General features: G+C 38.9%; 7 protein-coding genes across 18 annotated transcripts; 4 read left to right on the forward strand and 3 right to left on the reverse strand.

Moving 5' to 3' along the window:
* Positions 1–7,595: 7,595 nt before the first annotated feature.
* Positions 7,596–8,636, forward strand: LOC137028320 (trace amine-associated receptor 13c-like). The gene has a single exon (XM_067397085.1). It carries the CDS (start codon positions 7,596–7,598, stop codon positions 8,634–8,636), a length of 1,041 nt encoding a protein of 346 aa, XP_067253186.1.
* A 13,206-nt stretch (positions 8,637–21,842) lies between these two features.
* LOC137028321 (trace amine-associated receptor 13c-like) lies at positions 21,843–22,883 on the forward strand. The gene has a single exon (XM_067397086.1). It carries the CDS (start codon positions 21,843–21,845, stop codon positions 22,881–22,883), a length of 1,041 nt encoding a protein of 346 aa, XP_067253187.1.
* Positions 22,884–26,368: 3,485 nt separating this feature from the next.
* On the forward strand, positions 26,369–28,560 carry LOC137028322 (trace amine-associated receptor 13c-like). Its single transcript, XM_067397087.1, has 3 exons — positions 26,369–26,447; positions 26,606–26,672; positions 27,666–28,560. The coding sequence occupies exons 1-3, from the start codon at positions 26,369–26,371 to the stop codon at positions 28,558–28,560; spliced, it is 1,041 nt and encodes a 346-aa protein (XP_067253188.1).
* A 6,709-nt stretch (positions 28,561–35,269) lies between these two features.
* LOC137029511 (trace amine-associated receptor 13c-like) lies at positions 35,270–36,265 on the forward strand. Its single transcript, XM_067399114.1, has one exon. It carries the CDS (start codon positions 35,294–35,296, stop codon positions 36,263–36,265), a length of 972 nt encoding a protein of 323 aa, XP_067255215.1. The 5' UTR covers positions 35,270–35,293.
* Positions 36,266–38,024: 1,759 nt separating this feature from the next.
* On the reverse strand, positions 38,025–41,339 carry gltpb (glycolipid transfer protein b). Its single transcript, XM_067399115.1, has 5 exons — positions 41,069–41,339; positions 40,316–40,374; positions 40,060–40,193; positions 39,399–39,549; positions 38,025–39,147 (listed from the first exon to the last, which is right to left on the reverse strand). The coding sequence occupies exons 1-5, from the start codon at positions 41,169–41,171 to the stop codon at positions 38,965–38,967; spliced, it is 630 nt and encodes a 209-aa protein (XP_067255216.1). The 5' UTR covers positions 41,172–41,339; the 3' UTR covers positions 38,025–38,964.
* A 1,113-nt stretch (positions 41,340–42,452) lies between these two features.
* On the reverse strand, positions 42,453–56,210 carry git2b (G protein-coupled receptor kinase interacting ArfGAP 2b). 3 transcript variants are annotated; one of them, XM_067397591.1, is made up of 20 exons: positions 56,030–56,210; positions 54,672–54,805; positions 52,793–52,905; positions 52,090–52,195; positions 51,840–51,926; positions 51,342–51,472; positions 50,183–50,277; positions 50,031–50,076; positions 49,775–49,826; positions 49,580–49,652; positions 49,385–49,482; positions 49,179–49,290; positions 48,961–49,103; positions 48,115–48,267; positions 47,824–48,033; positions 47,544–47,633; positions 45,938–46,020; positions 45,656–45,847; positions 44,848–44,911; positions 42,453–43,916 (listed from the first exon to the last, which is right to left on the reverse strand). In XM_067397591.1, the coding sequence occupies exons 1-20, from the start codon at positions 56,082–56,084 to the stop codon at positions 43,737–43,739; spliced, it is 2,217 nt and encodes a 738-aa protein (XP_067253692.1). In that variant the 5' UTR covers positions 56,085–56,210; the 3' UTR covers positions 42,453–43,736. The 3 variants fall into 3 exon arrangements, with proteins under 3 accessions (XP_067253692.1, XP_067253693.1, XP_067253694.1); XM_067397592.1 differs by lacking the exon at positions 47,544–47,633; XM_067397593.1 differs by lacking the exons at positions 42,453–43,916; positions 44,848–44,911 and adding an exon at positions 44,918–45,526.
* Positions 56,211–58,798: 2,588 nt separating this feature from the next.
* Positions 58,799–120,014, reverse strand: gramd1ba (GRAM domain containing 1Ba). 10 transcript variants are annotated; one of them, XM_067397604.1, is made up of 21 exons: positions 116,363–116,758; positions 113,030–113,107; positions 83,251–83,467; positions 81,674–81,694; positions 79,405–79,425; positions 71,268–71,352; positions 70,810–70,913; positions 70,366–70,461; positions 70,205–70,285; positions 69,990–70,105; positions 67,695–67,848; positions 67,286–67,478; positions 67,057–67,203; positions 66,362–66,480; positions 66,104–66,246; positions 65,889–65,992; positions 65,467–65,670; positions 65,252–65,342; positions 64,681–64,788; positions 63,290–63,410; positions 58,799–62,522 (listed from the first exon to the last, which is right to left on the reverse strand). In XM_067397604.1, exons 1-21 carry the CDS (start codon positions 116,725–116,727, stop codon positions 62,433–62,435), a joined length of 2,658 nt encoding a protein of 885 aa, XP_067253705.1. In that variant the 5' UTR covers positions 116,728–116,758; the 3' UTR covers positions 58,799–62,432. The 10 variants fall into 10 exon arrangements, with proteins under 10 accessions (XP_067253705.1, XP_067253700.1, XP_067253696.1 ...); XM_067397599.1 differs by lacking the exons at positions 81,674–81,694; positions 116,363–116,758 and adding an exon at positions 119,993–120,014; XM_067397595.1 differs by lacking the exons at positions 81,674–81,694; positions 113,030–113,107; positions 116,363–116,758 and adding exons at positions 62,616–62,705; positions 107,769–107,900.
* Positions 120,015–135,397: the final 15,383 nt, after the last annotated feature.

Consider the following 135,397-nt stretch of genomic DNA (forward strand, 5'->3'; position numbering starts at 1 on the left):
AATAAGAGGTTTGATAATAGCCTGCTTAAAGGTTTTTGGCACGTGTCCTAGTGTTAAAGATGAATTAACTATATCAAGAAGTGGACCTACGACCTCTGGAAGCATTTCTTTCAGTAGTTTAGTCGGCATTGGGTCTAACATACATGTCGTTGATTTTGATGATTTGATAAGTTTAGATAATTCTTCCTCTCCTATAGCGGCGAATGATTCTAGTTTTACCTCAGGGACACTACAGTGCACTGTCTGAAGAGAAACTGTAGACGGTTGCATGTTTATAATTTTCTCTCTAATATTATCAATCTTGCAAGGGAACAATGCTTGTTTACATCCTCTAATGAAAAGATTAAGATTACTGGTTGATTGTTCATTAAGGTTAATGAACTAAAAACAAAGCTCTAAAAAGATGACACTTAGATATTCCAATATTACAAGATTTCGTCGATACTGATGTAATGGGGTCTCGCTTGGGTGGTAACTGACTGCTTCTCAGACCTGCCCGGCAGGGGGGATGTAATGTATCTGTTCCCTCCTTCAGGGAACGAGGGTTACATCAGTAACCGAGACGTTCCCATTCAGTCAGTCACATTCGATGTTACTTCGATACTGATGTAATGGGGTCCCTATGGAAAGCGTCACAGACATACTGAACTGTATTATGAGTGTCAGAGCCCTGCGTGCCCTTTTGGCAACTGCCCTCTACACAGTTGTAACCTTCCCAGTGCCCCATGTAAGCCCAAGAAAAATAGTCCTCCATACCAACGGAATGGAAGGGACAGGGTTAAATCTGGGGATGGTCATAGCAGCTGTTCCTCTATTGTGGCATTTCACGGGGAAGAGTGCTTCGGATCTCAATGCTGGGGAAGTGCCGAGAGGGAGGTAACGTGGTGGATACACATGGACCCTTGTGGCACTATAACAATTGGAAGATCTCTGCAGTAGGTCCTATCTAGTCTCGTGTAGCCAGACCTTCAGACTGACGGCAGAAGGTCTGGACTGTATTGCAGCTTTCATTGGCCAAGGACTACCAAAAAGGATGTTTGACTGTCAATCACAGTTTTTGTTCCATGTCATGTTTGGGGCATGAAAATGTAAGGTCAATGTCCCTAAAATAACAGACCAGAGTGCATCTAATAAATTATTAATACAAGAAAATTGTGCTTCAACATTGCAAGTTTACTGCAACAGTGGATTTGCAAAATTCACATACTTTTGAAATCCAGCATTTAGTTGATCCTGGAAGGTGTAAACACGACTGTGTCCTTCTTCCATGAGGGGGTTTGATATCACGGCACTTGTTTCCAGACGGACTATTAAAAACTGCGACACATATATCTCCCAGACATCCTGTAGAATTCAACTAATCAGATATCAACTTTGAAAATCCTGAAGTGTTTGAAGTGTGACATATGCATCCAACGTTCAGCCAAAGATCTGTGGGCAAGACATCTGAGGCTGAGACTAGGTCCTACCTAGCCAGGGAGGAACTCATCCAGGCCCACTGGGGGAAATGCATACTGGCAGTGGGAGGACTCCTGGGAGGCAAACAGGTCTACCTGTACGTCCCTGAATTGACTCCAGATCAGATGGACCACCTGGGGATGGAGTCTCCATTCTCACGGGAACGTGAGCTGTTGTTAAAGCGCATCAGCCCCATGATTGAGCTCACCTGGGATGTGAACGCAAAGTGACTTGAATCGCCACTGACTCCAGAGGAGATGGCGGGCGAGTTGTGACATGCAACATGGGCAATATTGTCCATGCTGACCAACACGTGCTTGCCCTGAAGCAACATCCGAAACTGGTGCAAGGTGAACAACACTGCTAGCAACTACAGGCAATTGGTATGCCAGGGGCCTAATCCCGGGAAGCACAGTGTCCCTAAGTAGAGGCAGTGAGTTTGGTGCAACCGTTGCTCCATGGGTCCTGTAAGGGACTAGCTAGGGAGGTGTGAGTAAGCAGCACATCCTCGAAACGAAAACTCCCCTCCCATGACGAATGAAGGGGTGGCTGACAGTGAGTAAGCAGAGCATCGCTCACTGTCAGCACAGACCCAGTATGGCCTAGAGGTTGAGGAAATTGCTCTTTTATTGAGAAAGTGGGTACAGAAATAAATAATACAAAACTGATTTTCCACCCAGCTCTTCTCCGGGGAGTTGTGCATTCACCATTTCCTGGATCAGATCCGCTCCCTCTATCTTTGAGCCACCCTTCTCAGGGCCATTTCGATGTGTGCTTTGAAGCGAAGTCCCCAACAGTGTCGCCAAAGAGGCCAGCCTGAGAGATGAGGGCGTTGAGAAAGTGAACTTTTTGGCATTCTTTGGAATGAGTGATCTCTGTACAACCGCTTGGCTCCAAAGCAAAATATGAATGAAGTAAGAAATGCCAGTCATATTTATTCCCACATGTCCAGGTAGGTGTGACTCTGAATTAGGGTTGTAACGATTCACTTATTTTCTCGATGCATCGATTACAAATTCTGACGATGCATGCATCAACATGTAGTTTTGAATCGTGAATTGTTGATTTTGGTAAATAATCGGTTTAAAATGCTAAGAATCTAATTGTTCGCAATTTGATAGCGATTCAGTGCTTTAAAATATATAAACATTAATTAATGCATGAATTAATGGAGGCGTTGTGTGCTGTCACTCGCGCCCTCCCAGAACTAACATTAACAATTAACATTAACATTTTTTGTAGTTTTTTTTTTTTTTGCCCCACTTTCAGACCTTTTGAGGGCTGCTGTGTAATTCTGAAGGCTGCTGTCTAAGACACATTGGGGGAAGCATTTCAATAACCCTGTGAATACATATAAAAATGTATTCAAATTTATTTGAATCGCATCAAATTTTAATGTGAATCGTCTTGAATCAAATCGTTCTGGATTTGCAAAAATCATTCTCGAATTGAGTTAACATAATTATATAATACTATTAATAATATAATACTATTAATTGAAATAGTCTGGTGTGACTTCTCACATCCAACAAGATATATGGAATAAAAAAATCAGTAATTTAGGAACAAAACCAGCAACACTTGTGGCGTGGAGGGGTCAGAAATAAACTGCTATATATCAACTTTATTTTGCCAAAAAATAAAAATCTCTCATTGTTACATAGTACATTATTAGTTTTTAACATCTAGTGGAAGTGTTTTCCCTTACTTTATGTTAGCTTAAATACCATTAAAATCTTGCACTGAACAACACTTTACTGAACAAATACAATCCCAGAATACATTTGTACACTTTGTTTCTTGACAGACACCTGCAGCGCTTGCGCTCACACAGCTGGGCCACATTTGTCCAAGATGCAGTTTGAGCATCGGTAACGTTTAATGGTTGCATCGGACACGTTTCGGTGGTTTAAATCGGCGCTCATGACTTAAAGTCGAGTGCTTTTACTGTAATTTAGGCAAGCGCGCTCATAATAGAAGCGATTGAGAGCGCGGCTCATGGTTGCATAGCAACGACAGACGCCACTGGAGCGAAAGCGCATTGGAAAGAAGGAGAATGTGGCGCGGCCGCTTATGTGACGCGATATGTGAATGCCCCTTAGAACGGCGACTTTTTCTTTGCATATCAGACAGGTAGCAACTAGAGAATAATAATAATAATTTAGCGGGCCGGATTATGTTTTATTTTTTAGATCAGTTGCGGGCCGGGTAGAGGTGGTGGGCGTGCCGTAAATGGCCCGCGGGCCGGAAGTTTGAGACCACTGATCAAACGTCTTTGCTGCTTACTTGGCGGCCACGGCCAGTGCAGCTGGCATCCAACTTAAAGGTGCATCGCTGCCAACTACAGTACTGGAGTGTGAAACAGATTAGTGGGGGGAAAAAACAGATGATGACTGCGTGCATGGCGGGTGGTGGGCCGGCCCGCCGGCCGTCCTGGCGTACCGGCCGTTCTGTGATTCTCCAGATCACACAGATCTTCAGCGAAATCTCTAGATCTTCGCAATTTAACGTCTCAAAGGCCTTTAGATTAGACTGACCAAATATGACATTGATCTGATAAAAGCTCTAGGAGGAGTTCGTTAAAGTACAACATGTGGAAATGGCAAAATATCTCACTTCCTGTTGGGTTTACAAACTTTGCACCCGGGGGCTTTTTTGTAGGTATTGGGCTGTTACATCTGTCTACCGAATTTCATAACTGTACGTGAAACGTAGCACGAAGGGCTCTTAATTGAAATTTTGTAGGTGGCGCTATCGAGCCATTTTGCCACATCTAATTCTGAAACCCATTTCAGATGTAAATTTTCACCACATTCGATGCGTGTGCAAAGTTTCATGAGTTTTTGAGAGCGTTTAGGCCCTCAAAAATGCGATTCATTTTGGAGAAGAAGAATAATTGGCTGAGCAATTCCAATAGGGTCCTCACACCATCGGTGCTAGGGCCCTAAATATTAATTGTGAACATTGTCTCAAGATGTTGTCATATGTGGCTCATGCTGTTATTTACCGCATTTTGAATGATATGTTTCCAGAATAGGATAAGAAAAAAGGTATCGACAATTCCACAGTATTGACAATCAGTTGTGTCTCAAGGTAAACTGGGCCCCTATACAGGTTACTGAATTATTGCGGAAAAATTGTGCAAATGTTAATATTCACATTTAAAACTTTTACGTTATTATTACACTTAGTTGACTAAATCTTTGCATTTTTTACTTGCAGGGTTTCGCACAGCTCATTTTATTGTAGAACAGGGGTGTCCAACCCTGTTCCTGGATGGCTACCATCCTGCAGAGTTTAGCTCCAACCCTGACAAAACACACCTGAAAAATCTAACCAAAGTTTTCAGGATTAAATAGAAAATGATATGTTGTATCATAAATGACATTATATGGTTGATTATGGATGGGGCTAAATCCTGCAGTACGGTGGACCTCAAGGGCTAGAGTTGTCCAACCCATGATGAGACAGTTCAGCAGTTTAAAAATACAAGACTCAATTTTCGGACATTTTTTGGTCCCAATGAGGAAAACATCATAAATTATACTAAATTTTTTTGTTTGTTTTTTTTTAAATATAAAAATGCATAAAGTTTTCTGTGAGGTTTAGATGTACGTTTAGGTTCGGGGGATATAATAGACAATTTGTACAACATAAAAATCATTGTCTATGTCCCCATAAAACAGAAACCCAACGTGTGTTTCTGTGTGTGTGTGTGTGTGTGTGTGTGTGTGTGTGTGTGTGTGTGTGTGTGTGCGTGCAGTATTTCACACCTTTAATGAAAGGTTCAGTGGAGGATCATCTCCAAAGCAATAATACACACAGAAAATAAATCATAACAATTATAATTGGGCCTCTGAGTTTTTACATGATTGATGTTTTCTGACATCGGTAAGAGTAAACAAACTGAACAAAGACATGTCACTGTAAATGACAGATCAAACCATGTGACTACCAAGAGAGAGGCCTACCCACAATTGCAAAGCCCATTGTATTTACATCAAATAATAATTATTTTATTATTTAAATTTGAATATACTGAAAAAAAAAGAAAGAAGTGACCAGGATCTAATACATGACAGAATATCACAGTCTGGCTTGATTACTGTTGTGCAATTAAAGAAAAATAAAAAATAAATAAATAAATAAATATCTGTCATTATTTTTTCACCCTCACATCTTCCGAAGTAGAACCCAAAAGAACAAATCCTGAAGACCATTTTCCATGCAATCACAATAAATACAGAATAAAGCTCCATAACAAAATCATAAAAGTGGTCCATTGTGTGCTACATGATGGCTTTATGTGAGTTTCATGAGAGTAGTTCTGATGTCTGATTCATGAATTAATCATTGTTTTGAGTGTTTTTGGTGAAATGATCTGGATGATTTGTTTATACAAATTGGTCTGATCCAGACATTTCACACTAAACTACAGTATTATAGTGCTTCAGAAGACTTTATAGTACAGAGCTGTATGGACCACTTTTCTATACTTTTATGATACTTTTGCATCCTTTTTTGAAGCCAGTTTTACACCTCAGTCACTAGAGGGCAAAATCTTCCATACTGCAATTTTAAGATATTTCAACCAGTGCTCGAAATGGTACGCAGTATCGGTGTAGTGCCGAATTTCGACCCCCTGCCAGTTTTCAATTCTTTAACTGAAGTTGATCATCCTTCTAAAAATCAATAATCTTCAATGTTCAATAATCTTCATTTTATGCTATTTGAATCTTTTGACAAATATCAGTAAATAAATCAACACTTTCTCTTTTCTCAGAGGGGGAGTCAAACGCACCCTCATGTCTTTCCAAACCTGTATGAGATATTTTGAAGAATGTTGGTAACCAGACAGTTTCTCTTCCCATTGACTTGTATTGTATTACTTTTATGGGAACCAAAACTGTCTGAATAACTGATGACAGAATTTTCATTTTTAGATGGACTATCCCTTTTATTACAAATATGTTCAGTTTTTAGGGATAGTTCACCCAAAAATGAAAATTATACCATGATCTTCTTTCAGACGAACACAATCCGAGATATATTTAAAAATATCCTGGCTCTCCAAAGATTTATAATGGTAGTAAATGGGGGGCCTGTTTTGAATCATAAATATAATCCATACTGCTCCAGGGGGTAAATAAAGGCCTTCTGAAGCAAAGCGATGGGTTTTTGTTACCGGTGTATTATTTGGCTCTATCCTCTGCGTGTTTGCGTTCGTCATTGCGCATGCGCCAGGTCAGAGTTCACTCCTCCGCTGCAAATCGATGCGTACGGTTGTCTGCCGGAAGCTAGTTATTTTACATTATAAAGTTTTAAATATGGATATTTTTCTTACAAAAACCCATCGCTTCATTCCAGAAGGCCTTTATTAACCCGCTGGAGCCATAGATTAATTTTATGATTGATGGATGCATTTATTTTGGGCTTCAAAACACGCCCCCCATTCACTATAATTATAAATATTTGGAGAGCACAGATATTTTTAAATCTATCTCCGATTGTGTTCAGCTGAAAAAAAGATAGTCATATACACCTAGGATGGCTTGATGATGAGTAAATCATGGGATAACTTTTTTGGGTGAACTAACCCTTTCATAGCATTTTTACTGCACAGTATACAGAATATTTCACCATTTTTGATCATTTGTTCTGTATAGGAAACAGTTATTGCCTACCTATGACATTATTTTACAGGATGGACTGGGAGGATTATGGACCACTCAAGCATTCTTGAGTTCCAGTGAATGACATATCTCTATTTCTGAACCCCTTTCTCCTTTATACCATCATCTTCAAACCAAGGGGACCCCTTCCACTAAAAGGAAGGGTGGTCTTCAGTGGCTGATTACTGATTAAAGCAATAACCATCACTCCTGTATTCAATTCAGTTCCTTCTGTGTATTGCTTTCATGTGGAAATACAAAACAATGAGAAGACAATGAAGAAATAAAACACAAAAACAAAATGTGTGAACTTTTGAACTGTCATAGTATCCTAATCTGGACTGAAGAAATTAATTGCATTTTAAAGCTAATAAATCAGATTTTAAAACTTTTTTTTTTTTTACTGTAGGTTACATCAGAGTGGGCGGGAGATGGGTTGGTCGGACGGATCCAGACACTGTATAAATGAAACGAGAGCAGAACAAACTCCTAACAGGAGGAGACTCACTCATGGCCTATGAGACAGAGGATCATGAGACTCAATACTGCTTTCCTGCCATCAACTCATCATGTATCAAGGGAAAACGCTCCAGATATGAATACAATATCATGTATGTGTTTGTATCATTGCTGTCAGCATGGACTGTGTTTCTGAACCTGCTGGTGATCATCTCCATCTCTCACTTCAAGAAGCTTCACACTCCAACAAACCTGATTATTCTCTCTCTGGCTTTGGCTGATGTTCTTATGGGACTTGTCATGCCCATAGAGGGCACCAGGCTGATTGAGACATGTTGGTACTTTGGAGACACTTTCTGTAGACTGTTTGTTGTGATCCTTGGATTGCTCTTCTCAGCATCTCTCAGTAATTTAGTTTTAATTGCTGTTGATCGTTATTTGGCTGTCTGTCACCCTTTACTGTACCCACAGAAAATGACCACAACTAAAACTTTAGTGACCATCTTTCTAAGCTGGGTTTGTTCCTCAGTTTATTACTCTATCATTGCAATTAATAATGGACATTCAGAAACTTCACACAGAACAGACAGGTGCTATGGAGAGTGTTATTTTACAATGGGTTTTGCCTGGATAGTCACTGATCTGTTCATTGGTTTCATTTTTCCTTGTACCCTGATCATAACTTTGTATTTGAGGATTTTCTATGTTGTACATCAGCAAGTGAAAGTTATAAACTCTCTAAAGGGTGGTAAATGTGTAATGGAAGGTTCAGTGAGGAGGAAATCTGAGAGTAAAGCTGCTCTGACTTTAGGAATCATTGTAACAATTTATCTGCTTTGCTATATTCCATACTATATCTGTTCTATATCAGTAACCTCTACCACAACCATAAATATTTTGACATGGGTTTTATATGCAAACTCAGGTATGAATCCTCTGGTATATGCTTTATTTTATCCCTGGTTTAAAAAGACAGTTAAACACATCTTAACATGGAAAATATTTCAGCCAGCATCCTCTCTTGTCAATATTTTTACAGAACAATAATTGTGATTAAACTGGTAAAGCTGTTTTTCTTAAAGGATATGATTGTCTTTGTAGGATTTATATTTGTAATTTACTCATGTATCTTAATAGTATGTACCTCATTTCGGAAAGTATGTTTGCTGCATTTTGTGTTCCTTTTTTTTTTTTTTTTTTTCTCTGTAAGTTTTTTACGGCTGATACATTGTCTAATAATATTCTTCCATATGTAAACTATTTTACCTAGTAAACTTCTTTCCACACATTGAAATTAAGTGACAAAGTTATGAATTGTATTGAATTAGCTCATTAAATAAACTGAGCAAGCAGCATAAGTCCTCAATATACTGGAACACATGATAAAGGTAGATGCTATGTGCTTTATTTAATCACTTTTATCATTCATTTTGCATTTGTGTTATATAGATCAAAACACAATGGAAAATAGAGGACAGTCACACAGAACTAAACTTAGGGGGAAAAAAGAGTAAGAAAAAGAAGCTGATCATACAGGATGTGTTAATGTTATTCAAAAGCCACTACTGGGTCTTGACATGAAAACATAAATAGATATACATATCTACAAGCTTACAGAATGCAGATAAAAAACATTTGCATGCAAAGCCAAATCAAAGTAACGGGCAATCTACTGTATGATTTATGATTAAACTATTTATGACATTCCACAATAAATAAAACCATTAAATGCATTATATGAACTTGCATGTTATCCATAAAAGTTATTATTTATCCTATGCACTTTTTATATTTTACTACACTGCACTGCAAGTGTATTATTGGGAAATCTTGTTTAGCCTGTGTCATATCCAGAGCCCAGATTCCTTATAGTTCCTTATTCACAGAATATACACAACACAAGCTGTTTTTGCTGAATCAAGGAAACAAAGCATCATCACTTTATGAAACAGCATGTAAGTTATTAAAAGGGTCATGAAACCCCAGAAGGCTGCACTTCATTGAAAACACCAAGGGTACTCATTCATTTTATTTAAAAGTTGAAATTAGTTATTTTTGCATTTTTCAGAGTGATTTCTGTCTTCTGGTTTGAAAAGCAATGTCGGAGCAACATCACAAAATCTGACGTCATCATGTACAAGCGGCAAGATTCAGAGTGCTGGTTGGCTCCGAGTATGGGCTGGACGAACATGCTGACGTCAACAGTTTCTACATTTGTTCATGACTTAAAGCTCATTCAGTCCAATAACTGAGCTGTAGTATACATAAGATTATAATTGCAGTATTATGCATGAGGAAGTATCACTCTTGCCTCTGTCTCTTGTCATTCAGAGACATATCATTGGTGCTTGTTTCTTCAGTGCTACAACTCAAAAATGCGTTTCCCTATGACGTGACCATAGCAGAAGTTTGGGTGCATGTGGATTGTTTTGCTGTAATCTACCAGCACAAATGGAAAATATGTTTGCATGAGATCGCATTACAGCAGAGAATTCAAATGTCACTGTCACAGTGAGGCCCTGTGACTAGAGACTTGAATTATAAAAAGGACTTTTATTTTGACAATGGACTGTGAAAACACATACATGCATACATTTTTGGTAACATCACACACACTTATCTGTTTTGCGCATATGTAACATCAGTTAACACAGATATGTTGGTATCACTGATCATGTGTTGTTCACATCCTCATCATGCCATTCCTCTTATGTTGATTTGTGTTGTGTTATGTTATGAAGTGATGGCCGATTTCGAAACGCATGAGCTCCGAAGCTTCATGAATCATTTGTTTCGAATCAGTGATTCGGAGCGTGTATCAAACTGCCAAAGTCACGTGATTTTAGTAAACGAGGCTTCATTACGTCCTCACTGTTTCGAAACATTTCAAAACAGTTCGAAATTTCAGTGGTTCACCTGTAGAGGGCGATGATAAAGTTAACGTCTCCGGTTACTATGGTAACCTCGGTTCCCTGAGAGACGGGAACGAGACATGGCGTCAGAAGCTGACGCTTTGGGGACTCCCTTTTCTCCTAATTCTCCTGAAATCCTATTGCACAACGCCAGTGAAGTTGCAACTCTCACTGGCCAATGCCAGCCAAGACGGCGAAAGGGGCGGTACCCGCCTCTATATAATGCGCCGACCTGGCGGCATAAGCTCAGAATCTTCCGACTGAACGAGAGTACAGCAGACCTGAGCGGTGAACACGGCAGTCTACGCCATGTCTCGTTCCCGTCTCTCAGGGAACCGAGGTTACCATAGTAACCGGAGACGTTCCCTTTCGAGAACGGTCTCTCGACATGGCGTCAGAAGCTGACGCTTTGGGGACTGTATAGAACAACGCCGTGGGAACAGCGAAGAAGGAAAGCTCAGCCACTGCGGAGCTACTATGAACAGTAATAAAACATAATCCCCAATGAGTACACACCTACGAAATGCTTATAACGTGGTTACTCATCTAACACTGTATGCATTCAAGAATAATATACAGGCTACATACGGGGTATTGAAGCATGTGGGCGGCCAGGCCGGGCACAGCAAAAAGAACATACACTTAACGAGCAGCTGTTGCTGGCGTAGGTGTAACATGAGAGAATTCATAGTGAGCCCTTGCTCATTGCGAGGACATAGACGAACTACTGGAACTGTGTCCCATATTCCAGGTCGCTTATGGTGGCATAACGTACGCGACAACAACGCGCCTCATACAGCTCGCTCTGCCAACATGAAGGGGAGAGCGCCACAGACTGGGTGTGGCGCTGGCTCCGCCCCCAGATTCACTTATACGACCTAGTTGAAACCACCAGCCTCAGCTAATGGGCGGGAACTGCAGGTAGAATATGAGTTGTATTCAACGCCAGGACTTGTGAGGCTAGAGAACACACGTCCAAGTTGTAAAACCTGGCGAAGGTGTTCTGCGACGACCAGCCCGCCGCCATACAAATGTCTTTGATGGTGACGCCTTTAGTCCATGCCCACGAGGATGCAATCGCCCTCGTTGAATGCGCTCTGACGCCGATAGGGCATTCCATTCCTTGGTTAGAATAGGCCAAAGTGATCGCATCAACCACCCAATGCGATAGCCGCTGCTTAGAGACGGAACGTCCTTTGGTACTGCCGCCGAAACACACAAACAGCTGCTCAGAGAGCCTGAACTGAGCCGTGCGGTCAATGTAAATTCGCAAAGCTCGCACTGGGCATAACTCCTGATGAGGCGCGTTATCCACTGACTCCTGGGTGAAAGCCGAAAGAGTTATCACTTGAGCTCTGAACGGCGTTGACAGTGATTTAGGCACGTAACCCAGCCTCGGCCTGAGTGTGACGTTACAATCATCTGGCCCAAACTGCAAGCAATCAGCGTTAATAGAAAGCGCTTGCAAATCCCCCACGCGTTTCACTGAAGCGAGGGCGAGTAGCAGCGCGGTTTTAAGTGAGAGCTCCTTTAAGCCGACTGACATGAGCAGCTCAAAAGGCGGCCGAGTCAACGCTTCGAGCACAAGAGCTAAATCCCATGACGGCACCGTGGGGGGGCGAGAGGGTCTTAGTCGCCTTGCACCCCTCAAAAATTTTACCACTAGGTCGTGTCTGCCCACCGAGCGCCCATCGATAAGGACATGAAAAACTGAAATAGCTGCCACATAGACTTTAAGAGTGGAAGGCATACTGCCGCCGTCCAATCGCTGCTGCAAGAAATCTAGAATGCCTGAGACGGGGCAGCTTCCCGGTTCGAGACCATTCAGTTCGCACCATTTCACAAATACTGCCCATTTAGAAGCGTACAGGCGCCTTGTAGAAGGGGCTCGCGCCTCTGTAATCGTGTCCATAACACGGCAAGACAGAACGCTCGGATCTACCGGCTCCCTTGCACTACCCACACATGAAGTTTCCACCATTCGGGGTTGGGGTGCCAAATCGACCCGCCCGCTTGGGACAGAAGGTCTCGTCTCAGTGGAATCATCCACGGGGGAGCCGTTAACAGTTCCAGCAGATCGGGAAACCACGGCCTGTTCGGCCAGTACGGGGCGATTAGAAGCACCGACGCTCTCTCCTCCCTGATCTTGTGCAGCACTTGTGACAATATCTTCAGCGGAGGAAATGCATAAAGGCGAACATTCGGCCATGGCATCGTCAGTGCGTCCCCTCCCAGGGGAGAGCGCGACAGAGAAAAGAACAGAGGACAATGCGTGTTCTCCTCCGTCGCGAATAGGTCCACTTCCGCCTTCCCGAACTGTTCCCAGATCATTCTCACTGTCCCGGGGTTCAATCTCCATTCTCCTTGAGGGATCCCGTCCCTCGACAGCATGTCCGCGCCGCTGTTCAGGTGGCCCGGCACATGCGCCGCTCGGATGGAGAGCAGATGGTGGTCGGCCCACAGTAGAAGCTGCGCAGCCTGCTCGTAAAGGGCTCGCGAGTGCACTCCGCCCTGGCGATTTATGTACGATACCACCGAAACATTGTCCGTACGAACCAATACATGATGGCCCCGGACTTGTATGAGGAAGCTTCGAAGAGCCAGAAAGACCGCCCTCAATTCGAGGCGATTTATATGCCACGTCTTCTCCGATTCCGTCCAGTAGCCCGACGCTGGAACGCCATCGCAATGAGCTCCCCAGCCCGTCGTCGACGCGTCCGTCGTGACCACTTTCCGCCGCGTAACCACGCCCAGCTGGGCGCCGCGTCGGTACAGGTCGGGATTCCGCCACGGCGCGAGCGTGCTCAGGCACCTGCGAGTGACCACAACGCGGGCATAGCCCATTCTCCAAGCCCTCCTTGGTACCTGAGTTTTCAGCCATAACTGGAGGGGGCGCATATAAAGCAACCCGTGGTGGCATACCGCCGCGGCCGCCGCCATCCGTCCCAAGAGCCTCTGATATTCCTTCAGCGCTACAGGACGGCCCAGACTGAAAGCACTCAGGGCGGACATCAAATCGCGAACGCGCTCCTGACCTAGACGCGCTCTCATCGCGACCGAGTCCAACTCCACCCCTAGATACGAGATTGACTGGCTGGGGCATAACATACTCTTTTGTGTATTCACGCATAGACCCAGGTTCTCCAAATGAAGCAATAGAGTGCGTTTGTGGCCGTTGAGCACATCCTTCGAATGGGCTAAAACTAGCCAATCGTCCAAATAATTGAGTATGCGTATTCCGTTCGCTCTCAGGGGGGAAAGCGCTGCATCCACACATTTTGAAAACGTGCGAGGAGCCAGGGCTAATCCGAACGGCAGAACTGTGAACTGATATGCTGTGCCGTCGAACGCAAATCTCAGAAAGCGCCTGTGACGAGGGGCGATCCGAATATGAAAATATGCGTCTTTCAGGTCTACTGAAATAAACCAATCTTCGGGCCGAATTTGCGCGAGGATCTGTTTCAATGTCGTCATTTTGAAAGGGCGCTTGAATAAAGCCCGGTTGATGGGTCTCAGGTCTAATATCGGACGGAGGCCACCGCCTTTCTTTGGAACGACAAAATAGCGGCTGTAGAACCCGCTCTCCCTCTCGCTTGGCGGGACCACTTCTATCGCGCGCTTTGCGAGTAGATTGAGAACTTCTTGCCTCAGCACCGACTCGTTGTGAGCCGGCACTGTCGACATAACCACGCCATTGAAACGGGGCGGTCTGTGCCGAAACTGCAAAGTGTAGCCGTTCTCTATTACGTTCCGCACCCAATCCGAAATACCCGGAACAGCCCGCCAAGCGCTCGCAAATTGGCACAGAGGACGGGGCACCCCGCCTTCTGTATTCAGGACAACGTCGCTGTATACTGGGGTAGCGCGCTGACAGCTCTCTTGACGAACGGGCGCGTTGAGAGGCGGCGAGTCGTGTATGTAAGAACTGACACGGGTGTTCCGCTGCGGCGGAGGACCTACATTCGGAGCGCGAGCGCCGCCGATTACACGGGAGAGCTGCGAGCCCGATTGTATCTGCAGCGATTCGCCTGCGTATAGAGTGCGAGAAGCTGCCGCTGCTAGAGGAGGAGAAAAAAGCTCTTTTTGTGAGGTTGTAACATTCTTTATTACATTTACAACAGAAACATTCTCGTAGTCGCCTGCAACCGCCAAGGGGACTTCTCGAGAACACCTCGGACGCTTCGCAGCGGGTCCTTCGCTCAGCGTCCTCCTCCTCTGCACTCTCCCGTCAGGAACGAGGCTTCTGTTCCGAAGAACTAGGAGCAGTGCCGGGGCGGCCGCCTTTCTTAAAGCCGTGACGCGACTTCGGCGGTCTCTGCCAGGGTGCTCTGGTACGTGCAGAAGGCTCCGGGTCTGGCGCCGAAGGGGCGGGAGCAGAGGGAGCTCGCTTCGGCGGCCTGTTTGAAGCCGAAGAAGATCTACTGCACGCTGGAGGCGGCGCGGGCGCCCGGCGCGGAAGGAAATGACTCATCGCCCTGGAACGCTTCTGTGCTTCAGAGAAGCGCTCTGCAATCGCTTCCACGGCATCTCCAAAAAGGCCGGAGGGAGATAAAGGAGCGTTGAGCAGCGCCTTCCTATCTGCATCTTTTAACTCTGTAAGAGTCAGCCACAAATGACGGTGGAGCACAACCATAAAGCCCATGCTTCGTCCGATCGCCTGGGCCGTTTTCTTCGTTGCCTTCAGGGCAAAATCAGTCGCAGCGCGCAGATCTTTAAACGCCTCGGGGTCCGCCTCCCCCTCGTCCAGGGATTTCAGGAGCTGAGCCTGGAAAACCTGAAGTACCGCCATCGTGTGAAGTGCTGAAACTGCTTCACCTGAGGCGGCGTATGCCTTATCAGCGATATGCGCGGTCACACGGCAGGGTCTTGACGGCAACATAGCGCCTGCCTTCAGGGAAGCTGACGAGGGGCAGAGGTGCGCCGCGATAGATTCCTCGACTGGCGGAATGCGCGTATAACCACGGGCTTCAGCGCTATCAACTTTTGTGAATATTTCCGAGCCGCTGGCGTGGGCGCGAGCCGAGTGGGGCGCGGCCCAGGTGCTAGCGACCTCCTCGTGCAGGTCTGGAAAGAAAGGGGCTCGCTTCCTTGGAGCGGCGGCTCGGCGGCCCAAGTGAAGGAACCACGAATCCAGTTTGCTCTTCGCTGGCTCGTCGGGAGAATCCCATTCAAGACCGAGATCATTCACGGCCCTAGTAAGAACCCTAACAAGCTCGTCTTGAAACGCCACCTGCCCCTCCGGCTCAGAGCGCTCCTCCAAGAGGTTGTCCGCCCAGTCCTTCTCGGACGCCGTTAGGGACATGGCCTCTTCGGGTTCGTCATCCCTCGCCGCGCCGAACGAAACCATCTCCGACGCGCCGGGGGCGGGTCGAAGACCCTCCTCGGTGAAGTAAACAGGAGGGCGGGGTGGTGAGTCACACCTCATTCCCGCATCATCGCCCCTATGCGGCTGTCCCACCAGCGGCTCGTCAGCGGCAGTGGGACGTTGCCTAGGACAGTCACCAAGGGCGATGCTCCTCCGAGCCCTCAGCACCCGCACTGGGAGATCCTCGCAGTGCGGGCAGCCCGACCCGGTGAGTGCTGCTTCTGCATGGGCGAGTCCCAGGCACAGAATGCAGTACTCGTGGGTGTCCGGAGCCTCGATAGGCCCCGAACACAGCGTGCAGAAGGTAGACATGCTGGAACGCCGAGAGGGTAATCCGTCTACTTCGCGTCTTCTCCACAGCTGTCTCGTAGTAATGTCGAAGTTATTAATTGTTGAAGTGAAAAGGAAGATTCTGAGCTTATGCCGCCAGGTCGGCGCATTATATAGAGGCGGGTACCGCCCCTTTCGCCGTCTTGGCTGGCATTGGCCAGTGAGAGTTGCAACTTCACTGGCGTTGTGCAATAGGATTTCAGGAGAATTAGGAGAAAAGGGAGTCCCCAAAGCGTCAGCTTCTGACGCCATGTCGAGAGACCGTTCTCGAAAGGGAACCCATGAATCATGCAGATTCATTGAGAAGCATTGAACAAGTGTCTATGTGTTTTACCTGATCTCTGATCAGTTTTATAAATTTGTAGATGTTTTAGTTACACATTAGAATAATTAAAATGAATAATGGTAGTTATTAATCCCTTATTGGCCTGTTTAGCTTGAGCCATGGAACAGAGAAACAAGCCTTGAAAATTGATAAAAAAAAACAGATATACAGTCACTCTATATGTAGCCTAATCTTATTAGAGAATTAGTTAATTGCATTTAATAGATTTTACTTTCAATAAAACATTTGCAATATATTTGTAAAAGGTGTTTTTACTGCATGTTTAGTTTGAGTTTCATTGCATTTACACACTTTTGACCACTAGGGGTCACCGTGGAGTCAAGTGTCAGATTGTTTCGAAGCCTCGAATCATCACGGCACATTTGATTCAACTGCTTCAGTGTTTCACGAAGCCTCGCTCTGCCCATCACTAATGTTATGTTAAGAAGTAAAACAAGACCGGTTATGTTAATGTAAATGTTTATTGTTTTATATTACCACTTACATATCATAAATAGTCATACTTACGTACTGGAACATTTTCCAATCCCAAACAGACAAACCCGGTCACAGTAAAAGCTAGTGATGACCGTCTGACACCGATGCTCCGACACAAGCTTCGAACTCGGAGCAGCATTTTTCTTGAACTACTGCTTCGGAGCTTGCTTTGGTGCGGAAAAACACACGTGACCGATGACGTCCGAAGCAGCAACTGCTTCAGTTCTCTAAGTGAATCACGTGAGTGGTTCAGACCAGTCGATACTGCTTCGCATCGCGAGAGGCTTCATGACGCGAGACTTTGCTGCGCGCACGCTTCAGCAGCTTTTTAGGTGCGTAATAGGACTATATAGACACCCAAAATGATGCACAAGATGTGGGTTTGTTGTATTAGGAGTTTGCATAGTTGTTATTATCACTGCATTGTTTGATCATCATCATGGAGCCAGCTAGGAAGAGAACCTGTTCTCCAATGTGGGAACATTTTTATCTGATCAGTCCTAATAAGGTGCTTTATTATACCTTGGTTATCCTACTGCACCTGGCTTATTTATTTTGTGGCTTGTTTATTTACATCATTCACACAAACCCTAGTTATACTTATACAGACATTATATTGCTATCTACAATTTCGCCACTAGATGTCACTGAAACGAAGCTTTGAATGAATGAACCCATTTTCAAAACAATTGATGAAGTGGTTCAATACTGATTCGTTGCTTCATTTGGACATCACTAGTAAAAGCCACCATTTTGAGGATTACATTCCCGCCAATAGATAGCACAGTCCATTATTCTCACGTGTGAGGGGGAGATTGGTGATCTTATAATTCTTGGTTGGGCATTGTTAAACATTAATTGTAAATTGAGTTTGTTTTGTTCTAAATGCTTATGTATTTTTGTATTATTATAACAGTTTATCTCTTTGTTACTGTTAAATCACATTTATATATATATTTTTCAGATTCTTTATTACCTTTTAATTTCTAAATGGTTTAGGCCAATTAGGAGTGGCTTGGTCTTTTTAAGATGGCCTCTCAGAGTTGTCTGGTAGCTTGTAGAGTGAGTTTGAGTGAAACTGCGGTCTTTTGGGTCAATTTATTGGCATAGCCAAAAGTTTGTTTGTTAGTATAACTTTTGAACAGTTTTAGTTTTATTTGTTTTTTTGTGTATATTTTTTGGACTATCACTGTAAATACCATTGATGCACCACTGGAAAATTTTTATTTTTGCTTCACTTGGAGGAAACACTGAACTTTTGGCTGTATTACCACATCACGTCATTTTTACGCCTCCATCTGCCGGTACATTCAAAGCAGTGGTGCTGCTGCTGTTCAAACATCTTTGGGGCCTTGTTGCAGTTGGCACACTACTGTCTTTGTTACAGTCACAAAAGTGCAGCTCATTCACCTCTGCCTGCTCTGCGTTCAAACACGCGAGCCGTATGTAGGCCATGTTTCCCTCAGCACAGCAGCACATGAGATATGTTTGACAGAGATTTCCATTCTGTTACAAAATCTACTAAGGGAACCAGGCTCTCGAGGCTGACCTCTGGTGTAATATGGGCAGCCAGCACAGTGCCCTAAAGCAGTGCCCTGAAGCGGCACCCTGGCAGGGAATGAGTGTGAGTCAGAGGGTGACTCGCATGAAACTACTGCGCCCGGGCATTGCAGCAGGGTTGGCAGAGCGCCCCCCTTGAGGACACCAAAGGCAGACAGGCACCGTGATATGAAGTGAACTCCGCCTGGCTTCGGAGGGGACCACCCTCAGGATCCTGACACACTTGGCGTCAGGATTTCTTTGACAAAGCCTTCTTAGCAATGATGGTCCTCAGATCCGTCTTACCCTTCGAGGATTTCGCTTGCTTGCGAGATGGACATAGTATGCAAGCACGCCGCTACCTGACCTGCAGCCGAGCACGCTTTGCCCACGAGTGCTGATGTAGTCTTCAGGGGCTTGGTGGGCAATGTCGGGGCTTTAAGGGACAATGCCACTTGGTGTCAGCGATCGCTCGCAAGCATCTCTTCCGCCTTTGGCATTGTCCCATAACCGTGCTTCCTCATACTAATCACATTGCTGTACGTTGAAGTCTGTGGTATATACACATAGTAAGAGACCAGTCTCTTGTATGACCTCGACATCTCGGTGTAGATGTCGGGGAAAAAATGGTAAGCCCCGACGTGGAGGTTGAGCAGATCTGGCTTACTCTTAACCTGTTGCTCTTGTTTCTCAGCTGGCCAGTCAATGTTTAACTTTGTCACGGTGCGAGTCAACACCTCCACTAGCTCCTTGCTGGCAGGAGAGTGAAGTGACGAGTCTTCAACTTCTCCCGTTGTCACACTAACGACGTCCAATTCCTCAGAACTGAACGTCGTTAATGAAACATGTCACGTCATGAATTAAAAGAATTTTGTAACTTGTTTCTGTTTTGCCGATGACAGTGTGAACAGTACAAACCACTTGGAATCTGATCTTTTCAATTCCGATTTGTGCCACTTGAAAGCCTCATTCAGACTGTCAGTCCAAATCTGGTTATTTTTCCGATTGGAATCTGATCTAAAAATTTGAATGTCCACACTGTGTATCACAAGTTTTTGTGTCCATGGCATTTTTTGTTTTCTGGAATATCTGCATTGGTTTCTATGGCAATGACATTGCGTTCATACTAGGTATATGCCAAAAACAACAACAAAAGGAACATGGAGGGGGTTGCAATACAGCTGTTGTCTTATTTACATCATGACAGCATGTAGCCAACAGCGGTGGACCTGCGTTATGATGAGCCAACGGCAATCATGACTTGAGCACAGGGCTGGCACAAACTCAACTCCACTCTAGGCAAAACACCAAAAAAAAAAAAAGAAAGAATATCTCGTGGAAGATTCGGGAGAATTCCCGGTGGGCTGCTGAAAAATTGTTGCCTGGCAAGGCCAGACTGATAAATCTTCTACAAGATATATCAGTCTGGTCAGTCCGCCATCCGTCGCAATTCGAGTCAACTCCAAACCGTACCTTGCAATCATGTACAGCAAACAGCATCACTCTAGTGCGGTGAAAGTCCCTTCAATATCAACAAAGATTGCGCACGGGAGACCCGAGAGTTTGTTCTATTCAGCTGTGAATTCAGTTTTAAATGACCAAAAACACATTAATTATTTATTTTTCGTTGTTGACTCTCGTCGCTTTGCTAACGTCATATCCGCCCTTCTCTGATTGGTTTACTCCGCTTCCTGTTTGCTTTGATTTGCTCCACCCTAGAAATCGAATTGATTCAATGGCCAACCAGACTCATCCGCTGGTACAGTGGTGAGGCTGGATTTTCCAGGCAAGAAAAATTGGGCTGGCGGTAGCCTACCACTTTGACATAAAGGCTCATTAAAACTATATAATTACAAGGAAATGTATATGTGTCGCCACACAACCTGCACAGCCCATAATAAATGCTCCTGATAAATATTTTGTTATTATAGAATCTACTCCACAAACCACAGTTAATTTTAACAAAAAAGCATGCATACTAAGGGATATTTGGCATGGCAGAAAGCATGCAAAGAGTGCTCCCTCTATAATCACTAAAAAATGATCATATTTTTTTCATTGTGATCTCACAAAGTTCTGTTATAACAAATGAAGCTGTCTGCACAATGAACCGTGTTTCGTCAACATGCTATTACTACAGAGAAAACTGATCATAGACCAGCAGATGTGGACAGCCTTTTCCCGCAAAAGCAATCAGAAGCAGCAACAGGCAGTGGTATGAGTGAGAAAATTCCACGCTAGCCTCAAATCCGTGGCCCGGGGATGCACACACACATTCACGAGTTCACATTTACATATAATTAAGTACAGTAAGGGTTATGCATATTTGGCGTGCTGTCCGGGGGGAGGGCTCCGAGCTCGGAAATTTTGGCCCGAACCCAGAGTACTCCCCCCCCCTTCGTTGAGATAGAAGTAGATAGAACTGAAGTGAGGAGAAGGGGTGGAGGAGGGATGCTGATGAACTGTCAGACGAACAGAGGTAAGTCTGCTGTATTTATACCTCTTGTCCTGATTGCATTGATTAACTGAATGCTCAGGTTAATTTAGATTTAGTTAATTTAGTGATACATTTTTGATATAAGAGAAATAATTCCAAACAAATGTCTAAAAAATAAATGAATTAATTTAAAAATTAAATCCCTCTCTTCCCAGATAGAATGTAGTAATCGGCCTGAGCTTGGCTGCCCTGCGGCTCAAACTCGGCATCAGCGCATGTTAACCCGGCCGATTGTGGCCCGCAGCTCGCTCTGGCACGTGATATTTGTTAAGGCTGTAAAGCACTGGGTCGATTCTTGTTCACTGTAACTGGCTTGCCGCCCTGTGAGGCTGCTTAGTTTGCCTATATAGGCACGCACCAGCCTTGCTTGCACACAGTATGCGTACAGTTGTCAGCTAGATATTTTAGTTTATAAAGATTTAAATATGGATATTTTTCTTACAAAAACCCATCGCTTTGCTTCAGAAGGCCTTTAATAACTCCCTGGAGCCGTATGGATTATTTTTATGGTTGGATGCATTTTTTTGGGCTTCAATAACCACCACACCTGTATTCAGTTCAGTTCCATCTGTGCATTGCTTTCATGTGTAAATACAAAGCAATAAGAAAATATAAAAACAAAATGCATGAACTTTTGAACAGCATCAGAGAATCCTAATCTGGACTGAAGAAATTAATTGCATTTTAAAGCTAATAAATCAGATTTTAAAACTTTAGGTTACTAACTGTAGGTTACATCAGAGTGGGCGGGAGACGGGTTGGTCGGACGGATCCAGACACTGTATAAATGAAACGAGAGCAGAACAAACTTCTAACAGGAGGAGACTCACTCATGGCCTATGAGACAGAGGATCATGAGACTCAATACTGCTTTCCTGCCATCAACTCATCATGTATCAAGGGAAAACGCTCCAGATATGAATACAATATCATGTACGTGTTTGTATCATTGCTGTCAGCATGGACTGTGTTTCTGAACCTGCTGGTGATCATCTCCATCTCTCACTTCAAGAAGCTTCACACTCCAACAAACATGATCATTCTCTCTCTGGCTTTGGCTGATGTTCTTATGGGACTTGTCATGCCCATAGAGGGCACCAGGCTGATTGAGACATGTTGGTACTTTGGAGACACTTTCTGTAGACTGTTTGTTGTAATCCTTGAATTGCTCTTCTCCGCATCTCTCAGTAATTTAGTTTTAATTGCTGTTGATCGTTATTTAGCTGTCTGTCACCCTTTACTGTACCCACAAAAAATGACCACAACTAAAGCTTTAGTGACCATCTTTCTGGGCTGGGGTTGTTCCTCAGTTTATTACTCTATCATTGCAATTAATAATGGACATTCAGAAACTTCACACAGAACAGACACATGCTATGGAGAGTGTTATTTTACAATTGGTTTTGCCTGGATAGTCACTGATCTGTTCATTGGTTTTATTTTTCCTTGTACCCTGATCATAACTTTGTATTTGAGGATTTTCTATGTTGTACATCAGCAAGTGAAAGTTATAAATTCTCTAAAGGGTGGTAAATGTGCAATGGAAGGTTCAGTGAGGAGGAAATCTGAGAGTAAAGCTGCTCTGACATTAGGAATCATTGTAACAGTTTATCTGCTTTGCTATATTCCATACTATATCTGTTCTATATCAGTAACCTCTACCACAACCATAAATATTTTGACATGGGTTTTATATGCAAACTCAGGTCTGAATCCTCTGGTCTATGCCTTATTTTATCCCTGGTTTAAAAAGACAGTTAAACACATCTTAACATGGAAAATATTTCAGCCAGCATCCTCTCTTGTCAATATCTTTACAGAACAATAATTGTGATTAAACTGGTAAAGCTGTTATTCGTAAAGGATATGATTATCTTTGTGGGATTTATATTTGTAATTTACTCATGTATCTTAATAGTATTTACCTCATTTCAGAAAGTATGTTTGTTGCGTTTTATGTTCTTTTTTTCCCCCTTTTTTTTTTGAACATTCTCTTTAAGTTTTTTTTTTTTACATTAGCACACTGAAAAATAAAATAATAATAATAATTTGGCTGATACATTGTCTAATAATATTCTTCCATATGTAAGCTATTTTACCTAGTAAACTTCTTTCCACACACATTGAAATTAAGTGACAAAGTTATGAATTGTATTGAATTAGCTCATTAAATAAACTGAGCAAGCAGCATAAGTCCTCAATATACTGGAACACATGATAAAGGTAGATGCTATGTGCTTTGTTTAATCACTTTTATCATTCATTTTGCATTTGTGTTATATAGATCAAAACACAATGGCAAATGGAGGACAGTCACACAAACTAAACTTAGGGGGAAAAAAGAGTAAGAAAAAGAAGCTGTTCATACAGGATGTGTTAATGTTATTCAAAAACCACTACTGGGTCTTGACATGAAAACATAAATAGATATACATATCTACAAGCTTACAGAATGCAGATAAAAAACATTTGCATGCAAAGCCAAATCAAAGTAACGGGCATTCTACTGTATGATTTATGATTAAACTATTTATGACATTCCACAATAAATAAAACCATTAAATGCATTATATGAACTTGCATGTTATCCATAAAAGTTATTATTTATCCTATGCACTTTTTATATTTTACTACACTGCACTGCAAGTGTATTATTGGGAAATCTTGTTTAGCCTGTGTCATATCCAGAGCCCAGATTCCTTATAGTTCCTTATTCACAGAATATACACAACACAAGCTGTTTTTGCTGAATCAAGGAAACAAAGCATCATCACTTTATGAAACAGCATGTAAGTTATTAAAAGGGTCATGAAACCCCAGAAGGCTGCACTTCATTGAAAACACCAAGGGTACTCATTCATTTTATTTAAAAGTTGAAATTAGTTATTTTTGCATTTTTCAGAGTGATTTCTGTCTTCTGGTTTGAAAAGCAATGTCAGAGCAACATCACAAAATCTGACGTCATCATGTACAAGCGGCAAGATTCAGAGTGCTGGTTGGCTCCGAGTATGGGCTGGACGAACATGCTGACGTCAACAGTTTCTACATTTGTTCATGACTTAAAGCTCATTCAGTCCAATTTCTGAGCTGTAGTATACATAAGATTATAATTGCAGTATTATGCATGAGGAAGTATCACTCTTGCCTCTCTCTTGTCATTCAGAGACATATCATTGGTGCTTGTTTCTTCAGTGCTACAACTCAAAAATGCGTTTCCCTATGACGTGACCATAGAAGTTTGGGTGCATGTGGATTGTTTTGCTGTAATCTACCAGCACAAATGGAAAATATGTTCGCATGAGATCGCATTACAGCAGAGAATTCAAATGTCACAAAAGTGCAGCTCATTCACCTCTGCCTGCTCTGCGTTCAAACACGCGAGCCGTATGTAGGCTATGTTTCCCTCAGCACAGCAGCACATGAGATATGTTTGACAGAGATTTCCATTCTGTTACAAAATCTACTAAGGGAACCAGGCTCTCGAGGCTGGCCTCTGGTGTAATATGGGCAGCCAGCACAGTGCCCTAAAGCAGTGCCCTGAAGCGGCACCCTGGCAGGGAATGAGTGTGAGTCAGAGGGTGACTCGCGAGGAACTACTGCGCTCTGGCATTGCAGCAGGGTTGGCAGAGCGCCCCCCTTGAGGACACCAAAGGCAGACAGGCACCGTGATATGAAGTGAACTCCGCCTGGCTTCGGAGGGGACCACCCTCAGGATCCTGACACACTTGGCGTCAGGATTTCTTTGACAAAGCCTTCTTAGCAATGATGGTCCTCAGATCCGTCTTACCCTTCGAGGATTTCGCTTGCGAGCATTGCCCCACCTCCCGGCTCCTCGGAGGGGGAGTACGGGTAGCAACACTCTTCTTCTGGTGTTGTCTGTGCAAGGAGCTTGTACTCGGCTGGGGTTCGGCAGGGGAGAAACTGCTGCAGTGCTGCAGCCTGTTTCTGGGAAGTTGTAGCATCACCGAAGAGGCCAGAGGAATTCAGTGGGGCATCCAGGAGAAACGTTTTGTCCTTTTCTTTGATCTCCATCAAATTCAGCCAGAGATGTCTCTCCGTGGCCACCAGGGCTGCTATAGAGCGGCCGATGGATTTGAGTGACTCCTTGGTGGCACGGAGGGCTAAGTTAGCTGACTGATGTATCTCCTGAATCATGTCTGCACCCACTTCCTCACTCTCATCCAAGTCTCTGAGCAGGTCAGCTTGGTATGCTTGCGAGATGGACATAGTATGCAAGCACGCCGCTACCTGACCTGCAGCCGAGCACGCTTTGCCCACGAGTGCTAATGTAGTCTTCAGGGGCTTGGTGGGCAATGTCGGGGCTTTAAGGGACAATGCCACTTGGTGTCAGCGATCGCTCGCAAGCATCTATTCCGCCTTTGGGATTGTCCCATAACCGTGCTTCCTCATACTAATCACATTGCTGTACGTTGAAGTCTGTGGTATATACACATAGTAAGAGACCAGTCTCTTGTATGTCTCCAATTCCTCAGAACTGAACGTCGTTAATGAAACATGTCACGTCATGAATTAAAAGAATTTTGTAACTTGTATCTGTTTTGCCGATGACAGTGTGAACAGTACAAACCACTTGGAATCTGATCTTTTCAATTCCGATTTGTGCCACTTGAAAGCCTCATTCAGACTGTCAGTCCAAATCTGGTTATTTATTTTTCCGATTGGAATCTGATCTAAAAATTTGAATGTCCACACTGTGTATCGCAAGTTTTTGTGTCCATGGCATTTTTTGTTTTCTGGAATATCTGCATTGGTTTCTATGGCAATGACATTGTGTTCATACTAGGTATATGCCAAAAACAACAACAAAAGGAACATGGAGGGGGTTGCAATACAGCTGTTGTCTTATTTACATCATGACAGCATGTAGCCAACAGCAGTGGACCTGCGTTATGATGAGCCAACGGCAATCATGACTTGAGCACAGGGCTGGCACAAACTCAACTCCACTCTAGGCAAAACACCATCGTGCCGCCCCCACTTCACACTGACAATATACATGAACTTTGAGATGCATGTGACTGCAGACTGGAGGTTTTGTATATTGATAAACTTGCACTTAAATAAAAGCATGCACAAGCATTTTTTCATTTTTTTTTTTTCATACAGCACTGTAAAAAAAAAAAAGAAAGAAAAAAAAAAAAAAAAAGAATATCTCGTGGAGAATTCCCGGTGGGCTGCTGAAAAATTGTTGCCTGGCAAGGCCAGACTGATATATCTTCTACAAGATATATCAGTCTGGTCAGTCCGCCATCCGTCGCAATTCGAGTCAACTCCAAACCGTACCGTGCAATCATGTACCGCAAACAGTGTCACTCTAGTGCGGTGAAAGTCCCTTCAATATCAACAAAGATTGCGCACGGGAGACCCGAGAGTTTGTTCTATTCAACAGTGAATTCAGTTTTAAATGACCAAAAACACATTATTTATTTATTTTTCGTTGTTGACTCTCGTCGCTTTGCTACCGTCATATCCGCCCTTCTCTGATTGGTTTACTCCGCTTCCTGTTTGCTTTGATTTGCTCCACCCTAGAAATCAAACTGATTCAATGGCCGACCAGACTCATCCGCTGGTACAGTGGTGAGGCTGGATTTTCCAGGCAAGAAAAATTGGGCCGGCGGTAGCCTACCACTTTGACATAAAGGCTCATTAAAACTATATAATTACAAGGAAATGTATATGTGTTGCCACACAACCTGCACAGCCCATCATAAATGCTCCTGATAAATGGCAGAAAGCATGCAAAGAGTGCTCCCTCTATAATCACTAAAAAGTGATCATATTTTTTTCATTGTGATCTCACAAAGTGCACACACACATATGTAAGCCTACCTTTCAGAAGCGTGTGTAAATATTATTAGTCATCTCCAGCAGTAAAAGTTGTCATCTTTTTTATGTCTGGATAGTTTTATTTGTTTTGATGACATTTTCGAATGTACATTATGGTGCTTTGCATGTAGATTTTGCACTGATATGCCGCTTTTGGGTAGGGGTGGGGCGGGTTGGGTTGTGGTACTTGCAGAATAAAGGAAAGTTAATATAGATTTAGTTAATTTAGTGATACATTTTTGATATAAGAGAAATAATTCCAAACAAATGTCTAAAAAATAAATGAATTAATTTGAAAATTAAATCCCTCTCTTCCCAGATAGCATGTAGTAATCGGCCTGAGCTTGGCTGCCCTGCGGCTCAAACTCGGCATCAGCGCATGTTAACCCGGCCGATTGTGGCCCGCAGCTCGCTCTGGCACGTGATATTTGTTAAGGCTGTAAAGCACTGGGTCGATTCTTGTTCACTGTAACTGGCTTGCCGCCCTGTGAGGCTGCTTAGTTTGCCTATATAGGCACGCACCAGCCTTGCTTGCACACAGTATGCGTACAGTTGTCAGCTAGATATTTTAGTTTATAAAGTTTTAAATATGGATATTTTTCTTACAAAAACCCATCGCTTTGCTTCAGAAGGCCTTTAATAACCCCCTGGAGCCGTATGGATTATTTTTATGGTTGGATGCATTTTTTTGGGCTTCAATAACCACCACACCTGTATTCAGTTCAGTTCCATCTGCGCATTGCTTTCATGTGTAAATACAAAGCAATAAGTTTGTATCATTGCTGTCAGCATGGACTGTGTTTCTGAACCTGCTGGTGATCATCTCCATCTCTCACTTCAAGAAGCTTCACACTCCAACAAACATGATCATTCTCTCTCTAGCTTTGGCTGATGTTCTTATGGGACTTGTCATGCCCATAGAGGGCACCAGGCTGATTGAGACATGTTGGTACTTTGGAGACACTTTCTGTAGACTGTTTGTTGTAATCCTTGAATTGCTCTTCTCCGCATCTCTCAGTAATTTAGTTTTAATTGCTGTTGATCGTTATTTGGCTGTATGTCACCCTTTACTGTACCCACAGAAAATAACCACAACTAAAACTGCCATAACCATCTTTCTGAGTTGGGTTTGTTCCTCATCTTATTACTTTATCATTGCAATTAATAATGGACCATTAGAAACTTCACTCAGAACAGACACATGCTATGGAGAGTGTTATTTTACAATGGGTTTTGCCTGGATAGTCACTGATCTGTTCATTGGTTTTATTTTTCCTTGTACCGTGATCATAACTTTGTATTTGAGGATTTTCTATGTTGTACATCAGCAAGTGAAAGTTATAAACTCTCTAAAGGGTGGTAAATGTGTAATGGAAGGTTCAGTGAGGAGGAAATCTGAGGGTAAAGCTGCTCTGACATTAGGAATCATTGTAACAGTTTATCTGCTTTGCTATATTCCATACTATATCTGTTCTATATCAGTAACCTCTACCACAACCATAAATATTTTGGCCTGGGTTTTGTATGCAAACTCAGGTATGAATCCTCTGGTCTATGCTTTATTTTATCCCTGGTTTAAAAAGACAGTTAAACACATCTTAACACGGAAAATATTTCAGCCAGCATCCTCTCTTGTCAATATCTTTACAGAACATTAATTGTGATTAAACTGGTAAAGCTGTTATTCTTAAAGGATATGATTATCTTTGTGGGATTTATATTTGTAATTTACTCATGTATCTTAATAGTATTTACCTCATTTCAGAAAGTATGTTTGCTGCGTTTTATGTTCTTTTATGTTATGTTCTCTTTAAGTTTTTTTTTTTTACATTGGCACATTGAAAAATACCTAGTAAACTTCTTTCCACACACATTGAAATTAAGTGACAAAGTTATGAATTGTATTGAATTAGCTCATTAAATAAACTGAGCAAGCAGCATAAGTCCTCAATATACTGGAACACATGATAAAGGTAGATGCTATGTGCTTTATTTAATCACTTTTATCATTCATTTTGCATTTGTGTTATATAGATCAAAACACAATGGAAAATAGAGGACAGTCACACAGAAATAAAATTAGCAAAAAAAGAGTAAGAAAAAGAAGCTGTTCATACAGGATGTGTTAATGTTATTCAAAAACCACTACTGGGTCTTGACATGAAAACATAAATAGATATGTATATCTACAAGCTTACAGAATGCTGATAAAAACATTTGCATGCAAATCCAAATCAAAGTAACAGGCAATCTACTGTATGATTTATGATTGAACTATTTATGACATTCCACAATAAATAAAACCATTAAATGCATTATATGAACTTACATGTTATCCATAAAAGTTATTATTTATCCTATGCACTTTTTATATTTTACTACACTGCACTGCAAGTACTGGGAAATCTTGTTTATCCATATCCAGAGCCCAGATTCCTTATAGTTCAGCGACAAGACAAGACACATAATAAAAAGAATAAAATAATAATATACAAATTTACAAGATAGACAAAGTGCAAAAAAAGCAAAAGACAATATATATTATACATAATTGTATGTACAATTATGTGTGCAAATTGAGATATAAATAAGTGTTTTAAGTAAATAATGTGTAATAGTGTTGTGTGTTCCGTGTTTGTCAAGTGTTCATAAGATGGATTGCTTGAGGGAAGAAACTGTTCCTGTGTCTGGTCGTTCTGGTGCTCAGGGCTCTGTAGCGTCGACCGGATGGCAACAGTTCAAAGAGGGAGTGTGCTGGATGTGAGGGGTCAGAGTGATCTTCTTTGCCCTTTTTCTCACTCTGGATAAGTACAGTTCTTGGAGAGTGGGAAGGGTTGTGCCAATGATTCGCTCAGCAGACCGGACTACCCTCTGTAGTCTTCTGAGGTCAGATTTGGTAGCTGAGTTGAACCAGACGGTAATTGAAGTGCAGAGGATGGATTCAATGATGGCAGAGTAGAACTGTTTCAGCAGCTCCTGTGGTAGGTTGAACTTCCTCAGCTGGCGAAGGAAGTACAACCTCTGCTGGGCCTTTTTCACAATGGACACGATGTGGTCCATCCACTTCAGGTCCTAGGAGATGGTGGTGCCCAGGAACCTGAATGACTCCACTGCTGCCACAGTGCTGTTCATGATGGTGAGTGGGGGAAGAGCAGGGGGTTTCTCCTGAAGTCCACGGTCATCTCCACTGTCTTGAGCGCGTTGAGCTCCAGGTTGTTAAGACTGCACCAGACAGCCAGCTGTTCAACCTCCAGTCTGTAAGCAGACTCGTCACTGTCCCGGATGAGGCCGATCAGTGTGGTGTCATTCGCAAACTTCAGGAGCTTGACAGAGGGGTCTTTAGAGGTGCAGTCGTTGGTGTACAGGGAGAAGAGCAGTGGGGAGAGGACACAGCCCTGAGGGGCGCCGGTGCTGATGGTGAGGGTGCTGGATGAGAATTTTCCCAGCCTCTCTAGCTACTGCCTGTCTGTCAGGAAGCTGGTGATCCAATGACAGACAGAGGTGGGCACGGAGAGCTGAGTTAGTTTAGGTTGGAGGAGTGATGGGACGATGGTGTTAAAAGCAGAGCTGAAGTCCACAAACAGGATCCTCACATAAGTCACTGGTCTGTCCAGATGCTGGAGAACATAATGCAGTCCCACATTGACTGCATCATCCACAGACCTGTTTGCTCGGTAAGCAAACTGCAGGGGGTCCAGTAAGGGGGCCCATGAGGGGACTTTGCACAGCTCCAGTGATCTGTTGAAGATCTGTGTGAAGATGGGGGCCAGCTGGTCAGCGCAGGTTTTCAGACAGGCTGGTGAAACGCTGTCTGGGCCTGGTGCCTTTCTTCTCTTGTTTTTTCTGAAGACCTGGCGCACGTCATCTTCACTGAACTGAATTGCAGGTGTGGGGGAGAGGGGGGTTGTTGGAGGTGTGAATGGTGATTTTTCAAACCTGCAATAAAACCCATTCAGATCATCTGCCAGTTGTTGATTCTCCACAGAGCTGGGGGATGGTGTCTTGTAGTTGCTGATAACTTTCAGACCTTTCCACACTGAAGCTGTGTCATTAGAAGAGAACTGATTCTGAAGTTTACCAGAATAATTCCTCTTTGCCACTCTGATCTCCTTTTCCAGTGTGTATTTGGCCTGTTAGTACAAGACTCTGTCCCCTTTTCTGCGAGCATCTTCTTTGGCCTGACGGAGCTGGCTGAGTTTTGCAGTGAACCAGGGTTTGTCGTTGTTGTAAGATAAATGAGTCTTTGTAGGAATGCACAGACCCCCACAGAAACTGATATATGATGTAACAGTCTCTGTGAGCTCGTCCAGATCGGTGGCAGCAGCTTCAAAAACACTCCAATCAGTCCATTCGAAACAGGCTTGTAAAGCTCGCTCTGTTTCGGTGGTCCATCTCTTTACAGTCTTTGCTACAGGTTTAGCTGATTTCAGTTTCTGCCTGTAGGTTGGAATGAGATGAACTAAACAGTGATCAGAGAGCCCCAAAGCTGCCCGTGGGACAGAGTGATATGCATCCTTTATTGCTGTGTAACAATGGTCGAGTATATTACTGTCTCTGGTGGGACAAGTAACATGCTGTCTGTATTTGGGCAGTTCACGTGACAGAAACGCTTTATTAAAGTCCCCGAGAATGATTAGAACAGAGTCCGGGTGTTGTTGCTCACTCTCTGTGATCATATCAGCGAGTAACTGTAAAGCCGAGCTCACGTGCGCTTGCGGAGGAATGTAGACGCTCACCAGAATGAACGAGCAAAACTCCCGCGGCGAATAGAACGGTTTGCAGTTAATGAAGAGTGTTTCAAGATCTGGACAGCACATCTTCTTTAACACAGTTACATCTGAACACCACCTTTCATATTTGAATAATCGAAATCTGGTAAAAGATTTTGTGGTGTGTACTGCCGAATGTTCAGCAGTTCATCCCTGGTAAAACTGATGGTGTTTGAAAAACAGGAAAAACTAACGAAAACAGAACAAACACTGAAGAGCTAAGCACTGTGGCTGCCATGCGCGGCGCCATCTTGATGTCTAGAATATAGACAACACAAGCTGTTTTTGCTGAATCAAGAAAACAAAGCATCATCACCATATGAAACAGCATGTAAGTTATTAAAGGGTCATGAAACCCCAGAACACATTTTTTGAGCTGTAAACAGATATGTATAGGCTGCACATCATTGAAAACACTAAAGGTACTCATTAATTTTATTTAAAAGTTGAAATGAGTTATTTATTGTTTTCATTTACCTCTGCCTGCTCTGCGTTCAAACACGTGAGCCGTATGTAGGCTATGTTTCCCTCAGCACAGCAGCACATGAGATATGTTTGACAGAGATTTCCATTATGTTACAAAATCTACTAAGGGAACCAGGCTCTCGAGGCTGGCCTCTGGTGTAATATGGGCAGCTAGCACAGTTCCCTGAAGCAGTGCCTTGAAGCGGCATCCTGGCAGGGAGCGAGCGTGAGCCAGAGGGTGACTCGCATGAAACTACTGCACCCTGGCATTGCAGCAGGGTTGGCAAAGCACCCCCTTGAGGACACCGAAGGCAGACAGGCACAATGATATGAAGTGAACACCGCCTGGCTTCGGAGGGGACCACCCTCAGGATCCGGACACACTTGGCATCAGGATTTCTTTGACGAACCCTTCTTAGCAGCAATGATGGTCCTCAGATCCGTCTTACCCTTCGAGGATTTCGCCTGCGAGCGCTGCCCCGCCTCCCAGCTCCTCGGAGGGGGAGTACGGGTAGCAACACTCTTCTTCTGGTGTTGTCTGTGCAAGGAGCTTGTACTCGGCTGGGGTTCAGCAGGGGAGAAACTGCTGCAGTGCTGCAGCCTGTTTCTGGGAAGTTATAGCATCACCGAAGAGGCCGGAGGGATTCAGTGGGGCATCCAGGAGAAACGTTTTGTCCTTTTCTTTGATCTCCATCAAAGTCAGCCAGAGATGCCTCTCCGTGGCCACCAGGGCTGCTATAGAGTGGCCAGTGGATTTGACCATCTCCTTGGTGGCACGGAGGGCTAAGTTAGCTGACTGATGTATCTCCTGAATCATGTCTGCACCCCCTTACTCACTCTCATCCAAGTCTCTGAGCAGGTCAGCTTGGTATGCTTGCGAGATGGACATAGTATGCAAGCACGCCGCTGCCTGACCTGCAGCCGAGTACGCTTTGCCCACCAGCGCTGATGTAGTCTTCAGGGGCTTGGTGGGCAATGTCGGGGCTTTAAGGGACGATGCCACTTGGGGGCAGAGATGGCTCGCAAGCATCTCTTCCGCCTTTGGCATTGCCCCATAACCGTGCTTCCTCATACTAACCACACTGCTGTATGTTGAAGTCTGTGGTGTATAGACATAGTAAGAGACCAGTCTCTTCCACAACCTCAACATCTCGGTGTGGATGTCGGGGAAAAAATGGAAAGCCCAGACGTGGAGGTTGAGCAGATCTGGCTTACTCTTAACCTGCTGCTCTTGTTTCTCCGCTGGCCAGTCAATGTTCAACTTAGTCACGGTGTGAGTCAACACCTCCACTAGCTCCTTGCTGGTGGGAGAGTGAAGTGACGAGTCTTCAACTTCTCCCGTTGTCACACTAACGACGTCCAATTCCTCAGAACTGGACGCTATTAATGAAACAGTATCAACCGGAGCGGAAGAAACCGCAACATGTGCTTCCTGACTCTGACCTGACACATTGGATGCAGCGGGTGAAGGCCGAGATAGGGCAGGGCCTGTCTCTAACCCCTCTGCCACATCCATTTGCGAACCCCACGACATGAGGTGACATGCCTCAGCCGAAGCTGGACCCTCCTCGGAGAGGGCTCGGCGGGAGCACAGTGTTCTCAGAGGTAGCTGCTCACAATGCTCACACGCAAACCCCTCGAGAGCTGCCTGGGCATGCTGCACTCCCAACAAACAACACATAATTGGTGTGTGTCCCCACCCGTAATGAAATGCATTTGAAATGCTGTTCGCTCGCCATACTGAATGATATAGATCAGGACAGACAACAATATATAAGACAGACAAGTTTCACACGTAGCGCTTGCTGAAGACACAGAAGCTGAATGAGTGTGTTTTAGGGGAGGCTTTATAGCTCCTGGTCAGTGACATCACCCGCCTATTGCCGATGGAAGCTGACCCAATGTCGAACGTGGAAGCGCATGGGGACAGAGCAAGACAAAACATGTCACATCACGAATTAAAATAATTTTAAATCACGATTAAAAGAAATTTTAAAGAGAAATGTTGGAGGATTTTTATTTTTTTATTTTTTTATTTTTTTGCCACATGTAACTTGTATCTGTTCTGCCGATGACAGTGTGAACAGTACAAACCACATGGAATCTGATCTTTTCAATTCTGATTTGTGCCACTTGAAAGCCTCATTCAGACTGTCAGTCCAAATCCAGTTATTTATGTTTCCGATTGGAATCTGATCTAAACATTTTAATGTCCACACTGTGTGTCGCAAGTTTTTGTGTCCATGGCATTTTTTTTGTTTTCTGGAATATCTGCATTGGTTTCTATGCAGGTTGTGGTACTTGCAGAATAAAGGAAAGTTAATTTAGATTTAGTTAATTTAGTGATAAATTTTTGATGTAAGTGAAATAATTCCAAAATAATGTCTAAAAAATAAATGAATTAATTTGAAAATTAAATCCCTCTCTTCCCAGATAGCATGTAGTAATCGGCCTGAGCTTGGCTGCCCTGCGGCTCAAACTCGGCATCAGCGCATGTTAACCCGGCCGATTGTGGCCCGCAGCTCGCTCTGGCACATGATATTTGTTAAGGCTGTAAAGCACTGGGTCGATTCTTGTTCACTGTAACTGGCTTGCCGCCCTGTGAGGCTGCTTAGTTTGCCTATATAGGCACGCACCAGCCTTGCTTGCACACAGTATGCGTACAGTTGTCAGCTAGATATTTTAGTTTATAAAGTTTTAAATATGGATATTTTTCTTACAAAAACCCATCGCTTTGCTTCAGAAGGCCTTTAATAACCCCCTGGAGCTCTATGGATTATTTTTATGGATGGATGCATTTTTTTGGGCTTCAATAACCACCACACCTGTATTCAGTTCAGTTCCATCTGTGCATTGCTTTCATGTGTAAATACAAAGCAATAAGAAAATATAAAAACAAAATGCATGAACTTTTGAACAGCATCAGAGAATCCTAATCTGGACTGAAGAAATTAATTGCATTTTAATTTGAGCTAATTTTCAAAAAACAAAACAAAAACAACAACAAATAAATAAATTAAAAATCTGTTTGTTTGTTTTTGTTGTTTTTTTTTTTACTGTAAGTTACATCAGAGTGGGTGGGAGATGGGTTGGTCTGACTGATCCAGATACTATATAAATGAAAGTAGAGCAGAACAAACTCAGAGGAGACTCACTCATGGCCTATGAAACAGAGGATCATGAGACTCAATACTGCTTTCCTGCCATCAACTCATCATGTATCAAGGGAAAACGCTCGCGACATGAATACAATATCATGTATGCATTTGTATCATTGTTGTCAGCATGGACTGTGTTTGTGAACCTGCTAGTGATCATCTCCATCTCTCACTTCAAGAAGCTTCACACTCCAACAAACCTGCTCATTCTCTCTCTGGCTGTAGCCGACCTGCTTATTGGACTTATCATGCCCATAGAGGCCACCAGGCTGATAGGGATGTGTTGGGACTTTGGAGACACTATCTGTGGACTCTATTTAATCTTTGTTTCAGTGCTTTTCTCAGCATCTCTTACTAATTTAGTTTTAATAGCTGTTGATCGTTATATGGCTGTGTGTCACCCTTTACTGTACCCACAGAAAATAACAATGACTAAAACTGCAATAAGCATCTGTCTGAGCTGGTTTTGCTCCTCAGCTTATAACACTGCCTTTGTAATTAATAGTGGATATACTGACACATCACAGAGAACAGATGTTTTGATTTTCATCTGGAGAGTCATTGATCTGTTATTGGGTTTTATTTGTCCATGTATTCTGATCATAATTTTATATTTGAGGATTTTCTATGTTGTACATCAGCAAGTGAAAGTTATAAACTCTCTAAAGGGTGGTAAATGTGTAATGGAAGGTTCAGTGAGGAGGAAATCTGAGGGTAAAGCTGTTCTGACATTAGGAATCATTGTAACAGTTTATCTGCTGTGCTGGATTCCATACTATATCTGTTCTATATCAGTAACCTCTACCACAACCATAAATGTTTTGACATGGATTGTGTATGTTAACTCAGGTATGAATCCTCTGGTCTATGCTTTATTTTATCCCTGGTTTAAAAAGACTGTTAAATACATTTTAACACTGAACATATTTCAACCAGCATCCTCTCTGGTCAATATTTTTACAGAACATTAATTGTGATTAAACTGCTAAAGCTGTTATTTGTAAATGATATGATTATCTTTGTAGAATTTATATTTGTAATTTACTCATGTATCTTAATAGTATGTACCTCATTTCAGAAAGTATGTTTGCTGCATTTTATGTTCTATTTTTTCCTCAATATTCTCTGTATTGTTTATTACATTGGCACAACGAAAAATTACAAATATGTAAACTTCTTTACCTAGTAAACTTCTTTCCACACACATTGAAATTAAGTGACAAAGTTATGAATTGTATTGAATTAGCTCATTAAATAAACTGAGCAAGCAGCATAAGTCCTCAATATATTGGAACACATGATAAAGGTAGATGTTATGTGCTTTGTTTAATCACTTTTATCATTCATTTTGCATTTGTGTTATATAGATCAAAACACAATGGCAAATAGAGGACAAGAAAACAAAAAAAAGAATAAGAAAGAAAGAAAGAAAGAAAGAAAGAAAGAAAGAAAGAAAGAAAGAAAGAAAGAAAGAAAGAAAGAAAGAAAGAAAGAAAATGTCTTACCATATAAATATTGGTATAAAAGGATTCAACAAATGAGACATAAACTATTTTTTACTGACTAAGGTTTACTGACATTTGTGGTGTGGCCAGCTGCTGCTATGCCCCATTGACCTGTAAATTAATATAGGCAATGTGCCTTACAAAACCACAATTGCTGAAAGGAAGGGACTGCAGAATAAGGAAAGAAGCTGTTCATACAGGATGTGTTAATGTTATTCAAAAACCACTACTGGGTCTTGACATGAAAACATTAACAGATATGTATATCTACAAGCTTACAGAATGCTGATAAAAACATTTGCATGCAAAGCCAAATCAAAGTAACGGGCAATCTACTGTATGATTTATGATTAAACTATTTATGACATTCCACAATAAATAAAACCATTAAAAGCGTAAATGAAATTACATGTTATCCATAAAAGTTATTATTTATCCTATGCACTTTTTATATTTTACTACACTGCACTGCAAGTGTATTATTGGGAAATCTTGTTTAGCCAGTATCATATCCAGAGCCCAGATTCCTTATAGTTCCTTAAGGATTAGTCCACTTTCAAATAAAAATTTCCTGATAATTTACTCACCCCCATGTCATCCAAGATGTTTATGTCTTTCTTTCTTCAGTTGAAAAGAAATAAAGGTTTTTGATGAAAACATTCCAGGATTTTTCTCCATATAGTGGAGTCCAAACAGTTGATGGTCAAAATTACAGTTTCAGTGCAGCTTCAAAGAGCTCTACATGATCCCAGACGTGAAATAAGGGTCTTATCTAGAGAAACCATCGCTCATTTTCTAAAAAAAAAAAAAAAAATCTCTATTAGAATTCCGGCAGTGTAGACACTGCTAAGTGTATTACTGCCCTCCACAGGTTAAAGTTTGGACTAGATGTTAAATACTTGCACTAGAATATTGTATATAACAATTTAGTTCAAACTTTGACCAGTGGAGGGCAGTAATACACTTAGCAGTGTCTACACTGCCGTAATTCAAATAGACAAGAAGAAATCTAGTTCAAGATGAGCATTTATGGTTAAAACGCATACAATTTTTATTTATTTTTTTACAAAATTAGCGATGGTTTCTCTAGATAGAACCCTTAATTCTTGTCTCGGATCACTGTAAACTGCAATTTTGACCTTCAACCATCTTGCCATTGAAGTCCACTATATGGAAAATAATCCTGGAATGTTTTCATCAAAAACCTTGATTTCTTTTTAACTGACGAAAGAAAGACATGAACATCTTGGATGACATGGGGGTGAGTAAATTGAAATTTGAAAGTGAACTAATACTTTATTCACAGAATATAGACAACACAATCTGTTTTTGCTGAATCATGGAAATGAAGCATCATCGCTTTATGAAACAGCATGTAAGTTATTAATACATGTCCTCATCCACAATAGACACTAGAGAATTAATGCTGCATGTATACAAGTGTAAACATCTTCTAAACAACAGTCTAATGCGGCCTTATCATGGATCTGCGGTGGAAGAGTAACCCCTGACCCAACGCATGACGCAATAACAAACATGGAAGCACAGAGGACAGAGCAAATCAAAACACCGGTCATGAATTAGAAGTCTAAAATAATATTGGAAGTCTTCAAAATATTGGATGTGTCAGGATATTTATTAAAATATCTCAGATTGTGTTTGTCTAAAGGAAGAAGATAGTCATACACACCTAGGATGGCTTGAGGGTGTGTAAATCATGAGATAATTTTCATTTTTGGGTGAATTAACCCTTTTAAGGTTTCGTTCACCAAACGGCATAGATTAACAGAAATGACAATGGTGAGAAAACAGTAGTTAAGAAAGCATGTGATTGTAGGGATGTGGATATGTTTGCAAGAGATCTGGAATTCACCCCAGTCAAGTCACGTTTATTTATACCACTTTACACAATGTATTGAATGTGGATGGAAGCACTTTCGTCAGCTCATACTGTTTGGTATCGCTCACTGCCATTATAAAGCTCGGATGCGTCTGGATATTTTTTTATATCTCTCCCATTGTGTTCATCAGAAAGAAGAAAGTCATATACACCTAGGATGGCTTGAGGGTGAGTAAAACTGGGGCCAATTTTCATTTCAAAGTGAACTACTCCTTTAAAGATTAACAGACTGAATTGCTTCAGAAACTGACATCTGTAGGGTGTTTCAAACCAAGTAGTCCAGTTCAGCATTCATTGTGGAATACATTTCATAAATGGCATCTACATTTGCAGTGAAGTTTATCAAGAACTGGCGAACTTTTGCTAAGCATTCCTCCTCTGCAACTTCTTGATCCTTGGATAAAGCTTTAAGAAAATCTGACCTGCACGGTGCAGCAAATTGGGCAGCCTACAGCAAAACCAAACAAAATGCTGTGTAAGCAATCATTGTCTTAACAAAAAAGCCATACCTTATTAGATGACCCACATTTTTCAACTAATTAAATTCTATGCCTTTTGCAGTTGTTTATGATCACTGGATTTTTAAAAGTGTATTTACTGAGTATGTTTCCTTGACAAGTTTTTCCAGGTCCCATAAACATGCAAAACAAAATGACTTACCCATCTTGCCATGCACACATAGCTACTGAAAACACCCACCTTGAAAACCTTCTGGACGATCCAGCCGTGGTACCTCTTGAGGGCTTGGTCATAAGCTTTAGTGATATTGATGCGAATAAGATTGGGATTGTCCTCATCTCTCTCCCCATCCGCTAGACTTTGCAGTAAAACCTGAATGAACCGCAGACCTCTGAGGAAAACACTGGTGATATTGTCAAACAATTTAAGAAAAATCATAAATTGTACAGCCATAGTACATTTCTTTTAGAGCTGGACAATTAATGGTTACAAGATCGCAATCTGGATTCAGACACTCATATGATCTTTTTCCCAAATGATGATTCACGATCCATAACTTTAGGTGGGTTCACGTCGTGTCGAAATTGCTGTAATTACGCGATTTCAACTTAAAAAGTCCTCATAAACTCAGGATTTTATAGGAGTTTTGATTTGTACCACATGACCGCTGCAAATTAATTTAGTCATTGATAGTGTTGGCCGAGACAACCATTGCTAGTGTAGGAGCTGTAACAGAAATAATTTTCCTTCAGAATAAATGAGATTCTCAATGTATTTAGAATTGTGCAGCTCTAGTTTCTATTAATGTGATTTGTTGTTAATATTGGACATCATTTTTTTAACATATAAAATCAGACAAATCAAAAGACATGCAGAAAATGTGACTAAGTGAACAACTTACCTCTTTAACCACATAAGCGCCAACGTGGCTCCAACTTTAGGCCACTCTGAGCCATGGATGCTTTTCTCAACTAACAGTATCTGCTGAAGAGTCTCATACTTCACTGGATCGGAGTCATAGACAGCTTTAATTTTCTTGTGAGAATTGGGAAGAATTCAGAACACTCTTCAAAACATTTTCAAAGGCATTTGATCTAGAAAGTATCCTTAAAAATTGACCAATGAACACATACATGTAGCTTAGCCCTTGGACTTACTGTGATGTTTCCATTTATGTCAGCCTTAATTGGTGCAAAAACCTTAGAACCAAGGCAATCTGAAAAGTCATTTTGTGATACACATTACAACATTATACAATTTTTAAAAAATGTTGTTGTATATATACATAAATACATACATACATACATATATAATAATTATTATTAGTTAAACAGCTATTTTGAAATGCTGTATAGGTACCAAGAAAGTTGTAGCCATCTGGGAAACATTTAATTTATTCTAAATGGTTCATCCTGTTCTATTAAAACTATAATAAACTATACTGGACTAGCTAGGATACTAAATCTATAACTAGACAGGCCTAGAATAAAATACTCACTAAAACAACACTTGTACCCACATTTTGATCACTTCAGGAGGAATTTTTGCCCAAGTTAATGTTTGACCCTGGAACACAGTGATAAAAGCGCATAATTTGGCACCACCGTGTGGTTAAATGAGGTATTGTAACCGACCTGGGTGAAGAGTACCAGTTCTGTCCAGTGTATTCAATGTTTAATGACCTCATTGTAGTTTATTGCACAGGTTTGGACAATTCAGTCATTAAAAAGTCAAACTGAAATGTCAAATGTGAAAAGCAATGGCAGATTTCATGTCCAAAATCGCTTTCATTGTTCCCTAGTATTATTGTTTCTATTTAAAACCAACTTCGGTACTTAAAATGGTGTTTCTTATGCGCGTTCACATTTTATATATATATATTAAGTTTCTATAATTAAGTCGCGACTCACCGAAAAAAGGTGGCAGATGAGAAACTGACTCCAGAAATGTTTTCGTAGCGATTTCGTTGTTGTCTGGCAGCGGCGCAAACTGCTGATCGAGCAAAAGTGCCATTACAAAACACGTAAATAATGCTAGCTGCTAAAATATTGTGGGTTTTTTCGATTTTCAAATGGCGTTTCTAATTTAAACTCATCCGGAATGTTGTGAGAGAAAAATCAACAGTTGAGGGTGGAGAGCCACTGACAAATTGACTGACTGAACCGAAGTGAGTTCAGTCAGTCACCGCTGTGAGGCCATAGCGTTAATAAATCATGACAGCATTTTAAATATCCTTCCTTACTGACATATGGCATGCAGCGTGCTATAAATGTTTTTAAATCATTCAATGGGTTATATCCTGTTTATATATATATATATATATATATATATATATATATATATATATATATATATATATATATATATATATATATATATATGCTATAAACCTTTAAAAGCTTACATACAGACCTTGTGAAGAACAAAGCAGCTTAAAGGGATAGTTCACCCCAAAATGAAAATTCTGTCATCATTTACTCAGCTTCAAGTTGTTCCAAACCTGTATGAATTTCTTTCTTCTGCTGAAGGCAAAAGAAGATATTTTGAAGAATGTCAGTAACCAAACAGTTGATGGACCCCATTGACTTCCATATTTTTTTCCCCATGCTATGGAAGTCAGTGGAGCTCCATCGGTAAAATCTAACTCCGAGCTTCCTGTATCCATTCTCTGACCACAAACAACTTTGCTGTGCGAAGTATCATGGGGGCCCAAAGTGTCCACCAGTTGTACACTTCAAAATCCTTCATTTCGAAGGGCCCTTTGAAGTGGCCAGTTTTGAGCACATCGGTTTGGAACGACCCTTCAGTATGGTGGCCATGATTGTTTTCCCTCCGATGGGCGATATATCCCATTTGGAACTCACCGATTAATTACTCACTCTCATGCCGTTCCACACCCGTACAACCTTCGTACATCTTTGGAACACAAATTAAGATTTTTTGATCAAATCCGATCGCTATAAAGTCGCTATTTTGTTATTTTTTGTGCACAAAAAGTATTCTCGTGGCTTTATAATAATAAGGTTGAAGCACCCTAGTCAGATGAACCATTTTAAATATTTTTAGTAGCTTTCTGGGCATTGAAAAAGGGACGCAGGCCTCACTGAGCCACTGGATTTTATCAAAAATATCTTCATTTGTGTTCCGAAGATGAATGAAGGTCTTACGAGTGTGGAACGACATGAAGGTGAATAATAAATGACAATTTCCATTTTTGGGTGAACTAACAATTATGTCATGCAAATAATTAATGAACATGCATTTAAAAAATGACAAGCTCTAGCTTGAGTACAGTTAAAATTTATTATATTTAATAACAAGACTTTCAGTGAAGCAGCATCAACTGCATGATGCATATCCCATATGAAGGCCAATGTGAGTGTAACCTTCCAAATTGAGCAGGTTAAGTGCATGTGTGTACACATCCACCAGCTACTGGAGCAGGAAATATGACAAACTCGCACCAGATTAGTTGCATACATAACTGACAACTAGCAGCTTACATATATATAACTTGTATATAAATATCATACATTGTACTGAATAATACAAAGCGATACCACATAATACCGGAATCACTTACACAGCAGCTGGTGGCCGTTAGGCAATTGTTTGTGTTATTTGTATTATTTCAGAGGAGGCAGCACATGAACACATCCTTTGGACGCACAAGGTAACACAAGAGCATCCCTAAAACATCAGATACAGTCAATTCATAGCAAAAGGATTTCGTTTTGCAGTTTTCTATGAATAAACTCTGGCATTCTCTGATGACCTGGACGAATGATAACTTTCACACACATGCCTGGGATTAAGCTGCAAAGACCGCAAATTAATAAAAACTATTAATGGTGAAAATAAACAACATGATGTTTTAAAATCATGAGAAGAGGGCGACATGTCTGCATGTGTGAGGGACTATATATATTTAAGTGTATAATAGACACCCAAGCATACACATGAATGAGGTATAACAGCTCACATACTAAAGCACTCCATAATAAGACTATACACTCCGAATACTTAATATGATGGCAACACCAGGACGGGTAAGGTAGGATTTTGCAGCGAGGCTAAAGGTATTTATTGCACAAGAAATGAGGCATTGTGTTACCTGACATCTACATCACGGTCACATTTTTGAGTGAGCTGGTTTTCGAGACAAAGAAATACTTACTACACCAGCTGAATTTCAGCAATAATAGCTGTTTATGATTTTCAGTTTTGTCTCACTTAAACTTCGTACGTGGTATATTTGAAATGTGCAGGTAGGAAATGTGTAAAGGCCTTGTTCTGTTTATCCACAAACAGGAGCAATACAGATAAAACATCAGTTAATTAGCACCATGGGAAGCAACACAAATATTAGTTTACATTTAAAAAACGGCACCGTAAAGCTCGAAAAAAAAAAAAAAAATACAAATCAGGCCGCTGATTATCAAGGCTTATGCCTTGAAAGTTATGTTAGTGTATGTATGCATAAATGTCAAAATAAAAAGTTTGATCAATAATACTGGACAAGATAATAGCAAATATAAGTGTACATGGTGAAAGGCGCTCAGATGCTTGTACTGTAACTCAGTTACTGTCTTTGGTGGTCACAGTAACTAGCTGTTTAGCCGCCTTGGCAATGTCGTAGGCACACTGAATAACTTGCTGGGAATCGTGCGGTGTGGCCTTTTGACATTCGCCCTGCAGACGGCTGGCACTGGAGGTCAAGAGGCGTAAGGATCCGCGAACGGTCTCAGAGGATGGCCTCTGTAATTGAAGACAAATTCAGAGCCTTAATAAAGGATTAGTTCACTTCAAAATTAATTTTCAGATGATTTACTTCAGTCAAAAAGAAATTTAGGTTTTTCAGGAAAACATTCCAGGATTTTTCTCCATATAGTGGACTTCACCAGGGTACAACGGGTTGAAGGTCCAAATTACAGTTTCAGTGCAGCTTCAAAGGACTCTACACAATCCCAGTCGAGGAATAAGGGTCTATTTAAAAACAATATTTTTTATCCACAAATGCTCGTCTTGCACTGCTCTGCGATGCGCCAAGCATTGCGTAATTATGTTTGAAAGTACCGATCCAGTGTCTACAAAGCAAACGTGCAAAGACTAAGTCAAACGGCCTTTACAAAAAAAAAAAAAAAAAAAAAAAAAAAAAAAAGGTAATAACAACAATGTCGGACAATTTTGAAGCTGGAGGAGAAAAAGTTTTTCGACCTATAGTAGTACTTCCGCCTACGTCACACATGACCTTTCCAACGCGTTTACGTAATGCATGACGCATCACAGAGCAGTGCAGCAAGACGAGCATTTGTGGTTAAAAAGTATATAAATTTTTTATAAAATGACCGATTGTTTCGCTAGACAAGACCTTTATTCCTCGGCTGAGATCATGTAGAGTCCTTTGAAGCTGCATTGGATGTGAAATTTGGACCTTCAATCCATTGTACCCCAGTGAAGTCCAATATATGGAGAAAAATCCTGCAACGTTTTCCTCAAAAACCTTAATTTCTTTTCGACTTAAGAAAGACAAACATCTTGGATGACATGAGGGTGAGTAAATTTTAATTCTGAAGTGAACTACCCTTTAACTGTTTAGTGCCAGGTGTGGATGCAGAAACAATAAATAAGAATATAAAGGGTTATATTCTCCACTATGACAAAGTTTCCTTATTGGCTGGAGGCTCACCTTAGGGAATAACGTAGCCATTTCAGTCACTGCTACAAGAATTCTCTCCGAACACAGGACAAAGCTTGGACAAAGAAAGATAATGGAAAAAGCATTTTTTCTGATTAGATTTAAAATTATAATAATTAAAATATTATGATTTTTAAAAATTCTTGATTATAAAAACTTGGAAAAAGAAGTAGAACCAAATATGGCTCATATCATCCACATAAAAGCTTTGTACACACTATGACTCAACTCAGCCTCAAATAAAGAAAAAAAAATTATTTACAAATGCAAAATTAAAACAAGGGTAAGAAAAACAGTTTTTGATAACTAGTGGTTCTTGGTGGTAAAAACCACCCCCAACACCATAGCAACCACATGCGACTTGTTTTGCACTGTGAAAGGACAGCTGAAGTGCAGATCTGGATGAGTGAAACGCTAACCTATGGTATCGTTCTCCCATGAATGCATAATGATCACTACTGACCTGAGACTGAATACCAGTGCAAGTTGAACAACAAAGAGACAGTGTTCAGAATATTGGATCCAAATGACTGTTCCTGATACTTATGTGAATACTGAACATACTGCATGCAGTAAAGACACAAAACATGAGCCATTTGTGAATCTACACGTCTCCTTCCACCTTGGCCATGTGTTGTTATATCCCAGCTGTGCTGACACAATCCCATCACTTGCTTAACAGACAAAAGAGACACTGTGTCACCAGGGCTGGAGACTGGAGAATGGGTCCTTTCACCCGTTTCACAACCACTAAATCTACCAGGCTGTCGCCACAAAAAAGCGAGACAAATTTTCTTACCTCTCATGTTTATTTTCCTGTGCAGCTCTGAGTAATTCCTGGATGTTCTTAGTGATCAGCTCAGTTTTGCTGATGACGTCCTCTGTGCACGGTAGAGTCGAGTCACACTCGCCCTCAGACGGGTTTTCTGGTTGTGGCACTGTACCGTCGCCCGGCCAGCCACTCGCCCTGGACAAGTTATTCATTGTTGACCTATGGGGAAGATGGAAAGTATTCACTGTTAAAAACATAAATACATTCATATATATTGTTCTGCAAACAACAAAAAATGAAAAGACAAACCCTGATTCTTCCATCTCAATGTGGTTCAATGCATTATCATAGTCACTTTCTGGCATGCCGATCTGGGCGTCTAAGGTAGATCCCTGTAACAGGAGTAGAGTCACAGTGAGCTTTCTGCTTAAACAAGGGATACAACCTGTTACTGACAACTTGTGTGTACTCAAAGCTGGAAGACACAGCAAACAATCATGCTTTTGGTGTAGAATCAAAACATCGGCATAACAAGAGCTGTAAAGTAAGGCCAGAAACATACTTTGCGCTAGCAGTCAAACGCAGACGCTTGGCCAACACATCGTAAATACTTAACGTGTTCTCGCATTTCCAATGCAGTAACAAACCCTCGAGACTCAAGGGGGCGATAGAGTTACCTTCAAACATCTGCCCTATTTAACTGCCCTGCTAGCTTTAAACATGTTAACAGTTTAAAGGGATAGTTCACCCTAAAATGAAAATTATCCTGTGATTTACTCACCCTTAAACCATCCTAGGTGTATATGACTATCTTCTCTCAAACAAACACAATCGGAGATATGTTTAAAAATATCATGGCTCTTCCAAGCTTTATAATGGCAGTGCATGATTTTGAAGCCAAAAAAAGTGCATCCATCCATTGTAAAAGTACACACGGCTTTGGGGGGTTAATAAAGGTCTTCTGAACTGAAGCGATGCGTTTTTGTAAAAAAAATAGCCATGATTAAAACTTTAACTATAATAACTAGTTTTCAGCAGATGACCGCGCACATCGATTTGCGGCAAAAGAGTAACGCCTGACCCGACGCATTACGTAATGCGGAAACATAGAGGACAGAGCAAAACAAAACACCGGTCACGAATTAGAAGCCTAAAATGAGAAATTTTAAAGAGAAATAACAGAGGATTTCAATATAAGAGAAGAGGAGCTTGAGTTTGTTACCCAGCCCTATTTGTTTGAACCGCGAGAGGCGTCTAAGCTTATGCTACTCCTACATCCTATGTCATACATCACTGCCATTATAAAGCTTGGAAGAGCCAGGATATTTTTAAATAAATCTCCAATTGTATTTGTCTGAAAGAAGAAAGTCATATACACCTTGGATGGCTTGAGGAAGGCGAGTAAATCATGAGGTAATTTTCATATTTAAGTGAACTTTCCCTTTAACTAAATTTAAACTGAAGATCTCTTCAAACTGTTGCTCCACCAGAAATGTCAAGGTCATGGGTTCAATTCTCAGGGCATGCATGAAGTGAAAAAATGTATACCTTCAGTCACTTTGGATAAAAGCATCTGACAAGATGCACAAAGAGCATGAATTACATTCTGATACATTTCAAATGATAAGCGATATCAAACTTGTGTAGCTAGAAGCGTTTGCATTCATGTACTTGCATAGAGTATGTTTCAGGTCTGAGATATCAGACAGCCAGTGACTGCTTCACACATCAAGCAGAGTGGTGAGTAATGTTAATGGCTGGTGTCTCTCGCTGTGTATACAGTTTAAAGTTAGTAGTCCAGCTGAGGAACATGTTGTCCATTAACTGGACAGATCTGAGGTTCATGCACTGAGTGAATTGGGACAGGTTGAAGATAAGCCCTTCCAACAGCCTGTTCACTGAGCAGGTACTTCACCCTTTGGGTTATCTCATCCCAGGACCAGGACAGAGTTGAAGGGAACGTGGGAAGGGATGAGAAGGCAGTCACCGAGGGACCCTTCCCAATCTAGAAAGGGTTCAGATTATGTTTTGAGTGGGCAAAGGGATTTTTTTTTAATTAAGAATGCACAAAAAGAGGGGCTATCAAATCATACCTGAAGTGATGATTCACTGGGTTACCAACTGAGTTAAAACCAAGGAAATAATGAAATGGGTGCAGCAAAACCAATTCCAGCTTTGGTTCGGTTTGTACTTACATTAGATGGCAGTGGTTGAAGAGTCAGGTTTGTGTCAGGGTGGACGGTCTCTCCTCTAGGGTGATACTGCCTCAGACCAGAGCCAGTCTCATACATCGACATGGCCCTACACCCGCGTGGAGGTGCCCTGTGCGGGAGGTTCTGCGGCCTTGCCAAACTGTTAGGAGTCTGCCACTTCAGAGTGCTGTTCTCATTCTGGAGGGAGTTTAACTGAAACAAAGACACTAAGCAGAGTCAGATGCTTTAAGCTACGGCAGTGATGGAGGGCTGTAGTGTGATCTGACCGCTTACTTTGCTTTGCATGAGTCTCAACTCCTCACTAAGATGGCAGTTGACCTTGAGAAGCTGCTGGATCTTTGCTTCAGAGGCATTGAGGGCACTTTTCACTTCCATGAACTCTTGAACGGTGATCGGGCTGTCCGACAAGTCTGAGGACTCTGAGCTCTGATAGTATTGATCACAGTTAGATTTGATCCCACACACTATTACGTAAGCCTGTCACGATAATTACTATATTGAGTTAATCGCACCATATATGGACATGCTTAAAAATTGCGCTTGTGTCTTTTGCAGCATCTGGTGCATGACATGGTGTTATAAACACCCAATGCTCAAGTTAAAAGAAGTTCAACTTTTAAAAAACACATCTCAAAAATTGTTTTGGCAGCACATATGGCATCTTGAGGCATCTGTGCCTTTGTTCATATGGACATCTGACTGATAGGTTAGTGTTTTTCAGCAAGTGTGCACTCCTCTTTACTGGTAAAAGAAGGTCAGGCAAAAATATGTAGATGGAAAGTCTCCACACAAGTGAGTGCCTTTTTGTTACTAGAGACACTTTAAAAGTCTAAAATGACATTGTCAAACTTGTCCTTTTTTCTGCTTGTTGTTACTGTGCACTTTTTGTTTACACCAATATATATATATATATATATATATATATATATATATATATATATATATATATATATATATATATATATATATATATATATATGAAAAAACAGTATATAAGCGGTGTATAATCATTGACATTACATGGTCTTAAAATGACTATAATATCATTAATCACAATTATTTCTGGGACAATATATCACACCAGGCCTGCTATTCCGCACCCAGAGAAACTCAGTGTACCTTGGTCCTCTCGTCTTTTCCAGATGTTGGTTCTTGCTCCGTATCCTCATCGGATGCCACACTGTCGTAATCAGGCTGGTCCATCTCAGGACTTTCACAGCCATGACGGTTCCCAATGTCCTTCAGAATTAATTCCACATTATCTGGGAAGAAACAAAGGGTGGAAGTTGAACTTCATGCATCATACAGTTCATGACAAACCCAAGACCTTTCATCACCTTTGACGTTATCTGGAGAATTTCCTTGCTGACGACGTTTGGCATCAGTTAAAATATCAATAACCAGAGTGGCAAACTCATGTGCATTGAACCTTGCGAGCTTCTGACGTCCCTGCAACATCAATAACACAAACGGAGGGAAACTCAAACATTATCAAACCAGCTCAATCATTTTAAAAGGTTTGCGTGCATCTTTGTCAATGTACCTGATTCCTAGTGGAAGAATATTCAGGGTTGACCGGAAGGAAAGGTACCACCGTGGTGTCAGTTACCAAAGTGCTGTGGTTCTGAGTTGCAAGCCAGACTACAATAGCAAAAGAAAGGCACAATTTAAAATGTTAGGATAAAATCAGAGTTTTAACTTTGAGAGAAAAATGGAGAGGCTATTACACTTCTCTAACCTGCATCCGTTTCTCTTCTGTCAACTTCATCATAAACGTCCATGGCTAGTTCTTCAAACTGATGATTACTGAGCTGAAAGCAGCACAGGGTCATTTTTCAAACAGAAAATTTTAGGTGTCAAAATAGATAGTGGAATGTTTGGAGAAAAACTAAGGTTCAACTTTACAAACACAGTAAACTACCGTACAACTTACAGACTGAAGCTTCTTCTTTGCCGCTTTAGCCAGTTCTGACAAGTCAAGACCGCTGTATTTAAAGTAAAATGAAGAGAGCCATTATTATTATCATCTGATCATAACTTGCTCTAACAAGACAAGCAAGTGCCATTTCCATACTTACACATTTCTTATCCATATGAAGCCAGCAAATAAAAAAAAATTATGCAATTAAGTATTTTAATTTAAAAACAGAATAAAAGACAGGCATGATACAAAAGAGAGCTTATCCTACCTGTCTGCTATTTGAGGAATTATAAAGTGTTGACCGTTTTTATGATCTGGAGAAAAAAAAAAAAAAGAAAAAAAAAACATTTTCTTTTCAGGGTCTCAAATCTTTAGAGGTACATGCTGTACTATGTTATTACAGAGATACTGATGACTGACCTGGCTTTCTTCCACACAGGTAGAACGCTAGTCTGTCAGTCAGCTCAAACTGGATCTCCACCAGTCTGTCTGTGAGTTCCTGGTGTCCTGCCTGCCTATAGTGAGACATAACAGAACAAAGCAATGAAGCGACGAGAATACTTTTTGTGTGCAAAAACAAAAAAATAATGAATTTATTCAACAATTTCCTCTCTACCCTGTCATTCTCTTATGCAGTTTACATTGAAGACACATTGCAGCACTTCCGTCTTTACGTCTGACCGCCAGCTCTGTATTGGCTGGCTCCTGCGTCAGAATCACACTCATGCGTTGTGGTGCTCATGTGAACAGCGTCGGCCAATAATGAGCCAGCGTTCAGACGTAAACATGGAAGCAATGCATCAACTGTGTAGGAGACTGACAGGGCAGAGACGAAATTGTTGAATATAGTAGTTTTTTTTTTTTTTTTTTGCACAAAAAAAAAAAAAGTGTTGTTTTCGTCACTTCACAACATTAAGGATGAACCACTGTAGTCACGTTGCCTATTGTTGTGTTCTGAAGATGAATGAAGGTCTTACGGGTGTGGAACGACATGAGGGTGAGTAATTAATGACAGAAATGTCATTTTGGGATGAACTAACTCTTTAAAGATGACAATTGGCAGATTACTGCTGAAGTGAAAAAAAGATTAAACAAAAAAAAAAAAAAGAGAACTTGGAAAAAAAAAAGTGAAAACTGTACAAATTAATTTTTTTGAATGGAGGTTCTCTATTAATAGAGGTTTTAATTATTATATTTTCCAAAACACATTTTGCTCTGTGAGAAAAATCAAAGTCATAAATATAAACAAGCTGTGTTCCATATTTGAGTTTGATATCTCAAAAAAAAAAAAATTTCCACTAGATGGAATTTGTCTCCTATTAATTTCCAATAGTCATTTTTGACCGCAAAAAATACAAGTGTGAATACTTTTTTCAAGACCATTTAACCTTTTTGATTCATGTCCATGATTTTTTTTTGTTTGTTTTTGCCAAAACCTTTACCATGTTCCATACCATTCCAATGAAGTAAAAAAAAAAAAAAAAAAAAAAAAAAAAAAAACCTTAAAATGTTTTAGTGAAAAATGACCGAACAGCACCAGAGGGTTTGTACTGACCACTAAAATCTGCATCTCTCTTACCTGGCGTAGTCAACAGGAGTCTTCCCAGAGCTGTCTGGTGCTCCGGGATCTGCTCCATACACAGTGAGCAGCTCTGCCTGTAGCAGCTGGCCTGCTTTAGCTGCCACATGTAATGGAGTATTTCCTTTCTCCTGAAGAAAACATTCATTGGAGTAATTCAGTCAGGGACAATAAAGCATAACTCCTGCTATGGAGTGCATGGAATGAACAGCAAAGAAAGCAAAACAATATCTTATTCCACCTTAGCGGTGGATCGACATGAAGAATCTATACTGCCATGCAAAACACAGTATTTACACATTTGGTTAATATTAAGTTCTGATATCAGGTATCTTAGACTAAGATCTGTCCTTTGATAGACCAGTTTGGAAATGCCCACAAGGCATTTTTTTTTTCAGTTTCAGTGCTGGTATAGTTACTGTATCTAATATGTTGTTTAAACATTATATTAACAACATCAGAAAATTTAGAAATATCCTTATGGCTTTTGAAACTTACTGGATGGAAAAAGTTAGCCTGCGCTCCCAACGACAACAGCCTCAGACACGTTTCCAAATTGCCGGTTCGCACACTAGAATGAAGTTGCTGAAAACAAGGGTGAATCCGTGGTTTATGATGTGGTTTTGGTCTCAAAGCCTCTGAAGACCACATCAGATGTAGATCTTCGACAGGCCTTGTTTGAATCTCACTTTCATCTCACAGGTTCTTGTCCAGTTAATACAGTTTTTTAATCAAGTAGCATTCTTACCTTGCTGAGGTCTTTGGCAGTGACACTATCATCTTCTCTACATGGCATTCGATGAACAAACGCCAGCATTTGATATTTAGCCTTTATGAAATCTGTTTTGTTGGGGCTGAGAGAGAAGTAAATGATAAAGCTTGTTTAAAGGTGCCCTAGAACGTTCTTTCACAAGATGTAATATAAGTCTAAGGTGTCCCCTGAATGTGTTATGAAGTTTCAGCTCAAAATACCCCATAGATTTTTTTTTATTCATTTTTTTAACTGCCTATTTTGGGGCAACTATGCACAGATTCAGGCTGCGGCCCCTTTAAATCTCACGCTCCCTGTCAGTTATTTTTTCCTTGCTTGCTTACCAAGTCTGATGATTCAGCTGTGCACAGATCCAGATGTTAATACTGGCTGCCCTTGTGTAATGCCTTGAACATGGGCTGGCATATGCAAATATTAGCGGCATACATATTAATGATCCCGACTGTTACGTAACAGTCGTTGTTATGTTGAGATTCGCCTGTACTTCCGAGGTCTTTAAAACAAATTAGATTTACACAAGAAGGAGGAAGCAATGGAGTTTGAAACTCAATGTATGTCTTTTCCATGTACTGAACTCTTGTTATTCAACTATGCCAAGGTAAATTCAATTTTTAAATCTAAGGCACCTTTAAGCTAAGAGACTCAGTTGGTTCTAAATGTCATGATATATGGGACTCACTGGACTCTGTCCTGAGGATTGGCTTTGCGTTTTCCACTCATGATGGAAGATGGATCCAGAAGACTGTGTTCCCAGATTGAATTTGCTCCATTATTGTACAGTGACTTCACCATCTATGGATAAAAAAACCAAACACTTCAGCTCAACACAAAAAATGCTGCAATGGTGTTCTTGTGACTCCAGCATCAGCAAGACACATGAGAAGTGTCTAGACAGACGTGGCATCTTGCGCAATTAACCACAGACATGAATTTAGCCTAATTCTGTATGTTTTAATAAGACTTGTTTGGGTCCTCTGGTTCTGTTCAATATGCTGGACGTGATGTGATGACAATGAGCACATTTACATCCATGTTCTTAACCCGATTATGCTTAATAAGCCGACAATGCATGTGGTCATGTAAACACGTTAACCCGTTTTCCTTTATTGGAGTAAGGTCATAAATGGCTTAAGCATAAACCGATCCTTACTGCGGATTTAAGAACATCCAGACAGAGCAAGTGTTTCACAGTAGGGGAGGAGGAAATATTTTGCAAATTTCGACTCTTTCTTGACCCAAGAAATTATGTTTTCTTGTCTTGTGCAGCCAAAGTAGAAATTGTACCCTCAAAATGCTTATTAAAGCTAGATTTATTTAACATCACATCTCATACAAATGGAAAATTCAGAGTCAGATACATGAATGATTAAGTTTTGATCATAACCACTGGGGAACCACCATATTTTTTAACAAAGTCATGTAAACTTGTGTTACAAGGTTATTGGTTTGCATGAAAACTAGGGGTGAAAAACAAAAACAAAAAAAAACAAAAACAATGCATTGTGATTCTCTCGCCAAAACACTGATTCTGAGAATTTCAGAATAAATTCAGAGCTTAGTTTCTAACTGCATGATTGCAAAATAAAGAAATTATAGTATTTTACACCTCACAAGGAATAACAGTCAATTTTATAATGTATGCAGCCTTCAAATGCGATCTCGCAAATGCGACCGAAGTCATATTAGTCATGCGCGACCCACCTGAATGTTTCAGTAAATGATTTTTCATAAATGTCAGCAAGGTTTAAGGGAATTACAAGGATATTTGCAGGCTTCATTGTACAAAATATGCACTGTGAGAAACACGCTTTGCTTACGCTTATAGTGTGCATTCTCACCCGCTGGTATTTTTCATTTCAAATGCTCTACAGAGGATATTCGCAGGCATTTATGTTGTTTGGAATGCAGTGGGCTTGTATATTAAAAATATGAAACTCACTGACAGAAGGCTGCTATCACCTAAGCAATTTCAAATGCTCAGGTGTACTTTATGAAGAGTGCTCACGCATGCGGCTGTGTGCGACTCCATGTAAGCGGTTATGTACTTGAATCTCAAAATGGTTTTATGATGAGAAATTAATGTAAACACAGTCAGTTATGTCTTAAAGGATTAAACAAGACAAAAACATCTTATATTTCGAAAGAGATCTGTACATTAGTGTAGCCTAATCAAACAACAGAGTAAAATCACTCACAGCTCTTGAATGGTAAAAATGTTCAGATTCTCTTAAATACTGAAAGCACTCTTTGTTTATTGCTTTATTATTTACTACTTGCTTTTATTGTTTTGAAGCTATATGTAGTTAACATACAATTGTTTTGATTTCAATTTTTAATTTATGATTGGCATATCGGTGTGCATATAAACATGTTCATTATATTGCAGTGTGGTTCAGGAGGCCGACAAAACACAATGCCGATAAGGGTAGAAATGCAGACCACTGTGTTCTATTTTTGTTTGAGGAACTGAAATACAAAGCCTCATTTCCTTTCAATGAACCTCAGAGGCAAGCAAAGAAAAGTAGCTTCACATCAGAGCATGCAGCATGGGTCTTCACCTGTAGCTGTGAAGGGGGCCACAAAGTGTGGGTCAGGTGCCGGACCTGAGAACTGTGGCGGCCCAGACCTCGGTGAATACTGCAGCATTCATCGCAGATCAGAACTCCACGATTGATTGAGGCCCAACGGGGATCTAAGAAAGAAAAAGAAAAGCTTTGTGATTTGATGAGGTATTGCACATCACGGTTACAAATTCCCCTCAAAAGACAGATCTTGACATTATTCATTCTTCCTCCTTACCAACCTACTGTCAAAACTTAAAAACTTGTCAAATCGATGACAAATGTAGAAATGTACCCTGAGCATGTGACTCCTTTGTCCAAATGGCCAGATGTGCTAGTTTCCATGGAAGCACAAGATGGTCTCTATAGATCATTTTCAAATAATGCTGGAGAATATGATATTCATTGAAACTTATCTAATGCATCGTTTGCATTATAACCCAAAATTTTACAACCATTAATTTTCAGGTGACAACAAACAGCATTTTAAGCTTAATAGTCAGATAAAATCCAAAGATGTAAATTAATGTAGATCGTTTAGACCAGTTGGATTGCAAAAAAGCTACATAAATATAATGGTTTAAATAATAGTGTTAGTTAATAATTATTCATAAAAAAGTATAATTTATGTGTATTTATAGCTGTGGATTATTTTTTATAGTTATTATTGTATCATATAATATACAAAACAAATAACCAGTTCTCCATATTGATTATAGGAACACTTACAAATAAAAAAATGTGTAGATAATGGCTGTAAAAAAGTGAATATATAAAATTATGAATAAATAAATGATAAACACTTATTTCCTTATTGACTAAAATTACTTAAAGCATAAAATGCCACTAGTGTTAACATTTATTGGTCTATCACTAGATTTGATGACAATTTTTTTTGGAGGAAAAAAAAAAGTTATTTAAGTTATTTTTTATTATAACAACAATAACCGTTATGATAACAGAAACTAGGTATTTCGGTGGAAACTATGGTTACCATGGTATATTTCAGTAAGGTCTTCCCTTCTTAATGAATTAAAGATTTGAGCTTTACCTCACAGTAGATATTGAGAGACTACAGTTTATTGGTTGATCTGAATGTAAAAAAAAAATAGTTTTTAAAAACGAGGGCCTGAACATCATCAGTTGGCGGAATTTTACAATGGGAATATCGGGATCGTCATATAACCGCGTTATGTTTTATTCATACACTAATATCAGTGAGTATATTTATCGTGTTTGCTTGAGAATAATCTCAAATAAATTCAGTTTATTAAAATCAGTCTTAATAAAGCCCTGCCAAATCTCATAGACACTGTCTGTTTGCGTTTGTTTCATGTTTGTTTTGTTTGTCTTACCGCACGCGCTGCAGTCCGCGCAGATCTCTCGGTTTCGCGTTCGAGTGGACATCATACAACTGCGTTACACGACAGTCTAAAACATTAATGTGATTAACACATAAATAAGGGATAGAGACAGATGTGGGGAGGACGTGTTTCCCCTTGTTCCTCCTTGTTTGACGCCTTTTTTACTTCCTGGAAGAGGAGGGGATCGGCAGTCATGGGCGGGTGTTCTTCAACATCACACTGCAGGCGAGCGACGCGACGCGACCAGCTAGAACCGAACGCGCCCATTTATCAACTGACCAATAGCGTGCTGTTTGGTCGCGTCGTGTTACTTTTCGTTTGACCTTTATGAGGGTATTTTAACTATATAAACACAAATGAGAGAAAATGAGTGGAATTCACTTTTCAAATATCTGGGGGATTTTTTCCCCTCGTAAATTTCTGACCCAAGGTTTAAAGATGAACAAGCAAAACTACCCACCAACACTATTAAAGTGGTTGCAGGTTTAAAAGTAGAAAGGACTAACCTTTATGCGCTAGAAGTTTGTGTTTGAACTTCCTTTTTTTCGCGGTAGCTCTGAATATATTTCTGTGGCATCCTGTAGAAGAGTATAGCTGGTGAAGTTCCACCCAGTAAAAACTCGTTAAAAAGACGTTTACATATTGTAGAGTTATCATGAGATTTGTAATATTTGAAGCGGACATCATAACAAAGGTCAGTAGACCAAAAAGGTTTTAAAACGAGACGTTTATTCATTAATCCGTAAGATCTTACCTTCATGCTGTGGAAATACAAACCGGAAGAAAACGAGGGGGACTACATAAGGTTAACTGTGTTCTGCTAAGAAAGATTGTTTGAATGACATGGGGTAATTAAATGGGTAAAATAATTATTTGGAGGTTAAGTATGGAGAATGAAAACCTTGGCCACGTGACTTGTCTCTCAAACCCCTTTATTTCAAAATGAAATAACGTTAGATGTCTTATTCCGGTAACACTTTACAATAAGGTTCATTAGTTAATAAACTAACATGAACCAACTATGAACTATACAAAATCTTCGTTATTAGTTCATGTTAAGTAACGTTAAACTAATGAACCTTATTGTAAAGTGTTACCCTTATTCCTTATCGCTTGGTGATAAATTACCATTTGATGCTTTCTAAAGCTTTAGACTTACCTCAAGTGTTGTTTTAGACATACATCTTATATCATCTATCATAAGCAACCTTTCTTTGTTCTGTGCAACAATAATATGGGTCATTTTGGTGAGTCCCAGAGGAATTACTGTACTCTCCCTGAAAAATTGAGATTAATTGGAGCATTTAGAAGAAAGGGCCCCAGAGATCTTCAAGTAGAGCATGTCCCTAAATGAGCTTAGGTTTACCTTCTAGGCTATATCTTTGAAATTCATCTTTGTAGGTAAATTACAATTTGAAAATTAGAAATTAAAAGATTATGGGGTGAGGGAGTAGCACTTTCGTATAAGTATCTTAAATGTTAGCTCAGGTAAATTAGGACACTATTGGAATTGTGGTAACTGCCAAAAGTAGCACAGTTTACACAGATTGTTGCTAACAAATTAAAAAAAAAAAAAAAAAAAATCAGCCACAAGGTGGAGACAAACACTAAAACAATCAAGCAATAAAATGACAAACTATGGCCCAGTTTCACAGACAGGGCTTAGATTAAGCCATTAGGCCTTAGTTCACTTTTAAATAAAAATTTCTGGATAATTTACTCACCCCCATGTCATCCAAGATGTTCATGTCTTCCTTTCGTCACTCAAAAAGAAATTAAGGTTTTTGATGAAAACATTCCAGGATTATTCTCCTAGTGGACTTCAATGGCCTCCAAATGGTTGAAGGTCAACATTACAGTTTCAGTGCAGCTTCAAAGGGCTTTAAACGATTCCAGACGAGGAATTAGGGTCTTATCTAGCGAAATGATCTGTCATTTTTGAATGCAACTGTATATGCGTTATACACACAAAGATTGCCGTACATGGCTTCCCCTTTCCGTATTCTTCAAAAAGCTTACGCTGTATGTCCTACGCCTTCCCTATTCAACTAACAGAATGAATGCTGTGCCAGTTTCGTTTTTTTCCCGTAAGTAGAATAGGGAACGCGTAGGACATACAGAGTAAGCTTTTTAACGCATATACAGTTGTATTGTTTTTTCGAAAATGACCGATCGTTTCACTAGATAAGACCCTTATTCCTCGTCTGGTATCGTTTAAAGCCATTTGAAGCTGCACTGAAACTGTAATTTTGACCTTCAACCGCCTGGAGTCCATTGAAGTCCACTATAAGGAGAATAATCCTGGAATGTTTTCATCAAAAACCTTCATTTCTTTTCGACTAACGAAAGAAAGACATGAACATCTTGGTTGACATTGGGTGAGTAAATTATCAGAAATATTTTATTTAAAAGTGGACTAATCCTTTTATAAACATGCCTTAAAAAACAAAACAAAAAAACATTACTGGTGTGCATCTTGAGACAAAACAATGGCACTGACATATTTTGAGATATGTCAAAATATGTCACCTCCATGTCATCCAAGATGTTCATGTCTTCCAACATCATGTCTTGTCTGTAAAGCCGGGGTAAAGGTTTATTTCAGTCCATTTGATATATTTTATAATAATCTGATATAATTTCTAAATAAAAGTCTCCAAATGATGTCTGTTGATAATAATAAAGTTAAAATGCAGAAAATGTAACAAGTAATAACAAATGCCACGGAAATATTTTTTAAATACTTTTTATTCATTCCGCCTATTTCTTGACAACACAAATTGTTTACTTATATTTTTTTCTGAACGTTTCTCAGGGATCCCACAGTGCGGCCAGCGCGTGTAGGATGTGCACTGTACACAACATATACATACATTGCAGTATACTCATGTGTATATACATTTTGTAAAGAACATTTTAAATAATAATTAAAAAAAAGCATTTTAAAACTCAATGTTGTAATTAAAATACAGATTTTTTTTCTTTCTTTCCATGGTTTGGAAAATAAAAAAGAAAAGAAAAAATAGCCGCTGTTTTTCTACCTCAGTGTTTTGCTCCTGGTTTTGACATGCCCTAAAAAAACATCATATATGAATTTCCCATTCACCTGGACCATAACAGTCATGGCCATAGGAAAGCAACCATCCTGTATGTGCACACAGGCTACAGCAGAAGTGACTGTTCGCAGAACTTTGCAAAATAATACTTCTAGGGCCTGACAGCGAGCAATGTGGCAGCACTGCTGTGGCCTCCCAATGCTTGACATCAAAAGACATTACGCCCTCTAAATCACCTGTGCTTCAAAAACCATCCAAACAAAGGATAGTCTTTCAGCTAGAAAATACATTCCCACAGATGGTTCTTGTGGAGTTTCAGCGCTACTTACTCTACTTGAACACACATTGCACATTTAATACTGCATATTGGTTTAATGACTATGAGGATGAATGAACTTGTAGTCCCTGTTCTGAACATAATCATAATGAAAAATACATTTTGTGCATGGACCATTCTTAAGAGCTAACCGACCCTTTAGCATAAACAGCCCAAGCTGATCACTGTAACCTGCAGATGCTATTTTTAGTCACCTAATGTTTCCTAAATACCCAATGAACCAGCCATCATCTCTCTGTCTCTTTTCATCAGTCCATACATTGGTTTTAACAATGCCAGAGACTAAGAGCTGGACTTAAAACATGTTTTCCATAAAAGAAACTACAGTAGGACCATAAAGTTGTACAATAAGTGGGGGAAAATCCCATCTGATATTTAAATATACAAATCAGAACCTGTAAATCAGGAATTGTAAAATTGCTGCTTAGAAATAGATAAATTCCAGTAAATACATTTCTAATTTTATATTTTGGATTTTTGGAACTATTCTTGATGAAGAGGAAATGGGGAAACAAGATCAGGAAATAAAAAAAAAGACTTGAACCCATGTTGCCCACATGAGCACCATGGCTCAATATCACTAGACGCAAATCTAGTACAGACTATAAATACATTTTCCACTTCTGTGTGTGAGAGTTTGTACAAGAAAACGCAACTTTGCGTCTGGCACCTCGAGAGGTTAGAGTTAATTTGAACTTTTTCATGAGGTTGAATGTTTATTATATTGCCAAATGTTCTGATTACTGCTCAGTTTCTTTTTGGAAATTCAAGCATAACCTGGATTTTTCACAGTTTAATCTTAACAAACCCACTGCTGGTCTCTCTTTAAGAACGCATCAAGTCTGTTCAGCTCCACTCCACTAATAAAGCCACGTAAAATATTTTCTCAAATCATTTGACCAATGTGCATCTCTCACCCGTCCAGCAGCTGGTTCAGCATCAACAACAACATACAACATGAAAAGAAAAAAAACATGGAATGGCTTTAAAATCAAAGCTTGGCAATATTAAGGGTTTTGTTTACAGCTGGATATAAATGAACCCTGAGGGAGAAAAGAAACACATTCATGTAACAATAACTCCTTCACAAATGAATGGATGCCATTGGTTGAGTTGGACCTGCTGTAGTTAACCAGTAATGTACCACAACTGTTACTACATGAGAGTTTTGGTTGACCACAGGCTTTATGGCTGCATCCCAATTCCCATACTACACCTCATAGTAGTACGCAAGGAGATGATGTATTTTTGTAGGCCAACCCAGAAGTTGGCACGGTTGCCTTGACAAAAACCCAACAGGATTTTTCAATTGGCTTTTGTATTATTGCTGAAAATAAGCTCTGTGACCAACAAAAGTTTATGATTACTAAGTTACACATCATGATGATCTTCACAAGTGAACAACTTTTATGAATTTTGAAGTCTAAATACAAATCGCCAAAAGTAAAAATCTAAAGTCAGGCTATAAATGAACTACACCACGGTCACATGACTTCAACGTCACCACTACTAAGCTTTTAAAACTCTTTATTTAAACATTTAAAGATCAGTTTTCCTGGTCAGTGTTATGATGTTTAGCGTCCCTGACAACCTTTAGTAGTCCCATTTAGCCACTTGATAGCCACCGCCTTCAAGACAAGTAAAAGCTTGAGCTTGAGTTTAACCCAAAACCCATTCAGCCAAAAACCCTTTGACTTCAGGATAATGAAAGTGGAAGTGCTAAAATGCGAACTCGTTTCCGGGTTTGGCCTACAAAAATATGCCACTGATGCAGTACTCTATTAGTATAGATAAGTGTGTGCTGTCTACCATTGGTATAGTCTCGCCCCAAACTCGTGCCACTGGTTGAGTCAATGTTGCTGTGTCAAGCTGGTTGAGATGTTTTGATAGCACCACAGAGCCACAGTGTTTCACTTTTCAGGCAAATCAACCTATGGATTTCTTATAGTTGACTCATCACATTAAGTGGGCAAAGAAGACTGAAAAATCACCTTAATGTCCACAGTGCAGCCTGATTTTTGCATCCACATCAACTTGTGCACAACAGCCAATGTGAGAGTGATTTGAGCGCTTGAAAAGAAAGGTCCACACTTGCCAAACGCAACAATTCACGCTCACTGTAAACGGAGTGTACTTTGAAAGGCTTACATACGCAACTGCTGTGCGCAAGATGGTGCGGAACATGGACAATTAAGTCTGGGCCTTAACCATGTCCTAACTATATACCTAAAAGTACTGTATGTACTTTTATCGGGTAGTAGTATGAACGCTGGAATGCAGCCGCCGACGCTCAGTAGATGATTCTACCGTTCAACCTTAGTTACCGAAGCTCTTTTGCCGTTGCAAATCAATCAATCAGAAGAAGTAATTTCTCCAAACAGAGGAGGATGAACCAGTTGCATATAGTTGATGCACCATGGCGCAAGCTATCAAGGAACCAGCCTTGATTCTCCATGGAAGCCTGTTACAAATGAACTCTGGCAACAAATATAGCTCTACATAGAAATTATATATTTTCATGTCTATCATAATATCATTCAGTTCCATATTTTGTTTTTATAAATAAATGTGTACATGTCCACGTAACACTTGTTGATAGTAACTCCGTATTTTCTTTATCTGGTCCCAGAGTCCAAAAGGTTTAAAAAAGTGATGCTGCCGAGTTCCGACATCCGCTCAAGTTTTCCGACTGTTTAAACCAGAGAGTCTGCGTCTGTTTTGCAGTGACAGTTGAATTGTTTTGGTGAATTTCTTTTAGCCCTAGGTGAACAGACCGATTTCTCTGACTGCATTTCGGCTCTAAAGACGGAGAAAGTAGTGGGTTTGCTTCAGTGTCTGCTGTTAGAAAGGCCTCACAGCACTGTAGCCAGACTGAGTGTGAGAACCGTTCAGTCAGTGCCGCCCACTTACAATGCTCCGCCCCCTTCCAGCCCCGCCTAGCTCATCTGATCGCTTACACGTGGAGATGTTTATTAAATTCGCTGAGCCGGGACTCTGTTTGTCAGTGATAGCGACTTCTCCTTTCTTCACTGTCTGAATCATAGTCTCTTAACCCGATACCTTTCTGTAGCTTCAATAGAGACTCTCTCATCTGTAAACACACAAATACATCATTGAAATCCTGCAGTGACTGCAGTTTAAAGGAATAGTTCACCCAAAAGATTTGGAATATAATCATACGAACCAATTTCATGATGCTTTTGCATCCTTTTCACTTTGTTGAATTGCATGAACAAGAGCAACCAGTAAAGTTCTTTTCTTCTTTTGTGTTCCACTGAAGAAAATAAGTCATATGGGTTTACAATGACATGAAAATGAGTAAATGATGACAGAATTTTCATTTTGGTTGAACTATCCCTTTGAGTTCCTTTCTTCCTTATAAAGTGGTGCAGGGATGACATTACAACCTGGAAGACTAATTCACCAGTGGTTTCTTTGAGGTTTTCCAAAGGGTTTTTATGTATTTAAGAGTAAAATAAAGCCTGTGGTAAACATAACTTGAGGATACTTTGACGTTTTGCTCTACAACATAAATTACACACACACACTCGCACCCCAAACTGTCTTATCTAATCTATTTACTTATTAGAAATATACGTTTTCAAAAATAAACATAACTGCTTCAAAATTCATGTTTTGGTATGGGTGTGTATAATTTCCGTTTTAGAACAAAATGTCAAGTTACGTTTACCACAGGCATGTCATAGGAAAATCTCGAGGGAACCAGCGGCGAATTAATCTACCGGGACTTGACGTCATCCATACACCACTCTATTGTATGATACTGTATATTATTTATAATATGATACAGCTATGAAAGTTTCACATTTTTCAAACTGGTACTGTACTTGATCGTACCTCGTCTAACAACAGCACAGATGACTTTATTATTTCCCTCCATTTCTCCAGCTCGTTTTCATGGAAACGCTGCTGAGACTCCAAAAGTTGAGCCCATTCAATCTGTGTTTGCGGAAGTTTACTGCAACACAGAGCGAAAAACATTCCTCACACAAGCATCATTCATGTGTTCACATGCAGCAAAAATCAGTACATTTTTTTCCTCGTTTTCTTGTAAAAAAAAAAAAAAAAATAAATAAATAAATAATATATATATATGAAAAACTGAAAAACTTGAAAAGCAAAATCAGAAAAAAGAAAAGAATTTTCAGAGAATATATATTGAATTTGGTTTATTTTTCTTACCACATTGGGAATTTTTTTGCATAAACCTTACTACAGATTTATGTGTAAAACAAGGAAAAATTAACAAATGGGCAATGAGATTGAAGGGTCTGAATACTTAGGACCATGTGATATTTCAGTTTTTCTTTTTTAATAAATATGCAAAAATGTCAACAATTCTGTGTTTTTCTGTCAATATGGGGTGATGTGTGTACTTTAATGAGGAAAAAAAATTAACTTAAATGATTTTAACAAATGGCTGCAATATAACAGAGTGAAAAATTTAAGGGGGTCTGAATACTTTACATACCCACTGTATATATACTCACCATCATGTCGTTCCAAACCCACAAATGAAGTTCTTCTTGATGAAATCTGAGAGCTTTCTGTCCCTCCATTGATAGCAACACAACCACCACTTTCTAGCCCAAGAAAGGTAAAGACATCATTAAAGTAATCCATGTGACTCCATTGGTTTAGCCCCAATTTTATGAAGCAACGCTAGTGCTTTGTTTGCGCAAAAAAAAAAAAAAACATAATTTACCACATTATTTCCAAAATATTAATCTCCAACAAGCATTCAGGAGAGCACCACGACGCATATCTGTTGTGTTGAAGTAGATTATTTTTTTGTAAATAAAGTGGGAAAATATGTTTTTTTGCGCAAACAAAGCACTCAAATCACTTCATAAAACTGAGTTTAAACCACTGGAGTCACAAGGATTACTTTAATAATGTCTTTACTACCTTTCAGGGGCTTGAAAGTGTCAGTTGCATAGGCTGTCAATGGAGGGTCAGAAAGCTCTCAGATATCAACAAGAAGATCTTCATTTGTGTTCCAAAGATGAACGAATATCTTATGGGTTTAGAATGACATGAGGGTGAGTAATTAATGACAGAATTTTCATTTTTGGGTAAACTAACTCTTTAAAAACAAAACAAAAATACCTATTAATAAAATGATTTTTGCAGTGTACAGGACGAGTTACGTGCCAACATTTAACATTTAGTTATGTGAGGTTTTTCAAAACTCCTTTCCTTCTTATTACATACAAGGATCTAGTTACCTTTCCTGAGACCTGAGACCCTGCCAGGACGTCAAACTCTGGGCTGTGTATTCCAGCATCCATAGCTTATAAAACAGCATCATGTTCAAAAAGACCAGCAGCACCAGACTGAGGAACAGAAGGGGACAAACCCAGATCAGCTCATGAACTGCTCTATGTCAGCTACATCAAATAAATCAGTGCAGCTGAAAATGATGAAAACATTGAATACCTTACACAAATCCTGCAGGATGCAATGAAAACAGGAGAGAGAAAAGATATGAAGCCAAAAACAACAGACTATAATGAATTCATGCTGACCAACAGTGTGAGTTACCTGAACAGTAACTCTGAAACATGTGGGAAAAATTTTATCCTCTAATAATGTAACACAGTGTGAGTGACTGACACAGTATGAAGATTGAAAACAGACCTGAATGAAACATGCAAACATGAAACATGCAAATTCTTGTATTTCAAGAAATTATCTGCATGTGTCAATCTGAGTTTGTTAAAATGAGCAATTTGAGAGAAAAGATTTAATTCCTATAATCTGGTGCCCTGGTTTTCATTTCCAATTGAGAATACCCACACAGAACTGATGATAAGCAGGAGTTTGGAAACGCTGTAGAGAGCCAGGCCTTCAGATCCGTGGTCCGGGATGTGTCTGGTCTGTGTGGATCCTGCGACAGCACATACATTATACTCAATGAACACAGAGAAAACACTTAATGCAACCAAAGCAATATTATTCCCCATGAACAGTACATAAAGGCATCTCAGGATGGAATTTGGCTGATGGCGCACCTGCCACATGTTTGATGCGACGGATGACACTCTTCTCATCCTCCGGTGTGGTGACTGGGCTGAGCGCCTCGTCCAGGTGCTGCTGCCTCATGTGCGTCATGGGCCGCTTCCTCCGCCTCACTGTAGCTGTGCGTAACGCTTTGGATTTGGGAGACTGTTTGTGAGGTTCAGATAGCACCAGTTGTACCTTATTCAACTCCAGCTCTACACACAGAGACAGCACAGAGAGAAACAGAGATTATTTTCATCTTTATCCTTTTTATCCTGCTCTCTGCCATTTTATTTTAATTTGTTGTTTTATTTTATTATAGGTTATATTATATGCATTACTATTTTTATCTTTACCTTTTACTCTGAAATGAAGTATTTAATGTTCAAAATTAACATACATTTTTTTTTTTTTTTTCATTTTTAAAACTTACCTAAATACCTGAAATATTCATCCAGGCCACTCCAGAAGTTTCTCTCGATGAAACCCTTGACCAATCCCCATGGCTGTTTCCTGTAGCGCAGTTCAGCTGATACTCTTTTAGATTCATAAGCAAAAACCACAGCATTTTATTCCTCTTACATGCTATAAAATGTATTTTTTGTATAGCACCAAGCAATACACATTATAATGATTTGCAGAGTTTACCTCAGACGGCACTTGTTCTTGGCGACTCTAGTGAGCATGTAACGATTGAGTGTGTAAAAGTAATCGTGATACGGGACATCGTGAGCAATCACCTCGGCGTCGATGATGTAGCACTCGCTCACTTGACTGGCCTTGTGCAAAGTCTAGAAGAAAATCAAAGAAACTAGCTTTTACATACCATCATCATAAAGACAAAAAATACGTTAAACATGTCCCATATACTGTATGAGGCTTGTTTATCTCCTCTGTTGAGCTCACCTGCGTCTCTGTGACTGTGGCCGTCTTTGGGGCCAGTGGGTTGGAGAGGGCGATGGTGTACATGATCTCTCTGGTCTGACTACCAGTGTCCTCTTTCCTCCAGGGGCGATAGACCACATCTGCAAAGAAAGATAGAGAGAGAGAAGGTAAAATATTAGCTATACAATAATAGATAAATAGACCGACAGACAGACAGATAGAGACAGACTGATGACATACAGACAGGCAGACATAGATAGATAGACAGACAGACAGACAGACAGACAGACAGACAGACAGACAGACAGACAGACAGATAGATAGATAGATAGATAGATAGATAGATAGATAGATAGATAGATAGATAGATAGATAGATAGATAGATAGATAGATAGATAGATAGATAGATAGATAGATAGATAGATAGATAGATAGATAGATAGATAGACAGACAGACCAATAGATAGATAGACAGACAGACAGACAGACAGACAGACAGACAGACAGACAGACAGACAGACAGACAGATAGATAGATAGATAGATAGATAGATAGATAGATAGATAGATAGATAGATAGATAGATAGATAGATAGATAGATAGATAGATAGATAGATAGATAGATAGATAGATAGATAGATAGATAGATAGATAGATAGATAGATAGATAGATAGATAGATAGATAGATAGATAGATAGACTCATATTGGTCCACCTGAGAAGCGCCTCTGCTCCAGAAACTCTCTCATGAACTGGGATTCAGTGAAGAGGATGTCATACAGTTTATCCACACTGAACTTATACACTTCATTAATGTAAAGTTTCCCATTCAGATCTTCCTGGAAGGCCTGCACTTCCCCTGCTGAGAAAACATACATGCACAGAAACAGGAAGTCAGACTAAAGTTGTGGTACAGTGTATAGAAATTGATTTTTCATACACACCCTCATCGTGTGTTTCTGAGGAGTCACTCAGTTCAGTGGGGAGGTCCTCATTGTCGTTGAAATCCAGGGAGGGGGGTGGGGTGGGAACATGGGCGGAGCCGCTGGTCTCTGACAGCTTGTTGTCAGGTAAAGGCAGGGCCAGGAGGTCTTCTGGGACACAGCTAGTAAAGTCCTCCACCGGGGGCACATCAAACTATAACCATAGAAAGATTGATTATTAATGAATTATTTTTTAATTATTAAAATATCAGTTTGCAGTACTAACATTCTGCTGTACTGGTTAGGTATGGCCAACCATACCTGTCATGATTAAACTACTCTTAATACAAAATTCTTTAGGTATACGTGGGCTCCTACTATTCCCACTGTAACGCAGTGATGTGTTTTGTGAAGGTGACCCGGTTCTTACATTGACTGGAGCGTCTGTGCTGTCTGTGGAATTGAGACTGCTATTGGGGAAAACCTTCCTGTGGAGCTGGGGGCTGATGTCCATCTTGGCGTCTTGAGTTTTGGGGCAGTTGTCATTGGCCTCGTTGTCTTCAGCGGGAATCTCCTCACAGTACCTGCACCAGGGATAGGGGCAACAGCTGCAGGTCAAGATTACCAGCTCGGGCAGCAGAATAGACCCTCTCCCACAGATAGCAATGAGATGGATAGATGGACAGTGGGAAAAAAGGAGAAGTGAAGATGTCTACAGCAAATCAATGATAATTGTATTTACCAATTTTATGTACCATAGTAGTCTGACTGATGTATATCTGATTGGGTGATTGGGCAGTCTTCGGTGTCACACGATCCTTTAGATTATCATTCTAATATGCTGATTTAGTGATCCAGAAATGTTTCTTTTGATTATTAATGCATCTTTGCTGGAAATTAGTATTAATTTCTTTCAAAAACAAAAATGGTTTGGATTGGTCATATCTGACTGGAACTATAATCACATGCACATGCCCCCTCAGATTTTTGAGGCAAATGGAATTGATTGAAGCTTCCAAAAGACAAAAAAAAAAAAAAATTATATGTATATATATATATATATATATATATATATATATATATATATATATATACACACACTGATGTCTATGGAAGTGTCAATAATCTTTTCAAATATAATTTGATGATGTGTTTTCTACACATATATAATATTCTACACATTCCATAGGTAACTATAAAGTTTACTTTAATCTTAGAATATTGTACGTACAAAATGAATGTCCCAAAGTTGTTGAATTTCTTCGTTTTGAAGCTGTATGTCACAATGTAATTTGTTCAGAACCATCAATTTTTCCACATGTGGGTGGTTTGGGGAATCTGTCCAAAATTTTACAAAATATAAATTTTTAGCCTTCTGTTAAAATTATTTTTACCGAACTCGGTGTACGCTAGGTAATGGAGGGTGTTAGGTTTGAACTTTGCAGGACTTCAAAGAACAGCCTCTGATTCATAAAAAGTTGTTTATATGTCTATGTGGTGTTTTTAATATGCTTTAAGACAAAGCATGTGCAAATCCATAAGTCAACACCATTGCTGGGTATCTATTCGCTGGTGTTTCTCACTTAACAAACTACTTTGTAACCAATCAGGTCAACGTGTCGGCGGGCTCTGGCATATCATTACTATGCCGTGACACAAGGAAGTCTCAAGAACAGCCAGGTTATCCCAGTATTTTTTCTGTTTATATGAAAATCGGGTAGATTAAGCAATTAATCAAGGCGGTTGAAATATGTATATTACGATGTTATGATGAACTACTTGATTTTGATAACAGATTACTCTGAAATGTAATGTTTACATGCATTTTCTGTAAAGCTGCTTTGAAATGATATGAATTGTAAAAAAGCGCTATTCAAATAAATGTGAATTGAATTGAATTTCTTGAGTTGTTCAAAGAGTTTTCAGAAGGCAGCTGTCTGACTCTGAGATGGTGAATGGGAATATGGTTTGTGCAAAAGTAGCAACACATTATTAGCTGTTTGATAACGTAGTCAAGCAAAAGGCTAATCATATTAATTAGCGTTATGAGACCGACATTGTAAAAAGTAATACCACTGTGCAGCGTTTACCTTAATAAGTTGACTGAGTGGATCACTGAGCTTGTGTGAGTGAGTGGAGGCGGGGCTAATTACATATTAATAGATTCACGTATACTAAATGAAGCAAGGGTGTAGAGTTACATTCAAGCTATTTCAAGGCGTTAAGAATTTTTTTATAGGAAAAAACTTGTAATCAAAGATGAGTTTTACATGATAAAATTATTGACTACAGGGGGACTTTTAAAATTTAGTTTGTTTCTATAAGCTACACAATACGTGCAAGATTTATAGTACTAATATTCTGGAATAGCAACAGTAAATGCGTTAATAATGTATGTTCTCTCTTCAATAATTCATTGGATATGATGACATTGCATTATTATTACAGTGAAAGCTAAAGTGAAGTTTTATTCTAAATAATAATAGTTAATTTTATTTGGTTCAGACCTGTAAAAATGCTAAATCTGAGTGTACTAGAAGCTTGGAAAGGGGCACAACACCACTATTGTGACTAAACAAAATGCCCCCCAGTACCAGATATCCCTAATATTGCAACTGAAAATCTTTTTCCTGGAACTCTTCTAACAAAGCTGTGAGAGAGGGTGGAGATTTGTAAATTATGAATCACCTAAATGATTCAACATTCAGGATGGGAGAAGACTCACCCCATGGTGTTGAAGTCGTCATCTGGAGGTACATAATCCTCATCGTCACTGGTCAGACCCAGTTCATTCCCATAACACTGATGGACAAAATGCCACAGCTCTTTGGGACACAATGGCTAGATAAAATGAGAGCCATAGAGACTCAGTGGGCTAACATGGCCATCAAACATTTTTTTTCAAATAATCACTGGGAATAATGACATGTCTGGTCAAACCTTTTCTAGTAGAGCATTCTGCCAGAGTCTGAACATCATCATGTACGTCCGATCTCTCGCCCCGAATGAGGTAAAGAAGTGCTGGAGGAGAATATGTGAATGTTAAGTATGTATGGTGGAGTTTGGTTCACTACAGATGTTATGCACAGGCCTCTGTTTACCTTTTCATTGTCTGTGCACAGCTGGATGGCGTTGGGGATGAGTCTTGCAGTCTTCTCCTTCGTCATGGAACAAACATCTTTCAACCTCACGGTCAGCTACACACACACACACACACACACACACACACACACACACACACACACACACACACACACACACACACACACACACACACACACACACACACACACACACACACACACACACACACACACACACACACACAGAGAGAGAGATAGAGATGACAACACAGCATACCTGTTGAAGCCACATCTGGACATAGATTATTCCCTGTATATAAATTTTATAAAGACAATTAATCTTCATTTTACTTCTGTGCAGAATCAGCTGTTTCTCCTCACAAAGCTTTGCTGATCAAGCTGTTCAATAATATAGCATGAGAGACTGATGCCCCCCGAGATGAGAGTAATACTTCAACTCACCAGCGTTTCCCAGCGGAATATGTTGCTATAGAAACAGATCCAGTTTTCGGAGAGGTAGAGGCGACCCTGCAGGAGGATATCTCTCTGCAGGGCACAGGAGTAGTCTGTCAGGATGAGGCGAGAGGTCAGAGTTCAAAGGTCATGGACGTTAAGGTACATCCTCCACTTTCATACATGAAACCTTTCCATGTTTTATATATATTGTTTACAATCAAACACCAAAAATGAAATAGGCAATAACTAGTTTGAAAAAAACATTTTTGCTGACCAAATCATAGCAACAGCAAATTAATGCAATAATTTCAGGATGTATGGTAAATTTTAGCATGTATGCTAGACAGCTTATTTGTTGCATTTTTGGTCAAAACATAAAAAAAATGTTTTTATAAAAGTTGAAAAAATGATACTTATTTTATTGTAGCTGGCTGCAGTACGTAAAGATCAAATATAAGACTCACCCACAATGAGACGCTCCGTGTCGGGCAGCTGCTTGAAGAGCTTCCTGAAGTCTTCATTTCTCTGCTTGTATGTGGGGCTCAAAACCTGAGCGACAAGAAAATACAGAGAATGAGAACACACATACAGCCACTAAAATCCACACAGAGACAGTTCAGCATTCGTAAGAAGGAACAAAGACCTCGTACATTGTTTAATGGAGGAAAACTGTAAAAGGGTCATTCTACAAAACGGGTGCCATTTGTGTGCCCCATATATACATACAAACTTTTTTGTCTTACCTTCAAAAAAAAAAAAAGGATATTTATGCTTTTTTCTTCATTTACTTTAAGCATGAGGATTTTTTTGGCCAGTTCATACCCTTGTAAATGCAATAAAATCTAGAATTTTCTCTTCATTCTCTTTCAATACATTTTTAGATTTCAGTAGAATTGTAGTAGAAATAAATAATTGAAAAAAAATATATATTAAAAAAGACGTTTTGTGTCCCTAGCATATTTTCTCTTTTAACAGCAACTCCATTCAAAAAAAAAAAAAAAAAAAAAAAAAGTTTTATATTATATGATGTACAGTAATAATCTTAAAATGTCAACCTGGTTACCATGATTTTGTATAGTAGGCACATGAAAATTGAAAAGTTGATATTTGTAGAAAATGTCAAGAAATATCAGCATTAAATTAAACTGTAAAACTGTCACCCTCTTTCCATTAATACTTTCTGAAGGAATGAATATATTGAAAAATATGAATTCAGCTTTGCATAATGCAGTTTATTAACCCTGAAACACATTATCTGCCTGATTAAATGTTTGATATTTTACTTTAAAAATCACTTTATCAATCTAGATCAATCTGGTTCCCCCCAATATGTAAAAAAAAAAAAAAAAGATCTGCTGAATGATCTACAAGTGAATGTATGAGACAGTACTTCAGTCGCTCGAATCATTGTTTTCATTCACAGCAAAATAAATGGCATCTATCCTAAGCAGGTCCGCAAGTGCACAATAGTACAACTGCAGTTCTGTCTCCACTGAAACAGCAAATTGTCAAAGATTCACCATAATGAGATTCTCATGATCTAACATCACCAAAGCCAATCTATAGAAGGGGGAAACGTCCCTTCTCTTCTGCACTCTTATTGGTTGCTTACAGCAGGAACACTCTCTGAATGCCAGTCCCAGTCCATCCAATCACACGGGGGCACTTCAGGCTGTTGGACTGCCTCCCATTCGTAGAGCCAATCAGACTCTGCATCAAAGCTGAGGACTTCCATCGCTCCTGTCCGTTCGTGGAGATGTTCCCACTTATTGTCTCAGCTCCTGGTGGTGCAATACTTCACAACATGCAAGTTGAGCTCCTGTCCAGCTTCAGCAGGCCACGCTCTGAAATGACCTGGAGTAACCTCTGCACCCGTCCTTTGGCATTACCAGTTTTGTTGTTTAAGTAGTGAAGCTTGAGATTTAGTACATAAACAGCAGCCAAACAATACTCCACAGAAAGCAGGAGAACTCCTCACATTGATAAGAGACACACATCACTCTTGGCAATAAAAATGGAGCACAGTTTTCCTCAGGAAATGAGTCAAACTTTTAACAAGACACAGAGGACAGTTAATAGTCCGCTTTGAAAGGTTGTGACAAAACATGTAGCTATGTTAGTCTCATGGAATTTATCATTTTTTTGGAGATTTGATGCTCTAAAAATGGAAATGTTCCTTGGAGCTCTTCTTGTTTGAGGGTTTATGCCTGCTGATCCACCAAATTTACAAAATACAATAAATAGTTCCAGATCCAGCCAGTAACTCTGAGGGTCGTTGCCACTTTACAATATTTCTTAGATTCAAACGGTTCATGAAGATTTTCCAATATAGTTATCTGACGGGAAAAAAAAAAAAATCAAAAACAGAAAAGTGTTTGACTGCTTGAGGAATCCCAAAAAACATCCACCTGTTGAAAAATTGCAGGTTTTCTCTTCAGACAGAAAAGTTCTTTCAAAATTCTTTCTTCAGAATGCATAAAAAAGCCAAAATACAAGCATTAATATCCTTGCGAGCAAAGATGAGTTGATCTGCGGCAAGTCGCTTTTGAGTAAATCTCCCAAAATTTGTCTCATTAAATCTCACAGAGACACTCTATTGAGCTGAACCGTTTACTACGGCAGGAAAGAGTTCTCACTGAGACTTTCTACAAAACAATTCGGCCAAGAGGAGTGGCAGAGGTCTGAGAGAATGTTTGTGTGTGTGAGAGAGAGAGGGGGGGAGGAGCTAGGGAAGCCAGCTGGCCAATAGAATGCAAAGAAGAGTAGAGAGGAGGGGCCGTGTCAGATGTAGTGACCTCTTTGCTTCAGGCAGTACATTTTTCTCACTCATGATCGAAGTGCTGTAAGATTTATATGCTTCTGTCATTACACCCCCACCCCAGGTCAACCTAGATTCAATGTCTCTACAGAAATGTTGCAAAAAAAAACTATACTTCTGTGGCAGCTGCTGTTAACAGTTTCCTGAAGACCCTGAGGGGTTCGGTGCCTGTACAAGACACTTCAGCTTCTACAAATTCATTTTTTTGAGAAAAAAAAAAAAAAATAGCAAAAGCTGCAGAGGTTTGTTTTGTTTCATGAGGTGGGAGAAAGAGATCAAAACAGTGGGAAAAAATAGAGGATAGAGACATAAAGAGTGTTTGAGACCAAATCACAGAGGCCCCCATTGTGCACAAGTCATTTTATGGTGTTAGCGTTGAGGCATGGCCAAGGACAACGCCTCAGTCTTTCTTCTCTCCCTCGTTCTTGCACTCTCACAGGGTGAACGAACTCTAGTTAACTTCCTACACTGGAGGAAGGGGGGATGTTGAGGGGATGCCAAATGGGTGAATCATCTCTCTCTCTCTCTGGCCTCTCCTCCAATCCCCTCTCAAGCAAAACATCTGAGGCCACTGTTGAGCCAGACACATTGTTCAGCTCAGGAGCAAGACACTCGACAGAACCATCTGTTTTTTTATTTTGGGAAGACCTAAGGAAGTTTTTTGTACATTAAAATATGTTGGTACTACATGTCTGGTTGCCACTTGATGACCAATGTCAAAATGTATGTCCTATTGGTAAATATGAGCAAAAAAGTAATTGAAATATATTTCATTTAAAATAGTTACAAAATCTAACTTTTAACTTAAGTACAATTATAGAAGAAAATGCTATAATTTTTAATTTCCCTACAACATGTGGCAAAATTAATGGCACCACTACAAATTCTTACAAGTAAAAATCTAACAGAATAACTGTCAGAGTCCTCATGTTTCTTGTGTTACCTGTGACCTTGTTTTGCTGTCTGTGTTAACTGTCATTTCATTCACCTGTTCTTCTTTAATTATCTCATCAGTTCCCTTTGTTTGCCCAATGTATCTGATCTCCCTCTTTCACGGTTCGTTCTCGTCAATGTTAGATGTGTAAGTGTGAGTTTTGTCATTATATTCTGTTATTATTATTCTCCTTCGTCTGCGTGCTGTTTCCACTACACGTTACGTGACAATAACATTATGTTCCCATTCATACTGTACGTGTCTCAGAATTTTGTGAATAAAGTCTGATTTCTCTCAAGATTTTCACTCTTCTAGCTTAACATCTTGTGGAGATTTTCTTTGCTACAGTTACTCTTCTCTTGTTCACTGGGGGTTTAAAGCTTAAAGGTGCCATCGAACGTTTTTTTACAAGATGTAATATAAGTCTAAGGTGTCCCCTGAATGTGTCTGTGAAGTTTCAGCTCAAAATACCCCATAGATTTTTTTTTTTTTTTTTTTTTTTTTAACTGCCTATTTTGGGGCATCATTAAATATGAGCCGATTTAGGCTGCTGCCCCTTTAAATGCTCAGGCTCCCCACCCACGGAGCTCGCGCTTGCCTTAAACAGCATAAACATAGTTCACACAGCTAATATAACCCTCAAAATGGATCTTTACAAAGTGTTCGTCATTCAGCATATCTAATCGCGTAAGGATAGTATTTATTTGGATGTTTACATTTGATTCTGAATGAGTCTGATAGTGCTCCGTGGCTAAAGCTAACATTACACACTGTTGGAGAGATTTATAAAGTATGAAGATGTGTTCATGCATTATACAGACTGCAAGTGTTTAAAAATTAAAATAGTGTCAGCTCTTGTCTCCGTGAATACAGTAAGAAATTATGGTAACTTTAACCACATTTAATAGTACATTAGCAACATGCTAACGAAACATTTAGAAAGACAATTTACAAATATCACTAAAAATATCATGATATCATGGATCATGTCAGTTATTATTGCTCCATCTGCCATTTTTCGCTGTTGTCCTTGCTTGCTTACCTAGTCTGATGATTCAGCTGTGCAGATCCAGACGTTCTGCCCTTGTCTAATGCTTGAACATGGGCTGGCATATGCAAATATTGGGGGCGTACATATTAAAGACTGTTACGTAACAGTCGGGGTTATGTTGAGATTCGCCTGTTCCTCTGAGGTCTTTTAAACAAATTAGATTTATATAAGAAGGAGGAAACAATGGAGTTTGAGACTCACTGTATGTCATTTCCATGTACCGAACTCTTGTTATTTAACTATGCCAAGATAAATTCAGTTTTTAATTCTAGGGCACCTTTAAGACATTAATGCATGATTTGTAAAGCTTCTATGAAACAACATGGTTTGTAAATGTGCTATACAAATATACAAATAAAAATGGCTTGACTTGATCCCTGTGATGTGATTATTTACAGTCCTGTAGAGAAAATGCTTCTTCTTTACTGTCTGTATTTAGAATGTTTACAGCTGTCATCTTACAACTGAGCACATGATTCGACAGCTTGCAGTCGTCTACCCACCCAAGAACAACAAAAATGAGCAAAGTTTAACATTTTCTGATAAGCTCACACTTGGAGAAAGTCCCAGCAGTTTCCTGCTGGTCTTTATAAATACGGACTGTTATCTCCACACAGATGCTGGTGTCCACACATTGTGTTTTCCTCTGTTTATGGAGTCAGAAGCATCACGACCATTCAGACTTCCCCCGCAGAGTCCTGTTTGGTAAACCCGCACCCGCTCTACTTAACAGAACATCCGACCCGTTATCCAACAGCAAAACTAATTTAATTCCATACCCTACCCAACCAGACCTGTATGAAATAGAGACCATGAAAAATAAAACTTATATTCAAATTCTGAATAGACTACATACAGAAAGTGAGCAAAGAGCGAACCCTATATAATCAATGAAGCTGTCAATCACTTAAATTCAGCATGACTGGCAATAATACTCAATGCTGCAAACCATGTTGTAAATATAAACCTTTGATGGTCTTCTGAGTGTGAACATACAGTAAATATGCATGGGACCTTTTGAAAGCAGCTGCTTATCAGCGTGTACCAAATTGAGTTGAAATACAAAGTTCTGTCATAAAACTCTAGATGACGCAGGCTGATAGGTCCTTAACTCAACCTGCTTGCAATCACATCATTCTCTGTAGGGCACAGCTGATTGGTTCCTGCTCTCTGAGTAGCTAATGAGATTGCTGCTCAACCTTCAAATACTTTGGTAGCATTTGCTTTAGCAGTGCAGCGTGCTTTCAGAAACCCTCTACCTTACCCAGCTCCACCTGTTTAGATCTTCTCTATTTCATGTATGCTATATTGTACAGCAGCAGCAGCAGCATGTCTTACTTGCACACAGCAGCATGTTGTGTATGTATTGGCAGTAGCAAGTCCTGTACTTGCTCTACAGCAGCAATAACCAACAGCAGCAGCGTAGCAGATCTATTCTGCCAAGACTAAAAATATCAACGTCATCATACCCATTACCATGCCAAACACTCTGAGAGTTGTCATGACAGAAATAGTCTTGGATACTGGATCCGCAGTCCACCTGTACCTATTAATTCCCAACCTGCACCCACTCCCCAAATGACAACGTAAATGTTATTCCACCCTTTGCATTAAATATTAGCAGTTCACCCACTGGGTAAGTGCAGGACTCTGTGCTCCCATACCTCCCTCAGATTTTTGAGCCAAGTTCATGTTGTATGGCTATTTTTCCAATGAATTAATTAATGAGGCATTTATATAGTGCTTAACTATGTACCACTGTATATAATCATATCAGGAGGTCTCTCCTTACCCACCACCAGTGCAACATCCACCTGGATGATGAGACACCATCCACAATGCAACGACGCCAGTGCGCTCACCACACACCAGCTATAGGTGGAGAGGTGAAAGAGTGATAAAGCCAATTCAATGGATGGGGACTATTAGGAGGCTGTGATTGATAATGGCCAGTGGAAGGAATTTGGTCAGGACACTGGGGTTACACCCCTACACTTAATGAGAAGTGCCATGGGATTTTTAATGACCAGCGAGTGAGGACGTCGGTTTAACGTTTAACGGTGCTTTTTACAGTATAGCGTCCCCATGCCTATACTGGGGCATTAGGACTAGAGCTCTGTGAGGGATGGATTTTTCAATCCCGTGCTCCTGCCTGCTCCCACAAGATTTTGTACCGCTCCCACCAAAAATATGTCAGATTTTATCCCACTCCCGCCCGAAACATACAAGTTTTTTCCCAATTTTCCGTCCACAAAAGCCTGTAGGAAGAGGTCTACGCTGATTTTTCAGTCCTGGTCCGGATAGATTCTGTCTCGTTCTGGTGTCTATAGACTATTTTTTCCAAATTCCACACACAGGAAGCTTGAGATCTCCAGTTACAGGCTTCTGCATGTGTAACCCCTCAGGTCCTACTCACCCACTCTGTGCGGGCCTCGAACCCAGGTCTCCGGCGTGCTAACAGGGAGGCTAAAGGCTGCAGCCTTTAGCGCGCCTCTTGAGGCAAGGCGAGTGAGGTTTATCTAGACAGCTCTTACTAGCTGGCCTCTGTTACACGTGCTGTTATTATTATAGTAGATAATTATATTTTGCCGGAGTCCATGAGTAATTTCTTTCTCCCCCTTCCTGAGTACATTTCAGTATCATCCCTCCTGCATCTGCACTCAGCAATTCAAATCATGTCCCGAGTCACACTTTGTTGCATCGGGTCCCATGGGATTGCAGACCTCTAATTAGGACTCACATTGATCACAGGGTGAGCACCCCCTGCTGGCCTCACTAATTCCACTTCCAGCAGCAACCTAGTTTTTCGAGGAGGTCTCCCATCCAGGTACTGACCAAGCTCAACCCCGCTTAGCTTCAGTGGGCAACCATTCTTGGGCTACAGAGTGATATGGCTGTGGCTATGGCAGTGGAGCAATGAATAAAATGTATATAATCAGGATTTGCACATTAAAGTGCAACAATTCTCCCTGTAAAGAACTGTAAAATACTGTGCATTTTATATAAACATAATTTTGCTAGGATGCTGGGTGAAAAAAATCCACAAATGAGATCTTTTCATCTCAATTGATGGTCAATGGGAAAAATGTAGATAATATGTGAACTTTTCTTAAGTCTCCTGATTCTCAGATTTTTCTCCTAAGAAAAATGAACCCAGTAATCTCACTTGAGATTTCAAAATCAAATCAAAAGTCTAAAATTTCAATATGAACTCAAACATTTTTCATCAAATTCTTCCAAAACCAAATGATCTGGGCTAAACTATTTTAGATGTAGTATGTTTGAGCAGTGACACAGCCTGATCCATGACAGAAATGGAAACACTGTTTATTTGAGAGAGAACACTGTGTTCTTTGTTCTGACATTCTGTAATGCTCTTTCTTCAGAATGGCCCAGAGGTTATGACCGACCATAACACATTGACAAAACATCACAAAGGCACTTGTAAAATGACAAAAAATGTCATTAAGTACTAGCTGACCTGAAAAAGAAAAATCAGTTCTTTCCCAAAGGAAAACAAATGTCAGGCCAAACATTCAGCCTTACAGAAGTAATAAGAAATCATTTTCAACATGAAATGTCGGTGAAGGCGGTTTAACTCAAACAACACTGGGAAGCGACACCATCAGAGATTCACATGACATAGCATGTGATGATTTTACATGGATGAGCAATAAAAAAAGTATTTAAATAATGAAAACAGAAACCAGTTACTAAAACAACCCCAACCTGCCAATACTGTACAAACACACAACATTCAATATCAAAAGTAATGAAGAGTAAAAAAAACAAACTTACGTTATACCAGCTTTGACTTTTCTGTGAGTTTGCAGAATCCAATTTTGATGGTGGAAGAAACAAGAGAGGAAGAGAGAAACATTAGAGTGAGTTTTTAAGGGTCCTGAGGGATTCAAATATACACAAAACAATTATTAGGCTATATACATATCACACACACACATTTTCATCTTTTATGGGGACATTCCATAGACATAAAAATTCTTATACTCTACAAATTATATATAACTGTAAAGCATACAAACTTTCTGTATTTTTAGATTTTCAAAAAACATAATTTAGTATGATTTATAAGCTGTTTTCCTCATGGGGACCAAAAATGTCCCCACAAGGACAAGGATTTTGGATATTGCCATCTTTGTGGGGACATTTTGCCACATAAGCCAAGGTATACCTGAACCACACACACTGCAGGTATACCTGTGAGATTTCTTTCTATCTATCTATCTATCTATCTATCTATCTATCTATCTATCTATCTATCTATCTATCTATCTATCTATCTATCTATCTATCTATCTATCTATCTATCTATCTATCTATCTATCTATCTATCTATCTATCTATCTCTTTTGATCAGCACAGGTATAAGTGCAATTAATTTGAGTATATCATAAGACAAGGGATTATGGGAAAGCTTTGGCCTCTGTTTGTGTATGGGATATTTCATTTGTGCTTGTCTCTTAGCACATTTCCCACACACAAAGCTACCACAAGGGGGCAGTCTTTACACTAAATTAAACAGTTTTTTTTTTTTTTTTTTTTTCTGAAAAGCTGCAAAACGTATAATGCATTATATAGAGGACATCTCTATAAAACCACAACTATCCTAAAAGTGTCTCAACAGTGATTGTGCTATAAGTTTATGGAACATATACACAAATATAAAGACCTAGAAGAATGGAGAAAGAAGTGTAGTGAAAGCACTGGACAGATCTTTTCACACACACACTGGGACTCTATAGTACTCTACTGTGGTTTCTTCACACAGGATGGGTCAGAGCTCAAGGTCACAAATATCGATTTCTTACTTTAATCAGGTTTAGTCTGTCATACTGGAGAGAAAGTTCATCAAGAGAGGTCAGGTGTGAAATGTTTTACTAATAAATATGTATTTATCCTTCTATACAATGTGACACAAGTAACGTATTTCTATTATGGCATACTGAAAACGTCTGCTTTTGTGTGATGCTGCGTCAGCACCGCTTGGTGTCAAATAGAAGTTAACATTTTTTTTTTTTATAAGCCCTGTTCACACAACAATCCTGGTATATTACCATAAAATTACCAGAATGACTTTTCCGGGAAGAGACAATTTAAACAATTGAACCAAAATACTGGTAAACTGTGAGGTCAATCATCAAAAATGACCTTTAAATGTAGAGCCGTTTTCTTCATCAACCTGTATGAGGAGATGCATTCATTTCACAATCTTTCCAATTTGACTACATTTGAGTGACAGGCATAAGGGTGTGTTCACACAGATTTGCTCCTAAAAATACGAGACGCATAATATTGTAGTACTGCAGTTACTGTAGTACCCATAGGCAATAACCGCAGAGCCGCAGCGCTGATGAATGGAAAAGGCAGGGGCTGTGTCCGAAATTGCCCCCTAAACCCTCATTCACTATTCTCTACATTAGTCCACTAATATAGTTAACTTGAAAGAGTGAATGAAAACAAATTAGTGAATTCTGACACTGAGTGCCCCAGAAGGGATGCCTCTTTTAGTTTGTGCTTGCTGTTTAACAATCATTTGAAACTTGGCAAACTGGCAGCTCCAGTAGTAAGATGAAAAGATTTATCTTGAACTCTGTCATGGAAACAATGCATAAACCTTAATTAAACAATTTAATAATCATATAAAAAGGAATTTATACCTGTATGATATTACGCTGTAGCCACAATAGACCAGCGGTTTGAAAAATGGACGGGCGCCATCTTCTGGTCAGACGCGGGAATTCACCAGTAATTCACTGGTAATGTTACAATTTCTCATACCAGGAAATTACCAGAACAAGTATTTTTGGAAAGGTCCTGTTCACACATGATCTCTTAATGGTAATTTACCAGTAAAGACTGTATGTGTGAAAGGGGCTAGTGTGTGTATCACACAAAGTTCAAAACATTTAACTTGCCATTACTAGCTAGTCTTGCACAGGGTTAGCTTAGCATTTACTAGGTTAGCACAGACAGGTGAAGCGGAGCATTATGGGATGGGTCACATGCCGGGTGGAGGTACAGTAGAGCAGAAAAGAGTGATGCTTACTTTAGACAGTCTCTTGTGTGACTAGCATGCATGAGAGAAAGAACAGATATCAGAAAAGAAACAAAAACAAAAAGAAAGCTATGAATTATGTGCAGAGAAATAAAAAAAAAAAAACACTGTTGGGTGGCAAAGCTTCTCCACGTACAGTATCAAAGCAGAAGAGATGCTCAGTAAATCATTCTGGTACATGAGGTGCTGATGATCGTGAAATGATTATGCAACGATTACTGACTTCAGGTTAGACCAGACTGAAATGTGCCTTACTTTGTGACAGTCATACAATATTTTTCAAATTATATGTTATTATAGAGCATGTTGTTCTTCTCGAAAAAAAGGAGAGCTTAACCTTTTACCTTGCAAATGCAATCCTTCAACAGATGCAATGATAAAAACGTTAAAGCAAGAGCTCTACAGTATTTCAAAATCATCTAGTGAGCTGCCTCTTACACATACACTATCTTACACACACACACTCACACACACATATATATATATACACAGCAGGGGTGAGAAAACCAAACATAAAACTGCTTCTTTTTTGTTCTTTTTTTATTAAACAGATGTTTATTGAAAAAAAAAACTGTCTCTCTCAGAGCCCAAACTATTAAATTCAGTTGATATTTATTTTTAGATATTATAATCAACACTCAAAGACATGTAAATTGCACATAAGGCAGGTTTAAATTCTAAATCTAATTATTAAATAATTTTTCAATTCTTTTTCTACTCCAGTTGATTTTTGAAATATGATCATTTACACAGTTACTGTTATAACTTGTTTTCATAACAAATTTATTTAAAAATATATCAAATAATTAAGACTAATAGGTAAAGTAATAATAATGAATATATAAGCTAATGAAACGCTCCCCTCTAGAGTTCATTTCTCTAGTGAACTAACATGCTGTGGACACTGAATGACTTGCCTGAGGTAAATGTAATGCTATGTGAGATATTATTCTCAAGCTGTTTTATTGATGTATTTCCATGGTTGAAAAAGTCCTCCTGGGAAGTTTGCATTTACGTATTTACAACGGCAGGTCAGTTCAAGTCACTTTCGTCAGAGTAAGATGGCAGTGTACCTTAATTACACAAAAATACAGCACTTGCAGCATTACTGCACGCCCCCTTCTGGATTGGAGTGTGGATCGCCTATGACTGACTGACTGACTGACTGACTGACTAACTATATATATATATAATAATAATCTTATAATTGTCCTCGACTCCATCTGCAGACACTTTTGTCTTCCATTCTGGGACTGCCTTTTCCACAATGAATATATGCTGCAAAGACAGTTTGATGTCTAAACTGTTCCCTGGATAGGCAGCTTACTAGGTTTTTAAATAAATTTACTGGAACACTAAACTGTAAACATTGGCATCTTATAGGAAAATGTAGACTATCATCTCTACAGGTATAAATCACCTGCAGTTTTATAATCTGACTCAGAATTGAGTTTAAAAGCCTCCACTGGTGATGAATTTGATCCCATGGTAGCAATAAATGTGCCAGACATGCAGCATATGAAAACTGTGAGAGCAGAAGTACAGTAAGTACAGTCATACACATTTACCTTGGAGTTCTTTCCTCCAGGGCGGGTAGTATGAAGCGACTGGCTGTAGGTGCGCTGGACAGCTTGTTCCGGGGTGGAAGGGGATTTATCGGAGGAATGATCTGAGCTCTTTTCCACCATGTTCTCTCCCTCTGGACTCTGGGGCGTTGGGGAGCGTGAGCGTTTACGCAGGACGGGTGAGCAGGCCGGCGTGCTGCGGTTCGAGTTACTGGCAGTGCTACAGAAACAAGAACAATATCCAATAAATAACCATAAAACAGATTATACACTTCAAAAAAAAAAAAAAAAAATGGTTGCTTGAACCTTGGCTGGACAGTTATGGCATGAGTTTCAAACATGTGGTGCTCAAGTGGGAGATGCAGGATTGAGTTTTGTGTAAACCATCAAAAGTCTTAATAAACATACTAAATATTTTAATGAAAATGTTAAAATACAAAAGGTTTTCTGTAAAGGTCAGGGGAATAAATAGTCATTGGCTTAGAATAACAACAACAACAACAGAAGTCAACAGAAAAGTCCCCACCAAAACCACCAAACCACTTGTGCTCACACACATTCACTGGCCTTCCACCTCTGCCCTGTCAGCTTCCAGGAATGTATTCAGACTGACATCTCACAACACTGACCAAAAAACACAGCAGTGGTGATCATATCGCTAAAGCGCTGCAGTTCTGGTGGGAATTTCCACATCACTGATAAAATCACACTAAAAAAAAAAAAAAAAAAAAAAAAAAACAAGATCGGTCAAAATACAGGAACTAAACATCTGATGATCTTTTTGAAGCACAAAACTGAAACTCTGTAAAAAAAAAAAAAAAAAAAAAATCCCCTAAAAAACATTAAAGCAAATGGAGACCTCCTGCTTCACATGTTTATTTCCTGAGACATTAATATTCTAACAGGAGATTCTCAACACAGTCAATTAATTTGCAATCAAAAGTCAAATAATTTCAAATTCTTCTGGTACCAAATTATCCGAGTTATGGTGTGCAAGTTAATTTTGTAGCTCTATTCTCAAACTGTATGTCTCATTTAATTTCTCCAAAGAGCTTTTAGGAGAAACATCTCAGAAAAGTTGATATTTAAAATAAAACATCCGAAAACTCCATTAATTATAATAAAAAATAATAACATCTGATCGTTAACATCTTCTGAGAAGAACTGTCAGAGCAACACTCACTAGCTGACGACCTCAAACACAGAAAATCTCTCGATCAGACTTCATTTGCTTACAAAGGTCAAGATGATGATACAGAAGATGAAAAGCCTTCTTCAATCAGATGGGGAAGCACTTCTCTCAACATCTATCTTTGTCTCAATCTCTCTATGCAGCAATCCTCCATCTTCCTGCTGTCAGCCCTTCATCTGTCCCTCAGAAAGGGCATCAAGCTCTATCTTAATTATTAATGTTATGTACCTGAGCTAAGAGCTGCCCGTCTGGAAAAACAAACACAGTGACAAAAGAGAGAGAGAGAGAGAGAGAGCAGATAAAATACACTAACTCATAAAACACCTCCCAATCTCTCTGAGTTCATGATATCAGCCTAATGCACTTATGATTTTGTCCATGCAGCAACACTCAAGCACTCAAGCAGCCGTTCAATCCCAGAAGTCCACATATTCTAGAAGGTTCAGACAGTGAATAAATCACTGCAGATAAAACCTTCACAGAAACACTGGCATCAAATTACCGGTGCATAGATCTACAGTACATCTGTCATGCTGTCAAGAATCTGTTAGATCAGCTGCTTAAAGGTACAATATGTAAGATTTTTGGATTAAAATATCCAGAAACCACTAGAACAATGTTATATATTTTGTTGACTTTAATATATTATGTGTTTTATTAGACAGGTGAGCAACTGTTTGTATACATTTATAGACAGAAAACTTATCATGTTATAAATGTCAACACAGTAAGACTTACTGTTTAAATCTTGTTTTCTTAATTTACAGCAAGTACCACGTTTTAGCATGCCTAATAACGATCTAGGTTACTGCAGTGTGCAACAAGTGTCTCATGGTAGCCGTCGAGCGAAGGCAGAGTAGCACTTTAACAGCTTTCAACACACAAATATATCTAATATGAAAAAACAGTGCTGCATTACCCCACACACACTTGACCGGAAGAAGCGGAAGCGGTGACTGCGGCATAATAAAAGATCCGCTGCTCTCGAGCCGTGTGTCGCACATTAGCAATCGCTCCAGCGGCCTCGTTTCTGCACTCGGCCCTGCTCCGCTTCATACTACAGCAGCGTTAATAATCTCATCCATGAACATGATTTCTGCCCGAGTCCCGTCCCGATTATTTTCCACCGGCTGTAGACATGAAGACAACACCTCCCATGGTTCCGCAAAATCAAGGTGTCATCAAGCTACGCCTTTGTTTTGAAATAGCAACCTCTGGCGGCGAAAATTTAGCGTGCATCATATTCAAAATAGAAGGTGAGGGTGAGCAGCACGAATATTCCATATTATTTTGTCTAAATAAATAGTATAAATACTAAAATAAATCATTTTAAATGTCACAACAGAATTTAGGCATCAATACATTATAATGAAAAGCCAAAAAAGGCCATCTAAATGTAAAATTATAGTAAATATAAACATAGAACAATTAAATGTTCAACATCAAATGGTACAGATAAATTTGAAATATAAAAAAATCTCTACTATTAGCCAATAAAAAATTTACATGAATCCATCCCCACTTACTTCTGTGCTAATCTTACTAATTGTGCAGTATATAGTATGTATACTATGCAAAGTATGTGCATTATTTAAAAAAGTAGACATTCCATTCCAAACACTGACATTAGCATAATATAGCAACAGACATTAGCGTGCAGCTTTAAGCACACATGCGCCAAACAGTTTTTCGTTCTCCACACGCCTGTAAAGTGCTAAAAGGTATTTATCAAACACTCTAGAGAAAAAAGCTTGTATTGTGGGTTGATGTACGGCTCTCCTCGCCTCTCACCTGTCATATCTATGCTTATAAGAGGCCTAATGACAGAGGCCACACATGTGTAAGTGTGAATGCAGTTTTTACACCTCTGCTTAAATATTGAGACCAAAAAACCAACACACATGGTATAAACATTTTCTCATAGCACCAGTCGGAAGATACAGCTCTCTCACGCTAGCTTGAGTCACAGAGCCTAAAAAGGCAGAGATAAACATCTTCTCACACCCGTTGATAGGGTGAAAACACCCCCATGTGTTGCAAAAAAAATGGCTCTGTGCATGCAGCAAATGCAATGCATTATTCTGATCAAATGGTGTCTGATGCATATCTAAAAACATTCAGTAATCTGCTTGAAAAAGGATAAAATATGGGTTTATTTGCTGGAAAAAAATCAAAGATTTTATTATATATTACAAGGTGGCAAAAGCATTAGTAAGAAATAAATATTGGAAACTGTAGCGTCAAGTGTGACATTCCCGTCATGCAAATTAAAACACAATGACTTCCCTTCATGATTTAAATGCAAAAATCACACGGACAAACCTGGTGGCCATGAGGGGCTACACGAAAGCGTTCGGCTCGGCTTCATTCATTCAGTGCGGCTGCAGTGTGAGGATGGAGTGATGTGAGGAAAAAGGGAAAAAAAGAGGAGGCGGAGCTTATCGTCGCAGCATCCCTGTTCTTTCCTGCCAGCTTTCTCATTTCCTCGCTCTTCTACATGCGCATCTCCTCTGCTGTTCTGTTAGTCCTTCATTACATTTCTGTCAGAGGAAGGAGAACGTCGAGCTGGTGTGAAAAACGGCTGCTGTGCGGCGCAGTGTGGCGGCTGGGGTCGATTTAATATTCATGGGTTTCTTGAATGAAGCCACTCACGTCAGCAGCCTGAACGCCTGAACGTCAACAAGCCAGTCTCTGGCGCTCTACCCCTCCCCCTGTCCAATCACATCTCTCCCCTCTCTCACTCACGCTCGCTCGCTCGCTCTCTGTTCACTCCTGTGATGCATATGCCATCAAATCCTGCACACAGTCAAGTCACCTTTATTTATAATGTGTTTTATACAATACAGATTGCCACAAAGCAGCTTTACAGTGAGAAACAGGAAAATAATGACTCGAAATTATCACACAGATATTTTACAAATACACTCTGGATAGCTTAGTACTTAGTGTTTGTGAGAATGCTACCTCAAATCATGTGTTTTGTTGAAGAGGAATGTGCTGTTATTTTTCTAAACAATCTGACTTATAATTTCTACCTAGTCTTAGTGGATGATAAAAGAGGGGAAAAATAGCATATCTTTATATTTAAGAAGAGAGATTTAGTTTTATGAGTTCTTCTGATGCAAAGCTGAATTTTCAGCATCATTACTTCAGTCTCCAGCACATGATCCTTCAGAAACCATTCTAATATGCTCAATTATTATATTAAATAATGATTCTTATTATTATCAATGTTGAAAACATTGTATAATTGTTCTGTGGAAACTGTGATACATTATAAATGTCCTTACTGCCACTTAATTTAATGCATCTTTGGTGAATAAAAGGGAAACACTTTACATTAAGGTTCGCTTTGTAAAGGGTTTATAAAGGTGTTTGTTAATGAGTAATAAGTCATTTACAAATGCATTATAAAGCATTAATAATGCAGTTATAACTGAATGAATAAAAAAGGGCGACTTTAATGCAATACCTGCCAAATAGTGAGCCGTTTTAACTCACATGTTATAAATGCTTAATAAATGTATTTATTAACACTTATTTAACTCAAAACCAGATTCCTGGTTTATTTCATGATGAAGCAAAAATTGACTATCAGACTATTAGACTGAAGGGTGTTGTATTTGTGGTTTTCTTATTAATATCTCATGACTGCCACTTCTCTTACTATGTTGCTTACCAGAAGTTTCTGTCATGATACTCTCCAAAAAGGTCATGACGCCCATCCACAGCAGTGTATAAAAACAAATTTCTTGTTTTTTTTTTAAGATGAAATCCCAACTTTATTTTGAAAATAAAACATAAGATTATAACCATAACTTGATGAGATTAATTAATTCCAGTATTAGTTAACTGTGACTCTTAATGTAGGGTGGACACTTGTGAACCATTTATTCATGAGTTATAAACATTAATAACCTGTGAAAGTGAACCTTAATGTAAAGTGGAAACCTGTGAACCATTTATGTGTAAGACAGAAACTTCTGGTAAGCAACATAGTAAGAAAAGTGGCAGTCATGAGATATTAATAAGAAAACCACAAATACAACACCCTTCAGTCTAATTATTATAGTCAATTTTTGCTTCATCATGAAATAAACCAGGTTTTGAGTTAAATAAATGTTAATAAATAAATTTATTAAGCATTTATAACATGTGAGTTAAAAACGGCTCACTATTTGGCAGGTATTGCATTAAAGTCGCCCTTTTTGTTCATGCAGTTATAACTGTATTATTAATGATTTATAATGCATTTTTAAATGACTTATTACTCATTAACAAACACCTTTATAAACCCTTTACAAAGGGAACCTTAATGTAAAGTGTTACCAATAAAAGTATTAATTTCTTAACCTTTGAATGGTAGTGTATCCACAAAATATTATTAAGCCATTGTACAAAAACTGTTTTCAACACATATAATAAAAAGAAGTGTTCCTTTTGCAACAAATCAGCATATTAGAATGATTTCTGAAGGATCATGTGACACTGAAGACTGGAGTAATGATGCTGAAAATTCAGCTTTGCATCACAGGAATAAATTACATTTTAAAATATATTAAAATAGAAAACATTATTTTTAATTGTAATAATATTTCACAATATTTCTGTTTTTACTGTATTTTTATCAAATAAATGCAGCCATGGTGAGCATAAAAGACTTATGCTCACCATGACATAAAAGATTTAAAAATCTTAATTATTACCAACTTTTGAACAGTAGTGTACAGTATGTACAATTATTATTGCTGCTCAATTTTTAAATAATGATGCTTATTATCATCAATGTTGAAAACATTGTTTAATTTGTTTACATTTTTATCATGATTTTTAACGAGGATTATTTGAAATAGAAATATTTCAAACATTGCAAGTGTCCTTACTGTCACTTAATTTAATGCATCATGAATTGTGATGAAATTATGATCTGATAATAATTATTAGATCAGGATTTAATTAGATCACTCAAATCAGATTATTGTCAGATAAGATCGAAATGAATTCAGATCAGGATCAGATTACAGTCAGATTGTCAACACCAGATCTGATCACAGTCCAGTGAGATCAGATAAAGGTCAGACTGGATCAGACTCAGATCAGTTGAAAATTAGTCAGAGTTAGATAAGATCACAATTTCTTTAGATTTTAGTCAAATTAGATCAAAATCAGATAATAATTAGATATAGGTCACATAAGAGTCGAGTCATAATTTAAGAATAATCAGAAAATTCACAATCACATCACAGAAACAGAGAGACAGGAAAACAACATAATAGTAATTATAAAAAGTGCAATCAAATCATAAATCTGTGAATCAAATCAAACTCTAATGTACACTGAATCAGAGCAGAGAGAGAGAGAGAGAGAGAGAGCACACATCTCTGCTTAAAATAGGCCTGTAATCTGCTCAGATCGGTGTAATACATGGCAATGCCTGGAACAAACAGCCCATCTTTACCGTCCAGCTATCTTTACTGTTGAATTTAACTCTGGAAAGTCTTAAGAAAAAGAAGCTATAAGCTTTACACCACTAACAGTATACATACTGTAAAAAATGTGTATGAATAGAATATCAAGCAGACCTACTACAGTACAAATTGTAAAATGTACAGTATCAGAAAACGCTGCTTGAAATATTGTTTTCCTCAATGCAATGCACTTGACCTCTACTTCACATGAGACAAATGAACCGTATTCAATCAACCATAACATTTATGTAAATCTATTTCATTTCTTATCATTTGATCTGCCAAAGTTTAAATATTAAAAAAATAAAATAAGAAACATTTATTTAAAAGATGATAACTGGACACCAAACAATGAAATAAGTCAGACAACATAGTCAGACAATGTACTGCCATACTACCATTTGTTATGCTTATTCCATACTACATACTGTTTCACACACTGTTTTTCAAAGTGCCCCTATTATGCTGTTTTAAAACTTCCTAATGTTCTTTTGGAGGTCTCCTACAATAGGTTTACATGAATCCAAGTTCAAAAAACACTTTAATTTCCTCATAATATATATTGCACATCACCTAATTTCTTAAAAAGTGTGAAAACGGTTCATTTGAAGATTCGGTCCATCTAAACCCCCCCTTTCTGTGAGCCTATACTCTGCTCTGATTGGTCAGATGGCCCAGTCTGTTGTGTTTACCGCCTACAGCATGTGTTGGAACCAAATGTCTATATTACCATTTCTGAATTTTAGCTCCAGAGATTTCCTCAGCACTCGTATACACAGTGATACGAACAGTAAAGATGGTGTCGGTTTTAGCGTATCAATTCAAGCCCATGTTCTCATCCTTTTAAAGTGCATCCAAAGTGGATTTGCAGCACAGAAAACAGCATCTTCTCGGCATGTCAACAACACGAACCAAACTCTTCCAGGCCTCAGCTTTAACAACACACTATAAAAAATAAAAAAAACTGTAAAAACAGGGTACAATGTACTGTTTTAACAGAATTTTCCGCATTTATTTTTTATAGGTGTTTTACCTGTATTTAGAATATTGCACTTCACTGAGTTGTGTTTTAGGGTTAACGGAAATGTCCGTAAAATTACTGGATAATGTCCAGGGGTCTCATTTATAAAACTGTGTGTAGGATCCCTACTAAAAGTGTACGTACGCGCAAAAGCTAGATTCTGCGTACGCACAAAAAAAATCAGATTTATAAAACCATGCGTACGCCAGAACCTGCGCATAAATCCCTTTATAAATCCCAGTCAGCGGAAGATTGTGCGTACGTGCATCTCCACCCTGTCTCCTCCCCAAAATAACCATATATGGAGCTTACGACGGCTAGTTTTACTATGCATGACCTCATCTGCATATCATTTCCATACACGTTCCCAACCACGTGACACCAGGGTTAACACCGTCAAAGGTGCAAGACATTGGAAAATAGATATGGACTATATGCCATTTGTGCCACACATATTGATAAAGATCGTCCAATATCCTCTTTATGTTTTAGAATAAATATATCAAAATATCCATAAAAACAAAATTGTATAAAATACTTCAGATAAAGGTTTTAGGATAGAGTTGATTCATTCATTTCCACTGGCCAGATAGTATTTTAATAGTTTTAAACAATTCAAATCAATTTATGCAGTTTTGCTGATGAGGTGAACATATCTTTTAGGAAATTGATAGGCTATTTTTAGTGGAAACAGATCGGACTACTTATTTATTGCAGTGTAAATACAATTGTCTGACTCGGCGCGTCACTAACAAAGTATTTTAAAAAGAAAACATGCAAATCTAACCGTTTTCCTCAAATTATATCCTTCAAATGGTAATTGTTTGAAGATCCTTCACACAACATCAACACCTCCTGCAGCTGTGGTTGTACAGTAAGATGTTATTGGACCTATTCAAACTGGACAACGGACCGTTCGACCACCAAATCCAGCAGTGTCTTCCATAATATTTAAGTTAAGTGTGCATCACTGATCGTCATTCTCGAAAAAATATGTTGTCATAACATCTGCAGTTTAGTTTAAGGAAGAATTGCTCCCAGCGCTCCTTGCTGTCGTTAAAACAGCGTGTCACTGGAAAAGTGATCGAAAGTAGCACATCTACTATCTCAATTCATATCACTTTTGTCTCCAGAATGTGCGTATGCACGGCTCAAAGTTTGCTTAAAGGTGCGCACATTCTCCCGTCAAGTTTGTTTTTATAGATCACAACCTTTGCGCGGGAACTGGCGTACGCACGTTTCCAGCCCCGTTTTGTGCGTATGCACGCTTTATAAATGAGACCCCAGGTAATGAGCTGCCAGTACTTTTTTCTAGGGCTGGGTGATATGGCTGAAAACTGTATCACGATATCAGTGTTTCATATTGGTCGATATCGATAATTATTGATATTTTTTATGACCCATTTAAAATAAGGACCAGGGGTCTCATTTATAAAGCGTGCGTACGCACAAAACGGGGCTGGAATAATTCCTCTTTAAACTAAACTGCAGATGTTATGACAAAATATTTTTTCGAGAATGACGATCAGTGATGCACACTTAACTGAGATATTATGGAAGACACTGCTGGATTCGGTGGTCAAACGGTCCGTTGTCCAGTTTGAATAGGTCCAATAATATCTTACTGTACAACCACAGCTGCATGTTCGTGTGAAGGATCTTCAAATAATTACCATTTGAAGGATATCATTTGAGGAAAACGGTAAGATTTGCATGTTTTCTTTTTAAAATACTTTGTTAGTGACGTGCCGAGTCAGACAATTGTATTTACACTGCAATAAATAAGTAGTCCGATCTGTTTCCACTAAAAATAGCCTATACATTTCCTAAAAGATATGTTCACCTCATCAGCAAAACTGCATAAATTGATTTGAATTGTTTAAAACTATTAAAATACTATCTGGCCAGTGGAAATGAATGAATCAACTCTATCCTAAAACCTTTATCTGAAGTATTTTATACAATTTTGTTTTTATGAATATTTTGATATATTTATTCTAAAACATAAAGAGGATATTGGACGATCTTTATCAATATAATGTGTGGCACAAATGGCAATTATAGTCTATATCTAATATTTTCCAATGTCTTGTACCTTTGACGGTGTTAACCCTGGTGTCACGTGGTTGGGAACGTGTATGGAAATGATATGCAGATGAGGTTATGCATAGTAAAACTAGGCGTCGTAAGCTCCATATATGGTTATTTCGGGGAGGAGGCAGGGTGGAGATGCACGTACGCACTATCTTCCGCTGAATGGGATTTATAAAGGGATTTGTGCGCCGGTTCTGGCGTACGCATGGTTTTATAAATCTGATTTTTTTTGTGCGTACGCAGAATCTAGCTTTTGCGCGTACGTACACTTTTAAGGATCCTACGCACAGTTTTATAAATGAGACCCCAGGAGAAAAATATATTACATTTAAACATTTTTATTTTAAACTTAACCTTCCTCTGATCATAATCCCCTCAGTTATTAAGACAGAAATGTCAACAACCATGGAAAACTCAAATAATTAAAATGTAAACATAAGTCTAAAGTAGGCATTTTGCGGGACAGTCCCGAAATTAGGAGCTTTGTCCCGCATTTCATTCATGTCTAATTTTTTTTCATCCCTGAAAATTACAATACCACAGTAAGAAATATAATAAAAACTGTGAGCATTTAAAAATCTGTTTGTGCAGCCGTCATATTCTAGCTGTGAAAATAATCAACCAGCGCAATCATAGAGAGAGGTTTTCCCGCTGATGACAACTGAGTGGACAGCGCAAAGAGCAGGCCTCATCAAAGTCGGTAAACACAACTACACCAGCAAGGATTTCATCCTCCATACTGGATAAGAACCTCAAGAGCTGCTCAAAGCTGCCCAAATCGATGATTTAAAGCATGTAGTCATCCATCTTTATGCTAAATATTTCCAACGAACGGCGGCGATCAAGCGCCACACACGGAAATGGTCGAGCACCTACAGAAAAACGAGATATTCTCGCGTTTTAACCAATACAAAATTGCGAAATTCAGACTCTACTTTCTTGTCTCGTTAATATTTCATTTAATGCGGGTTCTATGGCGTTATTGTATTGAAAAATGTCAAGCAATCTCTCCACTCACAGGCAGATTCCCTTGCACAAAACTGGACCGCGCGCTCTCGCTCAGATATCACATCTGTTCACTCAAACTTTTGTCCTCCTGCATGTGCAGCCGTGGATCTAGAATTGTCTTCTCTCCAGGATTTAATGTTGCCATAAGCGCAACATTATAGTGTGGGCACCCACCGGCAGAAACATTAATCGGCGCATATGCCAAGTTTGCCAACAAATGTAAATCAACATTTACATAGCGTAATAGTTGTAAATTTATCTGTCTAGCGTGTCACTCCCTACGTTGCTGGGTTACCAGAGAGCGAGTGCCTTTGTTAATGCAACCAAACTTGCTTTGCAACCTCTGTTTTCTTCCGACAAAGAATAAAAAATATTGAACGTTTTATCGAGCACATTTTTTATTGATATCAATCACGTGTCTATCGCGTTACATATCGTTATCGTTTTATACCCCAGCCCCACTTTTTCCATTATTTTACGGATTTATTTTTTACAGTCCAGTTTTCGAGGGCGGGCCAAAGAAGTAGATGTTGTTCTCTGGCAGCCAATGAAACCCAAAGGCTGGCATTATGAAAATTGGTTAAAACCTACATAGGTTTGTGCAGGAAGTAAAACTGGAATCACTGACGATTCATTTCAGGTTGACCTTTTACATTCAAAAACAGTTATATTACATGAAAGGTAATAATTCTATACTTTGCAGTATAACTTAAACATGCTAATATTCTTCTGTGACAGACTGCACTAGAGAGGGAGCTGGTCATGTGACCACATCTGCCTTAAGAAGTACATCCTCTTTATACTGTATCATACTAATCATACATTATAAATCTGGATTATCAAACAAGATTATTTAAGGAAATCATATAAAATTAAATCAGTAAATCTGGGATGTGTTTTCACAAGGGACTTATAATTATATGCCAACGTATCTCTTGGTGTCCACTGCAGTAAACACACACAGATGGACACTGATCTGATCCAAGGACGCACTCTGCAGTGCTCATTTAACAGCGCCCGGGAGCGAGAGTCCCACCGGAGGACACAGCAGCACACAGATGCTGAGACTGTCCACATTGTTACTGCAGAGCAGTTAATGAGCAGAAATCTGTAACACTACTACAATGAAGGAAAGAAAAAAACTGCTGACAAACCACCTACAAAAATACTTGGAAAAAAAGTATTTCATGTTTTCGTAATGTGTACTATGGTAATATCTTTTTTCTTTCAAAGTGTACTATGGTAATTCCACGAAATACATTGCAATATCATGAAAATACAGCATATACATGTAGTATTTTGTATACATGTAGTATTTTTCATATACATGCAGTATTTTGTATATACACTACCCGGCTGTTTGGATGCAAATAGGCAATTACTTAAGAGTGTATGACTGGATCATTATTGCAATTATGTTTCTAGCATGTTCTTTTACAAGATAATAATGGAAATAAATGTTATCTCCATCAAGAGGTGTATCCATTTTTGATCAAGATCTTGTATTGACAATGCAAGAGGTGAGCAATCAGTAAAGTCTCTTCCAGCACATCCCAAAAACTTTCAGTGAATTTGCCAATTCATGTGTGCAAAAGATTCTTCATGCCCCCTCGGTCACTTTGATTTTGCCAAGTAAAACATATTTTGTTGATCCTGGAACAACATTCCAGTCTGAAAATTTAGTCCTAACCCTATTCCTACCCCTAAACCTAATCCAACCCATAACTTATCCCTAAAATCAGAGGGGAAAATAGGTGAATAACACTGATGTAGAAGCACCTAACCCTGGTTGCAAACCTAAACTTGACATTGACGGTAAACTTGTCCCTCAAATCTGAAATGGTTGATTGGAATGTTGTTCCAGGATCAACAAAGGTGTTCATCCAGGAACACGTCTTACTTGGCAAAATCACGATGACCTGCCCAGTGCCAACCATTCTTTCACAGTTTGAACCTGGAATATGGCCATTATGTGTCTTCCTACATGGTCGTTTAAGAAATTAAAAGCTACACACTCGATTACTTAGGGTTAAAAGAACTATTCCCAAACAAATAACATGCTTGACACATGATAATCACAAGCAATAATGATCCAATCATAGACTCTTAATTTGCCTATTTAAATCCAAACAGCAACTTCCTTCCTTCTTTTTTTTTTTTTTGGCCAGGCAGTGTATAAATGATTCGATGATTCAACGATATATATATGGCCTGGCCAAAAAAAACAAAAAAAAAATATATATATATATATAAAACGAAAAAATTGGTTTTCTTATATATATATATATATATATATATATATATATATATATATATATATATATATATATATATATATAAGAAAACCAATTTTTTCGTATAAAATGATTTTTGTAAGTGTATAAATGATTCAATGATTCAACAATATATATAATGGAAATATATACCTGGGTGTTAATACCACCAATTGGGTGTTAATACCACCAATAATAATAAATATGTCTTGGTTTTCTTTATATATATATATATATATATATATATATATATATATATATATATATATATATATATATATATATATATATATATATATATATTTATTATTATTGGTGGTCTAATTTCTATCCACAACCAGTAATGTTTGGGATGGGACTTCCCCTGTTTGCCATTGGTCAGACAAAGAAATATTCTGGGAAACCTCAGACTAGGACTATAGTTCTTAAAGAGATAGGTCATCCATATTCTGTTATCAATTACTCACCCTGAGTTGCGCCACACTGACTTCCATAGTATGAGAAAAAATCCTATGGAAGTCAGTGGGGCCCCTCAACTGTTCGGTTATTTCTTCAAAATATCTTCCTTTGTGTTCAGCAGACGAAAGAAATTCATACAGTTTCAGGATAGATGGATGGAAATTTTCTGTATGGTGAAGATGTCACTGTGCTTACGTTTTTTTTATGCTAAAAATAGATTATTATCTGAGACCTAGATGAAAGCCATGTTCATGTGGCCTCAATGTCTCAAGACTACAAGTTCAATACACTGACTCTATCAGACAAAACATATTAACACCCAGGTTTTCATAAACACAAGCAATATCAACTTCTGATGGAACAGATTTACATGGTAATATAATTGCCATAAGTTTGCATTTAGCATGTTTATCAAAGTTGAAACACAAAGTACTGCATTGCAAAAAAAAAAACTGTGCTGTCCAAAAATAATTAAAAGTCTTAATAATAGAAACACAACATATGAGCTAATTTGAACCGTTTCCTCATTTCTAAAAATCCCCCCCACCAGCATCTTCAGCATCTTCGCAAATAACTTCTGACTTCTGAGGAAACTGCAACATTTTGTCTTGCTGACATACAGCAGAGCATATGAACTGAGAAAAGGGAAAAACTGAATTTCAGATCGATACATGACCCTCCAAAAGAATATGAAATTATGACATAAAAACTGCACTGTCACTCTTCCTTCAGAGACTAATCTGCATAAGTCCTGAACTCAGTGCCCCTAAAATAAGCTTCCACTATCCAACAGGGAAGAGTCATCCTGCCATCTAAGAGGGCAATGTTACATAACCATTAAAAGTTTATCATTTACGTCCACCATCTTTGCCTCAGCTGTGTGACCGCCGATTGCCCGGAGCTACGGAGAACGAATTCAGTCGTCAGACCAAGTCAAAGCTCTACTTGGTTGATGTAAACAAGTGGACACCAATACGTCACTGCAGATCTCAGACAGCGACAGATGCAAAGCGACAGCGAGAGCGCATTCCTACCGTACCGCACAATGCAGGTGTTTAGGATGAGGACAGGAAGCTTTCCTGCGACACTAAAATAAGAAGAAAACGCACAAACGAATACTGCAGAGAGAGGAGAGGCCCATGACAGACTGGCATCTGTCCGTCTGTTCACCTTACCAGGCGAGCTTGAAGCCTTTCATTAGTGCAGTGCAGGCTGTCCTGATCCCACAGTGTCATCTTCCCATTTCACGGGCCGCCTTTCCCAAGGCATCCCGAGCGGGATGTTAATCCGTGTCGGTTCTGGTGATCCCAAGTGCGGGCGATCAGCCCGACTCAGAATGCCTCAATCAGCATGAAAGTGTCGGGTGACCCATACTTCCACATCCTGTGTGTGTGAAGCTCTCAAGTGCACCTCTCTGAAATGCAGTAGCAGCCTCTCTCTCCCTCTCTCTTCCTGCAGATGAGGGCATGAGCGGCTCTCGTCTCAATCCGGTGCTTACTGAGCATGCTCAGATCCACCAGGCCACTCCCCCCCACCCGCTTCCTTCCTGACTCAAAGAGATTCCTGTCCGGTCTCACTGCTGCTGTGCGTGTGTGAGGGACTACGGGGCAGTCGACAGCTGGTCCTCTAATCCCTTAATACAGATGGACGGTAAACACTGCGAACAGAGTGTGTATAAGGATAACAGAAATATATTGCTTGGCGTCTTGTTCTATTTCCGTTACACACACACACCTGATATTACTGCAAATGTCTAGTCACATGTGCAGGCCATAGCAGCGCTTCTCTGATCCCATGGACACACATCTCACTGAAACAACCACGAACTGTCTGAACACATACATGTCCGTTAAAGTGTGTTTTTCGATGTGTGCTCTTAAAAAAAAGGTTTGTTAGTAAAAAGCAACAGGAAACAAGCAAGTCAATTCTGAGTCATTGTCTCCAAACACCCAAAAATAATATATCAGTCATTAATTACTCACCCTCATGTCATTCCAAACCCGTAAGACCGTCGTTCGTCTTCCGAACATAAATGGAGATATATTTTTTTATGAAATACGAGAGCTTTCTGTCCCTTCATAGGCAGCAATGCAATTACCACTTTCAAGGCCCAGAAAGGTAGTAAAGACATCATTGAAATAGTCCATGTGACTGCAGTGGTTCAACCTTAATTTTATTAAGTGTCGCGAATATTTTTTGTACAAAAATAACAACTTTATTCAACAATTTCTTCTCTTCCGTGTCAGTCTAAGACGCTGTTCACATGAGCACCACAATGTATGCGTGTGATGCTGATGCAGGAACCATCCAACACAGAGCCGGAGTTCTGACAGAGAACCTGGAAGCGCTGCTGTGTTTAGAGTTTAAGACTGACACGGAAGAGAAGAATTATAGTTGAATAAAACCGTTATCTTTGTTTTGTTTTTTTGCACACAAAAAGTATTCTCGCTGCTTCATAAAATTAAGGTTGAATTACTGCAGTCACATGGACTATTTTAATGATGAGTTTACAATACAACCACTCTGGGCCTTGGATGTGGTAGTTGCATTGCTATCTATGGAGGGACAGAAAGCTCTCGGATTTCATCAAAAATATCTTAATTTGTGTTCTGAAGATAAACAAAGGTCTTACAAAATTGGAACGACATGAGGGTGAATAATTGATGGAAGAATTTTCATTTTTGGGTGAATTAACCCTTTAAATACATGCAACATGGTGACCATGATTTTCAAATTAAGACATGTTCCTGAATCCTTGCCCTCGTTGGTCCCACAACAACATTTATATTAAGCAATAACATTTTAGGGTTAGGGTAAGAAAAGTTTTATATGTATATATGTATATCGCTGTCAGTGTGAATGCACCTACAATATATAACTTTCAGGAGGGCAATGCATGTAATACTGGCCTGTTTTTTCATTTTACATATATGTAAATGTGGACTAGAGACAGAGACTTTTTAAAAGATACTTTTTGTTTGTTTGTTTGACAAACAAACCTGACTACTCTTTCAAAACTTCATAAATGACCACCAGCACACATGCACAATTACACATACTGATAAAGCAGAACAAATAAACCCCAAATATGGTCATTTAATTCTGGTTTTGCATTGTTATATCCCACAAGATCAGAAAATATTCAACAAGCCAATAAATTCCCAGCATGACGCTGCCCACAGAGGACTAGCCAATCAGAATGAGTCCCTGTAAAAGCACTGGCCAATCCGAGCGTGTGCATGTCACAGTGGTGCTGAATGGACAGCTCCATCACAGGCTTTGAATGGGAATGCATACATGATGTATAAATAAACATTTTATCTGGGACAAAAATGTAAGAGTTCAGTTTGGTCTTTTTAGACAAGATTAAAAATGGACAATGTGCAGTGCACTTTAAGATTAAATTATATAATGTTGCACAAATGTTATGAAATATCCTTCCATATTCTGATACTAATACAATCTGTTATGAGATGTTACTTGTGCCAAAGGTCTTTGATGTCCAAATGAAGAAAATGCAAATGCAGTTCAAATATGAAAAAAATTAAATCATAATTTAAATCATATCATTTCATTGGCAGCACTTCTGGAATTTCCCAGCGTCCAGTACTGATGTGAAATATCAGCACTGCACATGTAATCGGTTGTGTCAACATGTTCCTTTGCCCTTGCTGGGTCTCTGGGGGTCTGAGTGCGGAAGAGCAGATGAGGATATCTGGCTCCAGCGGGCCTGCGGAACCTAGCCAATGAATGCTGGAGTTTATTTCTGTGAGTCCAGTCCTGATATGTTTAGCCCTACGGCCCAATGGCCTGCACGAGCTGGCACATAGCCCCGCCCCCTCAGCATCTCTGAGCTCAGTGCCACATGGAGGCTGACGGGAGCCAACCAATGAGAGCAGAGAGTGAGAGAGTCAGGTGATGAGGTGACTGTCAGGCTCGGTTAGTGAGCGTACTGGAGAAGTGAAGTGAGGCAGCTAATCCCTCCGTGCACACACACACACACACACACACACACACACACACACACACACACATAACCCTGACCGGCAAAAACAACACATTGTCATACCACTGAAAAGAGCTCAGAGGGATCAGAAGGTATTACTCATAACTAGTTGTCTACTGTTTTCCCAAAAGAGGGAATGCCAGATATAATGTTAATATAACAGCAAAATTGTTAAAATAAACACTTATTTTATACAATATTTACTCAAAACTCACAAACTTTATTATGCATAAAAGATTAGTTCACTTTCAAATGAAAATTACCCTAAGCTTTACTCACCCTAAAGCCATCCTAGGTTTATATGACTTTCTTCTTTCTGATGAACACAATCGGAGAAATATTAATAAATATCCTGACGCATCTGAGCTTTATAATGCCAGTGAGCAGGATCAACGAGTTTGAGCTGAAGAAAGTGCATCAATCCACATCCATCCATCATAAATGTGTACTCCACACACGGCTCCGGTGCCTGTTGTGAAGTATGAGTTATGAAGTACAATTATTCATTATTCCGTATTCAAATTATGATAAAACGGAACTGGCATCTTTTTTCCGTTAGTTGAATAGGGAAAGCGTGGGATGTAGCATAAGCTTTTTGAACTGCGAGAGTTTTACACTTTCTTCATAAGCTGAATATGGAAGGCGGTCTGGCAGAAGTTAGATATCTTACTTCATAACTTTTTAAATATGGATTATTTATTTATTTATTTTTTTAACACAAATGCATCATTTCACTTCAGAAGGCCTTTATTAACCCCCCGGAGCCGTGTGGAATATGTTTATGATGGATGGATGTGGATGGAAGCACTTTCTTCAGCTCATACACATTGGTCCCATTCACTGCCATTATAAAGCTCAAATGTGTCAGGATATTTATTAATATATCTCTGATTGTGTTCATCAGAAAGTACAAAAGCAATATACACCGAGGATGGCTTGAGGGGGAGTAAATCTTGGGCTAATTTTCATTTTCAAAGTGGACTAATCCTTTAACAAGGCTGAAACAGTTATTACCTAATGTTAAGGCAAAATATTAGCTGATTAATTGGCCTGGAATATCTCATAACCATGCTTTTTTGTGTGGAATTTTGGGGAACAAATTTGAGGAAGAGAGAACTATGGTTAATAACTATGGTAAAATACTACACCCTTATTGGTAGTTAAAGCTGCAGTCTGAGATTTTTTCTCTTTGTCGCCATCTCTGTTTGAAACCTGTAATTGCAGTCATATGCAGAACAGTTATCTGTACGTGTGTTGTGCCTCAGCACAGCTCGTCAGCGTGGATGAATCTAATGCTTGCTGTCAGTCACTGCACCGGTGTGGATACTGAACTTCAGAATCACAGATTCTACATCTTGAAAGTATGACCAATATAAGAATTTTCACTGGAAAATATCATCTGAACAAGTAAGTAACATGTCTGCTACTTTTGTTCTGACCAACTGAGTAAAAAAAGCATTAGACCCACAATAAATCGTACTGCTAATGATGATTAAATCTAACAATCGCTTAGCTCGGATCACGCCAAACTGCACAAATTATTATTACTGTTATATTTTGTTCTCAAAATGTTATTGTTAACAACATCAGCATTGTGTGACTATGTGTATTTAGTGTATATTAGCGTTACCTGTAGATTTTTTATTTGTGTAGCAAATCCACAGTCCAAAGTCTTTTGCTTTTTGACTACGAGTTAATCACCAGTTGTCATTGATGACTGTCATTTGGATCTTTCTGGATTACAATCCACCATCAAAATGATAAGTTTAATTATTTCAGCTGCTGTGAGAACAGGCTATAAGTGATCCGCTACCAGCAGCGTCCTCACGTGATAAAACTGACTAGCCTGGATGGGACTCCTTCCTTTCTGTTTACGGATGTGACGTAATGACGCACAGAGGAACTGCTGCATGCTCGAATTTCCCGCGAAAATCCACCATGTCGCTCTTATTATAAAAATGTATTACAAGCTTACCGTTGTGAATCGTGCTAAGATAATGAGATAGTTTTGAACACTGGCTGGTTATGTACTTGCTCAAAAATTGATTTTGGATAATTTTTAACCAAAAAAAAGTTACGGACTGCAGCTTTAAAATATATTTATTCAAAAATCATAAAAATATAGAATTGCATTTTGAAAGATCTTTGAATAAACATTGAATATGCAAAAAAATTGCATAATATATATATATATTAAAGGTGCTAAAGAGGATGTTTTGTTTTATACATTTTTGCAATATTACTTGAAACTGTCTTTACTAACTGATAAAAGACTATTTATTAGGTGCACTGAAAGGAATATTAGTAATATACATCATCTGTGCACGAGGTAGGGCCTTAAAAACATCAGCCAATCGTTTACACGATCATCGCGTAAACGATTGACCCTCTGGCTTGTCAATCACTGCCGTGACGTTCCTTGTGAGAGACGAGCGCGGCTGCGCGCTCCAGTAACTTTCCACACTCCACAGGCACCGCATGCAATGTTTTTGTCAGGAGACAGGAGTAACAACTGCAGATTATGAGTTACCTGCGGTGAGTCCGACATAATGAATCCACTAACACGACACAGCGAATGCCGGTGGTAAACACTTGTGTTCCAATACTCGTGCTCGAGTTTTGGGAGGCGTTCCTTTGAAATTTTCAAAAACTCACTAACAGTCTTTGGATTCTCAGTCGACGAAAAAATCCTCTCTATCACCTTTAATTCTGTCAAACAGTCTATGGTAAAATGTTTAAAAGACTCCAACAGTATTGCATGCTTATGTATAACTATAAATATTATCAGATTTACTTAAAGGGATAGTTCCCCCAAAAATAAAAATTCTGTTACTCAATGCTGTTACTAAAATTTGTTACTCACCCTCAAGTTGTTCCAAACCTGTGTGAATTTCTTTCTTCCATTGAACACAGAGAAGATAATTTGAAGAATATCGGTAACCAGACAGTTGACAGTAGCCATTGACTTCCAAAGTATGTTTTTTCCTACTATGGAAGTCAACGGCTACTGTCAACTGCTTAATTATCAACATTTTTTCTTCAAAATGTATTTTGTGTTCAACGGTAGAAATAAACTCATACAGGTACAACATGAGGGTGAGTAAATGAATGTTCATTTTTGGGTGAACTATCCCTTTAAATATTTAATAAAAGGTGTGTAGAAGTTTATGAATGAATTCTGCTCGTATTCCACAGAAATCTGCAAAGCTTTGTGTGGAATTCATTGGCTGATACCTCACGATTACTGAGGAGATACAAACACTGAGGTCTTGGGTGCTTTACTGAGATTTATACAGCAGCACTGGTGAATCCCACACAGGAAGGAGAACTCAATCGTTCACTCATGACCTACTTTCACTGCTCTATATGGCCCACTCTTCCTGACAGAGAGCCCTAAGGAGATTTTAATCTGCAAGTAAAATGACTCAGTGCCCACAGACAGACAGACAGATGTCCAGAGAGGATTCAGTTTATGTATGGCTGAGGAAAGAGTCCGTTGAAAAGGAAGTCAGAAGTGCACATGAGCTTACTATGAGAGACGGGATTCTGTTTACAGCTCAGTGGAAAAGAAAGAGAGCGAGAGAGCGAGAGAGAGTGGTATCTGATTGAGGTGTTAGATAACATCAGTCTGCAGTTCTGTGATGAATCATCAGCTCTGGTAACAGGACACTGCTGCTGCCAGCTTCTGTCTAATCTCAGCTGAAAGACAGCCTACACATCTTTCATAGGGATCTGGCCAATTAAATGAGAACACAGGAACAAATGAGGCAACCAGAGCATGTTGAACATGCTGAAAACGATTACAGGAAGAAAGTCAAGCAACAATGTGCTTGCACATCTTACAATTATTTTGATGGCCACTATCTTTTTGAAACAAGGGCACTGAGAAAACAGTCTGAGCTTTATTTAAAATGCATGTCTTCAAATTTTTAAATTAGTTTTCTGCTATTTTTCTAATATTGAAGGACAAGTCAAGTCAAGTTGAAACTCAATACTGAATCATTTTAAACTTCTTTATCCACTGTAAGGCCATGTGTCCACCAGCATGTTTTTTCAATTGTTATCAATGGGAGCGCTGCATATTTAAAAAACTGCAGCAGCGGGACGAGTCATTGAGTGTCTAGTTCATGCTGAGCGCTGCACGCTTGGCATTTTTTTCTGGTTGACGATAGCTGAAAAATGTTCAACTTTGGGTAAAACGCAGCGCTCATCATCACCGTCACTTTTTACCCAGCCATCCAATCACAGTGGAGAAGGATCAGGATTAGGGCTGGGCTTTACAATGATACAGTATATATCATTATCACTGTATAAAATGTCTTTTGTAAGAACTTTTGCTATATTGTGTATAGTATATTGCATGTAAATGTATATTAGTATATAGTATGTAAATGTATAGCACTATTGACACTTAAGAGTAATGAAATGCATGAATGAGAATGTAAAAAACAGTTGTTAAAAAGCAACAGTGCGGTGCTCTAGCTGACTGACACACAGCGTAAGCACGTGCACAGAAAGCCACGTCTCTCAGCATATGATCACGAATTCAGTTCTCTTTCATATCTTATTGCACTTAATTGATCTAATTACACACACAATTATATCAAAATGTCCATCATGTGAGAGTATTCATGTAAACATGGCCGGTTATGTCTCAAGTGAAAGTAAACATTTGCGTGTAAACCGTATGTGTATCAGTATAATGGATCTGTGCGTTTGGTCTTAAAGTGACAGCAGCCTAACATACCTATTGCTGCTCTGTAATTAATGTGAGCCAAACAAAAGAGAAAATAACTTTCTGCTCTTGACTGGATAACTTTTTTAGCTTTACTAAAAATAAATTTATACTTAATTCATACAATTAAGACAAAAAAAGAGTTACTTCAATCATGCCTGTGTGAACACCTCAAGTTCACATAACAACATTTTACAACTAGAAATTGTCTAAAAGCTTTTTACCCTTTAAAAAAATTCAGACATAAAATATTTTGATTTAAATGTGTGCTTGTGCTATCAAATGTCAGTTGTTTCGATATCTAGTTGTGTAATGAAATTATATTTTATAAGTATGGCATCCAAATACTTTTTGTGGCCCCAGTATCTGTAAACTACTTGGACATTTTTAGGAAATATGAAATGTTAAATATAGCAAGCAAGAAGTTTTTTTTCCTATTCTTTTTTTTTTTTTTTTTGAGAGAGAGAAAGGGAGAGAGAGAACGCAGTGAATAATGTATGCTTCCTGATATAGGCTCACTGCACTTTTCTTTTGCAGCATAAGCATCTCCTAACAAAATATAGCAAAAGGGCAACTCAGAATGTTGCTGATCATGTCGAAACAAAAACCCTGTCCAATGTACAAGGTCTGATCTCACCTTAAATGCACAGAGGAATAGAGAACGAGAGAGGGTGAGGCTGGCATTTCTTTGTTAGCAAGTCTGCTTTGAACAACTGCTAATTAAAGAACAGGCACACACACACACACACATCTGCATTCATCAAAGCTGTGTGTCTGAAGAGAAACAGATCTAGTTAGTCTAGTTACTGTGACAGGGACACAATGACCCTGAGCTCATGTCGACCAGAAGAATATGACATGACTCTTTCAGTCTTACAGTCATTCAAGGTCAAGAAAATTAGTGAAGACATGGTTAAAATAGTCAATATGACTACAGTGGTTCAAACTTAATGTTATGAAGCGACGTGAATACTTTTTGTGCGCAAAAACAAAACAAAACTAACGACTTTATTTAACATTTTCTTCTCTACCCTATCGGATTTGTAAGCAGTTGACACAGTGAACACAGTGCAGCGCTCGCGGGTTTACATCAGCAAGTAAATTTTTGTTCATCACACAATGAATGGTGCTACTGCATCTTTTTCAGTGTTGCCGACTTTTCGGACCCCTTTAGCGAAATTTTTTTTATTTTTATTTTTTTTTCAACAAAAAAAACAACATCTAACAGTCAGTCCCTATATCGTATCATTCCTGTGTCTGACAGAAAATATGTAAATGAGAACAGCTTTATTGGGCATTCGGCTATATTTTATATTAAAATAAAGTATGTGAGTACAGATTAGGAGAGGACACAGATGTTAAGTGCCAACAGTTGCCACATTACGTCTTGTAGTGACATTTAGCAAATTTAGGTACTTTCCAAAGAAAATATTTGGCAACATGGATCCTTTTTGAGACTTGAAAGCTTCAGAGCCCATTCACTGTAACTGCATGGAAAAAAGCATCTAGTACATTATGCTAAATTTCTTCATTTGTGTTACTCAGAATAAAAAATAATAAATAATAATAAAAAAAAAATAGGCTTGGAGTGACACAATACTTCAAGAATAATTACAGAATTTTCATTTTTGGGTGACCTATTCCAATCTTTTCTGTGCCTACTATTACTTTGTGCTTGTATATTTCTCTATTTGCAAGACTGATAAAATACACACACTGTAGTTCCACACTGTATAGCAACATCAAAGTCATGGGTTCAAATATCTTATAATTATGCATGTAATGAATTATATCTTCTGATTAATAAGTTTAGCCATTGTTATAATTGATTATAACATATTACTTACACTTGCTCATTAAACACTGATCTGATGATTAATGCATTATTTAATGCATTTAAAAAGCATAACCAGGAATAAGTATCCATTACTAGTGATACTGGATTTTTACAGTTATTTGAAAACATTAACCATATAAAACAATGTGTATCAAAAGGCATTATAAATGCAAATAATGCACACATATCCAGCGGCTTTGGGTTCTAAACTGCAGGAGAACAAATTATAGCTATAAACATAACTAATATATTGAATAATCATAAGGTTTACTTAACATTCTGTCCTTTTTAAGGCTCTACTGTAAAAGATTGAAGAGTAATTCTATATATCACAGGAAACAGTATCTGCTACAGTAATACAGACTGGATCAACTGACCAGTTACAGTCTGTACATAACACCTGGCAAAAACAGACAAAAAGTACTCACTGATCCCGGCGAAAGTGCAGTCTTTTCCTGAGCGTGGACACCCGTGGGTGACAGCCCAGTTTGACGGGTGAGGTGCATGATAAAGTCCTGCTCTGAACCATGATGCTCTAAACTCATCTGGACCTGCATACGGTTTACACACACCGACTCCTCATTACTGAACTCCCTTCACCCCCTCCTCTCTCTCTCTCTCTCTCTCTCTCTCTGTGTCTTGTCCTGCGGTGACCCAGATCCTGCATTTTCTCAGTGTGTGTTGTAGATCAGTACAGCTTGTTTCCTCACCTGAGGTGTGGCTGTGGTCAGACCACCAGCAGAGACACTAATATGGCCATCAGTGTCTTAAATAAGAGATTGCGTGCTAGTGGGTAAAAACGCATAAGACTAATATAACCAGAGAGAGACAGATCTGGGTGAATGGATTTGGTTGTTGTTTTATGAACACGGCTGAACCTGAATTTAAATCAATTTGTCAGGATTGTAATATAGTATTCAAGTATAATTCAACGTAATGACATTCAAGCAGTTCATACAACTTCTGTGGTATTCCTAAATATAATAATCAGGGTTTTCCACATCTTTCGACTAATGAATTTCTTTTGAATTTTTTTTTTACTAATATTCCTTGTCATTTCTGATTACTGGATAAAAATAGAAAAAAAGAAATAAAAAAGAACATTCATTTCCATGAATTTTTAAGATTTGTTTTCCATGACCAGACCTGTAAATCATAAATTCCCTGATATTTCTGAAACATAAACAACATTCAGGGTATTTCCAGAAACATTCAATGAAATTATTGCAAATAATCAACGTCTGAAATGAAATCTAAAATATTTGTATTTAATATACTTATATATTTTACTACATAAAACAAATGTAATTTATTTAACACTAATTTAAAAGGAAATATTTTTTATAGGTTGAAAACCATGACAAACCTAAACTCTGGTAAACTTAAAATCCGTATTGATGGATATGTTCATTGTTATGACAGTATTGACATTTTTCAATTTGTTTTCAAATCAGGTATAATTAGTCAAAATTAAACGTAAGGTAGGCAATTTCTTTGTTTATACACACTTTTAGTTATACTGGTTGAAACTCTCTTCACATCCTGATAGCAATCAATAACAGAAGTGGTTTAAATATATTAAAACATGTACATATATCTTCTGTGGAAGTCTCAGGACCAAAACAAAAAAAAATGTTCATCCAATCACTGTATTCAGTCTGAATGCAATGATACGATGTCCTTCCTGCCTGTCAACATATATATTTCCATACCTCCGCCCACCAGCTCGTGCAGACATCACACGTCATCAGAGCGTTTCATCAAGGCTATGCAGAGTTGTAGACAGTCATCAAGCACCACAAACAGCAACCGCCTTTTACAGTTCCTCCTGAACCAAAACAATGAGCTTATGCCGTGTTCACGCCATGTCATAACTGTATTACGAGATGTGTTGTACTACCCGGAGCTGTTCACATCCTCAGGCTCGCATTTATGTGTTTCTATGTCAACACTATTAATGCCGAAATGAATCTGCAGCAGTCAGGTGATACAAGTAAGAGCTCTGTAAGTTATTTACGCTCAATATTTTTGTAATATCAAGTGCTTTGAGACATAAGGTAATCTAAACGCCGTCTCTCGTGACACTTCGCAGACTCTGCTGTGCGCGTTCATGTGTTTTGGAGAGGGCGTAGCTTTGTAAAATACTCTAAAGGGAGGTTGGGATCTCATGCTTTCAAAGCTAGCTTGCTATTGCTAGCCTCTCTGAAATTGCCTACCCTTCATTTAAAAGGTGCCATTTTTTGAATTAAAAATTGAATTTACCCTCAGCATAGTTGAATAACTAGAGTTCAGTACATGGAAATGACATACAGTGAGTCTCAAACTCCATTGTTTCCTCCTTCTTATATAAATCTCATTTGTTTAAAAGACCTCCGAAGAACAGGCGAATCTCAACATAACTGTTACGTAACAGTCGGGATCATTAATATGTACGCCCTCAATATTTGCATATGCCAGCCCATGTTAAGGCATTACACAGGGGCAGAACGTCTGGATCTGTGCACAGCTGAATCATCAGACTTGGTAAGTAAGCAAGAACAATAGTGAAAAATGGCAGATGGAGCAATAATAACTGACATGATCCATGATAACATGATATTTTTAGTGATATCTGCGCCAGAATTAAAGGGGCCGCACGCTTAATCGGTGCATATGTAATTACGACTGAAAATAGGCAGTTAAAAAAATTAATAAAAAAAAATCTATGGGGTATTTTGAGCTGAAACTTCACAGACACATTCAGGAGACACCTTAGACTTATATTACATCTTGTTAAAACTAGTTCTAAGGCACCTTTGATGATGTAATTTGTTTTGTCATAAAATATTCGCAAATAAATTCCAATTCAACATCATGTGAGATGTGGCCAGTTCAATTCAAATTCACACTCATGAACTGAAAGGGAGCCTGTACTATATGTATGTGTCTACATGAGAGTTGAGCTGTGATTCATTCAGCCTAACAGGACACAAGCTGGCTGAACATTCATCACCTTTAATGAGCATTAGCTGCTTTTACGTCACGACACAAAACTGATTTAAAAATAAGCTCAGGAATCAGCTGAAATCGGGTTGCTGAGTGCACAAAAATGAGCTGCGGGCGACCGTGTGCAGACTGACTTTAACAAACTGACTTTAGCAGGTGTATAGATGCACACACACACTCGTACACAGACTCACATACAAATGGTTATCTTAAAGGAGTTCATAAAGATCTATTTTCAGACAATGGTAAATATGAATGTTAAAAGCAACAATCAAACACAAAACTAATCAATGTACAATCAGTGATGTTCACAAGACATATTTTATAAATCCAGAAGAAAGAACACAGTGTTCTAGGTCCAATAAAGGCAGCAATGAACAAACGCCTGAAGCCTAGAAATGAAAATGAAAAGAAAAAAAAATGCTCATATGATATTCCAGCCGAGGATCGGCGTGTTCTTTGCCCAGCTGTGCACAACAAGAACATTTGAGCACAGCTAAAAATCTGAGCTTTCTCTACAAAACCTTGCTAAGCTGATTCAACCTGCACAGCACCTGGTTTAAAAAATGTGATATTTCTGAGATAATGTAAAAAAAAAAAAAAAAAAAAAAAAAGATCTGAGAAAATGCAATGGGCTGTTCTGCAGCCCTGCCATGGGAAAGTGACTACACACAAGAGTTGTTTTTGAGATGGCACAATATAGACAGTGGTCAGACTCAAAACCAGAAACAGAAACACATGCAGAACATGACACAGAAAGAAGAACAACTTCAAAAGCTAAACATGAACCACCAAAAACAGAAGCTTCTCAACCACACTTGAGATCTAACACTCAGACTAAAACAGCTGCCTACAGGAAGTTCATATCATGTCAAGCTGTTCAGCGTCTGCCGTTATAAAATGACAAAGATTGAAACGAGAGAAAAAAAAATTGTGAAGTGACGAGAGATTGAATCCCAATTCGCAAATTACTTGTCATATAAAATACACAAGATTAGCCTGTTTTCTATGGAAGCTTGTTTCGGCCATTGAATAAAAAATAAAAAATAAAAGGTAATTGTGAATTTTTTTCTCTCAATTCTGGCTTGCTTTCTTTTTTCTCACAATTGCAAGAGTCTCTTTTTTTCTCAGAACTGGACTTCATAACTGGTTTATATCTCACAATTCTGAAAATATAAGTCAGAATTGCGAGATATAAACACACAATTGCGAGAAAAAAGTAAAAAATGCCCGTTTCTTTATTTCTCGCAATTGTGTTTATAATTCGCAAATTCTGACTTAATTTCTCACAATTCTGAGAAAAGTCAGAATTGCGAGATGCAAAAACTCACAAATGGGAGAAAAAATAAAGTTAAAAAGTTGCAATTATCTTTTCTTTTCTTTTTTTCAGTGGCGGAAACAGGCAATCATCCATAGAACACGAAAAATAGTACCAAATGTGCCAAATGACATCTATAGAGTGCATGAAAAAAATTACCTTTAACAATGCCTTATAAACGTTTACAGACAGAACTACTGTAAATTCTAAACTATCTATCTCACAAACTCACAGGACATATCACATATGATCAACTACATATTTTACCATTATTAGTGCAGTAGAATTATACGAATTGGGCTTCAGCAAAAATGTGAGCTGACCAACTACTGTCCCCTGTTGGACATAAAAGGGAACTATGCTGAGAGCATTGCTCAGGTAATGACCATATTTACACATGAATTGATGCTAATGATAGCCAAAAGACTAGCCAGTTAGCATCCACTTGGCTAAAGGAGGGTTACAAATCTCTGGGACTTCTAGTGTTAATGGAAGACGAGCAGAATGCCTCAATTAAAGGATTAGTCCACTTTTAAATAAACTTTTCCTGATAATTTACTCACCCCCATGTCATCCAAGATGTGCATGTCTTTCTGTCTTCAGTCGAAAACAAATTAATGTTTTTGATGAAAACATTCCAGGATTATTCTCCTTATAGTGGACTTCAATGGCCTCCACTGTTGAAGGTCAAAATTACAGTTTCAGTGCAGCTTCAAAGAGCTTTAAACGATACCAGACGAGGAATAAGGGTCTTATCTAGCGAAACAATCGGTCATTTTCAAAAAAATACAACTGTATATGCGTTATAAACACAAATTATCGCCTTGCATGTGCTTCCCGGTTTCCGCATTCTTCAAAACGCTTACGCTGTATGTCCTACACCTTTCCTTTTCTACTTACGGAACACACACAGCGCCAGTTTCGCTTTTTTCCGTAAGTTGAATAGGAAAGGTGTAGGACATTCGCGTAAGCATTTTGAAGAATGCGGAAACCGGAAGTACGTTCAAGGCGATATTTCGTTTATAAAGCATAAACGGTTGTATTTTTTATTTTTTTTAATTACCGAACGTTTCACTAGATAAGACCCTTATTCCTCGTCTGAAATCGTTTAAAGCCCTTTGAAGCTGCACTGAAACTGTAATTTTGACCTTCAACCTGTTGGTAGCAGCTGAAATCCACTATATGGAGAAAAATCCTGGAATGTTTTCCTCAAAAACTTTAATTTCTTTTCGACTGACGAAAGAAAGACATGAACTTGGATGACAAATTATCAGGAAAAGTTTATTTAAAAGTGGACTAATCCTTTAATCAGTTTCCAAATAATTTAACATGTAAAACACACTGACAATCAACATGTAAAGTGGAGAGTGTAGCGGCGTTGTGTACCTGTCCTCGCGAGTGTTGGGGCTCAGGTAGCGTGTGGTCTCTTCCTCATGGCTGCTCTGCAGGCTACTCTGCTGACTGCTGTAACACAGATCGTCACATTAGAATCAGAATATAAGAAATACACAAACACCAGACGTCTGCTCATACTGAGAAAGAGACGACAGAAGGTGAGTTTGGACACACGGTGATTTTTTTTAATTATGGTAACAAAAAATGTTCAAACAAGACACGCATAGTTTTACAGTCCAATGTTGCTTGGGTTACAGCTGGAGGAACAAACATCCATGAAGCATCTTAAATTGTTTCAGAATAGTTTAATCTTCACCACTAGAGGGCAGCAGAGAGTGTCCCATTTTCCTAGAATGCTATAAACCAAAACACAACAATATATCCATTTAACCAAACTTGACATGATTTTCAGGTACAGTGTGATACCTTCACATTTGTTTATAATTTCTTGCCTTAAGAAAAGAAATGACAGAAAAAAACTCTTGTGCAAGTGGTTCCCTGAGTTATTGTGTACTGCATGAAAAGGAAGCAGGTGATAAAACAGACACAGATCAACACAATGGAGCCCTAGATTTTTTTGTTTTGTTTTTTTTTTTTACCAGCAAACACCTGACAGCTCACAGTACACAGCTGATACCTGAATTATGTCAGTCATAACAAACATTATACGTCTGCATTTATTTATTACAGCATGAATTCCATGTACAGTACCAGTTAAAAAGTTTATACACCCCTACTTAATCTTTATAGTAGTATTTTCCACTTTTTAGAATAATAGTAAAGTTATGAATATTATGAAATAAAGCCAGTATGAGAATTATGCAGTGACTAAAAAATACCCTTTTTGAAAATAAATACTTTTATTCAGAAAGGATGCATTAAATTGATCAAATGTAAAGACTTTTATATTGTTATTGTTTTATATTGCTGTTCTTTCTGTTCATAAAAAATTCCTTCCAAAATGTATCAAGGTTTCCACAAAAATATTAAGCAGCACAACTGGATAATAATAATAATAAATGTTTTTTGATGCATCAAATCAGCATATAAGAATTATTTCTGAAGGATCATGTGACACTGAAGACTGGAGTAATGATGCTGAAAATTCAGTTTTGCCATCACAGGAATAAATTACATTTTAAAATATATATTTAAATAGAAAGTACGGAAGAGGATTAGGGCCAAGCAATAATAAATAATAATAATAATAGTAATAATACGAATTTGTTCTCATAATTTAATGACTTTATTCTCATAATTTAATGACTTTATTCTCAACATTTTATCTCAACTTTTTTCTCGAAATTTAACGACATTTTTCTCATAATTTAACGAATTTTGTTCTCGTAATTTTTTACGACTTTTTTCTCGTAATTTAATGACTTTATTCTCAACATTCTATCTCGACTTTTTTCTCAAAATTTAACAAGTTTTTTCTCGTAATTTAATGAGTTTATTCTCAACATTTTATTTCGATTTCTTTCTCGAACTTTAACAAGTTTTTCTCAAAATTTAATTTTTATTTTTTTATTATTGCTTGGCCCTAATCCTCTTCCGTAAGAAAGAGTTGTTTAAAATGACTATGATATTTTATGATATTACAATTTTTTTTTTTTTTTTTTACATAAATGCAGGCTTGGCATAAGAGACTTCTTTCAAAAAAATTAAAAAAAAAAAAAAAAAAAAAACTTTTGAACAGTATAGTGTATTTTTTATATTTTATTTTAGGGATTTTGTACAATAAATGCTGCGATTTCAACACAAGATGCAAATTTTCAAAATGCATATAAAACACACGTTTGAGGTGGATAATTTATTATTCTGTAAAACATGGGCATAAATTATGCTTGCAGCATCTAAAGCTGCAGTCCATAAGTTTTGCCTCATTGTCGCCATCTCTGTTAGAAACCTGCAATTGCAGTTATTTGCGGAATTATCATCTTTACATGGGTTCCTGCATCAACACGACTCCTCAGCGCAGATGAATCTCATGTTTTGAGGAGAATGTGTGGCTGTCAGTCACCGCAATGGTGGATACTGTACATGTACATGTACTTCAGAATCACAGGTTGCATTCTTAGAAGTATGACCAAAATAAGAATTTTCACTGGAAAATGTCATCTGAACAAATAACAAATCTGCCACTTTTGTTCTGACCAACAGAGAAAAAAAAAAAGCTTAGCTCATATCACATCAGACTGTGCAAATTATTGTTATACTTTGTTCTCAAATTGTTAATGTTAACAGCATCAGCATTGCATGACTATGTGTATTTACTGTACTAGCATTACCTGTAGATTTCAATTTCTGTACAGTCCAATCTCCATTTTTCCATACCATACAATCCACCATCAAAATGATAAGTGTAATTATTCCAGCTGCTGTAACAAAAGGCTATAAATGTTATGCCACCTACAGCATCCTCACATGATATAGCTACTAGCTAGGACTCCTTCTTTATGTAAAAAGACGTGACGTAATGACGCAAAGATGAATGGCGGCATGCTCAAATGTCCCGCGGAAACCCACCAGTACCACCCGAACTAGAAAACATTATTATAAGCTTACCGTTGTGAATTGGGTTACGGTAAGGAGACAGTTTTTTGTATAATTTTTAACCAAAAAAAAAAAAGTTTTTACAAATAAAATCATAGATGTGTTTTTTTTTTTTTTTAGGTCATATGACTTTGCCTCAGTAAGTCATGAGAAGAAAATATGCGTGCTTGACATGAAGGCTAAAGACCAATCGGTGTATGACATCAAAGAACCTCGGGAACCGTGTGCTCTCTAATCTCTATCGCGGCACTTTGATGTTATACACAATCAGTCTGCAGCGCCGCTTCAAGCCAAACAAACATTTAAGATCGTGAGAAACATAAATTAAGTGTGTCCAAACTTTCAACTGGTACCCCTTAAGCATAATTTCAGTTATTGACAAGGCTGCTTGAAGTAAAACTTAAGTTCATATAGCAGATACATACTGCATGTTGTATTTTTGTCTATTGAAAGGCAGCAAGAGTCATGAATATTTAAAACGTCCCCAGACAAACTCCTGTCAGCATTCCTGGCAGCAGCAGGCGGCCGCTTGTTCTTCCCTCCAGCCTATAAATGTCACAGCGGAGAGTTCAGTCCCTCCAGAGAAGACGGAAAACACACTCACACACAAACTGCTTTGTGTCACATGAAGACTTAAATGAAATGGTGCACATTACTCATGATGAACAGCAGGAATGGAGAATGGATGGGTTTGTGTGCTGAGATCAGGCAGTGCAGGAGGGTGGAAGGTGGGCGAGGGTTCGGGCTCGTGCTCGTGCTCATACAGACCTGCTCTCACTGCCGTGCTCTTTTTTCTCTCCTCCCCTCAGCCACTTGCGCAGGAGGAAGCGTCTGCGTTGGGGCGAGGCGCTGGGTGTTGAACAGCTCGACCACGCCGCGTCCTCGTCGCTGGACGGCGTGATCTCAATGGACGGAAGTTGCAGGTACTCCTTGGAGCCGGAACGCTGAAGTTGTTCCTTCTCCAGCTGCTCCTTCTCGCTCATTACATTCTTCATACGGCGCATTTTAAAGCGCTTGCGGCGCAGAGACGGGCTGGCCGAGCTGGACAAGGCCGGATCCACCACGGATCCGTTGCACTCGCCGTCTGCCGGGCCCTGGATCTGCAGCGCGGGCAGCTGGAGGGTCTCTGACATGGTTCTACTTCTGTTCAGTCTCACATGAGTCCCGAACCAAATACAGATGCAGATCAGAGAGCTCAGTGAGTCCACACCTGGGCTGAGCTGAGTGCAGCACTTCCTGTGAGATGGCTCGGTGCTGACATATTTGATCTTATAGAAGATTTCCTTCAAAAACCCTAAAGGTCAGAGGAAGGTCATAAGGTCTACTAGATCAGCAGTTCTCAAACTCTGGAAAATTGCAATACATAAAAATTTTTTTATTTATCTTTCTTATTTTTTTTCAAGTTTAACATTTTTGTGCATCTAAAACTGTGTCCTAACCAGACGTGATGCGAAAAGATTCCAGCGACGAGCAGTTTGTCAGCAGCCAGAGACCCGACAAAATCAAATACCACAGCCAGAAGAGCATGTGGGTGGAGTGTCTCTGTAAGTATACTGCATTTGCAAGAAATGGATAAGTACATAATCTAATTAACAAATAGTAAACCCTTTTAACATGAATTAACAATACATACCAAGTGACAGAAACAATCTTTGTTTGTTCACAGTTTGAACATTCTTATTTTCCTTGGCCCCTTCCGTGTGTTCCAGAGGTGAATTATTAATTGTCGCTTTCAATATGGGTATAAAGGTCACGCAAAATGTTATTCAAACTCCATTTCAACAATGAATAAATCATACAATCTGTCCCTCCGTTGACAGTCTACGCAACTAGCACTTTGACACTTCAAAAAGTTCATAAAGAGATTGTAAAACTAACCCATATGAATTGAGCGGTTTAGTCCAAATTATCATTATTATCATTATATTATTTGTATGTTGTTGTTCCAGCAGTGACGTCGCAGAAATAGAAGCTAAAACAGAAAGACCTGTCATTCGACACGTATCTCAGTCACAGCTGGTTAGAACAAAAACTCTGTTTAAAGGGGTAGTTCACCCCAAAAATTAAAATGTTGTTCCAAACCTGAAAGGCTTTCGTTCATCTGCAGAACACAAAATGAAATCAGAGAGATTTCCGCACCTCCGTTGACAGTCTATGCAACTGACACTTCAAAAAGTTCATAAAGAGATTGTAAAACTAATCCATATGAATCGAGCGGTTTAGTCCAAATTTCCTGAAGAGACACGATCGCTTTTTGAGTTGAACAGATTTAATTTAGGCTTTTATTTGCATATAAACTCAAGAATGTTCACATGACGTGCCTGAACCAATGAGGTTCACTCTCGTGTGTTATGCATCACGTTTGAGCTTCAGCAAGAATCAATGAGGTTTGTTCTCGCGCGTCAAGCAAGTACGGTTTATGTTCGCTGATCAATGTTTATATCTGAATAAAAGCCTAAATAAGTCATTATTTAGTTTTTTTTTTGGCACTCCAAAAATGTTCTCGTCGCTTTATAATATTAATATTGAACCACTGTACTCACATGAATTGATTTAAATATGTTTTAGTACCTTTATGGATCTTGAGAGAGGAAGTGTCCATTGCTCCCTATGGAGGCCTCACGGAGCCATCGGATTTCAACTAAAATATCTTAATTTGTTTTCTGAAGATTAACGAAGGTCTTACGGGTGTGGAACGGCATGGGGGGGGGATGGGGGGGAGTAATAAATGACAGAATTTTCATTTTTGGGTGAACTAACCCTTTAATGGAGAGACAGAAATCTCTCGAATTTTATTAAAAATATCTTCATTTGTGTTTCCGAGGATGAACAAAAGTGTTGCATCACATCCAATTAGGACACAGTTTTAGGCTTTATTAACCCACATTATTACTTTGGGATTGTCAGAAATGCATATGTTAAACAATTTAGTATTGATTTATTTTAAAATTTGCTTGTACCCGAATGTTCTGATTTGATCACTGGTGCTACTTGGCCTGAAGTGTTTGAGAACCATTGTGCTAGATGGACAGAGCCTATACATGCATACACGAGTTTACAGAAAACATGATGACAAACAAATCAGAACTAATAGGAAACAAAAAAGACACATTTGCTCTCTCACACACATGCTCTTTCCTGCTCTGCTCCGGAGTATCACTGTAAAACCACTGTGAAATGAACATTAGTGATTTCACCTCACAGTAGCATCACACATTTAATCAGGTAACAAAAGTGCTAACATGCATCTAACAAGCAAAATCATGAAGCCAACTTTTTCTCCAATGGGGAGGAAGTTTTGAGCTCTGACAGTTCCATTATGTTTTCATAGTACAATAACTCTTATCTCAAAAAATCTAGGAAGCATGATTCCTCAGGATATGACCCCATTAAAACATTTTAGAGGCAGCCATGCGTGTCAGTGTTAATACAACAGGCTTCACGTAGCGCTGCACTTCAGGCGTGTGTAAGGAAGTCAGGCATAAACATGCGGGCTTGTTCATGTTACAGGAGGAAGCACATAAGCCGCAGCCCACTGAGAGCAGATACACACTCACGGCTGCCCATCTGCCTGCTCAACACATCGCACAATCTGCTGACTGACCCCTACGGTGGTTTAGTAACCTGCCACACACTGTTAGATCACTCCTGTTACTGCTCCACTGGAGATGGGCAGTGCATTTTTTTTTTTTTTTAGTCTTGACTTTACAGTAAATGCCAAATATATGAGCTCTGCATTCTTAAAATGCATTTATATACAAAACAAATCATGGCCCCCACATGTGGGGCTCCAGAGCATGCACACTGTATCACACTACCTATACTGTACAGTACAATACCTGTAATTTCCTGTAAGAAAGTGTGGCCATCAACTTCCTTTTTTTTTTTCTTTTTAAGAAACCAAAAAGTAAAATAATATCGCACACAAATCACATATTTTAGTGAGCAGTGTATTAAACTTCATGCCTGTGTCTACTTAAAAAGTACTATGGCACTACCAAGGGATTTTGGCTATGGTACCATAATAATTCCAGGGTAATTCTTGGAGTTCTAAAGAATTGCATGGTACACAAATTGTAGTACTATAGTATATAACAAATGACCATAGTATTATGAAAGTGCATGACACTACCAGCTTGTATCATCATTGTACCATGGTATTACCACAGTATTTTTTTATTACTGTATGTGGCATTATGAAACATTTGATACTCTCTGCAAAGTCATGAGAACTACACCTGACTGTATCAGAAAGCAATGTCTAAAAGTCATCCTGCAATGTGCATAACAATATTTAATTTAAAATATCATTTTAAGATTTCAAATAGTTTAAAATGGCACTGAAGCGTTCGTTAACGGTACACATAAAAAGTTAATGGACTAAACAAAAAAGCTTACCTTTTTACATTTCAAATAACCAGACGACTCGTGTTTAATATGCAGTCGTTGTCTTTAAGTTTTAAAACTGCCGGAATGAATGAGGAACTGTTACGGCGTTTATTTCCCATAGACCCATACTGTTCCGTTATGATCTTCACGTTTCCTTTTATCCGGACGAATTCATTCCAGTTGTAGGGGCACATATAGCTCGCAGAAACAAAATAAATGTTGTTTTACAACGTGAACTAGGTTTGTTATAAGCGGGAAAAAAGCACACAATCTTGTAATTAAAATATCTGTGTAGTTAAAAAAAAAATCGTATATTTTATATACGCAGAATAGACTGAGCGCTGCGCTTCACCCCTCTTTCTGAGATTAAGGCGCCCCGGACCTCCCCATAAGCGACATGCAGCCGGCACAGTCAGACTCGGCGTTAAAACAGAGTTGCTGAAGCAACTCTATCCGATATTTTAAACTGTCGTGCTTGTCTAAAGGAACAAGCTTCTTTCTCAAAACTAACTACTTTTAACATTTAAACATGAGTATCGCTTCTTGTCAGAAATACGAGTAAGAATGTTCACTTCTTTACTGCTGTCAAGATTTGCTACAGTATGATTTTAGAAAATACGACTCAAACATGGTAATAATTGAGGGGAAATTATTGTCAAAAATATACAACCACCTACAACTGAGGTGAAAACATCAGAATCACATCTTGACAGCATGAAATATTCGTCAGCCATTTATAAGTGAGGTACAAACAAGAAAAGCAAACCTCTTGCCAGCAGGAAATGCCAGTCAAAATGTACAACCACCTTAATAATAACTGAGGTAAAAACATGAGAAGCAATTTGACAGCAGGAGATACTGTACAACTATCTATAACTGACAGGGAAAAATGTCTGACAGAAAATGCCTACCAGGTGGTGCTCTGCCACCTCAACAAATGTTAAAACCATGGGTAGCTCATTTTGACATTCAACTCAAATTCTAACCCATATGAGTCATGACAATATCGTGTTTGCAATGCAAAAAACAAATGACAATCATATTTTAATTTAATCTTATTCACTCAAACATTATTTTGTGCCATTTTATTTTTTTTTATTTGCAAATTAAAACTATAATATATACACTACCGTTCAAAAGTTTGGGATCGGTAACATTTTTAATGTTTTATAAAAGTAATAGACAATTTATAACAGTAATATTGTGAAATATTATTACAATTTAAAATAACTGTTTTCTATTGGAATATAATATAAAATGTAATTTATTTCTGTATTGGAAAAGTTGAATTTTCAGCATCATTACTCCAGTCTTCAGTGTCACATGATCCTTAAGAAATCATTCTAATATGCTGTTTTGCTGCTCAAGAAACATTTATTGTGCACAGATGTACAAAATATTTGTGTACAATTTTTTTTTTTTCAGGATTCTTTAATGAATAGAAAGTTCAAAAGAACAGTGTTTATTTGAAATATAATCTGTTGTTACATTTTAAATGTTTTTACTGTCACTTTTGATTGATTTAATGCATCCTTGCTGAAAAAAAAATTAATTTCTTTAAATTCTTCTTAAAAAAATAAAAATTCTTACTGATCCCAAACTTTTGAACGGTAGTGTATAATTTTACAAAAGCTTTGTATTTCAGATAAGTGCTGTTCTTTTGAACTTTCTATTCATCAAGGAATCCTGAAAAAAAAAAAAAAAAAAAAAAAAAAAGTATACAACTGTTTTTAACATTAATAATAATAATAATAAATGTTTCTTGAGCAGCAAATCAAAATGATTTCTGAAGGATCATGTGACACTGAAGACTGGAGTAATCATGCTGAAAATTCAACTTTTCCAATACAGAAATAAATTACATTTTATATTATATTCCAATAGAAAACAGTTATTTTAAATTGTAATAATATTTCACAATATTACTGTTTTTACAGTTTTTACAGTTTTTTTTTTTTTTAATTAAATAAATGCAATTTTGGTGAGCAGACAAAAATTCTTTTAAAAGTATAAAAAATCTTACCAATCCCAAACTTTTGAACGGTAGTGTAAGTGCAGTACATTCAGGGTTGCCAGGTTTTCACAACAAAATCTGCCCAATTGCTTCTCAAAACAAGCCCAAAACTAGCCCAATCGCATTTTAGGGGGGTCTCACAGTTAAAATCGCATTCCAGGGGGTATAATTTGTGTTTTTGGCATGGCTCCCCTTGTAAAATTTGCATTCCATGGGGTAAATATCATGTTATTTAGGGCCGATTGAAAAACAACCTACGGCAACAGTGTAAAAGTAGCCCAGTTCCACAGGAAACCTGCAGACTTGGCAACAATGAGTACATTATAATTTATAAACCTACTGTCCTGACTAAGGTATATATTAGCTCAATGTTATTTGTTCGAGAGATACATCATATTTGAAATTTCACAATATACTGTATAAAAAAATGCCAAATCAGTAAACAAAATCAGATATGAGTTATGAAGTTAATGAAGCACTACACAAAAATACACCTTCAAATCTAACATAACTCCCCAGAGTGTCTATAGATCCTGCTTCTTTTCATTATATTGTTTACTCTGCTGCGCTATGAGCTGTTGACTTATTTATAGTATGCCAGTATTTTCTAACACAAGCCCTTAGTAATGTGCTTCAAAGCTTTATCTTTAGGGAGTCTCTTTAACTGGCTGAGGAACATCATGCCACAGGACGCTGGGTTTATTTGGCAGATGGCTGCTTTAATCTGACAGACAGTTTTCCCATACCACACCATTAACATGTCTGATGTATTTATTCACTACACTAGAGTGAAAGTATGTGCCAACCGGCCTTCTTTTTGATTCTGAATGAGACTGTTGCGTTATGAAACATTACTGATGGATGATCAACCGCTCAAGCAGACTGACAACACCTGTTTGTGAGTCACGCGATACAAATAATTAACACCTTTGGCCATCTGTATTCACCATCTTGTCTTCTGGGAATAAAAATAAACACTTCTTGTTTTGGAGTATAAATTAAACACCAAACTGGAACCCATTTTCTCCTTATGACCCACATCAGAATTGCATAACTTTGAGAAATATTAAATTCACTTAAAACAACAATTAATTGTTGTTTGGACTCATATTCTTCGAAATATCTTCTGAGCAGCATATTACATTATCATAAGTATAATCAATAGGTAGCAGGAATAGCCCACACATTCATCTTCAGCATCAAACTGTGCTTTTTTGCAGCTCTCACTCACTATGCTTTCAAAAGGTTATGTAAGGTCTTACATAAAAACTACCTCCAAGTGCAGTGGATGTGGGTGTTCAAGTTCATTCAACCCAACGGACCCTACAGTTTTGTTCATTACTTAGAAACATCCGTGACCACAGCCAATGATGAAAAAAAGTAATTAACTGGAACACATGCTCAATGTAATCAATTAGAAAAAAAAGCTGTGTTCTTGGATCATGTGAAATGTATGCTGAAAAGAATCTTTTCAATAAAGATTTATTAAGGGTTTAAAATAAATATGGTTCAATGAAATTATTAAGTCTTACAAACATAGTGCTGTACTTGATAACATCATATATACCAAACACAGCATAATATTATTAACTCCAGAGGATCAGCATTTAAATTAAATGTGACCAATGTTAAATGAAAAACTGCAATCAAGAAAAGATTAGTTCTTCCTCCATTACTTTGATTTCATCTTTCAATTCTCAGTGACAATAAACATTGAGATTTGATTTGATTGAGCTGAGAATTCAGATCACACATAAAAGAAAATTAAAGGAGACATTTTCACACAAAGAAAAGAACAATCACATCAACATAAACGTTTTAGCAAACTACACCACACTCGTTTATCGGCATCGATGGTTTCATGAAGAACCTTTAAGGGGGTGAAAGAGAGCAATCAAATTTGCCTTGATCTTTTGGAATATACGATGTCTTTGTAGAATCAAAACATGCTTTAAGTTTCATAGTTCAAAACATTCTCCGTTGTTTTAGTATTACAGGATCTGTGATGTTACACAGGCAAATACATTTGCATATGACTGCCTCCAGAGCAAGACATCGACAAATAGATATACACCATTGCACCATAGGCCCCGCCCACTGGCATTCAGATGTTTAATTGCTGCCATTTGCCTACACTGGATGTGAGCGTTGCATCAAAAGAGAACCCATTATAATCACTGATGCTGTCTACACTGATACAGTATACAGATGTGTGTTCAGTTTCTGACATACTGTCTGTCGACAACAGAAGTTGTCGGACAGAAGTTGTTTATTTTAATGGCATATCATATAATTAAAATATTATCAAAAAGTTGATTTATTTCACTAATTCCATTCAAAAAGTGAAACTTGTATATTATATTCATTCATTACACACAGACTGATATATTTCAAATGTTTATTTCTTTTCATTTTGATGATTATAACTGACAACTAAGGAAAATCCCAAATTCAGTATCTCAGAAAATTAGAATATTGTGAAAAGGTTCAATATTGAAGACACCTGGTGCCACACTTTAATCAGCTAATTAACTAATTAGATTAATTTAAATGCTGATCCTCTGGAGTTAATAATATTATGCTGTGTTATATGATGTTATCAAGCACAGCACTGTGTTTGTAAGACTTAATAATTCCATTGAACTGCTCCCAAATCATGATGGATGGTGGAATTTACATAGCTTACAGATAATTGATGTTTAAATAAAGATCTGTCGATTTTTGAATGGAATTAGTGAAATAAATCAACTTTTTGATGATATTCTAATTATATGACCAGCACCTGTATATGTTTGTTCGGAGCATTTTGTTTTGTAAACTTTAAAACCAAGCATGCATTTCTAACAGGCAAAATGCCGCAAATACATGACACCCAATCAAATTACCTCAACGTTTGCGGTCAAAACTGACTGCATCCACACAAGCAGCGTGCATATGATAGGTTGTGTACAGAGTAGACAAATCGCGCTACATTACTGCTGTTTTCGACAATGTACCTTTGTAAAAGTGGGGCACTTTAGCACTTACTAGCATGAAGAACAAATAGCCGACACAGACTGGGCTTAGAGATCGATTTATTTAAGACTCAAACTGTCTTCAATACAAAAACACACCGTGTGAGTTCTTGTTTTTAATGTTGATGATATAAATGAGCAAGAATGCAATGTTTCCCAAATATCCACACAACTGCATTGATTTTATACAACAGTTCAACAAACAAAAGGGTACTATTAAGTGAATTACAATTTAAACACTGTATTTTCAGTGTTGTTTGCTGTATTTTGCAACAAAATAATAGTTCCAACAAAAGATGCAGCAGAACTAAGCGGTGTTTCGGGAAGGAATTTGCGGCTTTGAATGAATTGTGAGTCAATGATTCAATTACCCATTCATAAATACAGAGGCTTCATCCGAAATTACATGCTTCCCAACTATATAGTAAATGAAAAACAGTATAAGATGAAAGAAGTTTAACCAAATTCACAGTACTCATAAAAGAGTAGGCAAAAAGTACCCGGATGACCTACAGTACTACTTCCGGCAAGATTGTAAAGTGTGCATACAATGAATATCCCATGAGGCCACTGGAGAGGATTTGTGAATGGCAGTGAAGCAATGCAACTGACACTAGTAGGTCACATAACAATGACAACATGGCAGATTTAGTACATCCAAATTACATTCATACTACACACACCCATACTATTTAGAACATATTTTTTAAGCAGTCATTAAGTAATTACTTATTCAAAATAAGTACCTACTCAAGAGAGTATGCAATTTCCACTTGCTTAGTTACTGAATGAATGACTCGATGGGCCCTATCATACACCCACAACGTGATGGCAGGAGTGACGCAAGTGTTTTTTGCTAGTTTCAGCCCGACACAGTTATTATTTTCATATCCAGTGCCTAAGTTTTTTTAAATAGCAAAAGCACCATGGGTGTGCTGGTCTGGTGTGTTCAGGTGCATTGTTGGCGTATTGCTACTTTGATGCAACTGAAATTGACTTCAGCATTGACCAACAAAAACCTGGTCTAAAGTCAATGGTGCAGTATTTTTTTTGTTGTTGTTGTTATTACTTAAAGGGCGTTAGTAATATGTGCCTATAGGCGGTTGCACAATGCACGTACACTCTGCTTGTTACACACACAGGGAAGCGCAGCAGCACACAAACATGCTAAATATTGAAAATAAAAGGATTCCTCTCTGAAGAAGTGTTTAGTCTTTCCGCTTGCAAATTCCGCCATGTAAATATTGAATCCACCATGGTGTAAGCGAACGTGGCTTTTTAAGGGAATGGGAGATGCCACTCTGATTGGTTTATTACATGTTACGCCCAAAACACACCCATGACTCATTAAAGGTGCCCTAGAATCAAAATTTGAATTTACCTCGGCATAGTTAAATAACAAGAGTCAGTACATGGAAAAGACATTCATTGAGTTTCAAACCCCATTGCTTCCTCCTTTTTATGTAAATCTCATTTGTTTAAAAGACCTCCGGAAAACACGCGGATCTCAACATAACACCGACTGTTAAGTAACAGTCAGGATCATTAATATGTATGACCCCAATATTTGCATATGCCAGCCCATGTTCAAGGCATTAGACAAGGAAAGGCAGTATTAACGTCTGGATCTGTGCACAGACAAGGTAAGCAAGCAAGAACAACAGCGAAAAATGGCAGATGGAGCAATAATTACTGACATGATCCATGACAACATGATATTTTTAGTGATATTTGTAAATTGTCTTTCTAAATGTTTCATTAGCATGTTGCTAATGTACTGTTAAATGTGGTTAATGTGGTTACTGTATTCACGGAGACAAGAGCCGTCACTATTTTCATTTTTAAACACGTGCAGTCTGTATAATGCATAAACACAACTTCATTCTTTATAAATCTCTCCAACAGTGTAGCATTAGCCGTTAGCCACATAGCATATAACCTCAAACTCATACAGAATCAAACGTAAACATCAAAATAAATACTTTACTCACATAATTCGAAGCATGCATGACGAACATCTTGTAAAGATCCATTTGAGGGTTATATTAGCTGTGTGAACTTTGTAAATGCACTGTAATATAGTCGAGAGCTCGTGTGGCAGGGAGCAGGTGAATTAAAGGGGCGGCGCGCTACCAAAATCAGTGTGTAGTTAATGCTGCCCCAAAATAGGCAGTTAAAAAAAAGGAATTTAAAAAAATCTATGGGGTATTTTGAGCTGAAACTTCACAGACACATTCAGGAGACACCTTAGACTTATATTACATCTTGTGAAAAACATTCTTGGGCACCTTTAAGAGACTACTGTAGGTACAACCCTTTTGGATCATGCACCTGGTGCACTGACCCTTTTTTCTGTCTTTAAACTAGAAAAAGAGAAACCTAAGTGCACCTGCACCATGCGCTTCCGACCATGCACTTACATCGTTAAAAAAGGGCCTGATGACTCACTCATTAAGACTTCATTTTTAACATCATTGCTTATTTCTCTATTGAACATTTTTATTTCAAACAAATATTTTTTGTTTTAGGTATTTATAAAGGTAATAATGCACTGGAAAATCAATTTAAGGGGGAAAATATTGTTCCGTAATGGAAAAGTTGCGACTTCAGCAGTCTAAGTGGAATAGAGTGGGTATGCATAATGATGTTAAATGCCTCAGGGGTACATGACTGTAAAAAGTTTGGGAACCACTGTACTACAGTATATGCAGTTTTCATATATTCATTCATGATAGAAATTTCTTGCACAGAACTCACACATCTGACAGAAAACATTCACAAACACACACACACACACACACACACACACGCACAATGTCAGGTGCCCTTTGAAACAAACTAAAATGAAACCTGAGCAGTTAAAAGAGGGAAATGATGCCCAGAGGCATTGCAAAGGCCCTTCCTGAATAATCAAAATATGTTTGTGTGAATAATTTAGTAGTTATAACAAACAAGGGCAGATTCACCACATCCAGAAGACTAGATAAGAGTTGCACTGTTTAGTCTAAACAAATACATAAAAAACAAAACTGCATACAAGTGAGCTCACAATGTTTTAGATAGAAGATAATGAAAACTGCATTATGTTTTCATTGATATTATGAGCTGATGCACTGAACCGAGAAAAGAGAAAAGAAAAATAAGAAAATAACATCTAATATGGTAAATGCTCCTGACAGCATGTGCATTGGATGGGAAGTCACTAACAGTACACTTGTCATATCCTGTCATGGACATGCCAGTCACTGTGTCATCATGTCATAGATGAGCCAGATGAAGAAAATTTAAGTTTCCGACTGCTCAGCTTTTATATGTCTTATTTTCACACAGAAAACTCAAGCAGCAAAGCAACATGTTATACTGTACTGCACATCATCAAAAACTACTTCCTAACTATTTCTTAAACTAATTTAAAAAAAAACACTGAAAATCATCTAAAATCATCTAAAATGACAGTCTTTCTCTTATACATTCATTTAAATTTTATCTTGAAAAAAATGTTCATGTCCATGTTATCTGTTTACTACCCATTGGCATTTATATAATAGTGTGAATACATCCATGCACATCCTGATCCTGACTCCTGATGACCCGTTAAACAAACATGCACACATTTTTCTGACTGTGAATGAAGCGAGTGAATGGACTGACTTTTTTTCCCCTTCACAACCACGCTCTGTCCGATCTTATAAGAAAACATACAACTCAGCGCAACGTTACCATGACAACCATTCTCAAAGTCTGATGTGATGTTTTGGGAACTTAAAAAAAGGGACACTTTGGGAGTCTCCAAACATATGGATGAATAACAAGTCGAAATGGGAATGTGTGAGCATGAACCTTAAAATGTACCGCCATGTGCCACGAAAGAGCCAACATGCTTAGTATTTGACAAGCCTGCTTTTACAAAACAAAGCCGCCTCGTTCTGGAATACATGATTGGTGGGAGCTGGAGTACATTTGATTGACAGCGCTTACTGGATGCGTTTGTCAATTCTGAGTCACACTTGGAAAGACAAGGCTCAATTTAGAAAACCGCTAGTCAAATAAATGCTGTGGCATTTAATCATTAACTTTTAATGAAACTATCCACCAACGATGCAAAAATCTTCAGAAATGGCATTTGTTTGATGTCATTTTATAAATTAGGTAACCTGAGGCATCATACGGGACCAGTATTTTGAAAATGCCGTTAATTTAACACAAAAGCACGTCATAGGCAAGTAGTGAATGTAAATACATCGTCAGTGTGAATAGTGAAACATAATTCAGCTGTTACAAGAGAGTGACGTCTAAATATCATGAAACGGTCCCCCATTGAGAAAACCAGGTCTATTCAACACCACGAAGAATGTAATGTAATCTGGACAAATCACTGACTGTACAATAGCACCATTTTAACTGTTTTTGCCCATAAAATGAAAGTCAGTGGGGTCCAAAATAACACAGGATGCCACTGCTTTTCATTTTATGGACCAAAAAAATAAAAATTTCAAAATTTGTTTTTGTTCCACAGAAGAAAGAAAATCATTCAGGATTGAAATGACATGAGGGTGAGTAAATGATGGCATTTACATTTACATTTTGTGTGAACTATCCTTTTAAATGAATGTCTAGGGTTCAATACCAGTTGTTTTTGTGACTCATCCCTCATAAAAAACAGGGTTTACAGCAATACACATTCAACTGAAGTCTCTGAGGAAATGCCAAAACAAAATAACACTAAAATACACACAATTTAGGCAGTAGTTGCTGTGTAGCTGACTTAAACAATGTACATATTAACATGAGGCTAGTGCGATAAAATTGCTTTCCAATATTGTTTGCAACGTTATATCCATTTAACTTCTGTCATTACTTTATTAAGCTGGTAAACTTAAAGTTTTGCACAATATGCTCAAAAATACCAGAAATCTGTGGAACAAACAAACAAAAAAATAAAAAAATAAAGCAAGAAAAGGATTTGATGTACAGTAACCTTATGCAAAGCCCTACTTACATGAAGCAAACTCCCACAGAATCAAGTCAGAAATGCATAACAGCCATTTATCACTGAAAAAAAAGTGTAAACTATATTGTAGCCCAGAATTATATTAAAAGTTGGAAATACAGTATATCCTACTTTACCTGCATACATACAGCATTCTCACATAAAGCAATATATAATATAGATTCCAATTCTAATTTTATATTTTAAATTTAGCTTTCTAAAAAAGCCTATTGCTTAAATGATGTGTACAGAGGGTTTTGTGGAATTGCACACACAAACCGGCCACTAGTTTTTGAGAAAATTGAGAGGCTACACAGCATTGTCACGGACTGCACTGAGACTTCGGTTGAGGATCCAAATGCAGCTTTTACTGGCAATCCAGAATCAAAATCCATAAAACAGGAAATAGGTCAAAACACAGGACAGATAATCCAAGAGTCAACAGGGCAGAAAAACACAGGCAAACAGGGAAAACCACAAAACCAGGCAGAAGATCAAAAATGCAGTGTGACACATACAAGACTTCGCAAAGAATGAGTGAAAATACAGGGCTTATATAGGCGGACTTTAACCGAATAATGAGACACGGGTGGAAGTGATCAAACCATAATGAGTCTAGGCAATGTTTTATGGGAATTGAAGTTCATGATGGGAAAGCAAGGGAGTTGGGAGGAGTGCCCTCTGGTGGCACTCCATCATCGGCACTCCAGCTGACAGGTGTGATAAGCATAAACAAGTAAAATATTTTTTGGTTAAGACTTTATTTTATTTGTTTTATTTTAAAATATTTTTCCTAAAAAGATTTAGTTAATTAGTTAAGATTATTCTATTCAAATCAATGTGATAAATGAGTTAGGTCAAAAGTAACTGAAAAGTAATCAGAATATATTTCCTAAAATGTGTAATGTAATAGATTATCAACTACAATTTTCATCATGAAATTTGTAATCAGCAATGGGTTTGTCACGCGTGGGTTGCAAATAAAGTAGATGAAAGCATGATCTAAGTGCAGCAGATTACATTTTATTAAATAAAAAACTCAGGAACCAGGACACAAACAGCACAACCTCACTCAAATGTGATGAGAACAATGAACTGAACAAAACACAGGGCTTAAATACTCAGAACCAAACCAATTAACAAAATGAATCACAGGTGCAAACACTAATAAAATAATGAATAACCAACAGAAACACACAAAACTAAACTAAATCATGTGACCAACCCACCCAAAACTGAAACAAACTCAGATAATCCCTGACAGGATTACAGTTCGTGAGTAATCTCATACAGTACACTCACAGAAAGCGATATATACAGATTTTTTTTGTTGACACATCTTCCTTGTTAAATGAACATTACTTTACATTACATCAAAAAAGAAAAAAGGAAACCAAATACAATTCTATTTTGTTATTTTACATTAACAATGTAATGCTCTATTTATCAAAACCAAGTCAATCTCATCAAGTTAGTGTTTTAAGCATTTCTACATACATTCCAAAATAATAACTAAAGGCAATAATAATTTAAACAATATATTTTATTTGTGTATTGATTTTTTTCTTTTTGATAGTCAACTTAGGCTATGTTTATCCGTATACACAAGTACACTCACGTAAAACGATATTTACTACATAGCAAATCTCAACTGCCTCATTGCTTGTATCGTCGCAAATTGTAAAATGTATTATCGCTCAGCTCTGTTCTGCTAAATGTGACTATAAGGCATGAAGATATTAGGATATAATCACATAAACATTAACTTCACGATTTTCTGTAAAGCTGCTTTGAAACAATGTGTACTGTAAAACGCACTATATGAATACATTTTGACTTGAACACAAATATTTCTGCACATTTAATGCTCTCCAGGAGGCCCTGTCCATTCCATTGTCCTTTTTTTTTTTTTTTTTTGGCTGTTGATTGTCATGTCATCAGACCTCCATCATAAAAAGCATTTTTTGAGAAAAACAAAGAGATAAAACACACACTTATCTGATTTTCAATAAGGCTATGAAAAGGCATTATCAAAATGATAAGCAATGTCAGAGGTGCAGTGATATCCATCACAGGTCAACTCATTTGCATGGACGTAGGACCGTCCCTGTCTCCGACAGCTGTGCGTCCTCAGACTGCCGAGACGTGGACACAATGACCTCAGTGGGTGGCCACAGTCGTTAGCCCTGCGTTTCAGGGACATAAACGTGATCTCATGAATATGGAAGAAAGAGCTGCCAGAGGGTTCGAAATGTGTTTGCCCAGCATGATACTGAATAACGCAGAGCCCCAAAAGGTTGAAAAGAGACGGAGAGAGAGGTAACGAGGGAGGAGATAAAGTCCATCAGAAATACGATGCTTTTTATGGATCCGAGACGCACTGTCTAAAAAAAGGACACTGTCATCTTCCTCCTCAGGCAGTTAAACTATCTGATAATCATGTTGAATTGAATTTGATATGAAATAAATGAATTTTTAAGTGTTATAGACTGATTGAACTCCAAAGCAGTGGAGGAATTCACTCTGAAGTCATGCTTCATCAACATACACACACTTGCACACAAAAGTGAAACGGAACAGGTCTGGAACACCATGGCAACATGCATGTCAACATCAAACCCTACAAGAGACCTTTTCATGCATATAGTAACCTGGACAAGCACAGAATTTAGATAAAAAAGGCTTTACTGTTACCTGACCCATAACCGTGTGAAACAACAAGCCAACGTGTGTGATACAGTGCAGCCTCCACTTTTCTCTCTGCACAACTGAGAGGTCGCAGTCGAACCGCATTAAGCCCACACGAAAAGAAACGGTGCAGCACTTATTCACGAGACACTGAGCACACGTCACGCTGCTGCCCAGTCAGCGCAGCAATCTCTCTCTGTCGCTTTCTCTCTCTCTCGCTCTCTCCCCATCTCCAGGTGTTCTGCTCTCCTTCCCCAACTTCTCTCTAAACACACTTTTATGGTTGCACAGCTGCCACTCTGGAAGTTCACGGACATTGGGAGCACACCAAAAATGCTTTTTCTTAATCTGTATTTTTCCCCCTCTTGTGTTCCATTAATAAATAAATAAGCAAATTTAATAATAAAATATTAAATTTAATTAAAATGAAAATTAAATGATTAATTTGTTTATATATATATATATATATATATATACACAAAATTGTTTAATGTTTCAAACAATTTTTCAATAAATATAATAAAAGAACTGAAACATTAATAAAATATTATTGTTTAAGTTCATATATAATATATATGCAAATATATATATATTTGCATATATATTTTATATGAACTTAATATTTTATTAATGTTTCAGTTCTTTTTTGTTATATATATATATATATATAATGCAATTAAAATATAGATATTAAGACTTCTCAGAGAATACATTTTATATCTTAATTTTATTTTAAATATTATATTAAAAATTGTATTATTGTATGTATTAATATTTTATTATATTTATTAATGTTTCATTTCTTTATATTTATTGGCAAATAGTTTGAAATATAAAAAAAAAAAAAAAAGGAAAAAAAAATTGCTTCCAAGTGAAGTATATTTAAAATTAAAAATTGAATATTCAACATATACCTGTTACGGCTGGTGGTGTAGAGATGAGGCAGATCACGGATTTCCACAAACATACAATACTTTAATGAACACAAAAGGCAGAGTACACCAAACTAGCAACTAACATAAACAGAGAACGGACAAGGAGTGCAGGGAGTGAGTGCCATATAAAGGGAGTGATGATAATAGAGTCCAGGTGCAGGTGATGAGTGATGATGAGGAGCTGACGAGGGAAGTGAGTGCAGGTGACGAAACAGGAGGATCCCCTCCCGGTAGGCGCGTCCTCGTGCCGTAGATGGAACAACCGGGAAGGGGGCGGGCGCCCTGGAGACCTCATGCCGGTGCAGGGGGAGGAGTAGACTGGAGTGGAGGTCTCCAGGGCAGGTCCAAGAACCATGGCGGGTCAGGGGACGAAGGCAGCCATGGCGGGTCAGGGGACGAGGGCAGCCATGGCGGGTCAGGGGACGAGGGCAGCCATGGCGGGTCAGGGGACGAGGGCAGCCATGGCGGGTCAGGGGACGAGGGCAGCCATGGCGGGTCAGGGGACGAGGGCAGCCATGGCGGGTCAGGGGACGAGGGCAGCCATGGCGGGTCAGGGGACGAGGGCAGCCATGGCGGGTCAGGGGACGAGGGCAGCCATGGCGGGTCAGGGGACGAGGGCAGCCATGGCGGGTCAGGGGACGAGGGCAGCCATGGCGGGTCAGGGGACGAGGGCAGCCATGGCGGGTCAGGGGACGAGGGCAGCCATGGCGGGTCAGGGGACGAGGGCAGCCATGGCGGGTCAGGGGACGAGGGCAGCCATGGCGGGTCAGGGGACGAGGGCAGCCATGGCGGGTCAGGGGACGAGGGCAGCCATGGCGGGTCAGGGGACGAGGGCAGCCATGGCGGGTCAGGGGACGAGGGCAGCCATGGCGGGTCAGGGGACGAGGGCAGCCATGGCGGGTCAGGGGACGAGGGCAGCCATGGCGGGTCAGGGGACGAGGGCAGCCATGGCGGGTCAGGAGCCGAGGGCAGCCATGGCGGGTCAGGAGCCGAGGCCTTCGTTGAGCACAGGCGGCGCTGAAGGACCGGCGGGAGATGGCGGAACCAGCGGCTTCGCCGACCGAAGCGCAGCCAGGGCTCCAGAAGGCCGCAGTTGAACAAGGACGACAGACAACAAAGTGAACACCAGGGGGAGTGAGGAAGCCAACTGGAACCGAGGGACGGAGGGACGGAGCGGAGACGGAGGAGTGCAGTCCAGAGGGGAAGGCAGGCTGACGAGGGACCAAGGTGTGAGCGGAGGCAGGATGGAGACTTGTGAGGCTGGAGGACTGATGGGCAACGGTGGAGCAGAGGGAGGTTGGAGCCAGGGTGATGGTAATCGCCCAGAGGTCCGAGATGGAGATCTGGGCGAGGGGGCTTGAGGTGGAGGTGCACTGAAGACACAAATGGGAGGAGGCGGGAGAGGGAGGCAGGGAGGGAAAACAATCTTTGGGCTGGAGACTTCTAGAATGAAGTTCATAATAGGAGCGGCTGGCTCGCCGGCGGCGGCTGGAGCAGAGGGCCAGTTCATCCCTTCATACTCCACCAGAATCCCTTCTGCCACTGGAGCGTGCTCGGAGAGGGCTGGAGCGTGCTCGGAGAGGGCTCGGAGTTCATTCCCTCAAATATAATTAAAATTCCCGTTGGAACGGGAGCAGGCTCGGTGGAGGCTGGAGAGGGCTCAGCGGCAGGTTTTTTCCTCCTCCTCCGCCTTCTGGACCCAACGGGAGAGTGTGGGCCCAGCGTGGGACAGAAAGTTCACCGGAGGGGTAAGCGGAGGAATACGGAGGCCGA

The sequence above is a fragment of the Chanodichthys erythropterus genome, chromosome 10 (genome assembly GCF_024489055.1).
Source record: "Chanodichthys erythropterus isolate Z2021 chromosome 10, ASM2448905v1, whole genome shotgun sequence".
NCBI lineage: Eukaryota > Metazoa > Chordata > Actinopteri > Cypriniformes > Xenocyprididae > Chanodichthys > Chanodichthys erythropterus.

Excerpts from the sequence above, each read along its gene's own strand:
- git2b (XM_067397591.1), bottom strand. The coding sequence starts at position 56,084 with ATGATGTCCACTCGAACGCGAAACCGAGAGATCTGCGCGGACTGCAGC. Across the intron at positions 49,104-49,178 it reads TTCTCCAGATAACGTCAAAG|ATAATGTGGAATTAATTCTG; the intron begins GTGATGAAAGGT and ends GTTTCTTCCCAG. Across the intron at positions 46,021-47,543 it reads GGGATGAGATAACCCAAAGG|GGATCTACCTTAGACGCCCA; the intron begins GTGAAGTACCTG and ends CTCCTGTTACAG.
- LOC137029511 (XM_067399114.1), top strand. The coding sequence starts at position 35,294 with ATGGCCTATGAAACAGAGGATCATGAGACTCAATACTGCTTTCCTGCC.
- gramd1ba (XM_067397604.1), bottom strand. The coding sequence starts at position 116,727 with ATGTCAGAGACCCTCCAGCTGCCCGCGCTGCAGATCCAGGGCCCGGCA. Across the intron at positions 79,426-81,673 it reads CACACAAGAGACTGTCTAAA|AAAAGTCAAAGCTGGTATAA; the intron begins GTAAGCATCACT and ends GCAAACTCACAG. Across the intron at positions 70,286-70,365 it reads TGTGCACAGACAATGAAAAG|CACTTCTTTACCTCATTCGG; the intron begins GTAAACAGAGGC and ends ATTCTCCTCCAG.
- LOC137028321 (XM_067397086.1), top strand. The coding sequence starts at position 21,843 with ATGAAACGAGAGCAGAACAAACTTCTAACAGGAGGAGACTCACTCATG.
- LOC137028320 (XM_067397085.1), top strand. The coding sequence starts at position 7,596 with ATGAAACGAGAGCAGAACAAACTCCTAACAGGAGGAGACTCACTCATG.
- LOC137028322 (XM_067397087.1), top strand. The coding sequence starts at position 26,369 with ATGTACCGCAAACAGTGTCACTCTAGTGCGGTGAAAGTCCCTTCAATA. Across the intron at positions 26,448-26,605 it reads TGCGCACGGGAGACCCGAGA|AAATCAAACTGATTCAATGG; the intron begins GTTTGTTCTATT and ends GCTCCACCCTAG. Across the intron at positions 26,673-27,665 it reads GGTGAGGCTGGATTTTCCAG|CAATAAGTTTGTATCATTGC; the intron begins GCAAGAAAAATT and ends GTAAATACAAAG.
- gltpb (XM_067399115.1), bottom strand. The coding sequence starts at position 41,171 with ATGGCACTTTTGCTCGATCAGCAGTTTGCGCCGCTGCCAGACAACAAC. Across the intron at positions 40,375-41,068 it reads TCATCTGCCACCTTTTTTCG|ATTGCCTTGGTTCTAAGGTT; the intron begins GTGAGTCGCGAC and ends ATGACTTTTCAG. Across the intron at positions 40,194-40,315 it reads ACATAAATGGAAACATCACA|AAAATTAAAGCTGTCTATGA; the intron begins GTAAGTCCAAGG and ends AATTCTCACAAG.